Source organism: Mesoplodon densirostris, chromosome X (assembly GCF_025265405.1).
Source record: "Mesoplodon densirostris isolate mMesDen1 chromosome X, mMesDen1 primary haplotype, whole genome shotgun sequence".
In the NCBI taxonomy this organism is placed as follows: domain Eukaryota; kingdom Metazoa; phylum Chordata; class Mammalia; order Artiodactyla; family Ziphiidae; genus Mesoplodon; species Mesoplodon densirostris.
The window spans coordinates 63,152,931-63,297,109 of NC_082681.1; the positions used below are offsets into that span (position 1 = coordinate 63,152,931).

The 144,179-nt window shown below is 35.4% G+C and overlaps 1 pseudogene; it reads right to left on the reverse strand.

Moving 5' to 3' along the window:
- Positions 1-45,379: 45,379 nt before the first annotated feature.
- On the reverse strand, positions 45,380-100,637 carry LOC132481616 (high mobility group protein B1-like; annotated as a pseudogene).
- Between the last annotated feature and the right edge of the window lie 43,542 nt (positions 100,638-144,179).

Here is a 144,179-nt window from a genome sequence, read left to right on the forward strand (position 1 = left end):
TCATAGTCAAGGTACAATAAAAGTCTTAAGACATCTACATGAAATGCTGCTAAAATGGATATTTGAATGTATCAAGGTCTCAGAATAAAATGTTCATATGCAAGTTCAATTGAAATTTCATATTTTAGAAGAAAACTATTTCAAATTTAAAATAAAAACACAATAACATTTTCAATAGAATAATAATTTTGAAATAATTAGTACAAAATATTTTCCAGTCAAGTTAAAGAAAACCTATCTAAATACAGATGCATATCTTGTTCATATACTGAAAGACTATGAAAAATAAAAGAAACGAAAAAGAAAGACTAGAATATATAGATTCAATGTAGTCCCAGTCAAATCCCAGTAGTATTATTTTTGTAGAAATTGACAAGCTCTTTCTAAAATTTATATGGAAAGGCAAGTGACCTAGATTAGCCAATATCATTAAAAAATGGGGGGATTTACACTACCTGATTATAAGAATTACTATAAAGCTACAGTAATAAGATAAAATGGAATTGATGTAAGAATTGACATAAATCATGGAACAAAATAAGAAGTTATAGTTCTACACATATATAGTCAGTTATCTTTTGATAAATGTACTAGGGTAATTGAATGGGGAAAATAGTCTTTCAACAAATGGTACTGGAAGAATTGAATATTTGGGCATGAAAAATAATGACCTATTCTTACCTCAAAGCACAAAAATATGTTAACTTAAACTAGACCATAGAACTAAAATTAAAAGCTAAAAAATGACACTTCTAGAGGAAAAATGGGAGAAAATCTTCACAACCTTGGAATAGGAAAATAATTTTTTAGACAATATGCAAAGAGTGATAACGATTAAAAGTCAGATTGAGAAATTGAACATTATCAAAATTTTAATTTTTGCTTCTTTTCAAAAGACACCTACAATGCAATTGTGAGGTTAACTACTCAGAGTTAGTTCAAATTTTACAGGTTAACAGCATAACCCCCCACAAGACTGCCCTCACTTAACACATCAGCTACAAACTTGGGGCTTCCCAGGCTGTATGCACTTCTGAAAAACTGGCTACCAATTCAGGGATTCCCACTCTCCTCTCAGGTTTATTTGTTCACTAGAACCACGCTCAGAATTCAGGAAAGTACCACATTTAATGACTACAGTTTCACAAAATGGATACAAATCAGGACCAGCCACAAGAAGAAACCTTCAGAACAAGGGTTTGGAGAGTCCCTAATGCAAAGCTTCTGTGTCCTCAGGATATATCACCCTTCTGAGCCATAGCTGTATATCACCAACTAAGAGAGCTCACACAAGCCTCAAATGTTCAGAGTTTTTATTGGTATTTCACTGTGTAGGTTAAGTTTATAGAATCAGTGGTCATGTGCTTGAACACAATCTCCAGTCTCCCTGCTCTCTCAGGAAGTCAGGTTGGTATCCCTTTTACATACACAGTTGGCCTTTCTGGAATAACTAACCCCCATCCTGAGTCATCTTGTTAGCATAAGCTCTGGTGCAATCACCAAGAAAAACAAGACATTACTATCATTTAGAAAATTCCAAGGATTGAGAGGCTTTCACCTGGGAGCTGGGGACAAAGACTAGGCAAATTCTTTATTATATAACAACACTGTTCAAAGAAATTAAAAGACAAATGGTAGACTGGTGGTAATTATTTGCAACGAATATGACGAAAATTTTTTTTCAGAATATACAAATGACACTTTCAACTCAAAAAAAGAGACAAATTTCCCAAAAAAATTGCACAAAAGGTTTGAACAGACACATCACACACACACAAAAAGATGTATGTATGGTAGGTAAGCACAAGAAAGAACTCCAATATCATTAGTCTATCATTAGTCATCAGGAAAATTTAAAATTATTATGAGATAGACAGCACTACACATCCAAATTCATTTTGATACCACAAATTCCAACCCAGTACCATAGATTACATTCCTGCCATTCACACTGAATATGTATGATTACTTTCTGTAACAGAGAGAAACCTAGCTCCTATTATCCTCAATGCAGCTACTGATTTGTTTGAGCCTACAATACAGAGGAGGTAGCTCCAGAGCTGCTAACTTCTACCACCACTTAAAGCAAATCTCCAAAATTGAGTTATTTGCTTATAATTTTCTCCTTTTTTATGAGGTAAAATTTATATACAGTTAAATTTACAAATCTAACTTGTACATTTGGATAGGTTTTGACATGTGCATATACCCATGTAATATGTACCCATATTAGGATACAGAACATTTCCATCATTTATAAAGTCTCTTTGTACTCTTTATCTGTAAATTCCTATCAATTATACTATATACTGTGAACATAATACAATTTATTCTTCCATTCTATTTTGGAGGGCATTAACATTTTTTTCAAGTTTTTCCACTAAGAGTGAAAGAAACTAACATAAACATTCTTGTAAATATGTACTCATATGCTGGTGCTTTCACTTCTAAAGAGCAGATTTCTAGAAGTAAATTTTGGCATATTGAATTCCAAAAAATATCTAATAGTTCATGTTTCCAACAGCATTGTTCTCCTTTCTGCTCATTACTGTCAGCAATAGATATTCTTTAAGATTTGCCAGACTAATGCATGTAAAGCAGCAGCTAACCATTAATTTATATTACATTTTCTTTAGTATTAGTAAGCATTATTATTATTTAATATTTTATCTACTCTCACATTTTATTATTTAATATCTACTTTACAGGTTACAAAGGGTATTTGTTTCCTTTATCTCATTTGACTCTCCAATAACACCACAAAACAGACTTGGCAGACATTGTTAGCCCCATTTACAAATAAGAACAAAGAGACTTAAAGGTGAAATGACTTGCCCAAGGTTCCTTGGATATTATGCATAAAGGCCAAGAAAGAACAAGTTCAAAATTATTTCCACTATAACATTTTGATTGGCTGTATGATATACCATATCGAGGAATAATACATCTGTACTTAACCAAAATAGGGGGATGACAAATTCAAACCAGGTGGCAGCCAAATTTGCTCATATACTCAAGTCCATCCATGTTCCCTAGATCAATTTCCCAGCCATTCTCAAAGTTACTTTCTTCTTCCTAAAAAGACTTCAATTTATTTGAAGAATTATTTCTTCTCCATTATAAGTGTCTCATGAAATTGTAATCAGGAGCCTCACCCACTCTTAACCAAGGGGTGTAACACAAATTAAGATAACCAGATGATCTCTCCTAGAATTTGAATCTTGAGCAGGGGGACAAAAATACTGGAAATGAATGCAGTTTAATCCCATCTCACTGGCAGGGTCCTGACCAGATTGTTCCTGTTAAGAAACTCCAACTTGTTACACTTTTTGTTTCCCAGACTTTGGAGTTACTTTTGTCTTAACTGTTATTCCTAGACTCTTATTGATCCCGTGTCATTTTATTTATTTGATAGCCCATCAAAAGTGGACTCCTTATGGTGTTTTTACAAATGCTTATAGACATTTTTGTTTATCAAATTTATTAGGGAGTGTTACTGGCAATTAGTGAATGGGGCATGACTGGGACTATGGTTAGAAAAGTAAAACACTTACTTAGGTTGTAGAATTTAAGGGAGCATAAATAAAAACTCAGTAATCAAGATAAACACTATTTAAGGCAGTATTTTTTAAAAGTAACATAAATAACAAAAAGTCTGTGGAGAAAAACATAACATTAAAAAAAACAAAAGACAAGAGCTGACCTTGCACTTGTGTGACTTACCTTGGAGATTGATTCACCTCACTCTAAACCTGGTCCTGGAGAATGACTTAATGTGTGCACCCAATATGTGTATCACACTCCTCACCCCAGTCCCCATCCTGGTGTGGAGGCTGATGGGGCTTCTACCTGTCCTGCACTGTCTGAGAAAGTCCTGCACTCTCTGAGAAAATCCTGCACTAATAAGTGTCCTTCAAAAAAAGTGTCTTACACCCAATGCCAGTACTATCCTTATTGAAAAACACTGGCTTAAATAATCTGTTCCATGCAGACAAAAAGCCATAACAGATATAAGTTCCTACTTACTATAAAATGAATTCCTGCAAGGGCTATTTGTTTAACTACATGTATTTGTTAAGTAAAAAAGGGAAATCTTTATAGTAAAATTAAAATTCCACTTCAAATAATTTTAAGTGTCCTTTGCGGTAATTCCAATTTTCTAATTCTATAACAAAAAAAGCAAATGATTCCAATAACTATGAAATTAACAACAATGAAATTGGTTATTCAAAAAAAACCAATTTCATCATATATATTACCTCATGCTCAAAGCTAGCAGATACAGTATCTGCTGAATTAACCTACTACATTGTCCACTTATAGTCAATAGAATTATGCTTTTTGAAAAAATTGATTGAATCATACAAATTCCTCAAAATGTATAGGCTATTTAAAAAATACCAGTATGGAGACATGTATTTTGTAGATTCATATTTTCTAAAAACTGTGTATGCATACATGACATACACACTGAGCAGCTATTTTAACTCACATCTTACACCACCTCATATTATTCTGAGAAGTGCCTTGTCTTTTATTGTACTGAGTTTCATTTTCAGAAGTACTATCAGGCATAGGAATTACATAAAAAGAATATCAGGCTAAACAAAGAGACCTAAAATAGTACTTTCTTTCAATGATTCAAATTAAATTGCTATATTTAACTTTCTGGACTACATATTAATTTGTATATAAGTTTGCAAAATCTCATGAGCTGAGAATTTTCATGCATTTTAAGGCCAAAAATAGCTTTAACAATTAATATCCTGATATTAGAAGCACCAGCTGGCTTCTTCAGCTTCTTTATGAGGAAAAAAGGAAAAGGAAGCGTTTGCCCCTGTCATATATATATTTCTCAAGATTATTTCTTTCAGAAATAACATAGGAGCTTCCCTGGTGGTGCAGTGGTTGAGAGTCAGCCTGCTGATGCAGGGGATGCGGGTTCGTGCCCTGGTCCGGGAGGATCCCACATGCTGCAGGGTGGCTGGGCCCGTGAGCTATGGCCACTGGGCCTGCATGTCCAGAGCCTGTGCTCCACAATGGGAGAGGCCACAACAGTGAGAGGCCCGCATACCACAAAATAAATAAAAATAAAATAAAAATAAATAAATAAATAACATAAACCTGGTAATACTGATTATATGGTTTGTAACCTTTTTTTTTGACAGTGTCAGAATTTCATTATTAGAAAGATAACATGGTGAATTTACATTATATGTTGGCTTTTCAGTCATGATATTCCATTTAGAATATATTAGTTATCTGTTGGTAGCTCAAATGTGACATGTCTTCTTTCTTCTTACGAGGTGTTACATTTTACCAAATATATCACTCTGGATCCACACAGAGAAATAAAAATAATTTCAACAGAGGACGTTAAATGATATAACATAGGTGGTGGGTTAAGCAGGTTTTAAAAGACTAAAAAGGAAAAAAGGGAATACCTAGGTAACACAAATAGTAAGTGCAGAAAGCAGCCATCACCTGTAGAACTACAGAACAAAAGGAAGAGATTAGGATTATGCAAACAGAAGATTGGAGGAGAGGCCTGAGAAACAAGCACCTAAACCCTTGATGAGTAAGCACTGTCCCAGCTGGTGCTAGTATTTTAGGAATTCAAGATAGAGGCTACACAGAGCTTGGGCTCAGGCTTTTGAAGAGTGAGCTCTGTGGTCCATGAGACACAATGGGACTGGAACTAACCGCTGCTGCCAGGGGGAAGAATTATTACTTAGAAGTCACAGATCAGAACTTTAGGCAAACAGAAAGAAGCAGGTCCTTTCTCCCTCCTACCTTATAATTTTTCTCTAATGTACCCTATTGGCAGAATCTCACAGGAAGCAAGCTGGCAAAAGGAGAAATTTAGATTGCAGAGATTTAGCCCCTGCCTCACAGAACAAAATATAGAAGTTGACAATTGAAACTGAGAGACCATAGCTTAATAACCTGCTATTAAACTCTATGCTCCACTATTAGGAACTACACAAAAGAAAAAAAAATGACCATTCATCTAATGGTCTCTGTCTATCCAAAACAAATTAAATTTGTACTATAACTGGCTTAGCCATTAAAATGAGTAACAATTTTTTTCACAATTTTATGGATAAAAATGTTAAATAATTAAATATATAGATCTAGTTTAGTGTGACATTTAGTCCATTAGTGTCACACAAACATTGATGTCTAGACTCAGAATCTGTACTTCAATCTGAATTAACTGAAGCATGTTCATTTCTCACTTGTATGCAGATTTATTTCCATGGCATACACTTCAGAATATTATTTTTTTTCAGTTATAATATACTTTATCTGGGTTAAGTTGAATTTAAGGTGACGTGGCTATTTATAAGACACTCAATAAATTCTCCGTATAAACAATTTCACTATTATAACATCTCTATATTAGCAAATTCTAATAATGCAGTAATCATCAGCAGGGATTCCAGATTTTCTTTCCCATGGTTGTCAAGTCATGTTTTCCTCATTATTGTATAATAACTATATTTTGTTTGTTTTTGTTTTTTAATTAATTTTTTAATCAGAATATAGTTGTGTTAGTTGTGTTAGTTTCTGCTGTACAGCAAAGGGAATCAGCCATACATATATATATATATATATATATATATCCACTCTTTTCTAGACTCTATACCCATATAGGTCATTACAGAGCACTGAATAGCGTTCCCTATGCTATACAGTAGGTTCTTATTAGTTATCTATTTTATATAGATAATCTGTCTATGCCAATCACAATCTCCCAATTTATCCCCTCCCATTTTCCCCTTGGTAATGATAAGTTTCTGTTCCATATCTGTGGCTCAGTTTCTGTTTTGTAAATAGGTTCATTTGTACCATTTTTTTTAAATTCCAGATATAAGCAATATCATATGATATTTGTCTTTCTCTGTCTGACTTACTTCACTCAGTATGACAATCTCTAGGTCAATCCATGTTGCTGCAAGTGACATTATTGCATTCATTTTTAAGGCTGAGTAATATCCCATGGTATATATGTACCACATCTTCTTTACCCATTCCTCAGTCAATGGACATTTAACTTGCTTCCATGTTCTGGCTATTGCAAATAGTGCTTCAGGGAACACTGGGGTGCATGCATCCTTTTGAATTATGGTTTTCTCTGGATATATGTCCAGGAGTGGGATTGCTGGATCATATGGTAGCTCTATTTTTAGTTTTTAAAGGAATCTCCGTACTGTTCTCCATAGTGGCTGTTCCAATTTACATTCCCACCAACAGTGTAGGAGGGTACATGCTTTTCTCCACACCCCCTCCAGCATTTATTTTTTGTAGATATTTTGATGTGATGACAATTCTAACCAGTGTGAGGTGATATCTCATTATAGTTTTGATTTGCATTTCTCTAATAATTAGTGATGTTGAACATCTTTTCATGAGCCACTTGGCCATCTGTGCGTCTTCTTTGGAGAAATGTCTATTTAGATAGTCTGCCCATTTTTTGATTGGGTTGTTTGTTTTTTCTGATATTGAGCTGCATGAGCTGTTTGTAAATTTTGCAGATTAATCCCTTGTCAGTCGCTTCATTTGCAAATATTTTCTTTCATTCTGTGGGTAGGCTTTTCATTTTGTTTTATGGTTTCTTTGTGGTACAAAACCTTTTAAGTTTAATTAGGTCCCATTTGTTTACTTTTTAAAAAAATTTCATAACTCTTGGAGGTATATCAAAAAAGATCTTGCTGTTATGTACGTCAGATAATGTTCTGTCTATGTTTTCCTCCAAGAGTTGTATGGTATCTGGGCTTACATTTAGGTCGTTAATCCATTTTGAGTTTACTTTTGTGTATGGTGGTAGGAAGTGTTCTAATTTCATTCTTTTACATGTAGCAGTCCAGTTTTCCCAGCACCACTTACTGAAGAGAGTGTCTTACCTCCATTGTATATTCTTGCCATTTTTGTCATAGATTAGGTGACCATAGGTCCATGGGTTTATCTCTGGATTTTCTATCCTGTTCCATTGATCTATATTTCTGTTTTTTTTTTGCCAGTACCATACTGTTTTGGTTACTGTAACTTTATAGTATAATCTGAAGTCAAGAAGCCTGATTCCTCCAGCTACATTTTTCTTTCTCAAGATTGCTTTGGTTATTTGTGGTCTTTTGTGTTTCCATACAAATTGTAATTTTTTTGTTCTAATTCTGTGAAAAATGCTATTGGTAATTTGATAAGGATTGCATTGAATCTGTAGATTACTTTGGGTAGTACAGTAATTTGAAAATACTGATTCTTCCAATCCTAGAACATGGTATATCTCTCCATCTGTTTGTGTTATCTTTTTCTTCATCAGTATCTTATAATTTTCTGAGTAAAGGTCTTTTGCCTCCTTAGGTAGGTTTATTCCTAGGTATTTTATTCTTTTTGATGAAACCTTAAAAGGGATTGTTTCCTTAATTTCTCTTTCTGATCTCTCATTTTTGGTGTCGCTAAAAATGAAAGATCAGAAGGAGAATGCAAGAGATTTCTGTGTATTAATTTTGTATCCTACAAATTTGCCAACTTTATTGATGATCTCTAGTACTTTTCTAGTAGAATCATTAGGATTTTCTATGTATAGTATCATTTCATCTGCAAACATGGCAGTTTTACTTCTTCTTTTCCAATTTGGATTACTTTTATTTCTTTTTCTTCTCTGATTTGCCATGACTGGGACTTCCAAAACTATGTTGAATAAAAGTGAAGAGAGTGGACATCCTTGTCTTTTTCCTGATCATAGAGGAAATAATTTAGTTTTTCACTTGAGAATGAATGATGTTTGCTGTGGATTTGTCATATATGGCCTTTTTTATGTTGAGGTAGGTTCCATCTGTGCCCACTTTTTGGAGAGATTTTATCATAAATGGGTGTTAAATTTTGTTGAAAGATTTTTCTGCATCTTTTGAGATGATCATATTTTTTTATCCTTTGATTTATTAATTTGGAGTATCACATTGATTTATTTGCATATATTGAAGAACCCTCACATCCCTGGAATAAATCCCCTTTGACAACAGTGTATGATCTTTTTAATGTGTTGTTGGATTCGGTTTGCTTGTATTTTTGTTGAGGATTTTTATGGCTTGGTTCACCTGTGATGTTTACCTACAATTTTCAGTTTTTTCTGACATCTTTATCTGGTTTTGATATCAGGGTGATGGTGGCCTTGTAGAATGAACTTGGGAGTGTTCCTTCCTCTACACATTTTTGGAATAGTTTGGGAAGGATAAGTGTTAACTCTTCTCTAAATGTTTGATAGAATTCACCTGTGAAGCAATCTGGTTCTGGAATTTTGTTGGTTGGGAGTTTTTAAATCACGGTTTCTATTTCACTACTTGTGACTGGTCTATTCATATTTTGTATTTCTTCCTGATTTAGTCTTGGAAGGTTGTACTTTTCTAAGAATTTGTCCACTTCTAGGTTGTCTTTTATTGGCATATAGTTGGTTGTAGTACTCTATTATAATGCTTTTTATTACTGTGGTGTCAGTTTTAATTTCTCCTTTTTCATTTCTAATTTTATTGATTTGAGTCCTCTCCATTCTTTTCTCCATGAGTCGGCCTAAGGATTTATCAATTTTGTTAATCTTCTCATAGAACCAACTTTTAGTTGCATTGGTCTTTGTTATTGTTTTCTTTGTCTCTATTTCATTTATTTCTGCTCTGATGTTTATGATTTATTTCCTTCTACTATCTTTAGGTTTTGTTTGCTCATCTTTCTCTAGTTTCCTTAGGTTTAAGTTTAGGTTGTTTACGATTTTTCTTGTTTCCTGTGGTAAGACTGTATTGCTATTAACTTCCCTCTTAGAAGTGCTTTTTCTTTGTCCCATAGGTTTTGGATTGTCATGTTTTCATTGTCATTTGTCTTTAGGTACTTTTTAATTACCTCTTTGATTTCTTCAGTGATCTATAGGTAACATTGCTTAGACTTTATGTGTTTGTGTTTTTTACAGGTTTTTTTTCCCCATAATTGATTTCTAATCTCCTAGCATTGTGTTCGGAAAAGATGCTTGATATGATTTCTGTTTTCTTAAATTTACCAAGGCTTGATTTGTTGCCCAAGATGTGATCTATCCTAGAGAATGTTCTGTGTGCACTTGAGAAGAAGTGTATTCTGCTGTTTTTGTGTTGAATGTCCTCTAGTTATCAATTAAGTCTCTCCAGTCTATTGTGTAATTTAAGGATTCTATTTCCTTATTAATTCTCTGTCTGGATGATCTACCCATTGGTGTAAGTGGGGTTTTAAAGTACCCCACTATTATTGTATTACTCTCAAGTTTTCCTTTTATGGCTGTTAACATTTGCCTTAAATATTGAAGGGCTCCTATTTTGGGTGCATATATATTTACAACTGTTATGTTGTCTTGGATTGATCCCTTGACCATTATGTAGTGTCCTTCTTTGTCTCTTTTAATAGTCTTTAAAATCTATTTTGTCTGATATAAGAATTGCTATTCCAGCTTTCTTCTGATTTCTATTTTCATGGAATATCTTTTTCAATCCCCACATTTTCAGTCTGTAGGTGTCCTTAGGTCTTAAGTGGGTCTCTTGTAGACAGCATATATATGGGTCTTGCTTTTGCAACCATTCAGCCAGTCTATGTCTTTTGGTTGGAACATTTAATCCATTTATATTTAAGGTATTTATCTATATGCATATTTCTAGTTCTGTTTTGTTAATAGCTCTGGTTTTGTGTTTGTAGGTCTTTTTTCTTCCCTTCCTCTTTTGTTCTGTTTTCTTGTGTTTTCATCACCTTCTTTTGTGTTATGTTTAGGTTGCTTTTACTTTTTTGTGTGTGTATCTATTGTAGTTATAGGGTTTGCTGTTCCTATGAGGTTTTGATTTAGTGGTCTATATGTACAAGTTTGTTTTAAGTTGCTGGTCTCTTTCCCGCCTAAAGAAATTCATTTAGCATTTGTTGAAAAGCTAGTTTGGTGGTGTTGAATTCTTTTAGCTTTTGCTTGTCTGTAGAGCTTTTCATTTCTCCATCGAATCTGCACAAGAGCCTTGCTGGGTAGAATATTCTTGGTTGTAGGTTTTTCCCTTTCATCACTTTAAATATATCATGACCCCCACTTCTGACCTGCAGAGTTTCTGCTGAAAAATCACCTGATAACCTTATGAGAATTCCCTTGTATGTTATTTGTTGCTTTTCCCTTGTTGCTTTTTATATTTTTTCTTTTTATTTAATTTTTGTTATTTTGATTAATATGTGTCTTGGTGTATTCCTCCGAGGGTTTATCCTGTATGGGACTCCATGTACTTCTGGGATTTGGGTGACTATTTCCTTTCCCATGTTAGGGAAGTTTTTAACTATAATCTCTTCACATATTTTCTCAGGCCCTTTCTCTATTTCTACTTCTACTGAGACCCCTATAAATTGAATGTTGTTGTGTTTAGTATTGTCCCAGAGTTCTCTGAGATTATCCTCATTTCTTTTTACTCTTTTTCTCTTTATTCTGTTTCATGGTATTGATTTCCACCATTTTATCTTCCAGCTCACTTATCCTTTCTTCTGTCTCAGTTATTCTGCTATTGAATCCTTTTAGTGTACTTTTCATTTCAGTTATTATATTGTTCATCTCTGTTTGTTTGTTCTTTAGTTCTTTTAGGTATGTTTTTAAACATTTCTTGTATCTTCTTGATCCATGCCTCCGTTCTTTTTCTGAGATCTTGGATCATCTTTACTATCCTTACTCTGAATTCTTTTTCAGATAGATTGCCTATCTCCTCTTCATCTAATTTTCTTGTAGGTTTTTATCTTGCTCCTGTGTCTGCAACATACTTCTTTTTCATCTAATTTTGTCTAACCTACTGCATTTGTGGTTTCCTTTTCACATGCTGCAAGATAGTAGTTTCTCTTGCTTCTGGTGTCTGCCTCTGGTAAGTGAGGTTGATCAAGTGGTTTTTGTCATTATCCTCTTGATAGGAGGTTTAACTTGTGTTGTGCTGACCAGAGACTTCTCTGGATATTGAGTGGCAACTCCCCTTTGCTCTGTGGTTGTCACTGCCCAGTCAGGGGTGGGATCTGTTCCCTGAATGTTGGATTAGACGCCTCCAACTCTGTTTCTTCACTGTGTTTTTGAACTGAGGTGCAAAGTAGGAGGTATTGAAGCACTCTCACTGGGAGAGAAGCCACTGAGTATTCCTTCTCTAGATCTATTCACCTGTGAGTGGGTTCTGTTGTGTCACCTTTTACCCTTTGTGTAAGCTCTCAGATTACACTGTTGTTGACACTGCTCTCAGTCCCACCTTAACTGTGGGTATGCTGGCAATTGGCTCTGGTGTCTCTCAGACATTGTTTTCACCAGGCCGCCGGTGTAGATCCACTGATGTCATGTTCCAGGATTGCAGTAATCATGGGTTTGGACTTACTGTGGGTGCTATTGGGGCAGGTCAGGCTCTAGCCTATCTCAACATCTACGTGTATGTGCCCATATAGTCTACAGCTGCTAAAGCTAGGCCTGTCTTGGCTCCTGGAGCACTCATTGTGCTGAACAAACTCAGATGTTCTGAACGCACTGAGTTTACAAAGCCTGTCGTGGGGGTGTCAATTTTTGATTTTTGCAGCTGTGAAGAGAGATTTCAGCTGTTCTTCCTTAGTTGTACAGCCCCCTGGAGCTCAACTCTGTTTTCAGCCCCACCTCTGTGTGTTGGCCACCCACAGAAGTCTACTTCTGAGGCTGCCCTGGAGAACACCTGTGCACCACAGCAAGGATAGTGTGTGGAGACAGATCGGTGGTCAGGGTCACGGGAGCCTCAGAGAGAGCTGGCCCAGGCAGTGATGAGGCATGCAGTGGGGCCATAAGCTGCAGGCATGAGAGAGCCAGCCCCGTCAGGGACCCCTCCCAGTACCTGGGGAGGTCAGGCCTGGCGTGTGGGGAGAGAGGCTGCAAAAGTAGCTCTGCCCTTTGCACATCACTTAACAATGACACTTTGCTTCTATGGCAGTTTGAGATTCTTCCACAAGCATTCCCATTTGAGGACTTCCTCACTCCCATCCCCTCAGGCTGTCTCCTTGCAGCCTACAGCAGTTTTCTCCCCGGGTTTTCTCTCCAAATCCCAGGTTCCAGCAACCAGCCCACGTTTGCACTGATAGACACATGTTTCAGGCTGGGGCACTTAGGGCTGTGACACGGACCATCTGTGTAAGTCTCACTCTGTCTTGCCTGCCACAGACTGGTTGCTGCACTCTCCTTTGATATGCCCTGAAGCTCCCCTTCTGTACCAACTGATCTCCCCACCAGTGATGGTGCGTCCATGGATGCAGGAACCTCTCTTCCCCTTCATCTCCCCCCACCCCTGGGTGCCAGTCCTGTCCTGCTTCTTCACTTCTTCTTTTTCCCTGTTTTTTTCTTTCATCTCACCAGTTATGTGGGGATGTTTCTTGTCCTTTAAGGTGTCCGAGGTCCTCTGCTAGTGATCAGCTGGTGCTTTGTGAGAATTGTTCCATTTGTAGATGTATTCTTGATGTATTTTTGGGGAGAGATGAATTCCACATCCTCCTACTCCTCCTCCATCTTGACCTCTGATAGCTATGTTTTGAGTTATTGCTTTTATTGTATTATGCACCTTTATTCTTCTCAGCCCAAATCAAGAGATTTGCCACAAATAATGAGATGATGTTTGGGTGACAAAAAGGAAGAGTGAAATAAATGTATTTTCACCCTTGCAAATATCTCTAATACATATTACCTACACACTCACTAATTTTCTCTAAATAAGTTACTTGAGGATGTAATCCAGCAAATAATAATAATAATAATAATAAAATAAAATAAATAAATCAAAACCAAACAAAAAGATTTTAAGAAAGAGAAATAAGATATAAAAAACAACTTGATGATAAACAAGTCAATAAATTGAAAAAAAGTGAAGAAAAACTTTAGAAAAAAATGTTAAAAGCTTTTAAAAAGCTTTAGAAGAAATATTAAAAATTAGGAACTGCAGTTTAAAGTGTAGGTTACTATTAAAATGATCAGTGCAGAAAGTGAGATTTCTGAAATAAATGTGCACTAATGATATTCTCCTGTTGTGGAGAGGATAAATATATTGATAAACAATGTTATGTTAAATGTTACAAGTCTATGTTAAAAAATATAATGTAAATTTGTTTTGAAATTTAAGGACCCTCATTTCTAGATTAAAATGATAGAGTCAAACCTCCTCATAGAACTTCTTTCTACCAATACCTAATAAAATTAAAATAAATAGTAAAAAGAAACAATGTAATTCACCAACTGCAGCAACACGAAGGAGGAGTATAACCAAGCACAGTATTCTTTACAAACTGAGAAGGAGTAAAAACCAAACATGTCTGGTAAGTAGTGGAAAATTGTAGTATAGCTGCACTCCATAGTTTCCCTTTAATCCCAAAAGCCATAAAGGTGAGTGGATAAAATCCTGAAAGTTCTCATTAAGGATCACAACTTGTAGGGTAACACATTGAATGTGTGTCTGTGTAATAAAGAATTTGGCCTTGCCCAAAGCAAAGTCATTGCCCTCTGCTTCTGAGAGATAATCCATGTCATCCCAGATAGGTTCATCCTTATTCAGAGTGGGGCTAGTTACACCTGATAGTCTTAAGTTGGGGGCTGGCTAGAACAGAAAGAGCAGCCATTTGATTTAGGCAGGGGGTTTGGTGTCATATAGTATAAGTGAACATGGAAACTGAGTTCCACCATGTGAGTAATTAATCGATGAATCATACATACATAATGAAGCCTCAATAAAAATTTTTGAACACTGAATTTCCAGTGAATTTCCCTGATTGGCAATACTACATGAACATTCTCACATAAGAACATCAGGAGTATAATACATTCTGAGGAAAATGAAATCTTCACATTTGGAATCCTACACAATTCAGCCCTATGCATCACTTCCTTTGGTTTATTTTGATCTATATATTTTCCTATAAAAAAAACATAACCATGAGTATAATAGCTTTAAGTGAATTCTCTGAGACCTTCCAGTGTATCATTAAACCTGAGTGTGGTTTGGAGAACTCTCTGAACTTGTAGGTGGTGTAGGTGGTGTTATAAGTGTTATAAGTGAAGATGTCTTGGGGAGGACTGCACTCTCTGATTTTGCAGTTTGGCTAACTCTGGTTAGTATTCTTGTCTTTTTCTTCTTCTGAATGGGACATGCTCGAATTAGCACTTTCTTTAATTGAACTGAAGAAATAAACACTATAAACTGAATTGGAGGAAAATATTCAGAGTCCAAAGGATCCTCTGATTATAATTCTATATACCTTCAAAAGAGTGACGCGAACTCTGTTATAGAACAATTAACACCTGTGAAGAAAATACAGAGCCAATGTATTTAATATCTGAGACTTCACACATTTCACCTGAGCACTGCACCACTTTCTTTTATTTCTTCAGGTTAGAGACAAGTAGATAGAAGAACAAATATTCAACAATATACTTGTGAGTTAGAAGGGAAAACAAATCAGCTACTGTACAGTGGGAAGAGAGTCTCTCACTTTATAAAGGTAGTAACTTTGGATACAGCTCTCAAAGAATGAACAAAATAAAAGGAAATAATAAATCAATTACACAAAGTTAACAAGAAAAAGCAAAATTAAACATACAGAAGTTAAAAATATCCAACAAAATTTCAAGGTCACATAGTGTCCATTACCTGTTATAAAGTATAGAAAATGATATAAAATTACCCAGCTGACTTTGAGACTAGCATACCTGTGATATTAAGCCAGAAAATGATTTAATTAAGGTGAAAGACTTATACACCAAAAACTATAAAACATTACTGAAAAATTAAAGAAAACCTAAATAAGTGAGAAGACATGGGATTGATGACAAATTGAAATCATAATGGAATAAGCGTAGTCTAGGCCTACAAAATGAAGTTGTGTGGCCATTGAGAATCTAGTCTCAGAGACATTTGTGCACCTCTGAGAACTTGAACTTTCTGAACTAACCAAACCCAAGGACACCATCAGCTGTTTTTAGAGAAACATCTGCTCTCTGAAACCTTGTGGTCTCAAGGTTCCCCCTTGCAACTATGTAACAATTTTGGACCCCAACCAATACTGCTTAACAAGCACAATTACTTCTTTCCAGCTATAATCATGCTTCTTGAAAAAAAACTTATGTAACTAACTGTGGCCTTGCTATTCTTGGCTTAATAAGCTTCCTCCATTTTGTAGTCTGGAGGAACATAATTCAAGTGTTTCTTGAATTTGTGCTTCCTGGACTGCAGTCTAATAAATGTCAAAGAAATATATTTTTATTTCAATCAGGTCTTTGTTTCTGAAATTTTGTCAACACCATGATCATGGATTGAAAGACAATATTGTTAAAATGGCAGTATTACTCAAAGCAATCTAAAGATTCTATACAATCTCTATAAAAATCCCAACAGCTTTTTTTTTTCCACAGGGATGGAAAAGCTGATACTCAAATTCATATAGAATTGCAAGAGGCCCAGAATCACTAAAAAATTATTTTAAAAAATTTGAAGGAGTTACTCTTGCCAATTTCAAAACTTACTACAAAGCTACAGTGATCAAAACAGTGTGGTGTTAGTATGAGGATAGCCATATAGACCAGTGGAATAGAATTGAAAGTCCAGGAATTTTCACAGTTATGGTTAATAGATTTTCAACAGTATGCCAAGACCATTCAATGAAGGAAAGAATAGTCTCTTCAACAAATGCTACTAGAACAAGGGAGCAGATAGTGACACAAAAAAGACCAAAGTTGGACTCATAACTCACATAATATACAAAAATTAGCTTAAGATGAAAATATAACTTAAATATAAGAAAAACAATAAAACTCTTAGAAGAAAAGAGAGGAATAAATTTTCATGAATTTGGATGTAGTAATATATTCTTAGATATGACACTAAATGCTCAAGCAGAAAAAAATATATAAAATTTGGATTAAAACAAAAAACCAGTTGTGTATCAAAGGACATTATCAAAGATGTGAAAAGACAACAACTTAGAAAATGAGAGAAAATGTGTGGAAATCATATATCTGATAAGGGTCTAGTATCCAGAATATATAAAGAACTCTTACAATTCCACAACAAAAAGAAAAGCAACGCAATTTGAAAAATGAACAAAGCACTCAGATAGGCATTTTTCTTAAGAAGATATATAAATGATGAATAAGCACTTGAAAAGACATTCAAGAGCTTCCAGGTTGGTGAACACATGAAGGTACTAGGAGAGTGGCTCCTGGAGAGGGCATGGAAGGTCAACACCCTTTCCCCATACCTGCCCTTTGCATCTCTTCCATCTGCTTGTCCCAGACTTACATCCTTTTATAATCAACTGGTGGTCTACCGCATGGAGGACAGTCTCTTGTTGCTCCAGCCAGGCATCAGGGCTGTGCCACTGAGGTGGGAGAGTAAAGTTCAGGACACTTGTCCACAAGAGATCACCCAGGTCCACATAATATCAAACGGAGAAAATCTCCCAGAGATCTCCATCTCAATGCCATGACCCAGCTCCACTCAACTACCAGTAAGCTACAGTGCAGGACACCCTATACCAAACAACTAGCAAGACAGGAACACAAACCCATCCATTAGCAGAGAGGCAGCCTAAAATAATAATAAGCCCATAGACACCCACAAACACACCACCAGATGTGGACCTGCCCACCAGAAAGCCAAGATTCTGCCTCATCCATCAGAACACAGGCACTAATCCCCCCTCCACCAGGAAGCCTACACAACCAACTTAATCAACTTTAGACAATGGGGACAGACACTAAAACAATGGAAACAATGAACTTGCAGCCTGAGAAAAGGAAACCCCAGAGTAAGTTAAGCAAAATGAGAATACAGAGAAACACACAACAGATGAAGGAACAAGGCAAAAACCCACATGACCTAACAAATGAAGAGGAAATAGACAGTCTACCTGAAAAAGAATTCAGAATAATGATAGTGAAGATGATCCAAAATCTTGGAAATAGAATGCAGAATATAAAAGAAACGTTTAACAAAGACCTAGAAGAACTAAAGAGCAAACAAACCATGATGAACAACACAATAAATGAAATTAAAAATTCTCTAGAAGGGATCAATAGCAGAATAAACTTCCTCCACACAAATACATGAAAAATATATCTACATGTGGAGCAACTCCTACAAGACATCTACTGAATGTTGGCAAAAGACCTCAGACTTCCCAAAAGGCAAGAAACTCCCCACGTACCATGCCTTGTGGCTGACAGGGTCGTGGTGCACCAGCCAGATATCAGACCTGAGTCTCTGAGAAGGGAGATCCTAGTTCAGGACATTGGACCACCAGAGACTTCCCAGCCCCAGGTAATATCAATTAGTGAGAGCTCTCACAGAGATCTCTGCCTCAACACTAGGCCCAGCTCCACTCAACTACCAGAAATATAGATGAATGGAAAAGGAGAGCAAGCCCAGAGATAACCCCACACATATATGGTGACCTTATCTTTGATAAAGTGGGCAAGAATATGCAGTGGAGAAAAGACAGCCTCTTCAATAAGTGGTGCTGGGAAAACTGGACAGCTACATGTAAAAGAATGAAATTAGAAAACTCCCTAACACCATACATAAAAATAAACTCACATGGATTAAAGATCTAAATGTAAGGCCGGACACCATGAAACTCTTAGAGAAAAACATATTCAGAACACTGTATGACATAAATCATAGCAAGATCCTTTCTGACCCACCTCCTAAAGAAATGGAAATAAAAACAAAAATAAACAAATGGAACCTAATGAAACATAAAAGCTTTTGCACAGCAAAGAAAACCATACACAAGACAAAAGGACAACCCTCAGAATGGGAGAAAATATTTGCAAATGCAGCAATGGTCAAAGCATTGTTCTCTAAAACATACAAGCAACTCATGAAGCTCCATACCAAAGAAACAAACAACCCAATCCTAAAATGGGCCAAAGACCTAAATTGACATTTCTCCAAATAAGACATACAGATTGCCAACAAACACATGAAAGAATATTCAACATCATTAATCATTAGAGAAATGCAAATCAAAACTACAATGATATATCATCTCATACTGGTCAGAATAGCCATCATCAAAACATCCACAAAAAATAAATGCTGGAGAGGGTGTGGAGAAAATGGAACACTCTTGCAATGTTGGTGGGAATGTAAATTGATACATCACTATGGAGAACAGTATGGAGGTTCCTTAAAAAACTAAAAATATAACTACCATACAACCCAGCAATCCCACTACTGGGCATATACCATGAGAAAACCATAATTCACAAAGAGTCATGTACCAAAATATTCACTGCAGTTCTATTTACGATAGCCAGGACATGGAAGCAACCTATGTGTCCATCAACAGATAAATGGATAAAGAAGATGTGGCACATATATACAATGAAATAGTACTCAGCCATAAAAAGGAATGAAACTCAGTTGTCTATAGTGAGGTGGATGGACCTAAAGACTGTCATACAGAGTGAAGTAAGTCAGAAAGAGAAGAACAAATACCGTATGCTAACACATATATATGGAATCTAAAAAAAAAAAAAAAAGAAAAGAAAAGAAAAGAAAAGAATGGTCAGAAGAACCTAAGGGAAAGAAGGTAATAAAGATGTAAACTGACTAGAGAATGGACTTGAGGATATGGGCAGGGGTAAGGGTAAGGTGAGACAAAGTGAGAGAGTGGCATGGACATATATACACTACGAAATGTAAAATAGATAGTTAGTGGGAAGCAGCTACATAGCAGCGGGAGATCAGCGCTTTGTGACCACCTAGATGGGTGAGATAGGGAGGGAGATGCAAGAGCAAAGAGATACATGGATATATGAATGTGTATAACTGATTCACTTTGTTATAAAGTAGAAACTAACACACCATTGTAAACAATTATAGTCTAATAAAGATGTTTAAAAAATAAAATTGAAATTAAAAAATAAAAATTAAAAAAATATAAAATAAATGAAAAGAGATTCAAAATCAGTTGTCATTAAAAAATGCAAATCAAAACCACAATGAAATACCACTTTATACTCAGTAGGATGGTTACCTTAAAAAAAAAAAAAAAAAAGGAACCCAACATGTGCTGGATTGTTGGGAAGGATGTGGAGCAATTGGAACTCTCATACATTGTTGTTAGAAATGTAAATTGGTGCAAACTTTTTGGAAAACATTTTGGTTGTTTCTCAAATATTTGAACTTAGAACTACCATATGACCCAACAATCCTACTACTAGACATATATCCAGAAAGATAGAAAAAAATATTCAAATGCTTCTGCATAAATGTTCAGAGCAGTACTATTTACAGTAAACAGAAGGAGGAAACAATCCAAAAGTCCATTAACAGATGTATATATAAACAAAATATGATATACACAAAATGTAGCATAGTATATGTTTCCACCTATATAAAATACCAGAACAGATAAATCCATAGTGTAAGAAAGCAGGTTATTGGTTTCCAGGGAGTAAGGGGAAGAATACATGGGGAGTAACTGCATAGTTGGCATAGAATTTTACTTTGGGTGATAAAAATGTTTTGGTAATTTATAGAGTTGGTGGTTGCCCAACATTGTGAGTGATTTATTTATTTATTTTTTAATATTTACTTATTTATTTAGGCTGTGCCTGTTCTTAGTTGAGGCACACGGGATCTTCACTGGGGAATACAGGATCTTTAGTTGTGGCCTGTGGACTTCTTAGTTGTGGCATGCATGAGGGATCTACTTCCACGACCAGAGACCAAACCCAGGCACCCTTCACTGGGAATGCAAAGTCTTACCCACTGGACCACCAGGGAAGTCCCTGTGAATGTTTTAAATCCCTCTGATTTGTACACTTTAAAATGGTTAATTTTATATTATATGAATTTCACCTCAATTAAAAAAAAATGAAAAATAGTAAGAAAAAGAAACTATTATCTTAGTAACTTACAAACCTGAATACAAAAATTAAAAATGATATATTAATCAAATCAAGCAATATACTAAAAAGTACATCATAACCAAAATGAGATTTTATCTAAAGAATATAAAATATGCTTAAACTTAGAAAATGCTCTATGTATTTGGCTACAAAAAATTGTTGAATAAAAATCATTAAATTATATCAATAAATGTCTTCCTCCAAGATGTATTTGATAAAATTCAGTACAAATTAATGCAGTCACAATTTTTATAAAAAAGGTAAGGAAACTTGGAACAGGACATTTTCTTAACTAATAAAGGAGATTAACAAAATTTTACTTAGTAATAATATGTTGGAAATCTCCCATTAATGAGAGAAGTATGATCACAATGTCTATTATTACCACTATTATTTAAACTTTTACCTACAGCCCTAACCAACTCAGTAAAACTAGGGAAAAAATGATGGATTTAGAAAATAAGAGATATCTTCATAAATGAAGACTCGATTGACAAATATCAAGAATAATATATACAGCAGTAAAATTTTATTAAAAACAACATGAAAAATCAGTAGCATTCATACAAAAAATAATAAAGTAGACTTATTAAACAGCTAAAACTTTTTAAATGATTAGGAAGGAAACATAAGAAATATGACAGAATTTTAGGTATGATATCATAAAAATTGACTGATGGGTGAAAGTAAAATTTCCTGAAGAAATGGATAAACCTCATGATCTTTGAATGAAAATTTCAGTGCAGTAAAGATTTCAAGTCTACTTAAATTACTTAAGAAGAAAAACGGTGCTTATCTCTGTGAAAGAGATATTGTTCAAGGGTTTTTAAAAAGACATTCATGACTAAGATATTTTCATATTTCAAATATAATGTATAAATTATACTAAAATTTAATAGAAACATTTTCCTGTATACTTTCTTTTTTTCTATGAAGTTGCTATTACTTTTACTTAGAATGTCACTTAGAGATACTGATAATAACAAATCAATTGGATGTAATTTGTCTTAAGGTAAGTTAAGGTTTAAATTAAGGGCATGGATGTTTGACCTCCACAGAGTGCTATGCGATAGGAAATACTGGTCTGATAAAGATTCACCCACCTTTGATCAATTGCCTTTCTACTTTGTGCCATTCCCCTTCCATTAAAACCGAGGTTCAGTTAAGAATGATTTTTTACAAAACATAACATTAGTGTTAGTGATGATATGATGGATGTTTAGAACTGTGTGACTTGGGAGCTTCAGAGATTTTTGAAAAATATGTTAGTCAGTTTTTATTTCTGCTGGAATTTTTGAAAGTGGTACAAGTAAATCAAGTATTTCATAACTCACACAATCTTACTTATTCTAGTAGCTCAACGAATATGGAATGAAGAAAACTTTGGTTTGGTACTTTTCTAAAGTGACTATGAATTGCCAATGATTGGAACAGTCCACTTCAATTGTATTCTCTGTCTCCTGTTAATGGCAATGAGAGTAAATCCTTGCACAGGAGGGACAAAAATAGGGCATAAACATGATTTGTTGAAACTATCTTATACTAATTACAAAGAATTTTTTTACCCTTTGTCCTTTCTCTGTGTGTGACTTGTTTTTGTAGCACTTGCCATATGTATCACATGAAGTAGCTCAAATTACTTAAGACGTGCCAAGCCTTATTTTGATTATATTTTCTCAATTTATTGCATACCTGGGCCCTCATATTTTTCTTCAGACTCTACTACTCAGGGTGTACTTATCCAATAACTTCAAACTTTCCTTCTTTACTACTTCCATCCTCTTATCTCAGTCTCCCATCCTTACTCCTATCTTAACCACATACTTCTGCTTAACTTTACTTTTTTCCTTTTTGCCCTTCTCATCCAAATCTCTTGAAAGAGTAACCTAACCCAATATACACTTCCTTCCTCTCAGTCACTCCTCTACCCACTCCCTTACTTGGTCCACCAACCCTGCACTACAACATCTCTAGCTGAAGTCACCAGTCACCTCCAATATGCCAAGGAAATTTATAAAGTATTCTTTATATTAAAATGCTTACCCTGAAGAATTGGAATATTTTGATCACTACCTCTTTCTTAAAACTTAATGATTTATTAACTCCCATAGTACAACACTTTTGATTCTCATCAGCCCCATTTTCTTCCCTTTTCCTCTCATTTTATGTTCCATAGATTTCAGCCCTAAGTTCTCTTATTGTTTCATTGTACAGATTCTATATAAGCAATATAGTTCCTATTTATTTTTTAACTAATACTTACATGCTGAAAATGAAAATCTATATCTCCATCTAACTTACTGTCTAACTTCAAATATGTATATATATAATTTACTGATAGATACCTAACCTTGGATATCATACAGGTGGCTATAACATATAATGTCAAAAATAAACCCTTCAACTTCATTATGATTAATTCTATTTATCTATATCAGTTTTGATACTACTACACTGTAAGTTGCTCATAGTTTTACCTGAGCATAGTCTTCAGCAAGCCAATCTTCACCAACACCCCCAAACCTATATATTCAATCACAGATGTATCCTGACTTTAATTCCTAAATATTCTCAAATATTTTCCTTCATCTATTATTACAACTCATTCCTTAGATCAAGTCACCATCATGTTTTTCTAAAACATTAAAAAAAACACCTCTATTAATTCTCCTGTTAACAATTTTGAGGATTGTTTCTCCCTCTCAAATATACCCTCCATATTATTGCCTGATGAATCTACCTAAAACTTAATGATGGTCCTGTTCTTATAACACTTTTGTGACTCAGCATGCAGTCATACTATAATCCAAACTATTAAGCATAGGGTACAAAATAGTATTGATATTATAAAGGCTTTAGAAAATTCAGAGATTTAGATTAGAAAAAAATTAAAATTTTGGAGAAGTAGCACTTTTCTACTGAAAATGTTACCAACTCTGCTGAGCAACGTTTATTTTCAGTTTTTTGCTAGTTTTTAGATAGCATGCCATATCAGATCCTCTATGAAGTGGTCCCTGCCCATCTTAATGGTCTCATTACTGTCATCCTACATCTCTCATTTTATCATGAATAAGAAAAATAAAATCTCACTCAGTTCTTACCTGCTTATATTCTAATGGGGCTGATAAAACGTCGTGACTAATAAATGATAGTTTATGTAGAAAACCAGATGGAATCTTCAAAAATAGTTATTGGAACTAATAACTGAATATAACAAGGTTTCAGTATATAAAATCAATGTAAAATTATATTTCTCTATACAAGCAGCAACCATTTGGAAGTTAAACTAAGAAATATCCTTACAATAGCATCAAAAATATGTAATAATTAGGCATAAATCTGACAATGGATGCACAAGATCTGTACACTGCAAACAATAAAATATTGTTGAATGAAATTAAAGGAGACCTGAGACCTAAACCAATGGAGAGATTTACCATGTTCATGATTACGAACTAATATTTTTAAGATGTCAATTCTCCCCAATGCGATCTATAGGTTCAAAAAAATCCCAGTCAAAATGTCAGCAGACTTTTTGGAGAAATTGTTAAGTTGGTTTTTAAATCCATATGTAAATGCAAAGTTGCTTAATAATTAAAACAGCTTTGATAAAAGAAGAACAAATTTGGAGTACTAACATAACCTAATAGACAAATAAATCAATGGATAAGAATAGAAATTTCAGGAATAGACCCACACATATATTAACAACTGAGTTTTGGTGAACGTGCAGAGCAATTCAGTGGAGAAAGAATAGTATTTACAACAAATAGTGCTGGAGCAATTGGGTATCCATAAGTAAAAAAAAAAAAAAAGAAAGAAACCCCCCAAACTCCAAAAAACAGAAAACTAAAAAACAAACAAACAAAAACCCTTCAATATGTACCTGGCATAATACATGTAAAACTTAATACAAAATGGATGATAGATATGAATTTAAAACCTAAAACTATAAAATTTGTAGAAGGAAAAAACAAACAAAAAAAAAAACAGGAGAAAATATTTTGATCTTGGCTTAGGCAAATATTTCTTAGATAGAACACCAAAAAGCATAGTCTATAAAAGCAAAGAAAATTGATCAATTGATCTTCACTGACATTAAAGCTTTCTGCTTTCAATAAACACTGTTAAAGGAATAAAAAGTTGAGTCACTTTTCTAAAAACTAAAGTGTGGGGTTTTTTTTTAAGTCAAAGCATAGACTGGGGGGAAATTATTTGTCAAGCATATATCTGATAAAAAATTTGCATTCAATATAAATAAAACTCTCACACCTAAATAATAAGGAAATAAATCAACAGGAACAACAACAACAAAAATGGACAAAATATTTGAACAGAAACTTCACCAAAGAAAATATACAGATGGCAAACAAGTAAAGAAAAAGATGCTTAACCTCATTAGAATGTAGGGAACTGCAAATTAAAACTCACAATGAGATAGCAATATACATTACATAAATGGCTATAATTTAAAGACTTATCATACTAAATATCAAAGATGTTGAGGAATTGGGACTTTCATACACTGCTCATGTAAATTAACATTGTATAATCACCTTGAAAAATAGTTTGAAACTTTCTTAAAAAGTTAAACATACACATACAATATTATCTGACTTGTTCACTCCTAGATATTTATCTATGAGAAAAAAAAGCATGTCTACCTGCACTATTCAAATAATTCCAATGTGTTGGTTTTTCCCCATGCTAAAAATCCCCAACCCACCTCCATTTCAGATATTAATTCCAAGTCCCAGGTTGTTTCCTGTGCTTCTGACCAACCAGTTATAGATGAGAGGTTTCCAACGGCCTCCTCCTTGGATTAGATTAATTTATTAGAGCAGCTCACAGAACTCAGAGAAACATTTTACTTACTAGATTACTAGTTTCTTATAAAGGGATATAATTCAGGAATAACCAGATGGAAGAGATGTAAAGGGCAAGGTTTGGGAAAAGGACATGGAGATTCCATGCTCTCTGTGGGCACACTTCTCAAATCTTCACATGTTCACCAACCAGGAAACTCTCCAAACCCTGCCCTTTTGGGTTTTTCTGGAGGCTTAATTATGTAGGCATCATTGATTAAATAATCGCCCATTGGTGATTGAACTCAATGTCCAGCCCCTCTCCACTCCCTGGAGGTCTGTGGTTTGGGACTGAAAGTTCTAACCCTCTAACCACATGGGAGGCTCCACTGGCAACCAGCTCCCACCATTAGGTTACCGAGGGACTTTTCCAAAGTCACCTCTTTAACATAATAAAAGACCACTTGATTGCTCTCAACATTTATGAAATTCCAAGTGTTTTAGGAGCACTATACTAGGACTGGGAAGGAAGAAAAAATATATATTTCTTATGAATCACAATATCACAATCCACCCCCTGCTCTTTGAACACAGATCTCTTATAGCAAAATAATCATAATGATAAAAAAGATACTGGCACTTTACTAGAATCCCATTCAATCATTAATAAATATCCAGTCCAGGGCCTCCCTGGTGGCGCAGTGGTTGAGAGTCCGCCTGCCGATGCAGGGGATACGGGTTCGTGCCCCGGTCTGGGAGGATCCCATATGCCGTGGAGCGGCTGGGCCCGTGAGCCATGGCCGCTGGGCCTGCGCGTCCGGAGCCTGTGCTCCGCAATGGGAGAGGCCACAACAGTGAGAGGCCCGCGTACCGCAAAAAAAAAAAAAAATAAATAAATAAATAAATAAATAAATAAATATCCAGTCCAACACTGTATGAAAATATTTATCAGGGTAAGGCTACAGGCTTGCAGGCTTCTGAAAGGGAACATAATATGTGAACCCCAAATAGGCCACTTCGGCATGTAGATTATTTTGAGCTGAAGACAGTCAAGGTCCAACAGAAGAAGAGCTGTTTACCTTCCCTTAACTGCCTAAAAGAATTTAGATAGGGTGCCTGTACCAGAAGAAAGTTAGTATCAAAAATAATTTTTTTATCAGAAATACTTACCTGCATGGCATGACAAATATTTGTTTACCAAACGTTTGCTCTTCTCCTCTTTCTGTGAATTGTCTCCTTTCCTTTTGAAGCTCTCTACCCCCTTGTCCTTACCTCAGGATGGCATATAAGCCTCAATTGCCTGAATATCTTTGGGTTTGATGTCTCTGGGACTCCTATATGTATGAAATTTGGTTTTCTCCTGTTAATCTGTCATATGTCAATTTAATTATTAGACAAGCTAGGGAACATAGAAAGGAAGAAGAAAAAAATTTCTGCCCCTATACTTCCATTCAATCTTTTCAGGTTCCAAAATCTTCAATAGTGTCAGGAATATATGGCTTCACCTTTTTAGGCATCTGGTATCATCAAGCTAAGAGACAATGTCATCTCTTGCTCTGAGTCTCTTTTGAAGTGTCAATGTAATATTTGATTTCCCTTAATACGTAACCCATGTATTATTTATTTTACCCAAAGCTACTATTTTTCCTTCTCTCTATTTATACCCGAACATTTTTACCTTTTGAAGGGACATTAGTTTTGACACTGTGCTGATCTAGATTGCAGGTAGCAATATTAGTCTAGCAAGCCCTTCCCCTCAGTCCATTTCTATTCAGATAATATAAGAATATATAAGCATAGAACTTCTGTGTTATTTTTACCACCAAGGAGTATAGCTGAATTCATGGTTAATCTCAATTTTGCCAGATGGAGTAAAGGCACATTCTGATCCATCAGGCCCTTAGAAATCCTGAGATAAAGATTAAAAACATGACATGAACAGATGGAAAAATATACTTTGTTCTCGGATTGGAAGAATCAATACTGTTAAAATGACCATACTACCCAAGGCAACCTACAGATTCAATGCAATCCCTATAAAATTAGCAATAGCAACCTACAGAAGATGGTGGAGGAGTAGGAGGTGGTGGAGTTCATCTCTCTCTGCAGATGCATCAGGAATACATCTATAGATGCAACAATTCTCACAGAACACTGGCTAAAAACTAGCAGAAGTCCTTGGACACTGGAAAGGACTATAAAGATCCCTGCATAACTGGGTAGGATGAAAAAAATAAGCGAGAAGGAGGAGGACAGGAAGCAGGACAGGACCTGCACCCCGGAGAAGGAGAGCTGAAGCAGAGGAGAGGTTCCCGAATTCAGGGAAACCTCTCTCTGATAGGGAAACCCCCTCTCCAATGGGGAAATTGATTGGGACCAAAGGGAAGCATTTGAGGCTGGTGGAAGAGAGTGAAATGGCCAATCTGTGGCAGATGGGACAGAGTGAGAAATACACAGATGGTCCATACTGCAGCCCTACATGCCCCAGATGGGGATGTGTGTTCACAGGTGTGCAAAGGAGCTGGGAGCTGGAGCGTGGAGACTGGAGAACAGATGTGGAGTTCGAAGTTCTGTTGGCTGTGGGGAGACGGACTGAGGGGAAGGGGGTGGATAAAATCCACAGCAGGGAATGCCTACAGAAGAAGACTAGACTGCCATGGAAGCAGGGCACTACTGCTGAGACACACCCAAGGGGAGGAGCCACTATTGTAGCCTCTCTCTCCCCACACACTGGCACCTGCCAACAAACAATAAAAGAAGCCCTCTCAGGGCTGGCTCTCGCATGCTGGTCATTGAGCAATAAAAAAAAAAAAATTAAGCCTCTCAGGGCTGGCCCTTGCATGCCAGCTGCCAGGCACCAGAAAAAGCCTGGCCAGGGCTGGCCCTTATGCACCTTACACCAGATGCCAGTAAAGGCCCTCACTAGGGCCATGTTTATTGCACCTGTGGCTACTGGCTTCCCTGCTCATTTGGTACCACCGGGCTCTCACAATCCAAGCAGTCATACCACCTCTGCACCCTGTCCTCACTCGGGCAGACCCAAGACCTCCAAGGCAGCCTCAGGCCCAGACCCCTGTGGATGGACAACATGCAGAAGTGGGGATAAAACCAAAGCTGAATCCCAGGGATGGGGTGACTAAGGAGAGGATCAAATATATTTCCATCAGCTGTACAAGCTGCAGATTAAATCCCCATGATCAGCTAGGTAGACCCTGTTTCAATGGAATATCTGAGTCAAGGATGAGTGGTCCCACAAATGAAAACTGTCTAGCTCTGGCAGCTGTGGACTTTGGGGGCAAGCACACGCAGGAACTGGGTCAGATCAGAGTCTGAGTGGTGCCCACAGGGCCCTACGCAGGTCCAGAAATCAACCCAGAAGCACAGAAGGGCCTCTTGGGGAGGCAGACGTGGGCTGTGGCTCATCGCATGTGCAAGAACACATGTGAGACCCCAGGGAAACATAATTATTACTATTAATTTTATTATGTTTTGATTCATTCTGTTGTTGGTTCTGGCTTTTTTTTCTTTTTTTTTCTTTTTTTTTCGTTTAGTTTTTTGGGATCTTCATGTTTTATAAGATATTTTTATTTATTTATTTTATTTTTAAAATATTTCTATTTTTACTTTGCTTTTCTGTTGTTCTGTGTTCTTTTCCCTTATTTTTTTCTTTCTTCTTTTTCATACATATATATATATACACATATATATATACATATTTATATTTCCATTTCTAATTTGCTTTTTTGTTCTGTGTTTTTTCTTTTTTTATATTATTTTACTTTTTTAATCAGATTGCTCTGTTTCCTTGCTTAATTCTTCAGTTGACACACAGCTTTGGTTTTGTATTTAGGTATTGTGTTTTTCTTAGTTCTGATTCTAATTGTTTGATTTCATTTTGGAGTTATTCTGATTGTCTGGTGTTCTCTTGGTTTTTGTTTTATTTAGTTGTTTTTTCTTTTATTGTGTGTGTGTTTCCTTGTTTCTGTTTTTGTTTGTTTGATTTTACTTTTGACAATATGTCTGGATTTTTTTAATCTTTTCCTTTTTTTTCAATTTCCTTTATTGCTGAGATGAGCAACTTGTGGGGTGTTGTTTCTTCAATCAGAAGTTACGCCTGAGGCTCTGGGGTGGGAGCACAGAGTCCAGGATGCTGGACCTCTAGAGAATTTCCAGACCCAGGGAAGATTAATTGCCAAGAGCTCTCATGGAGGCCTCTATCTGAATCCAAGACCTCACTCCACCCAACTTCCTGCAGCTCCCAGTGCTGGATGCTTCACACCAAACAACAAATAAGACAGGAACACAAACCCACCAATCAACACACAGACTACCTAAAGTCTTACTAAGCTCATAGACAACCCAAAACACACCACCCAACACAGTCCTGCTCATCAGAAAGAAAAGACACAGCTCCACCCACCAGAAAGCAGGCACCAGTTCCTTGATTAGGAAGCCTACACAAGACACTGGACAAACGCCACCACTGGTGGAAGAGAATAGAAGCAAGAGGAACTACAAACCTGTAACCTAGGGAAAGGAGACCTCAAATACTTTAATTAGACACAGTGATAAGACAGAGAAATACCTTGCAGGAAAAGGAGCAAGATAAAAACCCACAAGACCAAATAAATGAAGAGGAAATATGCAAACTACATGAAAAAGAATTCAGACTAATGATAATAAAGAAGATCCAATATCTCGGAAATAGAATAGACAAAATACAAGAAATGTTTTACAAGGACCTAGGAGAAATAAAGAGCAAACAAACAGTCATGAACAACATAATAACTGAAATTAAAAATACTCTAGAAGGAATCAAGAGGAGAATAACTGAGAAAGAAGAATAGAGAAGTGAGCTGGAAGATAGAATGGTAGAAATAACTGCTGCAGAGCAGCATAAAGAAAAAAGAATGAAAACAATTGAAGACAGTCTCAGAGACCTCTGGGACAACATTAAGTGTACCAACAATTGAATTATAGCTGTCCCAGAAGAAGTAGAAAAAATAATGGGTCTGAGAAAATATTTGAAGAGATTATAGTTGAAAACTTCCCTAACATGGAAAAGGAAATATCCATTCAAGTCCAAGAAGTGCAGAGAGTCCCATACAGGACAAAACCAAGGAGAAACATGCCGAGACACATACTAATCAAACTAACAAAACTTAAACACACACACAAAAATATTAAAAGCAGCAAGGGAAAAGCAAAAAGTAATATCAAAGGGGATCCCCATAAGGTTAACAGCTGATTTTTCAGCAGAAAGTTTGCAGGACAGAAGGGAGTGGCAGGATACATTTAAAGTGGTGAAAGGAAAAAAGCTACAACCAAGATTACTCTACCCAGCAAGGATCTCATTCAGATTCAACAGAGAAATGAAAAACTTTACAGACAAGCAAAAGTTAAGAGAATTAATCACCACCAAACCAGCTTTACAACAAATGCTAAAGGAACTTCTCTAGGCAGAAAACACAAGAGAACGAAATGACCTACAAAAACAAACACAAAACAAAAAAGAAAATGGTAATAGGAGCATAAATATCAATAATTACCTGAAATGTAAATGGGTTAAATGGTGCAACCAGAAAACAGACTGGCTGAATGCATACAAAAATAAGACCTGTATATATGCCATGAGAGACTACTACAAGGAACTATATGCCAATAAAATGGACAACCTGGAGGAAATCGACAAGTTCTTAGAAAAGTACAACCTTCTAAGACTGAACCAGGAAGAAATAGAAAATACAAACAAACCAATCACAAGCACTGAAATTGAAACTGTGATTAAAAATCTCCAACAAACAAAAGCCAAGGACCAGATGGCTTCACAGGTGAAGTTTACCAAATATTTAGAGAATAGCTAACACCTACCCTTCTCAAACTGTTCCAAAACATAGCAGAGGGAGGAACACTCCCAAACTCATTCTATGAGACCATCATCACCCTGATACCAAAACCAGGCAAAGATGTCACAAAAAAAGAAAATTACAGGCCAATATCACTGATGAACATAGATGCAAAAATCCTCAACAAAATACTAGCAAGCAAAATCCAACAGCACATTAAAAGGATCATACACCATGATCAAGTGGGGTTTATCCCAAGAATGTAAGGATTATTCAATATACACAAATCAATTAAAGTGATACACCATATTAACAAACTGAAGGATAAAAACCATATGATCATCTCAATAGGTGCCGAAAAAGCTTTTGACAAAATTCAACACACATTTATGAAAAAAAAAAGTTCTCCAGAAAGTAGGAATAGGGGGAATCTACCTCAACATAATAAAAGTCATATATGACAAACCCACAGCCAACATAATTCTCAAAGGTGAAAAACTGAAAGCATTTCCTCTAAGATCAGGAACAAGACAAGGGTGCCCACTCTCACCACTCTTATTCAACATAGTTTTAGAAGTTTTAGCCATGGAAATCAGAGAAGAAAAAGAAATAAAAGGAATCTAAATTGGAAAAGAAGAAGTAAAACTGTCACTGTTTGAATATGATGTGATAGTATACATAGAAAATCCTTAAAAAAATGCTACCAATAAATTACTAGTTTTTATATCATCTTAGGTATTGTGGGTAGTTCAGATTTTAAGATCATTTCATGTCCTTCAGTCAAAAACAAGGCTTCAATCAATGTCTGATAGCAAGGTAGTAAATAGCCCTCAAGTGGAAATCCTCTAGTTCAGAATCCCATTAGTTATTGCTCAGAGGTGTTCACAGACTTTTGCCATAAGCTCCAGTCTATGTTCCAAATAATGCTATCCCACAGAGAACTTTTCCTTACCAGCATTTCAGCTTTTATTTCACAATGTGTAGGCTCAGGCAAGCTTACTGATTCCCATTTAGCATTCCTGATTAATATTCTTGAAGGGTGGATTTACATGCCTCTGTTTTACGATGTTAGGTGGGGGAAGTGTTCCCCTGTATGACATAATATCCATTCCTGTAAGAGATTCAGGTTAAGGAGACACACCTTCTTTACATAAATCCTGTTTAAAACCTTCCAACTTTTATGGTCTTATTGGCTCTTATATTTTTGTGTTCTCTCAGTTTAATTGTAGCCCAAGTCAGGGCTTCACCAATGGGTTCTGGTACCTTAGTGCATGTGGCTCCTGAAACAAGGGATCCTGGAAACTTCTTTAACCCCTGACTGTTTTACCCAGTCTTGTGCAAAATGCTTTGGGTCTTCAGTGAGGGGTCAAGCCAAGGGACCAAGGGCAATCCTTTCATCCATCTTTAACTTGATTGATCTGCTTAAGCAATGCCACAAGCTATCGTCTGTAAGGTTTCTCATTGTAATCTCTACCTTCCATATTTTTAAATTTTCCAAACTGTATAAATAGAGCAGGATTGTTTGGGTCCCTTTAGTGTTGGGGAACCTGAAAGTGGTCCCTTTGGCCCACCCAATCTTGGGTAGTGCTATATTAAAACTTTTTTTAAACCCATACATTTCCATGTAATTTATCCCATTTATTAATAATTATCTAAAGATTTACACCCTGCTGGTATAGGTCCCATGACACTCTTCTTTCTTTTTCCTCTTTGTTCCGTCCTCATCAATATTTGCTTTATTCAGCTTATTTCATAATAAAAATTAAAAAAATTCCACCCAGCTAAGATCTGTCTCTTGATTCTCTACTCTGCCTTTTCCCTTCTCCTATTAATTAACCCAATATTTTCATTAGCATCTTTAAACCAATGAGGGAAATCTTATACAGCAAAATTGATAAGGCTTCCCAAATTGTCCTTTGTTTTTATATCAATAAAATTATATGGGGTGCCCAGGTGAAAAGGTCCCCATTAATCACAGCATTTACCATGATCTGGATATCTAGTGGGCATATTTAACAGGTGAATATCCTGGACGTCATAAAGCCAGTCCCGCATGGCTTGCATATGAAGCATATCAGCTGCTTCACGCAGACTGTTCCACTTGGCAATTACCGGGGGACTTGGGCAGTTCCCCTTTTCAGGGTAAACAGACCTAACAGTGACTTTTACTGAGTCCACTAAGCTGGCCCTTTCCTTAAGAATAATGTCCTGTGTGGCTGGATCACATATAGCCATCTGTGATTGTTCCATAGTGAGCTGAGGGTCCTGTATCAACCTAAACATTCTCTTCACTCTTCAGTATTCAAAATGAAAGACACAGCCCCCAAATAAGTTACTCTCACAACCCATTTCAGTAAAAGTTCTCCAGGAAGCAGATGACACCAATTTACAAAAAAAAAAAAAAATCCTTCATACTATACCCTCCTGGTTTTAATAGTTTCTTGATTTTGCCCTCCCGCCACACCTACTGGCTACCTTCTTGGTGACTCAAGGTCTTAGAGGTGTTTTCTGCTGTCCCTGAATACTTTTTCCCTTGGAAAGCAGCTTTGAGGCTAGTGGAAGCAACTCACACTGACCAAAATTTGAGCTTGGTCTAGCATCAAGGCCTGACCTACACTCTTTTAATTTAATTTTGCTTATTACATATAACAATAACCAAGGGATTTTGCCTTTTTCTCACTAGTTTGTGTTTTCTTATGCATCCAGTGAACCAACTCCCAGGGATTTGGATTGATCTCTAAATTCCATTGGTGTAACTGAGCAAGGGATCATGTGCCCGTTTTTCAGAAAGCCAAATTCTGACAGTAAGTGTTTACAGCAAAGTAAGGTTTTATTTTCATGGTGCCAAGGAAGGCAGTGGGAGACAAGTCTCAGATCCATGCACTCTTGGTCTTTCAGTTAGGGATATTTTAAAGGGGAAGAACAAAGGAACTGGGATTAATCATTGTTATGTGACATTTCTTAATCATGGTTTTGGGAGTCAGGATGTCTCTGCCTTACAATTCTCTGGCCAGATGGCCCAGGGCTTGGGGATTTGTGAGATCATGTTGCTTGGAGAAACAACCCGAGTTTGTAGGTTAACAATGATATCAAGAACAACCATTTTAGTACAGTAACCATGTTATCAATAACAGCAATCTTAGTCATCTGACTCTAGTTGATTAGTGTTTAATTAACACAGGATTGTGTTCAAAGAAAACAAGGAAGGGATTGCGGTCAGAGGAGACAAGCAAGGGAATAAAGTTTTGGATAGAGAGATATTCATTAACTCAGAAAGGGAACTCAGTTCTAGTGGGGCTTGGATTCAATGTTACATTTTACCTTTAGTAACTGATCACAGCCCAGCTGCTGCCCCATAACATGGGTGATCATGGGTCCACCTAGGAAACAAAGGTTCTTCAACTTCCACACTTTTATATTTTCTTTTTCTAAGCCACATGTTTCTTTGAGCCAGGGATGATCTAGCAAATCCCTTTTTGTGATACCAACTGTAAAGAAAAAAAAAAAAAAAACAAAAAACCTCAGTCCTTCCTCCTGCATTTATCCTGTACGCTCACACTACCACCACACTCACGATACTTCTGACTCTTCTGGTCACCAAATGTGTGAGATGTTTTTCCACATCAAGCAATTCTTCTGATACCAGCTTAATTTCCTACGATTTAACTCATTTCTGACACTATCTCCCTGAAGATAACATCAGATCCCACAGGTTAAGTGATCAGTCCCATGAGACTGTCCCCCACTTCAGATGCCAATTGCAAATAGTAGGTGCCCAAGTTACACACAAATTCTGTCTGGCTTGGTGGCAAATCAGAGGCTCCCATGAACTCTTCCCTCTTGGATTCAATTATTTGCTAGAAGAGTTCACAGTACTCAGGGAAGAACTTATGTTTACTAGTTTATTAAAAGCTATGATAAAGGCTATGGATGAAAAAATAATAGGGTGAGGTCTGGGAGGGTCTTTTTTATTTTTATTTTTTATTAGTTTCTGCTTTATAAAAAAGTGAATCAGTCATACATATACATCTGTTCCCACATCCCTTCCCTCCTGCGTCTCCCTCCCTCCCACCCTCCCCATCCCACCTGGGAGGGTCTTGAATGCAGGAGATTCTGTCTCCGTGGAGTTGAGGTTTGTCACCATCCCAGTATGTGGATGTGTTCACCTACCTGGAAGCTCACTGAATCCTATAGTGTTGGGATTTTATGAGACTTCCTCACATAATCAATTATAAACTCCATTTCCAGCTCTTATGCCCTCTCTGGAAAAGGGGAATGGGGCTGAAAGTTCTAAGCTTCTGATCATGTTTTGGTCTTTCTGGTAATCAGCAGCCCCCATCCAAAGCCATCCAAGAACTCCCTCAGATTCACTACATTAGAGCAAAAGACGCTCCCATCATTTACAAAATTCCAAGGGATTTAGGAGCCATGCATCAGGACCAGGGTCAAAGACCAGATATTAAAATGAAAGATGTTTCTAATGCTCTTATTACTTAAGAAATTACAAAGGTGTTGGGAGCTCTGTGCCAAGAACTGAGGGCAGAAATTAATGTACGTTCTATTATTTCACACATGTAGTTTTTCTTGATATAATGTTTCCATTTGTACTGTAATATTCCTTTTTAAAGTCACAACTTCTCCAATGGCAGGAAAGATAAACAAAACTTGATCATTTTATATCAGATTACTTATCACATAGGAATTTACAAGTTTCAAGAGCTCAGTGCCAAGAATCAAGGACAGAAACTATATATATATATAAGCTGTGACAAAGCGAGAGAGAGGCATGGACATATATACACTACTAAACGTAAGGTAGATAGATAGTGGGAAACAGCCGCATAGCACAGGGAGATCAGCTCGGTGCTTTGTGACCGCCTGGAGGAGTGGGATAGGGAGGGTGGGAGGGAGGGAGATGCAAGAGGGAAGTGATATGGGAACAGATGTATATGTATAACTGATTCACTTTGTTATAAAGCAGAAACTAATAAAAAAATGGAAACTATATATATATATATAATTTTTCTATTACATCAAAACCTGTTTAAAGAGCTTTATACAAATGTTCATAGTATCTGTATTTGTTCATTTAATTTTGATAGCCTAAAACTGAAAATAACTCAAATACTTATCAGCAGGTGTTATGAGCTGAATTGTGTTCCCTCTGAATTCATATGTTGAATTCTTACCCCCAGTGTCTCAATTACTGTATTGGGAGATAGGGCCTTTACACAAGGTAACTAAGGTTAAAGGAGGTCATTAGGATGGGTTCAAATCCAATTATGTCTGATGTTCTTTTAAGAAGAAGAGATTAGGGCACAGACACACATATACTCATGGGTAACCATGTGAGAACATAGAAGGCATCAATTTACAAGCAAAGGAGAGAGACTACAGAAGAAAAAAACCCTGCAGACACCTTGATCTCAGGCTTCTAGCCTCTAGAATTATGAGAAAGTAAACTTCTGTTGTTTAAGCCACCCAGTCTGTGGTACCTTGTTACAGCAGCCCTAGAAAATGAATACACCAAGCAAACTGGTAAACTGTCATATATCCATACAATGTGATGCTTTTGTACAAAAGAATGAACTATTTATATATACAACATCGATAAACCTCAAAACAATTATGTTGAGTAAAAGAAGCCAGTTATAAAAGTGTATGTACCCTATGAAAAACAAAAATCTTATATGAAATTCTAGAAAATTAACTATAATCTCTCAATATAACAACAAAAAGCATATCAGTGGTGACCTACAAATGAGAGGAGGGGTCAAGGAGGGATGATAAGGAAGAATTGCAATGGTGGGTTAAAAACAAAATTAAATTGAGTAAATTTAAAGATTTAATTGGCTTTATTTCATTATTCATGAATTGGGCAGTGTCCCAATTTATTAGACAGAAAGGACGTCTGAGGAACTATGAAAAATGGAAGACTCATATTGTCTCAGAAAACGTTGTCTTGTCTTGGGAAAAGACTATGGTCTATCAGGCATATTACCTCACTAGTGCTAACCAGGTAATTCCAGATGGACTGGTTAAAGATCACATTTCTGAGAGAGGCTGAAACTTCAGTTGGGTTAAGTATTAAGTCTTGGATTGCTGATGTGAGGCTTAGCACAAGTGACTCCATTTTGAGTCTGTTCTTTCCTTTTTTTTTTTTTTTTGTTAACAGTTCCCACCTTCTGATCAAACTCTCAGCTTAACTGAAAGATGTGATAAGAAATTTAAGGCATTAGCCCCACCCCCAACTACACAATGAAGTTCTCATAGCTTTTGCTGATACTAATATGGTATTCACAGGTCATGACTTCAGTTCACAATTTTTGAGTTTGTCATTCTCTTTGTTCCCTTTTTTATCTTCTAGTCTTAGGTAGATCATTGGCTTGATGGTTAGCAGCTGTGAACATGCATTTAAAGCTTTTGAGAGAAAACAGTGCACCAGGGATACTGCTATGATTATTATAAGCAAGATAATTCTCAATGTCTAGAGTGTGCTTTGGAGCCATGGTCCTTAAGAACCAAACCAATCAAAATCAAGTAAGTCAAAGAAAGACCCCATTGAAAGAACTATTTTCTTAAGCCAAGTGGCTGGTTCAGTAATTTTATATAGCTGAGCTTCAACTTCCCCAGGAGTGTCAAACCAGGTGCAGAAAGTGGTGTTAATCACAACACAGATACTTCCTTTTTCAGCCAAAAGATAATCAAGGGATATCCTATTATTAAGAACAACTTTGATCAGAGAATCTAAGAATTTATGTTTAACAGCTATTGCTCTAGTGGTGTATTTTGCAATATCTTTAAGAATGAAGGTGAGATAAATGATTTGTACTCACTCCAAACCAGTGAAGCAAGGTCTTAACAAAGGAAGGAAATCCTGAATCATACATGTCTTCTTGTAGGCCCTTTCTAAATCAATGATGTAAATTCAGGGGAGCTGATCAATGAAGTATCACAGTTCATTTGTGAACAGTTACAGGCACAGTTAGATAACAAAAGAGGCATTGCCAGTTATGTACCAGCCGCTTAAGGCAGTCATAGGCCCAAGAATGATAGTCACACAGATAAAGATAAATCCTTTTGAGGCACAAACCACTCCAACTAAAGTGGCACTGTTAATGGACAGACCAGAGTTTTAGATGATAAATCTAGAAGTCTGAAATGTTACTGCCATTAGAAAAGCCCTGGGAAATACAAATGATGGTATTTTCTTCCCAGACCTATGTCAGAGTAAAGGAAAGAAAGAAAAGAAGAAAAGGTTTCATGTTTAGTTAAAGTATGAAGTCGTGATCCAGCATCTTGGGTGGAAGTGGTCTACCTCAATGTCAGCTACTTCTTTTCCTGGTCAGTTCACCTTTTGCACAGGGTGAGATTTCAGGTGAAGCTTTCTAAAGCTGTGAGTTGTATACCCAATGTTCAAACCCCTGAAGTTTGGCTGCCATCTGGGTAGTGAGGCGGACCCAGTATAGTCCCTTCCAAAGAGATTCAAGGGCAGTCTTTGTTCTTAGCAATTCCAAACCAGAAGGGTGGGTGAAAATTTGAAATGTTAGTTGGGAGAGTCATAGCTAGATATTTGAGAAAACTAGAATTCAGTCTCTAGTCCAGTTTGCAGGTATATAACAAAAACCTCAAAGAAAATTAACAGGATTAGAATCTAATGTCTACAAAGGAGCAAACATAATTTTTCTCTCTGTAATCACCCCCAAATTTTTCCAAGACAGTCACAGAAAAACTAGTTTGTATCAAAGTTGGCCTGGTTATTTACATAAGTGCAGCAAGAATAGCAATTCACCATAAGTGCTCTTTTTAAGATTGAACTCTTAAAAATCCTCTGAGACCCAGGAAGGCAAGCCAGGGACTTTACCTAGTAAGGCTGTTGTGAACACTCTAAGCAAGGTACTAGGACAATTTTTACAAGAATCTTTTGTAGCTCCATAAAGTCAACCTGAGTTCCTTTAAAGCTATCTTGTTATATCTGAGTCTATGTAGTCTATGTAGATCTCTCTGAAATATGGCATTCCAGTTAAAACCTTGGTAACATAGCCAATGTTTCCAATTGTGTCCTATTATAAGGAGAACAGTTTTTTAATTAAATATTTGCTAATAACTAACATAAAAAGAATACACGAGGGTTTCCAAATTCTGGAAGGATCAGGTAGGGAAAAAAGTAAATGTTTCATCTTTGTTTACAAAGGTATACTTTACCAAGTTGCTATAAGTAAATGTTTCATCTTTGTTTACAAAGGTATACTTTACCAAATTGCTATAAGTCACAAATAGCTTAAGAGAAAAGGTTTCCTTAAATCTGGAAAAACAAAACATCAAGAAACCAGCAACATTTCAGACAAAAATCGTGAAATTATAATCATCTTTCTCAGTTAATTCAGTCCCATGTAATTAATACTTGTTCTGCTTGAATCCAGTTTTTCTATTAGTTCTAGAAATTCTTACCCACTTCAGATTTATGATTTTAAAATTATCAGAGACCTGTACTTGTCAAAGTCCTCTTTGTGAATCTCCTTGAAGATGAAGCCCTTTTGTAGGAACATTTTTGCAAAAGGATATGAGTTAAACAATAACGTTGTAAATGGCAAAGACAAAATTCCCATTGTTAAAAATTAAAGGAGTATTTATTATAATGGAAGTGACAAAGAAATTTGGTGATTTCTGTGTCATACAACATCCTAAGATGATAACTAGAATGATGACTGATAATACTACACCAGGATATATCAGATTTCCAGGAATTTCATACACTTACTGGAACACTTATATAACTGTACAACTCTATCATAATTATTACTTCTTATTTGACAATGCTTCATAGGTAATTTAACACATCAATTAAGCCTAGTTAGTTTAGCATCTCTCTTTTTATATGGAGAGAAAATCATTCTTTTGCAATGTTCCAGGGGACCTCTGGAAAATCCCCAAATTAGTTCAAGGTCAAAAAGGTTTCATTTAGAATTTGATTTTAGGTAGTTTGTCAAAAAATGTTAAAAGTTTTGAACACTTGACTAAACAGGATCATAGATCATTATAAAACTATACTTATTTATTTGGTCAAAGTGACAATAAAATATTTCAAAGGCAAATACAGAAGGTTACATAGTTGTGAGCAAAACTTAGCTCTTGATAGTGAAAAGACTGTTATCTTAAGTAATCAAAGATGTGACGATAAAGATAACACAAATCACAGGAAATTATTTTGTTAATACTCGAAATATATTTTCCTCATATTAAATTTTCCCTTGAAAATTTAATTTTCATTGTAAGTTTTCAGTCAGTATTGAACAATCCTCCTTGGATGTAAGAAGGGTCTCCAAAGAGGGTGCAAGGGATACTACCTTCCCCAAATCCAGAGTCACTCACAAAGTTAGACAAAAGAAAGAACAGGCAACTTACATGTGGCAGGCAGGCAGAAAGCTAAGCCAAGTTCTTAGGACCTGAAATGAGACAAACAAAAAGGCAATAGCTATTCTTGGGAGAGAAAAGATCAATAACCAGGTCTGGATTTGGAAAAGAACATGAAATTTTATTTCCCTCTCCCAACTGGGCACTACAGAAAGAAATTCAGGAGACCTGACTTTGATAGGAATGTTCAACATTTTCTGGATCCTGCCAATTTTTCCCACATCTCCTCTGCAGGTTCTGGAGGATTCCTACCAAATTCTACCAGAATTTGGCAAGTTTTTTTTTTTGTTGTTGTTTTTTCTCTTGGCTGTTTAAGGGAATAAAGTAGCTGTTTACCAGGAAATCATTCAGACTCTTTTCATCTCTAGTAGGGGCCCATATGGGAGCTCTCTTTGGAGGTAGATACAAGGGCATTCAAGTTAATGTTGAATAAACTGAAGAGGACCTTTAAGGAAAATCTCCTTTCCAGTGTTTCAGTTGATTACAACTGAGATATCAATTCCTGGGCCAGTGTTTTGGTGATGGACCCCCTAGAAGGGTGTAATAGGGGAGGCCTAGGTGTTGTTCTAGATACCTTCTGTGTGTTTAACTTTTGCTATTTTTGTAGATATAGCTTCTGGAACCATAGTTCTTAGATACAAAATAGGCAAGTGTGTCAGAAGGTGGTGCACTTGTCTCTTTGGAGCATAAGGGTCCTAAGCCTTGGGTCTCTTGGAGCCAAATTGATACCAAGGGGTATATGCCACTGGTTTGAAGGTTGTGTAGTGTTGGACAGTGTACCTCACTGCATGAAAAGTATCTTGAGTTTGGCAGGTGACCTACTGTAAATTGAACCCATTTTGTGACAGACTTATCTTAACAAAGGAGTCTTAGAGTTAGGTGATAAGTGCTTTAATAGCTTTTAAGTGCTTGACAAATGTCCACCATTTTTGTGACTTTTTGGCTTCCGAGATTCTCATTAGCAATAGGTTTTATGTACCCTAAACAAGAAAAACAAACATGTGCACCATAACACACCAGCAGTAATCAAGAGATGTTATTGTGGCCTGGCCTAAAGAAGGCCCAGTGCACACTATCAATTCCCAACATAGAACCTGCAACTGGGGAAAAGAGTGAACAAGCAGACACCAAAGGTGGATACTGTGGACTGATTCCAAACAAATGGGAAACTTCAGCTGCTACCTGCCGTTCCTAGCATTGAATCTGGGAAAGGAGTCCAAGCAACTGGGGAATTATAGACCAAACTGACAGCAGTTCCCAGCATGGAATCTGGGACAGAACCAAGGGCTGGGGTTTTCCACTCAAATAGGGGAGTTGTGGGCTGAGCCAAGGTCTAGGGGCTTGTGTTTTGCCTGGAACCATCTGCTAGTTCAGGCTTTCCTAGATTGGAAAGCCAATTAGATCGAGAACTTGAAGCAAAGTGAGTAGAGCTCAGAAGAGAAATTTCCTCACAGCTTTTGGAAATGGCAAGAAAGACAAAGAATGCAAAACATTCACAGGTATCAGTGCCTGGGTTTCTCTTTGACCCCCAAGCTGTCAGAAGTCTCCTTCAGTCCTGCTGTTCCCACCAAATCTGTTAAGAAAAACAGTATTCAACTGAATAAATTTACAATCTAATTGGCTTTATTTAATGATACTAAATCAGGCTGCTTCCTATTTTAGAAGATAAAAAGAAGATCTGAGAAGCTGTATAGTATGGAAGATTTTATAGGCAGAAGGAGGTAGGGAAAGGAATTTATTCTAGCAAAAAGTGAAATGTTGGGCCTCCCTGGTGGCGCAAGTGGTTGAGAGTCCGCCTGCCGATGCAGGGGATACGGGTTCGTGCCCCGGTCTGGGAGGATCCCATATGCCGCGGAGCGGCTGGGCCCGTGAGCCATGGCCGCTGAGCCTGCGCGTCCGGAGCCTGCGCGTCCGGAGCCTGTGCTCCGCAACGGGGGAGGCCACAACAGTGAGAGGCCCGCATACCGCAAAAAAAAAAAAAAAAAAAAGTGAAATGTTTCAGATAGAGTCACTTTCTTTTGGGAAAAAGTGGTGGTCTATCAGGCAGATTACCTCACTAGTGCTGACCAGGTACTTCCAGATTGACTGGTTAAAGATCACACTTTTGGGAGAGGCTGAAATTGAAATTTGGTTAGGTATTAAATCTTGGTTTACTGATGGGGGCTTAGCAAAAGTGACTCCATTTTGAGCCTACTGTTTCTTTTTGTAACAGGTATAAGAAAAAAAAAATTCTGTGGTGAGTAATGGATATGCCCACTATCTTAATTTTGGTGATGGCTATAAGGGTGTACACGTATGTCAAAACTAATCAAATTGTGCATTTAAATATATACAGTTTATAGTATGTCAATCACATCTAAATAATGTCACTTAAAAAGAAAACTATCAGTTATGTGTTACTACAATCATAAAACTAGGTAATTGCATAAAGATTCCCTGGAGTAATACTTTGGATTGAATAGTAAGAGAATGCTTCACTGTGCCTTTTAAAATGAGACCTAAATGGTCAAAATAAACAGATTAGGAAATGTCATTTTTCAGGCAGAGGTATAGCTAATTTAAAGGTCATAGACAAAACTACCTGTTGTGTTTGAGGAACATAAATATGTTAGGATAGAATATTGTATTGAGAAGGAGGGTGGTAGTATATAAGTTTAGAAAAGTACTGGTCAGATCTTATGAAAGATGTTGTAGGGCATGGAAAATGGTTGTTTCACCCCTCCCCAGGTGTAATGTGAAGCCATTGACAGGTTTAAATAATAAATTAACACATGACCTCTTTCTCTTTATAAACATCTAAAATTATGTTTATTAGTATCATCCAGGACCCAGATGTTCAGTATTCCTCCTGAACTTATACATAAAAAAATGCAAATGGATAGAAACCATCTCAAAATTTATATAACAAAACAGCACTACATCACAAAAGCATGTAAAATTACAAGAAGTATATTTTAAAACATTTGGCACTTGAAGATGACAATCTCAAAACACAGAAATTTGCCAAAATACTCCCTAAATTGTTAAGCAGAAAAACATATAATCTTAGTAAGTGACAGTTTGTGTTTTATAATTAAAAATTGAATTTGAACAAATTGGATAATTGGTACTGAGGTGTAAAATTTAAGCTTCTGCATTTCTCATGTCTATTTGATTTGTAAAGGGGTAAATCACAATATAGGAAGATATACACTATTTTAAGTGTGACATTATAATCTTAAAAGATAACCTAATTAATTAAAAGAACTACTTAACTATAATGGAAAATCTCAATTTTCCTAAGCAGTCCATATTTAGATAAATGGAAAAAGACATATACAGCCAACACTTTCATAGAACCTTCCTTGGGAGTGATATCAACAAAAAAATTTAATATGGCAGTCTTGAATTTAGGCCCAAACGTTTCTGGATATATTGTTAGTTATCTTTTAATGTGAAAACTACAAATATAACTGCTATTACATAGTAATGGGAATTAAAGAATGTAGAGTACGCATGTAAAGATAGGAACATACTTTTCTACTAGTCTTTCAAAGACATACTTTTAAAATGTTTGATTCTCATATTCCCGTACTGTGAGTAATTGATTACTCTTCACTTTGTAAAGTCACTGGGATATATGAAATTTGATTATTTTGATTTGAAATTCAGTTGTGAATGAAAACATTCTCATCTCAACTTTTATGATTCCCATTGTAAGTATGCAGGGTATGTAGACAAAATGCTTTTTTAAAAAAAATCAGCTAGCTATACGAAAAGATAAACATTGTAATAGTCTATGTGATCAAACATGCGCAAAAGAAAAAAAAAACTACCCTTCAACAAGTAAAGTTATAGACCTATGAAAGTGATAAGAACATATTTTAAAAAAGTATTTACTTTGAACCATTCAGAATGTCAACAGAACTGTTACATTATTTTTCAATTACAGTTATATTCAGTTAACAGAACAATTATTTTCTACATGTTGCATCAGAGGTAAGTGAAGATAAAAAAAAAAAAAACTACCATCCCCATATACAACTAATTTTTGCTGTAAACCAACAAGAACCTGCTTTCCATGTCAATTTACAACTCCACACGGTACCAAGATTAGTGGCTATTAAAAGTACCACTAGGACAGTTCTATCTAAAGACACATTTGGTAGCATGTTAACTATACAAGAAAGACACTGCACATTTTAAAAAGAAATCTTAGACAGGTTTACATTTCAGTTTTTTTTTTTAAGGAGTGATTTGTGTACAGGGAGTTCAAAACATTTCTAGATAAGAAAAGAATATATTAAAGCTAACATTCATCATCATTTTCTTCATTCTCATCTTCATCTTCCTCCTCCTTATCTTCTTCTTTTCCTGCTTATTTTCAATCTTGAAGACTCTACCTTTTTTTTTTAAACTACTTCAGGCTTTCTTTTAGTTTGGTATGCAGTAATATCCTCTTTCTATTTTTCTTTTACCTTAGCAACCCTCTTTTCATAAGTCTGCCTGTCATCTGAAGCAATGTTATTCCACATTTCTCATTTTCTTTGAAACATCACCAATGAACCGGGCAGGGTGTTCTCTTTGATTTTGGGGTAACACTCAGACAAAACAAGAAAAAGTTCAGCAGAAGCCCCTTGGGTACACTGGGATCCTTGTACTATATTTTTTTTCTTCTTTAAAAGGGATAGAGGTTTTTCATTTCCCTTTCATAATGGGCCTTGTCTGCCTTTGCCATATTTTCAAATTTTCCTTTTTTTCAATAGGTATGTCTTCTACCTTTGTAGGCATTTCTTAGGAAACACTGAGAAGCTGACTGAAGCATCTGGATGATGCTTCTTGTGCTCTTCCAGGCAAGTTTGCAGTAGGAATGCATATGATTACTTTTTGCCTCTCAGCTTATTAGAATCTTTATTGACTCTGTTTAGTTATTTTTTCTTAGCAAGACACAGAGTCATCCAGTGCCTGTCCTGATCTCACATGCCCTGGAGCTATCTATATGGAAATTAATGGACTTCAATGAATGTGAGAACTCATTCATTTAAAAAAAAAAGATCACATAGGTAGTTGTGTGGAGAAAGCAGTATAGGATATCACAAATGGAAACAGTGAAACCAGTTAGGAATCAGTCTACATGACAGATAATACTAAATTAAATTAGAAGGCTAGGCCTAGAAGTATATATAAGTGGAAAATATTGGGGGTATATTGTGGAGGCAAAGTCTATAATATTTGTGGTTTATTGGATGTGGGGATGTGAGAGAAAGGAATAAATAAAGGATGTTTTCTCTTTTCCCTTTTCTTGAGACCCTGGTTGGATGATGGTAACACTTCATGAGATGGGCAGACCTTGGATAGGGCAGGTGGGCTGAGGAGAAATCCTGTTATCTTTTTGACATGTTAAGATTTAAGTTCTTATTAGATATCCACAAGAGATATCAAGTAAGCGATTAGATAAATGAGTCTAGAGATTAAGAGAGAAGCCAGAGTTAGTATAAAAGGTTGGGAATCACAAGATTATGAATGGTAATTAAAGCCCTGGGATAGGAAGAGATTATGTGAAGAAGGTGGAGATACAGAAAAGAAGAAGCCCTTGAATGGAACCCTTAGAAACTCCAATATTTAGAAGGCAACCAGGAGAGGAGAATTCATCAAAACAAACAAGCAAACAAAACAAACAACTGATAAAGTGCTGCTTGTGAATTTGAAATAAAACCAGGAGAGTTTGGTATTTGAGTAGCCGAAAAAGGAAAGTGTTTCCACAAGAATGTTACAACAACTGCCTCAAGGGCTACTGAGGGAGTACGGAATAACACTTATAATAGACAGAAAAGAGGAAATAATTTGAGTAGCTGGAGATTAATACTATAAACATCTCTTTCAAGAAGTGTGACTTTGAGAGAAGAGAAAAATGGATGGCAGCTGAAAGTTAATGTGGGGTCAAGAGTAGTTCATTTCATGATGGACACTATAACTTTGTCTCTTCCTGCAGATATTTCCATAGCCTACTTTCTTCTTCCAAATATTTGCTCAAATATTTTCTTCTCAATGAGGCCTATACTGACAATCCACTTGAAACTTGAACCATTTCTCCAACATTTTCAAATACTCTTACCATGTTCTATTTTTTTCCTTAGCACTTATCATCCTCTAACTTTTTCAATGTTATATTATGCATATATACTTTATATTTTATATATAATATATACTTTGGATAGTATATATTTTGTTCAGTTACATATTATCTTTGTTGTTTATTTTACCTTCTCCATTAAAGCAGATATTTTAATTTTATTTGTTTACTACTATATACTTGGCACTAGAAAAAATATAATAGAGAGTAATAAATATTTGTTAACTCACTAAATTAATGAATGAATGAATCTCACTAAATTAATGAATCTCAGCATGATTTATGGTGATAGGAATTATCTAATAGGGAAAAGAGTTGATGATACAGAAAAGGAGACATTCATAAGAGTGAATTAATTGAGAATGTGAGAATAAATCATATTTAAAACCAAACAAAAATGTTGTGGCCTGCTGTTGAAGCATGAACACTCCATCTATATTGACAGAAATTAAGAGCAGAGTATTTGGTTACAGATGCATCTAAGTTTGTAAGTGGAAAGATAAGAGAGTCATCAGATCATTTCTATTTGTTGCTTGAAATAAGAAATAGAGCCATCATATCAGACTGAAAATAAACTAATATTGGTGGTTTGAGGAGAGACTAGAAGGTGTGAAATAGTTGTTCTGGTAAAAGGAAAATCCAAGATATTAGAGAAAGCAAGTAGAATTACTGGGTAGTGCTGAGTATGCATTTGAGCTTTGTGAGAACTACTGGTGTTTCTCACATAAATCAAATTTCCCAAAGAGTAGAATTCCCAACTCCGTGTCAACTAGATAATTTTTAGTATTGCACACCCGTTTTGTGTCACTAGTTCCCTTGTGACCTACAAATAATAGGATGTCTTTTGAGTACTAAAACTCAAACTTATGAGAAGGTAATATTCAGTTGTACTCTCTGGGTTTGATTTTATACCCTTTCTTCTTCCAAATATCTTTCTCTCCTGCCTTGTGTCACTGTATGGTCTCCTATGCTCACTAATTCTGTCAGTGGTTGAGAAAGAATTTGGTCCTCTTCTACATAATTTCATATTATTTATTATACATCTTCTTGTTTTGTGTTTATACAATGAATCAAATTACTCATCTTGTCAACAAGTATTTCTAGATTCCAGATATATGGCCAGCTATTGAGCTAAAAGCTAAAGATATAAAGATGAATAAGACAGCAAAGGTAAATTCAGGGAATTTGCAATTTAGTACAAGGCAGCTATATAAACAAAAATGACAAAGTTTATAGAATTTATATTTCTGGTCCCTCATTCAACACATCTGAGGAGACAGAAACTTATTAAAATGATGGGAGAGTAGTTATCACAGATAAAGTACTGTTTGGGAAGTCAAGGGAAACAGAAAATGTACAAAGAAAGAAAAGAAGGGGCAGAGAGAGTTTTCATTAATTAAACAAGTTTTGGTGAAGGAGTATGATTCATAACAGAGAAACTATATACAAATGCATGAGGCTTGAAATAGCAAAAAGATGACTATTAAAATATGTAAGTGAAAGATCTGAAATAATTCAAATTAACTCTTATGTACACTGTTGTTTCTTCTTTCAGGCATTAAGAATATCATGCAAACTCAAGGTAGATAGTTGAGAATGTCAAAGGACAGAGAGATGAAATAAAGAAGTATATAAGGACAGTAAAGAGCCATAGTTGAGAACATGACTCAGGCTATTTGGACTCTGGTGAAGTGTTATTTCAACTTTACATTGTTTACATAGAAGTTCTACCAATCCAGTTTCTTCATTATTACTTACACTCCGTTTTTCTTAAAATCTTAACACTGGGATTGATTTTTATCAATTCTCAGATTGATAAAAATGACTGAAACTGAGAATCACCTCATGTTCCCTGAGACAATATTTAAAATTTTAAATTCTTACCTTTCAACACTGTTGTTATTATGAAATATTCAGTTTCTAGAATTAATATGTTTATTTGAAAAAAAATCATTGATATTGTTACAAATGAATGGTTTTGAAAGCTTACAGATGACCCACTATCTAAGCTGATAGCATAATTATCTTTCTAAATAAAAATGTAACCATGTAAGTGAAAAGCAATAGATTATTAACAATAAAATTATGGACTTCAAAGAGTGAGATAAGTATGGATTCAAATGTTGACTTTGATACATAACTAAGAGTCTTTTGCTTGCTCTGTAAACGCTGATATTTTCCAAGTCATAGGACCTGTTTTCTTCTCACCTTACACATGCTTCCTGATAATTACGTCTGCCTCATGGTTTTAGTTACCATCTATATACTCTATCCCCAGATCAAATTACTCTCCCAAGTTATAGTATCTTATACTTCTCCACTGAAAAAAATAAAATCTGTATTCATTATCATACTGAATGGCAGTATCATCTACACAGCAGCAAAAGTCAGAAACGAGACACAATCTAAGTTCCTCCCTAATTTAAAAATTCTGTTGTACTTCCTTTGAATAGGCTTAACCAATTTTTATTGCTTTTTGTGTGTGTGTGTGTGAGAGTGTGGGAAGCTCAAAAACACATTTCTAAGTCTTCCATGAAAATAGGGATTTTTATTATGAATTAAGTTCACTAATTAGATTCACTCTTCTGAGATTTTGAAGGAAAATGAGGTATTGGACAACTTTCTGTGACCCTGAGGGGTTCCTTTTCACAAATAAAATTTGGAAATGTGATGCTTTCCTGTAACATTGTTCCAGATTACTTTCTCTAGTGCAGTGGGTATAAAAAATATGTTTAAATACAGTATTATTGATCTTGTTTCCTAATTATTGGGAAACAGCTTTTGGTGCTTATCATCTAGTTTTGGGGAGAGATGGTTGAAGCAGTGACTACTACATGCATACAGCTCTAGTTTGATCTCAAAGATAAAATTTCCTTTAATAGATCATTTCTCTGTTGTTCTTTGAGTCACTCCAAAAGCCCAGTCTAGAATATGAGCATTTAACCTTTTCCTGTTTGTAGTATTTTTTTTTCTGTTTAAAAACTTTATTTTCTATTTTCTGCACTGAATTCTAACTGATATGCTTGACACTGCAATTCCATTGATCTTATCTCCTAAGTATTTATTCTATCCATATCCATCACTAATATTAATGCCAAAATTCATATCCTCACATGTAACCTATATTATTAAACTAGTCTCTTTACCGGTCTCTCTGCTTGCTGTCCTGCACACTTCATGTATCCAACTGTATGGCAGTTTTTAAAATTGTTTTATTCTAATCTATTTTCTGCTTATAAAGAATAAAAATACATGGAGTATAAGGATAATAAAACACCTAGACTAGTATTCATCAGTCAGTTTAAGAAATAGAATATTACTACTTCTTTTGAAATTCCCTATGATTTCTCTTTTCATAGGTAAATCTTTTCTTTATACCAAAAGATAAACCCTGGTGAATTTCTTGCTTATCATTGTTCTTTAAAAAATAAAATTGCTTTTTCATTTTAGTTTTATATATACATATAAATGTATATTTTTAAAAATGTATTATTAAAATTTATATATTTTGAAGATTTATATAAATAATATTACATATTCTCTCCATAAATTTCCTGAGATTCTTTTATATTTTATGAATAAAATTATAGATTTTTTATTTTAACAGCTATATGTACATAAACCTTTTAAATGAATGTACCACAAATTATTTAACCATTCCCTTGTAAATGGATATTTTTATATGTTTTCTAGGAACCATGTCAAAGAACACAGCTAGGGATATATGTATGTCCCTGCTGTTAGATTTTATGTGTAATATATGGATGAACTTTTATTTTCCCCAAATCCATAATCAGTTAACCCATTATAATTTAGTAAATATTTAATTATTTCTCACTAAGCTGTATGCCACTTCTGTCACATAGTAAGATTTTATATATTCATGAGTCTGTTTCTGAGTTTCTTTTTAAATTATATTGGATTATCTGTCACAGTGTGGGATAATAACACATTGGCTTAATCACTGCAAGTTTATGATTGATGGTTAATAATGCATGTGCTGAGGCAGAGGACTACCTTGACAATGGGGCCACCACAAGCTTTGAAGACAGGGCTTCCCAGAGCCTTGGGACCACAACTTCTTCCTGGCAAAGCTGTGGGCTGGATTCCACCCCAGTGGGTCAGGAAAGTGAGACCATTACCTGGTAGGTTCAGAAGGACTTCTGTCCCAGTGTGTCTTATCCACTGGACCTGGAGAGCTGAGTATCAAGCCAAAAATGATTATTCTTGACTCTTAAGGACTAATGTAATTTAGATCTAATGAAACTTTTATTTTTTACATAAAAAGATTCTCTATATAATGTACTATCAGGGAAAAGCAAATTAAAACAATGAGAAACCACTGCACACCTATTAGAATGGCCAAAACACTGATAACAACAAGTGCAGGCGAGGATGTGGACATAAGTAGCTGATGGAAATGCAAAATGGTACAGCCACTTTGGAAGAGAATTTGGTAGTTTCTTGCAAAACGAAATGTACTTTTACCATATAATCCAGCAATTGCACAACTTATTTACTCAAAGGAGTGGAAAATTTGTCCACACAAAAACATGTATACAGATGTTTATGGAAGCTTTATTTATAATTGCAAAACTTGGAAAAAAACAAGATGTCTTTCAGTAAGTGAATGGATAAATAAACTGTCAATCTAGACAGTGGAATATTATTCAATGCTAAAAAGAAATGAGCTATCAAGCCATGATGATGTAGAGGAAACTTAAATGCATATTACTAAGTAAAATAAGGCAATCTGAAAAGGCTATAAACTGTATGATTCCAACTCTATGATTCTGGAAAAGGTAAAGCTCTGGAGACAATAAAAAGATCAGTTTTTGCCAGGGGTTGTGGGTGGGAGGATGGATAGGCAGAGAACAGAGGATACTTAGGGTAGTAAAAATATGCTATAGGGGCTTCCCTGGTGGCACAGTAGTTGAGAGTCCGCCTGCTGATGCAGGACAAAAGGGTTCAGGCCCTAGTCCAGGAAGATCCCACATGCCATGGAGCAGCTGGGCCCATGAGCCATGGCCGCTGAGCCTGTGCATCCGGAGCCTGTGCTCCACAATGGGAGAGGCCACAACAATGATTGGCCCATGTACCACAAAAAAAAAAAGCTATATAATACACATAAATCACTGTGTAAGTTTAAGATATACAGCATGGTAGTTTAATCTACATATGTTTTAAAATTATTACCACTGTAAGTTCAGTTAACATCCATCATCTCATATAGATAAAATAAAAAGAAAATTTTAAAAATTCTCTTTGTAATGAGAACACTTAGGATCTACTGTCTTAACAACTTTCTTCTATTTCATACAGCAGAGTTAACTATAGTCATCATGTATATTACAGAGGAATTTTAGAGCAGTGAAAATATTCTGTATGACACCATAAGGATAGATACATGTTACCTTACACTTGTCTACATGTAGAATGTTCAATGTGAAGGATGAACTGTAATGTAATCTACAGATTTTGGGTGAAGATGATGTGTCCATCAATTGTGACAAATGTACCACTCTCATGAGGAATGTTGATAATTGTGGTGGCAATGCATGTGTGGGAGCAGGGTGTATCTGAGAAATTTCTGTACTTTTTCAATTTTGCTTGAACCTAAAAGCGTTCTAAAAGAATTGTCTTAAAAATGGCATTTGCCTTGCTATGTTTTGGAGTTGCTTGGGACCTGACTTATGATCCCTTTCTTTCTTCTAATTTCTCCATTTTGGAATAGAAATATCTACCCAATACCTGTCCTGTCATTGTAGTTTGTAAGCAGACAACTAATTTTCTGGTTTCACAGGATATAGTTGGAGATGAATTTTGCCTGCAGTTGACTTATACCTTGAATATCCTTCATACATGATATAGATGACATTTTGATGAAATTTTGGATTTAGAATTAATGCAGGAATGAGTTAAAAATTTTGGGGATGTTGAAATAGGGTGAATATATTTTACATATCAGAAGGATATGGATTTTGCAGGGTGAGTAGGTGAATTGTTATAGGTTGAATTTTGTACCCCCCCAAATTATATCTTAAAGTCCTAACTCTCAGTGCCTCATAATATGACGTTATTTTTGGAGATAATATCTTTGCAGAAGGAATCAAGTTAAAATGAGGTCATTTTAAAATGAGGTCTTAATCAAATACACCTGGCATCTTTACAAAAAGGGGAGATTTGAACACAGAGGCACATACAGAGGAAAGGCAATGTGAACATGTAGGGAGAAAACAGCCATCTACAATCTAAGGAGAAAGGCCTGGAAGAGCTCCTTCTCTCACAGCCCTCAGAAGGAACCAACATCACTGACATTTGATTTTAGACTTCTAGCTTCCAGAACTGTGAGACAATGAATTTCTGTTTTATAAGCCACAGAGTTTGTGACTCTTTGTTATGGCAGCCCTAGCAAACTGATGTATCATGCAGTACTCCTCAGCAATAAAATGAATAAATATTGTTACATCCAACAACGTGGATGAATCTCCAGTAAATTATACTAAGTGAAAAAAGTACCAATCCCAAAGGTTACCTATTGCCTGATTCCACTTAAAAAACAATTTTAAGGGCTTCCCTGGTGGCACAGTGGCTGAGAGTCTGCCTGCCGATGCAGGGGACACGGGTTTATGCCCCAGTCTGGGAAGATCCCACATGCCGCGGAGCAGATGGGCCCATGAGCCATGGCCGCTAAGCCGGAGCTCCTGGAGCCTGTGCTCCGTAATGGGAGAGACCACAACAGTGAGAGGCCCGTGTAACAAAAACAACAACAAAAAAACAATTTTAGGATGCCAAATTTTTAGGAATGTAGGACAGATTAGTTGTTGCCAAAGTTTTGCAATTGGGGCTGGACAGGCAGGAGGTATGTGTGTATATAAAAGGGATCATGAGGGAGCCTTATGCTGATGGAACTCTTCTGACTGCAGTGGTGAATATATAAACCTACGTACTCATATGATAATTGTGTAGAATTAAATTCACACACAGACATACACAAATACAAATAAAACAAAAACATCTAAATAAGATAGGTATATTGTATGAATGTGAATTCCCTAGTTGTGATGTGGTGCTATAGGTTTTCAAGATGTTATCACTGTGGGGAACTGGGTACAGCAAACACAGGATCTCTCCATGTTATTTCTTACAACTGCACACAAATCTATAATTATCTCAATAAAATGTTCAATTAAAAAAAGAAATGATTATTGATCATACAACTATATAGAATTATTTCAAAAGCATTATGCTAAGAGCAAAAATCTTGAAAAATGAGTCTAAGAATTGTAAGATTCCATTATATGAAGTTCTAGTAAAGGCAAAACAATAACAGCAGAAACATAAGTCATTGCTTTGTACCAGCGATGTGGAGGAAGGAAAGGTTCTTTGTCTTGATTTTAGTAATTTTGAACTCATACATTTTTCAAAACTTATTGAATTATATGTTTAAAATAATGTTTATTGCATATAAATTATACCTCATTACACCTAAATAAAGTAATTAATAACTTAGAATGATCTAAATACCAATTAAAAATAAACTGCCTATTGAAATCATGATATTGTCCATTTGGAATGGATTATTTACATTTAAAACTATATACCCTCACCTTAAAAACTACAACCCACACTATTTAAAATCCTTTTATTTGATATATTAATGAATATAATTACTAAAGTGTTTTCCTTGTTTTATAATAACTGAACATTTATAAAAGCATGTGTGTAACCTGTTGCCTTTAAAAAGTGTAATACTTGTAAAAATTTACTCCCAACTAAGATGATCTTTTGCATTGGTTTTGTGAGTGTGTGGTTTGGAGTGGGTGTACATTATTACTTAATTTTTCTTAATCACCAGGATGTTTTCTTGATTCCATAATCTCCTTCATTTTAATTTTTAAGGATACATTTTATTTTTCTCTTGTATTTCAAAAGTTTTATATTGACTAATATGTTATGTTGCATTAAGAACCCATGCTATAACTTTTTGAAGAGTTATGAAACACTCACCCTGTATTTAGCAAATTCCTTTTGGCTCATGTTAGTGTTTTAAAAAAGAAAAAGTACACAAAAACGTAGTGTTTTCTGGTATGCTTCAGTTATTCAGCAGGGGCACAAATCTCAAAGGTGATCACAGGAAGTTAGAAATTCATAGAGTTCCTAAGAGGGAGCAAGACATGGTTTGAATTAATGCACATACTATTGATTAAAAAGAGTAGATTTTCTCATTTGAGAGAATAGAATTAAAGGGTGAGGTTGTTTGGACAAGAAAAACTCATTGGACCTTCCAGTACATGTGTCAATCTCTGTTTTAAAAATTGTCTGTGTGAAAAGGAAATAATCATATTTTCTGAACTTGCTTCTTACTGCATTAAAATAATGTAGGTATGTTGATCTTTAATAGTCATATTTTAATCTTTGGTCTATCATTAAATAATGTATTATTTCTTCTAATCTATAGCTTCTAAGAGTAAGAGCATGTAAACCTGAATTAAAATGTTTACCACGCTAAAACGGGTTGTTCCATTCATGACTATATGTGGACAGGCTTAAATTTCCAACTATATAGATAGTTTAGCCAGTACTTTTTGAACACTTTCCTCTTAAATTGTCTAGGCTAAATTTTCTTCAAAAAAAAATCAATAGTCATAGAGATATAGAGACTTACTAGTCAAAATATCCACTGATAAAATAGTTTATGTGTAATGCTTCCCTTTGCATTGTATTATACTATCTGAGAGAACAAAAAGGTGTTGTTGAAAATGTACCTAAAAATGTCACAGAACATTTCAAGCAGCTTTGATCTTGTAGCTCTGTTATCCAAGTATGAGGTTTCCTATTATTACTATAGCAGGCATAAATAACTCAAACTCTCTCTTCTATGCTTCAGTCTGTAACATAAATGTGTTCCTTTTGCCAGAACCTGTTATTAGCTTCTGCTTGCTTCAAAGGGGCTGTGAATAGAGGTAAGCAGATAGATTATTTGCAAAACATTACAATCTCCTGCTTTCAGAGAGACATTTATATTATCTTCCACTCTATCTAATGTCTAATGTCTGAACTATTATTAAAAACATATTTTTAGTTTCTGAGAGCAACTTTTAATTCCCTGATTGTTCATTTTTAAAGCAAATTGTTCTTCTCTTGTATAAAGTTTTCTTGGATGAGTAGATTGAGAACTAAAAAAATTATAAATGTCAGAATATTGAAGGTTTTTTTTTTTTTTAGTATTCATGGAAGGCCAATTACCACAATACCTGTCCTAGATTTCCTAAGAGAATAATTCCATTTACTTAGGAATAAAAATGATAAAATATGTACAAAATCTATATAAGGTGAACTATCAAACTTTTTTGAACTACATAAAAGAAGACAACTAAATGGAAATAATTTTTCTGGATTGAGGGATTAACTATACTCAATGTGTCAATTCTCGATTCTGCCATGTTTTTGAATAAAATTTAATAAGCCAATTTAAAAATATATTCTGAAGAGGACATCACAATACTAGCCAAGAAAATTAAGAAGGAAAACAATTAGAGAGACTGATATGTGAATTAGTGTCTCATTGTGGTTTTGATTGTCAATTCTCTAATAAGTAAAGTTAATCATATTTTCATAAATTCATTGGATATTGGATTTTCCACTTCTTTGAAGTTTCTACTTATTTGACTATATAGATTTCCAGGACTGTATATTTATTTATTTTATTATATTATATATTGCTCTCATCCTTATGGCTTTTATAAATGTTTATTTATTTATTTATTCATTTTCATTTTAGTCATCCATTTTATACACATCAGTGTATACATGTCAATCCCAATCTCCCAATTCATCACACCACAAACACCACCCCCCACTGCATTCCCACTTTGGTGTCCATACATTTATTTCTCCACTTCTGTGTCTCAATTTCTTCTCTGCAAAGAGGTTCTTCTGTACCATTTTTCTAGATTCCACACATATGCATTAATATATGATATTTGTTTTTATCTTTCTGATTTACTTCACTCTGTATGACAGTCTCTACATGCATCCACGTCTCTACAAATGACCCAATTTTGTTCCTTTTTATGGTTGATTAATATTCCACTGTATATATATACCATATTTTCTTTTTCTTTTGTATCTTTATTGGAGTATAATTGCTTTACAATGGTATGTAAGTTTCTGCTTTATAAAAAAGTGAATCAGTTATACACATACATATGTTCCCATATTGCTTCCATCTTGTGTCTAACTCCCTCCCACCCTCCCTATCCCACCCCTCTATGTGGTCACAAACCACCGAGCTGATGTCCCTGTGCTATGCGGCTGCTTCCCACTAGCTATCTAATTTACGTTTGGTTGTGTATATATGTACATAACACTCTCTCTCTTTGCCACGGCATACCCTTCCCGCTCCCCATATCTTCAAGTCCATTCTCTAGTAGGACTGTGTCTATCTTCCCATCTTATCCCTAGGTTCTTCATGACCTATTTTTTTTCTTAGATTCAATAGATATGTATTAGCATGCGGTATTTATTTTTTTCTCTTTCTGACTTACTTCACTCTGTATGACAGACTATGTCCATCCATTTCACTACAAATAACTCAATTTTGTTTCTTTTTATGACTCAGTAATATTCCATTGTATATATGTGCCACATCTTCTTTATCCATTCATCTGTTGATGGACACTTAGGTGGCTTGCATGTCCTGGCTATTGTAAAGAGAACTGCAATGAACATTTTGGTACGTTACTCTTTTTGAATTTAATTGTCTCAGGGTATATGCCCAGTAGTGGGATTGCTGGGTCGTATGGTAATTTTATTTTTAGTTTTTTTAAGGAAGCTCCATACTGTTCTCCATAGTTGCTGTATCAATTTACATTCCCACCAACAGTGCAAGAGGGTTCCATTTTCCCCACACCCTCTCTAGCATTTACTGTTTCTAGATTTTCTGATGATGGCAATTCTGACTGGTGTGAGATGATATCTCATTGTAGTTTTTATTTGCATTTTTTTAATGATTAATGACGTTGAGCATTATTTCATGTGTTTGTTGGTAGTCTGTGTATCTTCTTTGGAGAAATGTCTATTTAGGTCTTCTGCCCATTTTTGTATTGGGTTGTTTGTTTTTTGTTTTTTTTTTTTTGTTATTGAACTGCATAAGCTGCTTGTAGATTTGGAGATTAATCCTTTGTCACTTGCTTCATTTGCAAATATTTACTCCCATTCTGAGGGTTGTCTTTTGGTCTTGTTTATGGTTTCCTTTGCTGTTCAAAAGCTTTTAAGTTTCATTAGGTCCCATTTGTTTATTTTTGTTTTTATTTCCTTTTCTTTAGGAGGTGGGTCAAAAAGAATCTTACTGTGATTTATGTCATAGAGTGTTCTGCCTATGTTTTCCTCTAAGAGTTTGATAGTGTCTGGCCTTACATTTAGGTCTTTAATCCATTTTGATATTATTTTTGTGTTTGGTGTTAGGAAGTGTTCTAATTTCATACTTTTACATGTACCTGTCCAGTTTTCCCAGCACCACTTATTGAAGAGGCTGTCTTTTCTCCACTGTATATTCTTGCCTCCTTTATCAAAGATAAGGTGACCATATGTGCGAGGCTTTATCTCTGGGCTTTCTATCCTTTGCGATTGATCTATATTTCTGTTTTTGTGCCAGTAGCATACTGTCTTGATTACTGAAGCTTCGTATTATGGTCTGACGTCAGGAAGCGTGATTCCTCCAGCTCCATTTTTCATTCTCAAGATTGCTTTGGCTATTTGGGGTCTTTTGTGTTTCCATTCAAATTGTGAATTTTTTTTCTAGTTCTGTGAAAAATGTCAGTGGTGGTTTGAAAGGGATTGCATTGAATCAGTAGATTGCTTTGGGTAGTAGTAGTCATTTTCACAATGTTGATACTTCCAATCCCGGAACATGGTATATCTCTCCATTTATTTGTATCATGTTTAATTTCATACATCAGGGTGTTATAATTTTCTGCTTAAAGGTCTTTTGTCTCCTTAGGTAGGTTTATGCATAGGTATTTTATTCTTTTTCTTTCAATGGTAAATGGGAGTGTTCTCTTAATTTCACTTTCAGATTTTTCATCATTAGTATATAGGAATGCCAGAGATTTCTGTGCAATAATTATGTATTCTGCTACTTTACCAAATTCACTGATTAGCTCTAGTAGTTTTCTGGTAACATCTTTAGGATCCTCTATATATAGTATCATGTCATCTGCAAGCAGTGACAGCTTTACTTCTTCTTTTCCTATTTGGATTCATTTTATTTCCTTTTCTTCTCTGATTGCTGTAGCTAAAACTTCCAAATCTATGTTGAATAAGAGTGGTGAGAGTGGGCAACCTTGTCTTGTTCCTGATCTTAGTGGCAATGGTTTCAGTTTTTCACCATTGAGGATGATGCTGGCTGTGGGTTCGTCATATATGGCCTTTATGATGTTGAGGAAAATTCCCTCTATACCTACTTTCTCTGGGTTTTTATCATAAATGGGTGTTGAATTTTGTTGAAAGGTTTCTCTGCATCTATTGACCGGATCATATGTATTTATTTATTTATTTATTTATTTTTGAGGTATGCGGGACTCTCACTGCTGTGGCCCCTCCCGTTGCGGAACACAGTCTCCGGATGCGCAGGCTCATTGGCCAGGACTCACAGGTCCAGCCACTCTGCGGCATGTGGGATCTTCCCGGACTGGGGTACAAACCCGTGACTCCTGCATCGGCAGGTGGACTCTCAAACACTGCACCACCAGGGAAGTCCGATCATATGGTTTTTCTCCTTCATTTTGTTAATATGGTGTATCACATAGATTGGTTTGCCTATATTGAAGAATCCTTGCATTCCTGGAATAAACTGCACTTGATTATGGTGTATGATCCTTTTAATGTGCTGCTGGGTTCTGTTTGCTAGTATTTTGTTGAGGAGTTTTGCATCTATGTTCATCAGTATATTGGCCTGTATTTGTCTTTCTTTGTGCCATCATTTTCTGGTTTTGGTATCAGGATGATGGTGGCCTCATAGAATGAGTTTGGGAGTGTTCTTCCCTCTTCTATATTTCGGAAGAATTTGAGAAGGATAGGTGTTAGCTCTTCTCTAAATATTTGACAGAATTCGCCTGTGAAGCCATTTGGTCCTGTGCTTATTTTTTTTTTTTTTTGAAGATTTTTAATCACAGCTTTACTTTCTGTGCTTGTGATTGGTCTGCTCATATTTTCTATTTCTTCCTGGTTCATTCTCAGCAGGTTGTGCATTTCATAAAATTTGTCCATTTCTTCCAGGTTGTCCATTTTATTGGCATAGAGTTGCTTGTAGTAATCTCTCATGATCTTTTGTATTTGTGAAGTGTCAGTTGTTACTTGTCCTTTTTCATTTCTAATTCTATTGATTTGTGTCTTCTCCCCTTTTTTTTTTTTGATGAGTCTGGCTCATGGTTTATCATTTTTTTTATCTTCTCAAAAAAACAACTTTTAGTTTTATTGATCTTTGCTATCGTTTCCTTCATTTCTTTTTCATTTATTTTTGATGTGATCTTTATGATTTCTTTCCTCCTGCTAACTTTTTTTTTTTGTTGTTGTTGTTCTTCTTCTTCTTCTTCCTCTAATTGCTTTAGGTGCAAGGTTAGGTTGTTTATTTGAGATGTTTCCCGTTTTCTTAAGGCAGGATTGTTTTGCTATAAACTTCCCTCTTAAAACTGCTTCTGCTGCATCCCATATGTTTTGGGTTCTCGTGTTTCCATTGTCATTTGTTTCTAGGTATTTTTTCATTTTGTGTTTGATTTCTTCAGTGATCTCTTGGTTATTAAGTAGTGTATTGTTGAGCCTCCATGTGTTTGTATTTTTTACAGATCGTTTCCTGTAATTTATATCTAGTCTCATAGCACTGTGGTCGGAAAAGATACTTGATACAATTTCAATTTCCTTAAATTTACCAAGGCTTGATTTGTGACCCAAGATATGATCTATCCTGTAGAATGTTCCATGAGCACTTGAGAAACATGTGTATTCTGTTGTTTTTGGTTGGAATGTCCTATAAATATCAATTAACTCCATCTTGTTTAATGTATCATTTAAATCTTGTGTTTCCTCATTTATTTTCATTTCGGATGATATGTCTATTGGTGAAAGTGTGGTGTTAAAGTCCCGTAGAATGATTGTTTTAATGTCGATTTCTGCTTTTATGGTTGTTAGTATTTGCTTTATGTATTGAGGTGCTCCTAGGTTGGGTGCATATATATTTACAATTGTTATATCTTCTTCTTGGATCGATCCCTTGATCATTATGTAGTGTCCTTCTTTGTCTCTTCTAATAGTCTTTATTTTAAAGTCTATTTGGTCTGATGTGACAATTGCTACTCCAGCTTTCTTCTGATTTCCATTTGCATGAAATATCTTTTTCCATCCCCTCACTTTCAGTCTGTGTGTGTCCCTAGGTCTGAAGTGCATCTCTTTTAGACAGCAGATATATAGGTCTTGTTTTTGTATCCATTCAGCCACTCTGTGTCTTTTGGTGGGAGCATTTAGTCCATTTACATTTAAGGTAATTATTGATATGCATGTTCCTATTCCCATTTTCTTAATTGGTTTGGGTTTGTTATTGTAGGTCTTTTCCTTCTTTTGTGTTTCTTGCCTAGAGAAGTTCCTTTAGCATTTGTTGTAAAGCTGGTTTGGTGGTGCTGAACTCTCCTAGCTTTTGCTTGTCTGTAAAGGTTTTAATTTCTCCATCAAATCTGAATGAGATCATTGTTGTGTAGAGTAATGTTGGTTGTAGGTTTTTCTCTTTCATTACTTTAAATATGTCTTGCCTCTCCCTTCTTGCTTGCAGAGTTTCTGCTGAAAGATCAGCTGTTAACCTTGTGGAGATTCCCTTGTGTGTTTTTAGTTGCTTTTCTCTTGTTGCTTTTAGTATATCTTCTTTGTATTTAATTTTTGATATTTTGAATAATATGTGTCTTGGCACGTTTATCCTCGGAGTTATCCTGTGTGGGACTCTTTGTGATTCCTGGACTTGATTCACTATTTCCTTTCCAATATTTGGGAAGTTTTCAACTGCAGTCTGTTCAAATATTTTCTCTGTCCCTTTCTTTTTCTCTTCTTCTGGGACACCTATTATATGAATGTTGGTGCATTTAATGTTGTCCCAGAGGTCTCTGAGACTGTGCTAAGTTCTTGTCATTTTTTTCATTTTTTAAGATTTGCTCTTCAGTAGTTTTTTCCACTATTTTATCTTCCAGGTCACTTATCCGTTTTTCTGAATCAGTTATTCTGCTATTGATCCCTTCTGGAGTATGTTTAATTTCATTTATTGTGTTGTTAATCATTGCTTGCTTCCTGTTTAGTTCTTCTAGGTCCTTGTTAAATGTTTCTTGTATTTTCTCTCTTCTACTTCCAAGATTTTGGATCTTCTTTACTATCATTATTCTGAATTCCTTTTTAAGTTAGTCTGACTATTTTCTCTTCATTTGTTAGGTCTGGTGGATATTTACCTTGCTCCTTCATATGCTGTGTGTTTTTCTGTCTTCTCATTTTGTTTATCTTACTGTGTTTTGGGTCTCCTTTTCACAGGCTGCAGGTTCGTGGTTCCCATTGTTTTTGGTGCCTGTCTTCAGTGGCTAAGTTTTGTTCAGTGGATTGTGTAGGCTTCCTGGTGGAGGGTACTAGTGCCTGTGTTCTAGTGGATGAGGCTGGATCTTGTCTTTTTGGTGGGCAGGTCCACGTCTGGTGGCATGTTTTGGGGTGCCTGTGCCCTTATTATTATTTTCTGCAGACTCTCTGCTAATGGATGAGGCTGTGTTCCTGTCTTGCTAGTTTTTTGGCATAGTGTGTTCAGCATTGTAGCTTGCTGGTCATTGTGTGAAGCTGGATCTTGGAGTTGAGATGGAGGTTTCTGGGAGATTTTTGCCATTTGATATTATGTGGAGCTGGGCGGGCTCTTGTTGACCAGTGTCCTGAAGTCGGCTATCCCACCTCAGATGCACAGCACTGACTCCTGGCTGGAGCACCTAGATCCTTTCATCCACACGGCTCAGAATAAAAGTGAGAAAAATTAGAAAGAAATAAAGAAAGAGGATAAAATGAAACCAAATAAAGTAAGATAAAATAAAATAACATTATTAAAATAAAAAAAATAATTGTTATGAAAAAAATTTTAAAGTAAAAGAAAAAAAGAATAAAAAAGAAATGGACGGACAGAATCCTAGGATAAATGGTGAAATCAAAGCTATACAGACAAAATCTCACACAGAAGCATGCGCATACACTCTCACAAAAAGAGTAAAAGGGGAAAAATAATATATCTTGCTCACAGTCCACCTCCTCAATTTAGGATGATTCATTGTCTATTCAGGTATTTCACAGATGCAGGTACATCAAGTTGATTATGGAGATTTAATTCACTGCTTCTCAGGCTGCTGGGAGAGATTTCCCTTTCTCTTCTTTGTTCCCACAGCTCCCGGGCTTCAGCTTTGGATTTGGACCCATGTCTGTGTGTAGGTCTCCTGAGGGTGTCTGCTCTTCTGGGGCGGGGTTAAAGGAGCAGCTGATTCCTGTGCTCTGGCTCACTCAGGCCAGGGTGAGGCAGGGCTATGGATGCAGGGCAAGCCTGCCACGGCTGAGGCCAGCATGACATTGCACCAGCCTGAGGATTGCCATGAATTCTCCCAGGGAAGTTGTCCCTGGGTCACAGGACCCTGGCAGTGGCAGGCTGTACAGGCTCCCAGGAGGGGAGGTGTGGAAAGTGACCTGTGCTCACACACAGGCTTCTTGGTTGTGGCAGCAGTAGCCTTAGTGTCTCGTGCCCGTCTCTGGGGTCTGTGCTGTTAGCTGCGGCTTGCTCCTGTCTCTTGAGCTCCTTTAAGCAGCACTCTTAATCCCCTCTCCTTTCACACCAGGAAACAAAGAGGGAAGAAAAAGTCTCTTACATCTTCAGCAGGTCCAGACTTTTTCCCAGACACCCTCCCAGCTAGGCGTGGTGCACTAGCCCCCTTCAGGCTGTGTTCATGCCACCAACCCCAGTCATTCCCCTGCTCACTGACCAAAGCCCGAGCCTCAGCTCCCAGCCCCCACCCACCTTGGCGGTTGAGCATACTATTCTCAGGCTGGTGAGTGCTGTTTGGCACCAATCCTCTGTGTGTGAATCTCTCCGCTTAGCCCTCTGCACCCCTGTTGCTGCTCTCTGCTCTATGGCTCCGAAGGTCCCCGCTCTGCCACCCACACTCTGCCCACAAAGGGGCTTCCTATTGTTTGGAAACCTTTCCCCCTTCATGGCTCCCTCCCACTGGTGAAGGTCCTGTGTCTATTCTTTTGTCTCTGTTTTCTCTTTTGCCCTACGTACCCAGGTACATGGAGAGTTTCTTGCCTTTTGGGAGGTGTGAGGTCTTCTGCCAACATTCATTAGGTGTTCTATAGGAGCATTTCCACGTGTAGATATATTTCTGATGTATCTGTGAGGAGGAAGTTGATCTCTGCATCTTACTCTTCCGCCATCTTCTCCTGGTCCCCACATCTTATATATCTATTCGTCTGTCAGTGGGCATTTAGGTTGCTTCCATGACCTGGCTATTGTATATAGTGCTGCAATGAACATTGGGGTGCATGTGTCTTTTTGAATTATGGTTTTGTCTGGGTATATGCCCAGTAGTGAGATTGCTGGGTCATATGGTAATTCTATTTTTAGTTCTTTAAGCAACCTCCATACTGTTCTCCATAGTGGCTGTATCAATTTACATTCCCACCAACAATGCAAGAGGGTTCCCTTTTTCTCCACACCCTCTCCAGTATTTGTTGTTTGTAGATTTCCTGATGATTCCCATTCTATCTGATGTGAGGTGATACCTCATTGTAGTTTTGATTTTCATTTCTCTAATAATTAGTGATATTGAGCAGCTTTTCATGTGCTTCTTGGCCATCTGTGTATCTTCTTTGGAGAAATGTCTATTTAGGTCATCTACCCATTTTTTTGATTGGGGTGTTTGCTTTTTGATATTGACCTGCATGAGCTGTTTATATATATTGGAGATTAATCCTTTGTCTGATGATTTATTTGCAAATATTTTCTCTGATTCTGAGGATTGTCTTTTCGTCTTGTTTATGGTTTCCTTTGCTGTGAAAAAGCTTTTAAGTTTCATTAGGTCCCATTTGTTTATTTTTGTTTTTATTTCCATTACTCTCGGAGGTGGATCAAAAAATACCCTGCTGTGATTTATGTCAAAGTGTGTTGTTCCTATGTTCTCCTCTAAAAGTTTTTAGTGTCCGGTCTTACCCTTACGTCTCTAATCCATTTTGAGTTAATTTTTGTGTATGGTGTTAAGGAATGTTCTAATTTTATTGTTTTACATGTAGCTGTCCAGGTTTCCCAGCACAATTTATTGAAGAGAATGTCCTTTCTACCTTCTATATCCTTGCCTCCTTTGTCATAGACTAGTTGACCATAGGTGTGTGGGATTATCTCTGGGTTTTCTATCATGTTCCATTGATCTATATTTCTGTTTTTATGCCAGTACTTTATTGTCTGGATTACTGTAGCTTGTAGTATAATCTGAAGATAGGGAGTCTGATTCCTCCAGCTCCGGATTTTTTTCTCAAGACTGCTTTGGCTATTTTGGGTTTTTGTGTATCCATACAAATTTTAAGATTTTTTTGGTCTAGTTCCGTAAAAAATGCCATTGGTAATTTGATAGGGATTGCATTGAATCTCTAGATTGCTTTGGGTAGTATAGTCATTTTCACAATACTGTTTCTTCCAATCCAAAAATATGTTATATCTCTGCATCTGTTTGTATCATCTTCAATTTCTTTCATCAGTGTCTTATAGTTTTCTGCCTACTTGTTTTTTGTCTCCCTAAATAGGTTTATTCCTAGGTATTTTATTCTTTTTGTTGCAATGGTAAATGGGAATGCTTCCTTAATTTCTGTTTCAGATTTTTCATCATTAGTGTATAAAAATACAAGAGATTTCTGTGCATTAATTTTGTATCCTGCAACTTTGCCAAATTCATTGATTAGCTCCAGTAATTTTCTGGTGGCCTTTTTAGGGTTCTCTATGTATAGTATGTCATCTGCAAACAGTGACAGTTTTACTTCTTCTTTTCCAAACTGTATTCTTTTATTTCTTTTTCTTCTCTGATTGCTGTGGCTAGGACTTCCAAAACTATGTAGAAGAATAGTGGTGAGGGTGGACATCCTTTTCTTGTTCCTGATCTTAGACAAAATGCTTTCAATTTTTCACCATTGAGAAGATGTTTGCTGTGGATGTGTTATATATGGCCTTTATTATGTTGAAGAAGGTTCCCTTTATGTCCACTTTCTGGAGAGTTTTTTTTTTTTTATCATAAATGGGTGTTGAATTTTGTCAAGAGCTTTACCTGCACCTATTGAGATGATCATATGCTTTTTCTTCTTCAATTTGTTAATATGGTGTATAACATTGATTGATTTGTGTATATTGAAGAATTCTTGCATCTCTTGGATAACATGCACTTGATCATGGTGTATGATCCTTTTAATGTGTTGTTGGATTCTGTTTGCTAGTATTTTGTTCAGGATTTTTGCATCTATATTCATCAGTGATGTTGGTCTGCAATTTTCTTTTTTTTTGTAGTATCTTTGTCTGGTTTTGCTATCAGAGTGATGGTGTCCTCATAAAATGAGTTTGGGAGTTTTCCTTCCTCTACAAATATTTGGAAGACTTTGAGAAAGATAGGTGTTTGCTGTTCTCTAAATATTTGGTAGAATTCACCTGTGAAGCCATGTGGTCTTGGACTTTTGTTTGTTGGAAGATTTTTAATCATAGTTTCAAAATCTATACTTGTGATTTGTCTGTTGATATTTTCTATTTCTCTCTGGTTCAGTCTTGGAAGGTTATACCTTTCTAAGAATTTGTCCATTTCTTCCAGGTTGTCCACTTTATTGGCATAGTGTTGCTTGTAGTAGTCTCTTAGGATCCTTTGTAATTCTGTGGTGTCTCTTGTAACTTCTGCTTTTTCTAATTTTATTTATTTGAGTCCTCTCCCTATTTTTCTTGATGATTCTGGTTAATGGTTTATTAATTTTGTTTATCTTCTCAAAAAACCAGCTTTTAGTTTGATTAATCTTTGCTATTGTTTTCTTAGTTTCTCTTTCATTTTTTTCTGCTCTGGTCTTTATAATTTCTTTCCTTCTTCTAACTTTGGGATTTGTTTTTTCTTCTTTCTCTAGTTCCTTTAGGTGTAAGTTTAAATTGTTTATTTTAGATTTTTCTTGTTTCTTGAGGTAAGCATTTATAGCTATAAACTTCCCTCTTAGAACTGCTTTCACTGCACCCCATAAGTTTTGGATCATCGTGTTTTCATTGTCATTTGTCTCTAGGTATTTTTTGATATCCTCTTTGATTTCTTTGGTGATCTCTTGGTTATTTAGTAATGTATTGTTTAGCCTCCTTGTGTTTGTGGGTTTTTTTACATACTTTTTCCCTGTAATTGAGTTCTAATCTCATAGCCTTGTGGTCAGAAAAGATGCTTGATATGATTTCAATTTTCTTAAATTTACTGAGACTTGATTTGTGACCCAAGATGGGATCCATCCTGAAGAATGTTCCATGCACACTTGAGAAGAAAGTGTAATCTGCTGTCTTTGGCTGGAACGTTCTACAAATATCCATTAAATCCATCTGGTCTATTGTGTTATTTAAAGCTTTTGTTTCCTTACTAACATTCTGTTTGTATGATCTGTCCATTGGCATAAGTAAGGTGTTAATATACCCCACTATTATTGTGTTACTGTTGATTTCCTCTTTTAGAGCTGTTAGCAGGTGACTTATGTATTGATGTCCTCCTATATTGGGGGCATATATACTTATAATTGTTATATCTTCTTCTTAGATTGATCCCTTGATCATTACATAGGGTCCTTTCTTGTCTCTTGTAACATTCTTTATTTTAAAGTCTATTTTATGTTATATGAGTATTGCTACTTCAGCTTTCTTTTGATTTCCACTTGCATGGAATATCTTTTTCCATCCCCTCACTTTCAGTCTGTATGAGTCCCTAGGTCTGAAGTGGGTCTCTTGTAGACAGCATATATATGGGTCTTGTTTTTGTATCCATTCAGCAAGCCTGTGTCTTTTGGTTGGAGCACTTATTCCATTCATTTTTAAGGTAATTATCGATATGTGTGTTCCTATTACTGTTTTCTTAATGGCTTTGGGTTTGTTTTTTGTAGGTCTTTTTCTTCTCTTGTGTTTCTTATTTAGAGAAGTTCCTCTAGCATTTATTGTAGAGCTGGTTCAGTGGTGCTGAATTCTCTCAGCTTTTGTTTGTCTGTAAAGCTTTTGATTTCTCCATCAAATCTGAATGAGATCCTTGCTGGGTAGAGTAATCTTGGTTGTAGCTTCTTCCCTTTCATCACTTTAAGTGTATCCTTCCACTCCCTTCTGGCTTTTAGTGTCTCTGCTGAGAAATCAACCGTTAACCTTATGGGAGCTCCCTTGTATGTTATTTGTCGTTTTTCCCTTGCTGCTTTCAATAACTTTTCTTTGTCTTTAATTTTTGCCAATTTGATTACTATATGTCTTGGCATGTGTCTCCTTGGGTTTATCCTGTATAGGACACTCTGTGCTTCCTGGACTTGGGTGGCTATTTCCTTTCCCATGTTATGGAAGTTTTTGACTGTAATCTCCTCAAATATTTTCTCGGGTTTTTTCTCTGTCTCTTATCATTCTGGGACCCCTATAATGTAAATGTTGTTGCATTTAATGTTGTCCCAGAAGTCTCTTAGGCTGTCTTCATTTCTTATCATTCTTTTTTCTCTATTCTCTTCCACAGCAGTGAATTCCACCATCTGTCTTCCAGGTCACTTACCATTCTTCTGCCTCAGTTATTCTGCTACTGATTCCTTCTAGTGTATTTTTCATTTCAGTTATTGTATTGTTCATCTCTGTTTATTTGTTCTTTAATTATTCTAGATCTTTGTTAAACGTTTCTTGTATCTTTTCTATATTTGCCTCCATTCTCTTTCCGAGGTCCTGGATGATCTTCACTATCATTATTCTGAATTCTTTTTCTGGAAGATTGCCTATCTCCATTTCATTTTTTTTCTGGGGTTTTATCTTTTCCTTCATCTGGTACATAGCCCTCTGCCTTTTCATCTTATCTGTCGTTCTGTGAATATGGTTTTTGTTCCACAGGCTGCAGGATTGTAGTTCTTCTTGCTTCTTCTGCCTGCCCTCTTGTCCCTTATATTTTTTAATCTTCTTTTTTTAAATGCAGTTTACTACTTTTTTGGTAAGTTTTTGTGATGGATACTGGATCATTAATTTTTCACACTCTCTTGTTTTCTAGTATATATATTTAAAACTAGAAGTTTTTTCCTCTAAGCTGACTTTAGGCACATCCCACAAGTCTCATTATTTTTCATTTAAAAATCCATTCTTATATAGGTTATGGCTTTCTTTGATGTATGGCTTACTTAGGAGTCTGTTGCTTAATTTAAATCACTGTGAATTTCTATTTTCGCTTGGTTTATTGATTTTTAGCTTAATTTAAAAATTAAGAGTGCTCTCTGTGGTTAGAGAACATACTCTGTATAATCTAAGGTTTTTAATTTTTTTTAACTTTTCTGAGTTTTGCTGTATGTCCTAGCATATGGTCAATTTTTGTAAATATTACATGTGTCCTTGAAAATGATATGTCTTTTTTCCTCTTGATTGTGGTGTTCCACTATGCAAATTAAAATCGATTTTTGTAGTTGTGTTATTTACATCTTGCCTATTTCATCCTCCTTTTCTTCTTTCTTCCTTCTCTCCCTTTTTTGTCTTTCCCTTCCTTCCACCCTCCCTTTCTCCTTCCCTCTTGAGAAAAATAATGATTCACCCTACCTGGAGTATAAATAACCAGAATTGTTATTCTAGTTCAAATGTTCAAAGGCTCAGAAAATTGGACAAGCTGATTGGAAATCCTTCCACCCAATTCTGTTTCTTAAAAATGCCTAGAAGTCTCTCTGTTTACTAAAGCAGTAAAAATTCCCTGATGAAGGATTCATTGGCATCATTCAGAAGCTCAGTGGTGGCCATCATCTGTAATGTAGGAATGACAGAAGGGATGTTATAGATCCTGACTCACTGACATCAATGATGATAATATAATCCTAAAATAATAAGTTATTACAAGCCAGGAGCCACATTTTCATAATGGGAAGCAAGGCCTGTGTGGCTTCCAAAGTATCTGACCCACAGATAGCTACAGATGTGGTTAATAGCCAACAGTATTTTAAGGACAAGACTGATGGGCATCTAATAAGGGAACTGCTTAATTTTTATGACCATAGAATGCTGGAAGAAACCTGTGATGGATGATCAAAAAGGGGAAGGCAGTTACTCCTCAAAAATGTCACAATCCTTTGCTCAGTCTCCAGCCCTGTGCTGGTTTTACAGAGTGCAGGGGAGTTTTGTCCCCTGAGGAACACATCTCCAATCCTAAAAAAGTATATATATATATATATATATATATATAAATTTCTACGTGTCTGATATTATAGGATGAGAGGAAACTTGCCCTATTAACTATGTTTGGGGACTGTTAAACACAGGGTCATAACTGACATTGATACCTAGGCATCTAAAGCCTCATTATGGTCCTTTTGTTTGTTAGGATATGTGAAGGCCAAGTAAATGACTTTCTAGGCCAGTTACAGCTCACAATGCATTCACTTGTTCCAATGACAAATTCAGTATTTATTTCCCAAATCTCTTAATGCATAATTAGAATATATATACTTGGTGTTTGTTAGAAGAATCTTATATTGGTTTCTCGGCATATGGGTAAGAGCTATTTTCTTGGGGAAGATCAAGTGGAAGCCTCTAAAACAATCTTCACTCCAGCCAAAATGGAATATTGTAAACAATGTCACATCCCAGTAGTTGATGTCAGATTAGTGCCATGTTTAATGATACTAAGAATAAAGTCACCATCATATTTTCATTTAATTTATCAGTTTGACTCTTATGGAAATGAGATAAAATTTGGCAGATCACAGTGTCTTAGCACAAACCCACCCAATAATTAAGCCCAAATGTAACTTTTGTTCCAGATATATATTTACTAGAGCAGATCATTATGGCTTCAGGTACATAACATTTAACATTTGATCTTGCACTTTTTCATTCCTACCAGGAAGTATTAGAAGCAGAAGGACAACGTTCATATAGAATTAACAACAATATGTAATTATGATCTTCCTCTAGGTTATTTTTATTGTTTGTAACATTTGTTAAGTTCTGATGATGGTGGGACACAACACAGTGACTATCTGGATAGATAAAAAGTAGAACTCTGTTATTTATAGCTCCAAATGAGATAAGGCTACCACACAGGGCCACATAAGGAGTTGTACCCAGGGAAAGAGCTATAGTAATCTGGAACTGTAGGGAGTCAGCTTATGTATGGTAGGGAGAGTGGGGTTAGCTATAGTTTGTGGGAGTCTTGTGAAGTGAGTCTTTTGAATGATTCTATGGGTTGAAGGAAGAAGGTGTCATCCCTAGATGTTTGGCCTCATGTTCTCTAGAAATTGTGTGTGTTTTAACACAAGAATGTTAGATCCTATAAAGAAAATGGTTGGCATATGGTTTTATCAAATTTCCCACCAAAAAAGAATTGAGAGCTTTTAAAACTGTAATCTCAAAACTGGATTAAAGCAGCACTTGTGAAATATCATATTACACAGGGCTACATTAATTCTCTGGTCCTTTGTCACAGTATAGTCCAAAAGTACCCTGGTGATCTGGACATACTGCAGGACATCACATTTTTCACTCTATTGATAACATCACATTTACTAGACTAGATTAGCACAATTGGCAAGTGCTTTGGAGGCCTTGGTAAGATACACATGCTCAAAAGGGTGCAAAATAAACCCTCAGAAAATTTAGAAGCCTGCCACATCAGTAGTTTTTATAGTTCTAGTGATCCTCAGCACATTAGGACATCCCTTTCAAAGTAAAAAATCAATTTATTGCAACATGTGTCTAAAATCAATAAAAAGGAAGCACAATATCTATGAGGTTTCTTTTCTTTCTTTTTTTTTTCTCTAGCAGGTTTCCATGCTTTCTAGAGGATGAATTTTCAACAGTAGAGAAAATTTATCTGTCCCATCTAAGAAGGAACACAAAATGCGGTCAAATTTGAGTGGAGCTCATACAAAGAAAGAGCTCTGCTGAGGTAAAAGCAGATTTGCCTCCCATAAGATGCACAAGATCCTATTATAAGGTAGAAAAAAATTCTATGAAGAACTTATGGTGAGTCACACCTGGAGAATCATGCCATAGTCCACTAATATTCTAAAACCACTCCATAACCATTTGCAGTGGTGAGCTACTTACTATTCACAAAACAGCTCCTGCAATGCCTGGTATAGATGAAGTACCAAATACTCATGCAAACACCTGTGCCCATGATGTGCTTGATTTTGTTAGACTTACTGTATTAGTTTTCTACTGTGTGGTAATTAGTTGTGGCAACTAATTACCACAAATTTAGTGACTTAAACAACACAAATTTATTATCTTGCATTTCTGGTCATAAATCCAAAATCAGTCTCACTGGGCTAAAGTTAAGGTATTAGCAGGGCTGGTTCCTTCTGGAGAGGGAACAAATTCCCTTTCCATTTCCTTGTCTTTTATAGCTTCTGGAGGCCACCTGAATTCTTTGACTTGTAGCCTCTTTATCTATCTTCAAAGCTAGCCATGTACTATCTTCAAATCAGTGATTTTGATGTTCTGTCTCCCTCTTCCACCTTTAAGGATACTTGTGATTACATTGAACCTACACAGATTAACTGAAATTATCTTCCTACCTCAAGATTCTTAATCATATCTGTAAAATTTGTCTTTTGTCATGTAAATTAACACATTTACAGGTTCCAGGAATTAGGATGTAGACGTCTTTGGGGGTTAGTATTTTGCCTACAACACCTATCAAATCATAAAATTTGGCTTACCCAGGAGAAAGCCATAATAAGATAGAAGGGTTATACGCATTCAACTGGGAAAAAGGAAGGTCAAAAGGTAAAATTAAACTGCATTAGCAGTTGGTCATGAACAACTTGCCCTACACCACGGCTGCATTAGGGTTCTCCTTCAGCTTCTATGGATGGCTGCAAGAGGTATCCCTTATGACCATTTGAACAACACTCTTTAGGATGTCCCTTACTTTTGAACTGCTTTTGGGAAATTCACTCAATTTTCTTTAGCTGGCATTAAAAAAAAATATTCTTTATATTTGAAGAATATTTTCATTTTGTATATAACTCTAAAACTGACATTCATTTTCTTCTAACACTTTGAAGATATCATTCCATTGTGCTCTCTTTTAAATTCATTTGGGAAGTGAGCATTGATCTTACTGTTGCTTATTTGCAAGTAGGAGTTTTAGTGGATGGAGTAGTCTGCCTACTCTTAAGATGATTTCTTTGTCTTTGGTTTTCTACAGTTTGGCTATGTGGTGTTCTTGTGGGTTTATTTTTAATTATCTTGCTTGGGGTTCCTTGGATTTCTGGGTTGTTTTGGTTGATTTTGTTTGTTTGTTTTGTTTTGTTTTGTCTGTATGTGTGTGTGTGTGTGTGTATTTGTATCTCTCTTATGTCTGTGGGTTGGTATTTCCCTTTAGTTTTAGTAAATAATCTTAACTATTTACCACAAAATAATGGTTTAAAACAATACAGATTTATTACCTTATAGTTATGGAGGACAGAGTCTAAAATGGGCTAGCAGGATTATGTCCCTTCTGGGGAATCTGGGGAAGAATATGTTCATTGCCTTTTTCATTTTCAGAGGCTTCCCTATTTCCTTGGCTCATGGTCTTCTTCCATCTTCAAAGCCAGCAAATGAATCACTCTGACCTCTTTTACTATCATCATCTCTCTTCTCTACTTCTGCTCTTTTATCATATCACTTTCGATACCTCAGACTCTCCTGCCTCCAATTGTGATTATACTAAAACCACCTGTGTAATCCAGAATAATCTCCCCATCTCAAGGTTCTTAATTTACTCACATCTTCAAAATCTCTTTTACCATGTAACTAGAAAGTATTCACAGGTTGTGGGGATTAGAATGTAAACATGTTTGAAGAAAGGGCATTATTCCGCTTACCACACACCATCTTCCCTTTCCATTCATTTTGATGTTCAAATTTAAAATAATTTAGAGCTTCTTGCTATATTCTCTCTTTATCCCTCTTCCTTTTTTTCTCCCTATTCCTCTTTTCTTTTATTCATCCTTTTGAGTCTCTTTGCTTCAGTACGGGTAGTTAGGTCTGACATATCTTCCAATTCATTAATGTCCTTTTCAGCTGTATCTAGGCTATTCTCTATTAAGTTCATTATGTTTTCAATTTTAATTATTGTAATGGCATTAGTTATGGCATATTTCATCAATTCTGGGAAAAATTTAGCCACAATATTTTCCAATATTTCCTCTGGCCATCAAAGTACTATTAAGCATAGATTGGAACTTTTTATTCTTTCACTCCTGTCTCTATGCATCTCTGGCATGTCTTAGATCTCTTGATCTCTTTGTGATGCATTCTGAGTAATTTCCTCAGATCAGTATTCCAGTTTACTACTTTTTATTTATTTTTTAAATATCTTTATTGGAGTATAATTGTTATAAAAGTTGTGTTAGTTTCTGCTGTACAACAAAGTGAATCACCTATATGTATACATATATCACCACATCACCTCCCTTTCAAGCCTCCTTCCCACCATCCCTATCCCACCCCTCTGTCATCACAAAGCATCGAGCTGATCTCCCTGTGTTATGCATCAGCGACCCACTAGCCATCCATTTTATATTTGGTAGTGTATATATGTCAGTGCTACCCTCTCACCTTGTCACAGCTTCCCCTCCAGCCCTGTGTCCTCAAATCCATTCTCTACATCTGCATCTTTATTCCTGCCTTGCCACTAGGTTCATCAGTACCATTTTTTTTACATTATATATATATATATATATATATATATATATATCCATTAGCATACGGTATTTGTTTTCCTCTTTCTGAACTTACTTCACACTGTATGACAGACTCTAGGTCCATCCACCTCATTACAAATAGCTCAATTTTGTTCCTTTTTATGGCTGAGTAATATTCCATTGTATATATGTACCATATCTTCTTTATCCATCCATCTGTCAATGGACATTTAGGTTGTGTCCATGTCCTGGCTATTATAAATAGTGCTGCAATGAACATTGTGGTACATGTATGTTTTTGAATTATGGTCTTCTCAGGGTATATGCTCAGTAGTGGGATTACTGGGTCATATGGTATTTTGATTTTTAGTTTTTTAAGGAACCTTCATACTGTTCTCCATAGTGGATGTATCAACTTACATTCCCACCAACAGGACAGGAGGGTTCCCTTTCCTCCACACCCTCTCCAGTATTTATCATTTTTAGACTTCTTCATGATGGCCATTCTGACCGGTGTGATGTTATACCTCATTGCAGTTTTGATTTGCATTTCTCTAATCATTAATGATGTTGAACATCTTTTCATGTGTTTGTTGGCAATCTTACGTCTTCCTTGGAGAAATGTCTATTTAGGTCTTCTTCCCATTTTAAGATTGGGTTGTTTGTTTTTTTGATATTGAGTTACATGAGCTGCTTTTATATTTTGGAGATTAATCATTTGTCAGTTGCTTTGTTTGCAAATATTTCTCCCATTCTGAAGGTTGTATTTTTGTCTTGATTATGGTTCCCTTTTCTGTTCAAAAGATTTTAAGTTTCATTAGGTCCCATTTGTTTATTTTTGATTTTATTTCCATTACTCTAGGAGGTGGGTCAAAAAAGATCTTGCTGTGATTTATGTCAAAGTGTGTTCTGCCTATGTTTTCCTCTAAGAGTCTTATAGGGTCAGGCCTTACATTTAGGTCTTTAATCCATTTTGAGTTTATTTTTGTGTATGGTGTTAGGAAGTGTTTTAATTTCATTCTTTTACATGTAGCTCTCCAGTTTGCCCAGCATGTGCATTGGTTGATCTCTGGGCTTTCTATCCTGTTCTATTGATCTATATTTCTGATTCTGTACCATTACCATACTGTCTTGATTACGGTAGCTTTGTTTTATACTCTGAAGTCAGGGAGCCTGATTCCTCCAGCTCAGTTTTTCTTTCTCATGATTGCTTTGGCTATTTGGGGTATTTTGTGTTTCCACACAAATTTTATTTATTTTTTATTCTAGTGCTGGTAAATTTCTTTTGGTAATTTGATAGGGATTGCAATGAATCTGTAGATTGCTTTGGGTAGTGTAGTCATTTCCACAATGTTGATTCTTCTAATCCAAGAACATGGTATGTCTCTCCATCTGTTTGTATCGTCTTTGATTTCTTGCATCAGTGTCTTATAGTTTTATGTATACAGGGCTTTTGCTCCCTTTGGTAGGTTTATTCCTAGGTACTTTTTTCTTTTTGTTTCAATGGTAAATGGGAGTGTTTCCTTAATTTCTCTTTCTGATTTTCATTGTTAGTGTATAGGAATGGAAGAGATTTCTGTGTGTAAATTTTATATCCTGTTACTTTACCAAATTCACTGATGAGCTCTAGTAGTTTTCTGGTGACATCTTTAGGATTTTCAATGTATAGTATCATGTCATCTACAAACAGTGACAGTTTTATTCTTCTTTTCCAATTTGGATTACTTTTATTTCTTTTTCTTCTCTGATTGTCATGGCTAAAACCTCCAAATCTATGTTGAATAATAGTGGTGAGAGTGGGCACTCTTGGCTTTTTCCTGATCTTAGAGGAAATGTTTTCATTTTTTTTCACCTCTGAGAATGATGTTGACTGTGGGTTTGCCATATATGGCCTTTATTATGATGAGGTAGTTTCCCTCTATGCCTACTTTCTGAGGAGTTTTTATCACAAATGGGGGCTGAATTTTATCAAAATATTTTTCTTCATCTATTTAGATTATTATATGCTTTTTATCCTTCAGTCTGTTAATATGGTTCATCCCATTGATTAATTTGCTTATATTGAAGAATCCTGACATTCCTGGGAAAAACCCCATTTGATCATGCTGTATGATCTCTTTATTGTGATGTTGGATTCTGTTTGCTAGTATTTTATTGAGGATTTCTGCATTTATATTCATCAGTGATATTGGCCTGTAGTTTTCTTTCTTTGTGACATCCTTGTCTGGTTTTGTTATCAGGGTGATGGTGTCCTCATAGAATTATTCTGAGAGTGTCCCTCTGCTATATTTTGGAAGAGTTTGAGAAGGATAGGTGTTAGCTCTTCTCTGAATGTTTGATAGATTTCACCTGTGAAGTCATTTGGCCCTGAAATTTTATGTGTTGGAAGATTTTTAATCACAGTTTCATTTTCAGTGCTTGTGATTGGTCTGTTCATGTTTTCTATTTCTCCTGGTTCAGTCTTGGAAGGTTGTGCTTTTCAAAGAATTTGTCCATTTCTCCCAGGGTGTCCATTTTATTGGCATATATTTTCTTATAGTAGTCTCTCATGATCCTTTGTATTTCTGCAGTGTCAGTTGTTACTTCTACTTTTTCATTTCTAATTCTGTTGAGTTTTCTCCCTTTGTTTTTTTTTGGATGAGTCTGGCTAATGGTTTATCAATGTTGTTTATCTTCTCAAAGAACCAGCTTTTAGTTTTATTAATCTTTGCTATTGTTTCCTTCATTTCTTTTTCATTTATTTCTGATCTCATCTTTATGATTTATTTCCTCTGCCAACTTTGGGATTTTTTACTCTTCTTTCTTTAATTGCTTTAGATGTATGTTAGATTGCTTATCTGACAGTCTTCTTGTTTCTTGAGGTAGGATTGTATTGCTATAGACTTCAGTCTTAGAACTGCTTTTGCTGCATCCCATAGGTTTTAGGCCATTGTGATCTCACTGTCATTTGTTTCTAGGTATTCTTTGATATCCTCTTTGATTTCTTCAGTGATCTCTTGGTAATTTACTAACATATTGTTTAGCCATCATGTGTTTGCAATTTTTACAGGTTGTTTTTTTCCTCAAATTGATATCTGGTCTCATAACATTGTGGTCAGAAAAGATGCTTGATACAATTTCAGTTTTCTTAAATTTACCAAGGCTTCATTTGTGACTGAATATGTGATCTATCCTGGAGATTGCTCTCTGTACAATTGAGAAGAAAATATATCTGTTGTTTTTGGATGGAATGTCCTATAAATATCAGTTAAGTTCATCTGTTCTATTGTGTCATTTCAAGGTTGTGTTTCCTTATTTATTTTCTGTTTGGATGGTGTAAGTGGGGTGTTAAAATCCCCTACTATTATTTTGTTACTCTCCATTTCCCTTTTTATGGTTGTTAGCATTTGCCTTATGTATTGAGGTGCTCCTATTTTGGGTGCATAGATATTTACAATTTGTTATACCTTCTTCTTCAATTGATCCCTTCATTATTATATAGTGCCCTTTCTTGTCTCTTTTAATCGTCCTTATTTTAAAGCCTATTTTGTCTGATATGAGTATTGCTACTCCAGCTTTCTTTTTTTTCCCCAATTGCATGGAAAATCATTTTCCATCCCCTCAACTTCAGTCTGTACATGTCCCTTGGTCTGAAGTGGGTCCCTTGTAGATAGAATATATACAGGTCTTGTTTTTGTATCCATTCAACTAGTCTGCATCTTTTGGTTGGAGCATTTAATCCTTTTACATTTAAGGTAGTTATTGATAAGTATGTTCCTATTACCATTTTCTTAGTTGTTTTGTGTTTGTTATTGCAGGTCTTTTCCTTCTCTTGTGTTTCATGCCTAGAGAAGTTCCTTTAACATATGTTGTAAAGCTGGTTTGGTGGTGATGAATTCTCTTAACCTGTCTGTAAAGCTTTTGATATCCTTGTCGAATCTGAATGAGATCCTTGCTGAGTAGAGTAATCTGGGTTGTACTTTTTTCCCTTTCATCATTTTAAATATATCTTACCACTCCCTTCTGGCTTTCAGAATTTCTGCTGAAAGATCAACTGTTAACCTATGGGAATTCCCTTGTATGTTATTTGTTGCTTCTCCCTTGCTGCTTTTAATACATTTTATTTGTGTTTATTTTCTGTTAGTTTGATTAATATGTGGCACGGCAAGTTTCTCCTTGAGTGTTTCCTGTATTGGACTCTCTGTGCTTCCTGGAGTTGAATGACTATTTCCTTTCCCGTATTGGGGAAATTTTCGACAATAATGTCTTCAAATATTTTCTCAGACCCTACCTTTTTTCTTCCTCATATGGGACACCTATAATTCAAATTTTGTGGGCTTAATATTGTCCCAGATGTTTCTGAGACTGTCTTCCTTTCTTTTCATTCTTTTCTCTTTATTCTGCTCTGTAATAGTTATTTCCACCATTCTATCTTCCAGTTCACTTCTCCATTCTTCTTTCTCAGTTATTCTGCTCTTGATTCCTTCTACAGTATTTTTAATTTCAGTTATTGTGTTATTCATTACTGTTTATTTGCTCTTTAGTTCTTCTAGGTCCTCGTTAAAAGTTTCTTGTATTTTCTTTATTCTATTTCTGAGATTTTTGGATCATCTTTACTATCATTACTCTGAATTCTTTTTCATGTAATTTGCCTATTTCCTCTTCATTTAGTTGGTCTTGTGGGTTTTTATTTTGTTCCTTTGCCTGTAAGGTATTTCTCTGTCTTCTCATGTTGTCTAATTTATAGTATTTGAGTTGTCCCTTCCCTAGGCTGTAGAGTCGAGTTTATTGCCTCTATCCTCTGCCCCTGGTGGTGGGGTTGGTCCAGTGTCTTGCATAGGTTAGGCTTCCTGATGGGAGGGACTGGTGCCTGTGCTCTGGTGGGTTTCGCTGAGTGTTTTCATTTTGATGAGCAGAGCCTGTCACGTAGTGTGTTTTGGGTTGTCTGTGAACTTACGAAGACTTTAGGTAGTCTGCATGCTGATGGGTGGGTTTGTGGTCCTGTCTTGTTTTTTGTTTGGTTGAGGCATCCAGTGCTGGGATCTGCAGGAAGTTGTCTGGAACTGCGTCTTGGATTCAGATAGAAGCTTATTGACCATTAATCTTCCCTGGTTCCAGGAATTCTCTAGTTGTTCAGCCTCCTGGACTCAGTGTTCCCACTCCAGAGCCTCAGGCCCGACTTCTGGTCGAGGAACCAACAGCCCACAAGTTGATCGTACCAGCAATAAAGGAAATAAAAAAAAAAAAGACTACCAAAATTCCAGACAAATGGTAAAAATAAAATCAAACAAACAAAAACAATGAGACACTCATACACACAAAGGCAGCCAAAAGAGAACCAAATAAAACAAAAAGCAAGAGAACAACCAAACATACAAAAGAACCCAAGAACGAAATCAAACAATGAGAAGAAAACTAACAAAAACACAAAAGCATAAACAGAGCCAAAGCACACTGCCAACTGAAGAGTGAAGCAAAGAAACAAAACAAACTAATAAAAAATGATTAAAAAAAGAAAAAGAAGACAAGAAAGGGGAAAGAAGAGAGAATAACAGAAGAGCAACATAGAAATACAAATATAAAAAATGAAAAGAAAGAAAGAAAAAAGAAAAAAGTCAAGCAAAACCCCAAAGAAATGGTAAATATAAAATCAAACAAACAGACAGAAACAAGGAAACACACACACACACAAAAGAAACAAAAACAAAAGCAAATAAATCAAAAGAACAACCTGACAAACAAAAGAACACAGAAACAAAATCAAACAATTAAATAGAAAGCTGCCAAAAACCCAAAACACAAAAAGAAAACCAAAGAAGAAGTTCAACTGAAGAATGAAGCAAAAAAACAATACAAAGTGACACAAATGATTAAAAAAAGAAAAAAGAAATGGGAAAAGAAGACAGAACAACAGGAGAGCAATGTAGAAACAGAAATGTTATAAAAATATAAAATAGAAAATATATTAAAGAAAAAAAGACAAACAAAACCCCAGATAAATGGTAAAAAGAAAATCAAATAAAGGAAAATATAAAGAAGGAAACACACACACACTGAAAAGAAACAAAAACAGAGCCAAGTAAAACAAAAAGCAAGAGAACAACCAGACAAGTAGAAGAACTCAAAAACGAAATCAAGATTAAAAGTAACAAAAACAGGGTTTCCCTGGTGGCGCAGTGGTTCAGATTCCGCCTGCTGATGTAGGGGACGCGGGTTCATGCCCCGGTCTGGGAAGATCCAACATGCCGCTGAGCAGGTTGGCCCATGAGCCACGGCTGCTGAGCCTGCATGTCCGGAGCCTGTGCTCCACTGTGGGAGAGGCCACAATGGTGAGAGGCCCGTGTACCACAAAAAAAAAAAAAAGTAACAAAAACACATAACCTAAAAACAAATCTAAAGTTGTGTGCCCACTGAAGAATAAAGCAAGGAAAGAGAACAAACTGATAAAAAATATTTTAAAAATATAAAAATAAAATAAAAATGGAAAAAAAAAACACAGGAAAACAGAAAAGCAAATTAGAAATGGAAATATAAAAAAAGGAAAGAAAAATATATTAAAGTAAAATAAGAAATAAATAAGTGAAAGGAACACAGAAAAACAGATAAGCAAAGTAAAAATAGAAATGCATAAAAAAGATAAAAATATGTTATAAAACACGGAGATCCTTAAAGGCTAAAAAAAAAAGCAACAACAAACAAAGAAAAAGAAAGCAAAAAAAATCTAGAACCAACAACTGAATGAATGAAAATATAATAAAATTAATAGTAATAATTATGTTTTCCTGGGGTCTCAGCTGTAAGTGTCCTTGCACACCCTGCGATACACAGCCTGCCTCTGCCTCTCCAAGAATCTCTCCTCTTCTTCTCAGCTGGTCTCTGGACCTGCTGTGGGTCATTTCGGTACGATTCTTACTCTGATCTGGCTCAATTCCTGTGTGCACTTGCCCCCAAGTTCCACAGATGCCAGAGCTAGACCATTTTCATTTGGGGGAACACTCATTGTCTACTCAGATATTCCATAGACCCAGGGTCTATGTAGCTGATCATGGGGATTTAATCTGCAGCTTGTACAGCTGATGTAAAGATTTTTGATCTTCTTCCTTAGTTGCTCTGTTTCTGGTTTTCAGCTTTGGTTTTATTCCCACCTCTGTGTGTGGTCCACCCACAGGAGTCTGGTCCTGAGGCTGTCTTTGAGCTCTTTGGTCTGCCCCAGTGAGGATAGGGTGCAGAGGTATTATGACTGCTTGGATTTCAGGAGCCACAGTGGTGCCAATGCACAGGGAAGCTGGCCTCCACAGGCACAAGAAATATGGCTCTAATGGGGGCCTTTTCCATTGCCCCACATAAGGCATGTGAGGGCCAGCCCTGAGAGGGCTTTTTTAAGTTTATTTCCCTGCAGCCAGCACATGAGGGCCAGCTTTGAGGGGGCTTTTGTTATTGCTCAGCAGCTGGTGCACAAGAGCCAGTCCTGAGTGGGCTTCTTTTATTGTCGTTTGCAGGCACCTATGTGTGGGGACAGGGAGGTTACAATAGTGGCTCCTCCCCATGCATGTGACTCAGCAGTGTGCCCTGCTTCCATGGCAGTCTGGTCTTCCTCCACAGGCACTCCCTGCTGTGGATTTCCTCCCTTCTGTCCCCTCAGTTCATTTCCCCACAGTCAACAGCAGTTCTCACTCTCGGTCTGTTCTCCAATCCCCACGCACCAGCTCCCGGCCCCCTTGCACACCTGTGAACACATGCCCCAGTCTGGGACTCGTAGGGCCATGGTACAGACCATCTGTGTATTTTTCACTCTGTCCTGTATGTCACAGAACGGCTGCTTCACCCTCTTCCAACAGCCTCAAATACTTCCCTTTTGTACCAATAGATTTCCCCATTAGAGGGGGGGTTTCCCCTTCATAGAGGGGTTACCCTGAATTTGAGAATCTCTCCTCTGCTTCAGCTCCCCTGCCCCAGTGTGCAGGTCCCACTTCCTCTCCTCCTCCTTCTCCCTTCTTTTATTCTGTCCTACCCAGTTATGCAGAGATCTTTATAGTCCTTTCTGGGGTCCAAGTTCTTTTGCTAATTTTCAGCCGGTGTTCTGTGAGAATTGTTGCATCTCTAGATGTATTACTGATGCATCTGTAGAGAGAGATGAACTCCACGTCCACCTACACCTCCTCCATTTTCCCTGTAGACTCCAGTTTACTACTTTGTAATTCACTGTTACATAATGTGTTATTTACCCCACCCATAGAATTCTGGCTTTGAGCCATTTTATTTTTTATTTCAAGAATTACATTCCTGAAAAGCATTTTAAAAATTATTTGAGTCTTATCATTTTGAAGATGATTTATTCTAGATTATTTTGTCTTTGATTATTTTAAACATCTATTCTTTAATACCAGTCAAAATGATATAAAGTTGTTACATCAGCTGATTTTCAAAATATGTTAGTTCTTCATTTTTGGTGTAAATTTACACACTCTTCATGGATACTTGATTTGCAGGAATTCTATTCTGACCGCTTGAGGGAGTTTTTGTTTGCTTCTGATAAGCACTTCAATTTATCACCAACCTTGACTTGCTAAGCTAGGATCAACCTGGTATTATCAGCTTAGAGATTCCTAGACCATGTTGGATTTAAATTTTGAAACATAACCAATGCAACGTTGTGCCTATATATAAAATGTTTCAGTTGTATTTTATTTTAGTATCTATTTTAGATTCCACATATAAGATATATCATATGATATTTGTCTTCCTCTGTCTGACTTATCTCATTTAGTATGATAACAAATGAACTTATTTACAAAACAGAAACAGACTCACAAACATAGAAAACAAACTTATGGTTACCAAAGGGTGGGGAGAAGGATAAATTAGGAGTCTGAGATTAGCAGGTACAAATTACTATATATAAAATAGATAAATAACAAGATGCTACTATATAGCATGGAGAACTATACTCACTATCTAGTAATAGACTATAATGAAAAATGATGTTATATATGTATATATTACTAAATCACTTTGCTATACACCAGAAACTATCACAACATTGTAAATCAACTATATCTCAGTAAAAAATAAATTTTAAAAATTAAGTAAAAGAATTCTTCAAAAACTTATTTATTTTTTCCTGGGGAGAGGTTCTGGCTCAAGGTGGCAATGAAGGAAAATCCCAAACATACCTCCTACCATGGACACACTGAGTCTACAGCTACATATGGAACAATTTCCTCTCAAAACATCTTTAATGCTAGGCAGAGTGGAGATTACACATCTGGCAAATGAGAAGAAAACCATATTGAAGTTGGTAGGAGATGCTGGGATATAATCTTGTCATAAACCACATCCTCAGCATGGTGCCTCACAAAATGGGAGAAAACTCAAAACCTGGAGCTTCTCCCTGAGGAGCAAAGGATTTGAATCCCACATCAGGCACCTCAGCTTTTAAGACCTGCACCTGAGAGATGAGCTCCCAAAATATCTAACTTTGAAAACCAATGAGGTTTGCATCCTGAGACCCATAAGAGTTCAGAGATCTGAGAAAGGACTCTTAAAGGACTTTCACTGTCAGACTTACCCATCTCAGAGGCAGCCAATCTCATGCAGACTTAAAATGAAGGAAGCTCACCTGCTTATATTAAATCATCGGCCTGAATGTCGGCCATCTAATTTAACACCACATCTAGGAGCCTGCTGGAACAGTCTCTAAGTTTAGAGACTGGTAAGGTCATGTTTACACTCTCCCTTTGCTGTATTTCAAAGCACCATTATCTCCCAGAAGCTTTTACACATGTCTAGTGCCCTAGTTTTTGTGGCTGCTGTGCTGGGCAAGTTTACTTACTGCTTGGCTTTGAAGGCCATGAGAGCTTATGTTTTTGGTCCCTTGGGACGGTTATCCCTGTCTGGTGCCCCATTTTTTTGTGACTGCTGCCAGGGGATCCTCTATATCACTTGTCTCTGGTGTCTAGTGTGGTTTATACTTGTGGGTCGCACAGTATTGCTATCAGTGGAGAAATAATTCTTAAATAGCTACCACCCTCAGTGTACAACAAGACAAAACAGACCCAGGAGCCCTGTCTCTCTGTGAAGGAGACCTGCTAGTTAATCATCAATTTCAGGGGAGAATTTTATTACAATCATAACAGAAGCCAAGATAAGCAAGTTTCTATGTGTTGGTGAAGAGCTTTCAGTGAACTTTTTTACTGTGGGTAGAGCCTTTATAGGATTGGGGTTTAAAAAGGGGACACAGATCTACCACTATCATACTCCAGCCCAAGATCTGATATCCTCTCCTTAAAAGGACATTAAAAACAGTAACATCTACTTAATGAGAGAGCAAACCTCCCATGTTTGCTAAGGTGTCAGACTAAATAATATGGGCTCTAGTTTACATTTTTTTCATTTTGACCCTTGTTTTCTTGCAAGTTTCTACTCACTGTCCTAAATATCATTCTAACATTACTTCCTCTTTGCCTTCTGGAACCTGGAATATTTCTTCTATTATTTTGTAGTGTTTTATTTAATATATTTTACCCTTTGGTTTGTATTGTTTCTAGAATTTCTATGTTTCAGAAGTGGAGAGAGAATTCTCCCAGTTTAGTCTAATATATTTTGTATTCATGCATTGATTAAGTTTCTTAAAGAAAACAGGAAAAAGGGAATAAATATTGATATTTATTTTTCATTTGGTACTAGAGAAAATAAACCTAATTTAAGTTGATTTTTATTTATGTCTAACAGCAATAATTGTATTACAGATATCTACATCATGGAAGTAGAAGGAAAAATTTCTGTTAAAGACTAAGGAAGTGGCAAAAAGGGATCATCGAGGGAAAACATTTCTTTTCAATGACAATATAATTAGAGATATTGATAAGGGCAGTTTTGGTCATAATACTTACGTGTATGAAATACTTTACATAGTTAAGGTATAAAAATATTATTCTTAAATATATCATAATAATACAGGTATTTTAAATTTAATTTAAAAGTGTAGTTTTAAGTACACTTTTATTTAAGATTTATTTTATTGAGATATAATTGACATATAACACTATAAGTTTAAGATGTACAATGTGTTGATTTAATGCATTTATATATTGCAATATGATTACTATCACAGCAGTAGCTAACACATCTATCACGTGACATAATTAACATTTACTTTTGTGGTGGGAACAATTAAAATTTAGTCTCTTAGCAATTTTGAAGTGTATAATGCAAATTTATAAGTTTATATTGTTGTCTATATTCATGTTGCTCTGCACTGGATCTCCAGGATTTATGAATCTACTTTTTGCAAGTTTGTATCATTAAACAAATTCTTCTCACCCCAACCCTTGGTAACAATCATTGTACTCTCTGTTTTTATGGGTGAGGCTTTTAAAATTCCATATATAAGTGATATCACACAATATTTGTCTCTTTCTGATTTATCTCATTTAGTATAATGTCTTCCATCCATGTTGTCACAAAGGGCAGGATTTCCTTTTTTCGCATAGCTGAACATTATTGCATTAGGAAAAACTACATGCCAGAAAAGTTTTTAACTACCAGAGAGTAAAACAAAAGATTGACATCTAGTTGGTGAATTTGAATATTAGAGACCATGAAGCAGTGCCCTAGAACTTTAGTGAAAATAAATACATTTTGAACCTGAGGCTCTACACCTCAAAATTAATAAAGATATTCAAAGAAAACTATAAAATAGTCTCCTGCAGACGTAAGAGTGATACCTATCCATCTGTAGTAGTTAGGAAACAACCTGTATGAATGCAGAAGAGACAGCTCAGTAACACTGGAAGCTGCTGATATTCTGCGATCCTAGAAAAATTATAGGAGTCATCTATGCGTCAGAATACAGTGTATTAAGGGCTCTAGTTTGGCAATTGCTTTATGAATTTTCTTTGTGAGGTATCTCATCTACGTAAATATTAAATTTAAATAAAATATTGCTGAATTCTATTTATGGGTCTCAGCAAATGTTGCCTCAAAATTCTATTTGGATACCTTAGTAAATTTCCAGTTAATTTTATAATTTTAATGTTTTTCGTAACAAGAAAAAAATCTACTCCTGTATATGTAACTCCACTGTACAGAGAAATACCTTAATTTCATTAACTGTTTAATTAACTGATTAATTTCATTACATAAGATGTCAGAAATAATATTAAATACATTTCCATGGTAACACAGGTCAAAGACTGTTCCATGTATTCTGTTGCAATGTATTTGAGGATTTAAAAACATTGATTGCTTTAATGTGATTTACATCTTCTGAAACATTTGCTTTCCTATAGAAAGACTCTGGTACCTTTGTAAACATTTTTAAAACTTGACAACCTGCCATATAAAAGCCAAATAAATGTCAATCAAAAATGATTCTTTTCATTATGATCAATTCCATGGCTTCTGGCATCTGGACAACAGGTAATACTCAACCCATTAGAAGAATATCAAATAATTCAGTTGTATTTGTATTTATAATTATTAAAACTAAAGGATTTAGCTTTCCAGTATAGCCATCTCATAGCAAAACCAGAGCTGCTACTTTTAGTAATATATATATATATATATGTGTGTGTGTGTGTGTGTGTGTGTGTGTGTGTGTGTGTGTGTGTGTGTGTACAATTATCTTCTCTGAGTAGCTCAGGGATCTCCCACAAGCCATTTTTGTACTGCAGCATGTGTCACAAATGGCAAGAATGTCTAGAGATGATGGCACATCAATTTATCTTTTGATGCTAACTATCTTGGGGACTTTTGCACAAGAGACTTTAATTCCCATTGCTTGTCAGAACTTAAATTATCAACAATTTAAAACATGTTTACGAATGCATGTAATCATAGGAGCTATGCTTTAGATACCAAATTCTTCTGTAAGCCAGTGATCTTTATTATAGGTTTGCAGGGCATTACTAAGTGCACTGATAATTATACATCTGGGATGTCTTAATAGCTACTCTTGGCAATCTCCTTTTCCACTATGGTAATTACTGGGGAACTGTAAATGAAATATATCACCGCTTTATTAAGCCAATTTAATGATTTTTATTTCATCTACTAAACTCTAAAAAAAGTGTTATTATGTTTTTTGAAATTGTGTAAGGAATTTTTCATTAAAAAATATTTGAAATGTATTGTTTCCTGATTTTAAGTAGTACCTTTTTTGTACACACCAAATAGCTCATTTTATTTTAAATGTAGATTAAATTAGCATTTAATTATATGTTCTTTGCCCTTAAATATCTGTTTTTGTTTGTTTGTTTGTTTGTTTGTTTTTTCAGTACACGGGCCTTTCACTGCTGTGGCCTCTCCCATCACGGAGCACAGGCTCCGGACATACAGACCCAGCGGCCATGGCCCACAGGCCCAGCCGCTCTGCGGCATGTGGGATCTTCCCAGACCGGGGCACGAACCCATGTCCCCTGCATCGGCAGGCGGACTCTCAACCACTGCGCCACCAGGGAAGCCCTTATTCACTCCTTATAATTGCAGATGGAACATTTAATTTCATATATTATTCAGGGTCAGAATTTCTCCTTGGACTAAGTGAGACAAATTCTCATGATACAAAGCCATGGAGAGAAACTGAGGAAGGTATCAAAGAATTTGATTATGATTACACTTATGATTTTTCATTATCTTTTTGATTATGCTATCTGTTAAACATTAGAGCAATTTATTAATTTATCCACTCTCTCTTCTCTTTGTTACCCTTTCCCAGCCAGCCACAGGCAGATGCCCATACATACATAAATATTATCCTCCCCGGCTACAGTTCAAGAGTCAAACAAGTCATCAGTCTTCTCTGACTGAGCAAAATTAATGTCTAGCCTAGCCACAGGTTGACATGCTACTTGCCTTCTTGTATACTGCCTCCTAAAGTTGTTTTCAGCTCCGCACATAATAGTTTCCAACCTTTGAATGTGCTCCTAGTAAAGAGCAGATAGATTATCCAAATAATTTAAACTTTTGGATATATGACATTAAGATATAAAAGTTTAAATTTCTTGAGTACTTGCAATTACTGGCTGAACATTAATCTAATATCTCATTTATCCTCATAACACACTTAAAAGGTATATATTATTATTTTCCCAAATTTGTAAGTGAGGGAGCTTTGGCTGCATAATTTTCTCAATGATACACAATCATTAAGTTGAAGTACCAGTACCTCAAACAATGACCAGGCCCCAGAGCAGTAGTATTTAATCATTATATTATACTATATTGCCTCTTTTGAGACTCTGTTTACTAATAATGAAGATGAATAAATTTAAGTTTTAGTTCTTTCAGTGTCGCATATTTCATAATAATTTATTTGAGATTTCTAGATTTCACTGCTCTTCTTTTCCTCACATCATTCTATGAAATACTGCTTATTAGGGAACAAAATTGTCTTCCTGTCAATATAATTTTGTGATGATATTTAACACAGTGGTGGTGTTTTCAAAGATAATCACAACTATACAGTGAAACAGAATTATGCATCACAGACCAAGCTGGCACTCAAACATCAAAGAAATATGATTTTTTTTCCTACACAGGATAGTAGCTGATTTCAATATTGTTTAAAAATCTATACATGATGCTTGCCTTATTAAATATTTCTAACTATGTATTTAAATTCAGAAAGTATCTAACTTTCATAGCATCCAAGAATATTGTTTTATGATCTAATATATATGTGGCTTAAATGTTTTAAATTTTACTTACAGATGTAAATTTTTATAGATTTAATCATGGCAAAACCTCAGCACAGCATTTTTGAGTCTCTCGAGATGTGAAGGCATTAACATTTAATGTCTTAATAACTAATTTCACCTGTATAGGAAGTTCAAATTATATTAAGGAAAAGGATAAAGCCTATTAAAGTGAAATGGCTTACGGAAGCCATATTAATGGAAATCTAAAACTTTAATGATGGACTGTATTTTGATTACTAAACTTTACTAATGTGGCAAACTGAAAGAATTCTATTACTCTTCAAGTTCTAAGAAGCACCAAACATGCATTATTGAACTTTGATTCAAAATTTGTCAGGCGTGGTTACAGCAAGTTCAAAATTTTATTTGGAAATACAAAACAACTTAATAAAATATAAGTATTATTTACAGAGGACTAAGATCTTATATTAAGATATTTTAAATCCCTGGAAACAGAGCCTGCACTATGTAAAGCTTTACAAATTACAAATTGGGGAAGAGAAAACCTATTAGACTCACTTTTACTTTACAAAGAGTTGACTAGGGCAGATTTCTTTTTCTTATGGATAATAAAGATGTAAAACATTCTACATTTACTTTTTTTTTTTTTTTTTTTTTTTTTTTTTTTTTTTTTTTTGCGGTACGCGGGTCTCTTACTGCTGTGGCCTCTCCCGTTGCGGAGCACAGGCTCCGGACACGCAGGCTCAGCGGCCATGGCTCACGGGCCCAGCCGCTGCGCAGCATGTGGGATCTTCCCCGACCGGGGCACGAACCCGTGTCCTCTGCATCGGCAGGCGGACTCCCAACCACTACGCCACCAGGGAAGCCCTACATTTACTTTCATAATGAGCTATTTAATAGAATACAAACAAGATCTTTTTTTTTGTTTTTGTTCTCTGAAGTAAGTATTTTTTAATGACTAAATGTTTGCTAGCTAGCAGTTTATATAGCCCTGCACCCTTCAAGGTTAATATGGTACTAAGATGATTCATCTTTAAAAAAAATAATAATTGAATACTACCATTATGGATCATTTAATTTAGGAAAAGGCAGGAAAAGAATATAATGCCTCACTATGTAACCAGAAAATTATCACATTGTTCCTAATATTACTTGATTATAAAGAGACAGATATACTACTTAAAGTTTACCTGATACAAATGTGAGTTGGTGATTTAATAAACTAAGTACATTCAAAAAATTTAATTGAAAACTTTTTTTTACTTCTGAATTTTCAAAACATGGTATTCATATCTGATAAATAAATACTTAGTTTAAGAATATACTTTAGCAGTAATTAACTGCAAAACATAAATGTATTTTTGAGTGCAAGGACAAAACATACATTAATTAAAACATCCATTTGGGATAGTGTATTGGTGCTTTGTTTAAAATGTACTGTGGATAGTAAAACCAATAAATCAAATCAAATAATGTTTAATTTCAATGAAGCAAAATAATTAACTTCCTATTGGTCATGTTAAATTAAATTTAAAAAGCCACATTTTCTATAATAGACTCTTTAAAACCAATAAAATATTTTAGCTTATGCAACTTTCAATTAAAAAAGAAAAAAATTAACAAACCTATTCTGAATATCTTGTTCTTCTTTGCAATTACATTTACATGTAGCCCATCTTTTAAAAGCACTTTCATAATTATTTTATTTTCATCATTGTGAAGCAGATAGAACTTTATAGTTTTAAAAGCAGTTTCACATAGGTTATCTCACTTGATCGTTATGTGAATCCTTGTTAGGTTGTTGGAGATGATTCTATTATCCCTAATTTACAGATAAAGAAACAGGCTAGGTGAGGTTGAGTTGCATAAGGTCACAGGCTCAGCTTTTTGGACTCTGTCACTAACTTACTTTGTGACCTTGGAAAAAGTCTCTATGTCTCTGTTTCCTCATCTGTAAAATGAGGTTTTAACTAAGATGATTCCTATGATTCCATGGCTCCCATGACTCCGTGATTCTTTGACTCCACATTCAGGCTTCTTTCTGCTATGACTTATATTTTGCAATTGAAATTTTTATAAGATAATTGTAGATTTACATGTAGTTGTAAGAAATAATACAGAGAGATCCCTTTTCTTTTCTGGCACTTTCCCTCAAAGATAACATTTTGCAAAGTTGTAGCACAATATTACAACCAGAATATAGACGTTCATACAACCTACCAATCTTATTCAGATTTCTCTAGGTTTACTTGTACTCATTTATGTGTGTGTAAATAGATCTATACTATTTTATCACATGGATAGGTTTGTGTAGCCATCACCTAGCAATATATTCTTTTTGGATCTCTCTCCTAAGGCAAAATAATTAAAAGCAGAAATAAACAAATGGAACCAAATTAAACATAAAAGCTTTTGTACAGTGAAGGAAACCATTGACAAAATGAAAAGACGATTTACAGAATGAGAGAAAATATTTGCAAATGATATGGCTTACAAGGGGTTAATATTCAAAATATATAAGTAGCTTATACAACTCAATATCAAGAAAACAAACAATCACAAAATGGGCAGGAGATGTAAATAGACACTTTTGCAAAGATTACATACAGATGGTTATCAGGCACATGAAAATATGTTCACAATCGCTAATTATTAGAGAAATGCAAATCAAAATAACAATGAGATATCACCTCACACATGTCAGAATGGCTATCATCAAAAAGGCTACAAATAACAAATGTTGGAGAGGATGTGGAGAAAAGGGAATACTTGTACACTGTTGGTGGTTATGTAAACTGGTGCAGCCACTATGAAAAACTGTATGGAGGTGTCTCAAAACACTGAAAATAGAATTATCATATGATCTAGCAATTCTCCTCCTGGGTTATACCTGGAAAAAAATGAAAACACTAATTTGAAAATTAGTGTTTTCTTGTATTATTATATTTTTCTTGTATTAAAAATTAGTATTACCTTGTAATAACTTTATTGGAGTATAATCTGTAAAATACTGAATCACCATGTTGTATGCCTGAAATTAATATAATATTGTAAATCAACTGTACTTCAATAAAATAAGTAAAAAAAAAGTATGAATAACACTGATTATTTTTGTTCTTTCTGGGGAAAAAAAAAAGAAGAAGAAATGTAAAGAAGGCCAGGATGGTAAAACATAGTGTTCTGTATTAATCTATATTTATAAGTAATATATTTGTATACATTCTTTGAAAAGATGGAAGAAATCATTGTTAATAAATTTCCATTCAAACAACATCCAATAATACTTCATGTTCCCTAGATTGCCCCTGTTACTGTTTGTTCTAAATCTTTTTGATCTCCCACCAAAGCTAAATACCCATAAGAGAAAATAGGTTTTATTATCTTGAAAAAAGGATATCATGTCATTGCTTTCTTTGGGGAAGGGAATAGGGAATGTTCACCTGTGAATGGATATTAAACATTGTTCTTTCTCTAGTGGTATAAGAAATAATTACCAAAATAAATAGTAATCTACATATCTAAATGACTGTAACAGTCCTAAGCTAATGAATTACATAAAGCAATTAAAATCAACTAGGTAGATTAAGACCTGGACATCAGTTTCAGTAGAAAAACTGTAATAAATTAATATTTATTGCTTATAAAATTTTGATACCACAATTTGTGGTCCTGAAAGAATTAATGGATTTGAAAGATTAATTGGATTTCTTCTGTCTTTTAACCTTCACGACTGCTCTGCAAGTGACTGATCCACCAAATTTATTGTATATTTACACTTTCCAGTGAGATATTTACTTTTGTATATTGTCTTTTTTATATAGCATGTTCTTATTAGTCATCAATTTTATACACATCAATATATACATGTCAATCCCAATCACCCAATTCGTTACACCACCACACCCCCCCATGGGTTTCCCACCTTTGTGTCCATATGTTTGTTCTCTACACCTGTGTCTCAATTTTTGCCCTGCAAACCGGTTCATCTGTACCATTTTTCTAGGTTCCATATATATATATATATATATCTATATATAGATATAGATATATATATATATATGATATTTGTTTTTCTCTTTCTGACTTACTTCACTCTGTATAACACACTCTAGATCAATCCATGTTTCAACAAATGACCCAATTTCGTTCCTTTTTATGGCTGAGTAATATTCCATTGTATATATGTACCAAAACTTCTTTATCTATTCATCTGCATATGGACATTTAAGTTGATTCCATGACCTGGCTATTGCAAATAGTGCTGTAATGAACATTGGGGTGCATGTGTCTTTTTGAATTATGGTTTTATCTGGGTATATGTTCAGTAGTGGGATTGCTGGATCATATGGTAATTCTATTTTTAGTTTTTTAAGGAACCTCCATACTATTCTCCATAGTGTCTGTATCAATTTACATTCCCACCAACAGTGCAAGAGGGTTCCCTTCTCTCCACACCCCCTCCAGCATTTGTTGTTTGTAGATTTTCAGATGATGCCCATTCTAACTGGTGTGAGGTGATAACTCATTATCGTTTTGATTTGCAGTTCTCTAATAATTAGTGATGTCGAGCAGCTTTTCATGTGCTTCTTGGCCATCTGTATGTCTTCTTTGGAGAAATGTCTATTTAGGTCCTCTGCCTATTTTTGGATTGTGATGTTTGTTTTTTTTTAACATTTAGCTTCATGAGCTGTTTATATATTTTGGAGATTAATCCTTTATCTGGTGCTTCATTTTCAAATATTTTCTCCCATTCTGAGGGTTTTCTTTTCGTCTTGTTTATGGTTTCTTTTGTTGTGCAAAAGTTTTGAAGTTTCATTAGGTCCCATTTGTTTATTTTTGTTTTTATTTCCATTACTCTAGGAGGTGGATCAAAAAAGATCTTGCTGTGATTTATGTCAAAGAGTGTTCTTCCTAGGTATTCTTCTAACAGTTTTATAATGTCCACTCTTATATTTAGGTCTCAAATCCATTCTGAGTTTATTTTTGTGTATGGTGCTAGGGAGTGTTCTACTTTCATTCTTCTACATGTAGCTTCCAGTTTTCCCAGCACCACTTATTGAAAAGACTGTCTTTTCTCCATTGTATATCCTTGCCTCCTTTGTCATACATTAGTTGACCATAGGTGCATGGGTTTATCTCTGGGCTTTCGATCTTGCTCCATTGACCTATGTTTCTGGTTTTGTGCCAGAACCATACAGTCTTGATTACTGTAGCTTTGTAGTATAGTCTGAAGTCAGGTATTTAATTCCTCCAGCTCCGATTATTTCCCTCAAGGCTGCTTTGGCTATTCGGGGTCTTTTATGTCTCCATATGAATTTTAAAATTTTTTGTTTCAGTTCCATAAAAAATGCCATTGGTAATTTGATAGGGATTGCATTGAAACTGTAGATTGCTTTGGGTAGTATACGCATTTTCACAATATTGATTCTTCCAATCCAAGAACATGGTATATCTCTTCATCTATTCGTATCATCTTTAATTTATTTCATCAGTGTCTTATAGTTTTCTTCTTACAGGTCTTTTGTCTCCCTGGGTAGGTTTATTCCTAGGTATTGTTTTCTTTTTATTACAATGGTAAATGGGAGTATTTCCTTAATTTCTCTTTCAGATTTTTCATCATTAGTGTATAGGAATGCAAGAGCTTTCTGTGTATTAATTTTGTATCCTACAACTTTACCAAATTCATTGATTAGCTCTAGTAGTTTTCTGGTGGCATCTTTAGGATTCTCTATTTAAAATATCATGTCATCTGCAAACAGTGACAGTTTTACTTCTTCTTTTCCAATTTGTATTCCTTTTATTACTTTTTCTTCTCTGATTGCCGTGGCTAGGACTTCAAAAACTATGTTGAATAATAGTGGTTAGAGTGGACATCATTTTCTTGTTCTTGATCTCAGAAGAAATGCTTTCAGCTTTTCTCCATTGAGAATGATGTTTGCTGTGAGTTTGTCATATATGGCCTTCATTATGTTGAGTAAGGTTCTGTCTATGCCCACTTTCTGGAGAGATTTTTATCATAAATGGGTGTTGAAATTTGTCAAAAGCTTTTTCTGCATCTATTGAGATGATCATATGATTTTATTCTTCAATTTGTTAATATGGTGTATCACATTGATTGATTTGTGTATATTGATGAATCCTTGCATCCCTGTGATAAATTGAAATTAATCCTGGTTTATAATCCTCTTAATGTGTTCTTGGATTCTGTTTGCTAGTATTTTGTTGAGGATTTTTGCATCTGTGTTCCCCAGTGCTATTGGTCTGTAATTTTCTTTTTTTGTATTATCTTTGTCTGGTTTTGGTATGACGGTGATGGTGGCCTCATAGAATTAGTTTGGGAATGTTCCTTCCTCCGCAATTTTTTTGAAGAGGTTGAGAAGGATGGGTGTTAGCTCTTCTCTAAATGTTTAATGGAATTCACCTGTGAAGCCATCTGGTGCTGGACTTCTGCTTGTTGGAAGATTTTTAATCACAGTTTCAATTTCCTTACTTGTGATTGGTCTGTTCATATTTTCTATTTCTTCCTGGTTTAGTCTTGGAAGGTTATACCTTTCTAAGAATTTTTCCATTTCTTCAGGTTGTCCATTTTATTGGTATAGAGTTGCTTGTAGTAGTTTCTTAGGATGCTTTGTATTTCTGTCATGTCTGTTGTAACTTATCCTTTTTTATTTCTAATTTTATTGATTTGAGTCCTGTCTCTCATTTTCTTGATGAGTCTGGCTAATGGTTTATCAATTTTGTTTATCTTCTCAAAGAACCAGCTTTTAGTTTTACTGATCTTTGCTATTGTTTTCTTTGTTTCTATTTGATTTCTTTTCTGCTCCGATCTTTATGATTTCTTTCCTTCTGCTAACTTTGGGTTTTGTTTGTTCTTCTATCTCTAGTTTCTCTGGGTGTAAGGTTAGATTGCTTTTTTGAGATTTTTCTTGTTTCTTGACGTAGGTTTGTATAACTATAAACTTCCCTCTTAAAACTGGTTTTGCTACATCCCATAGGTTTTGGATCATCAAGTTTTCATTGTCATTTGTCTCTAGGTATTTTTTTTATTTCCTCTTTGATTACTTCAGTGATCTCTTGGTTATTTAGTAATGTATTGTTTAGCCTCCATGTGTTTCTGGGTTTTTTACGTTTTTTTTTTCCCTATAATTCATTTCTAATCTCAAAGCATTGTGGTCAGAAAAGATGCTTGATATTATTTCAATATTCTTAACTTTACTGAGGTTTGATTTGTGACCCAAGATGTGATCTATCCTGGAGAATGTTGTATGCACACTTGAGAAAAGAGTGTAATCTGCAGTTTTTGGATGGAATGTCCTATAAATATCAATTAAATCTATCTGGTCTATTGTGTCAGTTAAAGCTTCTGTTTCCTTATTTATTTTTATTTTGGGTGATCTGTCCATTGGTGTAAGTGAGGTGTTAAACTCCCCACTATTTATGTGTTACTGTAGATTTCCTCTTTTATAGCTCTTAGCAGTTGCCTTATGTATTGTGGTGTTCCTATGTTGGGTGCATATATATTTATAATTGTTATATCTTCCTCTTGGATTGATACCTTCATCATTATGTAGTCTCCTTCCTTGTCTCTTGTAACATTCTTTATTTTAAAGTCTATTTTATCTGATATGTGTATTGCTACTCCAGCTTTCTTTTGATTTCCATTTGCATGGAATATCTTTTTCCATCCCCTCACTTTCAGTCTGTATGTGTCCCTAGGTCTGAAGTGGGTCTCCTGTAGACAGAATATACATGGGTCTTATTTTTGTATCCAATCAGCAAGCCTGTGTCTTTTTTTGGAACATTTAATCCATTTACATTTAAGGTAATTATCAATATGTATGTTCCAATGACCATTTTCTTAATTGTTTTGGATTTGTCTTAGTAGGTCCTTTTCTTCTCTTGTGTTTCCCAGTTAGAAAAGTTTCTTTAGCATTTGTTGTAGAGTTAGTTTGGTGATGCTGAATACTCTCAACTTTTGCTTATCTGTAAAAGTTTTAATATCTCCATTGAATCTGAATTAAATTCTTGCTGGGTAGAGTAATCTTGGTTGTAGGTTCTTCCCTTTTATCACTTTAAGTATGTCATGCCACTCCCTTCTGGCTTGTAGAGTTTCTGCTGAGAAATCAGCTGTTAACCTTATGGGAGTTCCCTTGTTTGTTTGTTTGTTTTTCCCTTGCTGCTTTCAATAATTTTTCTTTGTCTGTAATTTTTGCCAATTTGACTACTATGTGTCTTGGTGTGTTTCTCCTTGTGTTTATCCTGTCTGGGACTCTCTGTGCTTCCTGGACTTGAGTGGCTATTTCCCTTCCTATGTTAGGGAAGTTTTTTTTGTGTGTGGTATGTGGGCCTCTCACTGCTGTAGCCTCTCCAGTTGCAGAGCACAGGCTCCGGACATGCAGGCTTAACAGCCATGGATCACGGGTCCAGCTGCTCCATGGCATGTGGGATCCTCCCTGACCAGGGCACGAACCCGTGTCCCTTGAATTGGCAGGCATATTCTCAACCACTGCACCACCAGGGAAGCCTATTAGGGAAGTTTCTGACTATTATCTCTTCAAACATTTTCTCTGGTCCTTTCTGTCTCTCTTCTCCTTTGTGACCTCTATAATGTGAATGTTATTGCATTTAATGTTATTCCAGAAGTCTCTTAGGCTGTCTTCATTTCTTTTCATTCTTTTTTCTTTATTCTCTTCTACAGCACTGATTTCCACCATTCTGTCTTCCAGGTCACTTATCCATTCTTCTGTCTCAGTTATTTTGCTATTGACTCCCTCTAGTGTAGTTTTCATTTCAGTTATTGTATTGTTCATCTCTGTTTGTTTATTCTTTACTCTTCTAAGTCTTTGTTAAACATTTCTTGCATCTTCTCAATTTTTGCCTCCATTCTTTTTCCGAGGTCCTGGCTCATTTTCACTATCATTATTCTGAATTCTTTTTCTGGAAGTTTGCCTATCTCCACTTCATTTAGCTGTTTTTCTGGGGTTTTATCTTGTTCCTTCATCTGGTACATAGCCCTCTGCATTTTCATCTTGTCTATCTTTCTGTGAATGTGATTTTTATGCCACAGGCTGCAAGATTGTAACTCTTCTTGCTTCTGCTGTTTGTCCTCTGGTGGATGAGGCTATCTAAGATGCCTGTGCTAGTTTCCTGATGGGAGGGACTGGTGTTGGGTAGAGGTGACTGTTTCTCTGGTGGGCAGAGCTCAGTAAAACTTTAATCCCCTTGAATTCTGATGTGTGGGGCTCTGTTCCCTTCTTGTTGTTTGTTTGGCCTGAGGCAACCCAACACTGGAGCCTACCTGTGCTCTTTGGTGGGGCTAATGCCAGGCTCTGGGAGGGCTCACACCAAGGAGTACTTCCCAGATCTTCTGTTGCCAGTGTCTTTGTCTGCACGGTGAGTCACAGCCAACCCCACCTCTGCAGGACACCCTCCAGCACTAGCAGGTAGGTCTGGTTCAGTCTCCCCTTGGGTCACTTCTCCTTCCCCTGTGTCCCAATGTGCACACTACATTGTGTGTGCCCTCCAAGAGTGGAGTCTCTTGTTCACCCAGTCCTGTCAAAGTCCTGCAATCAAATCCCACTAGCCTTCAAAATCTGTTTCTCTAAGAATTCCTCCCATTCCCGGACCCCCAGGTTGGGAAGCCTGATGTGGAGCTCAGAACCTTCACTCCAGTGGGTGGAATTCTTTGGTATAAGTGTTCTCTAGCCTGTGAGTCACCCACCCAGCAGTTATGGGATTTGATTTTACTGTGATTGTGCCCCTCCTACCATCTCATCGTGGCTTATCCTTTGTCTTTGTATGTGGGCTATTTTTTTGGTGAGTTCCTGTGTCCTCCTGTCGATGATTGTCCAGCAGCTAGTTGTGATTCTGGTGTTCTCACAAGTGGGAGTGAGAGTACGTCTTTCTACTCTGCCATCTTGGTTCAGTTCCCATATATTTTCTTATTATTTGTACCATTTCCTTTCAGCTTAAAGAAGTCCCTTTAATGTTTCTTGTAGTGTCAGTTTAGTCATGATAAACTCTAACTTTTGCTTATCTCGTAAACACTTGATCTCTCCTTTAATTCTAAATGATAAACTTGCTGGGTAGAAAATTATTTGGTGCAATTTTTTTTTTCCTTTCAGCATTCTGAGTATGTCATGTCATTTCCTTCTGGCCTTTAAGAAGTCTGCTGAATAATCTGCTAATGATTTTCTCTTTATCCTTAATTTTTACCATTTTAATTATAATGGGTCTTGGTGTGTGTATCTTTGGGTCCATTTTATTTGGAACTCTCTGGGCTTCCTAAACCTAAATGTCTTTCCTTCCCCAGATTAGAAAATTTTTCAGGCAGTATTTTTTCTTTCTTCCTTTCTTTTTCTTTCTTTCTTTCCCTTTCTCTTTTCTCTTCTGGGACCCCTAAAATGCAATTTTTTTTCACTTGGTATGATCCTAAAAGTCCCTTAAGATATCTTCAAATTTTTAATTTTTTTTTAAATTTTGATTCTCTGGGCAAATTCAATTTTTTTGTCTTTCAACTCTCTGATTCATTCTTCTACCTCTTCTAGTCTGCTGTTGAACCTCTCTAGTTCATTTTTGAGTTCAGTTATAACTTCTGTTTTATACTTATATTTTCTTTCTCTGTTGATGTACTCACTCTGTTCATCCATTCTTATCCAGAGTTTGGTAATCACCTTTATGATCATTACATGTAACTCTTTATCATATCAGATAAATTGCTTATCTCCATTTTATTTAGTCATTTTACTGAGGTTTTTTTCTTGCTTGGATTGGAATATTAATTGGAACATATTCATTTATCTTCTCATTTTGCTTAATTTTCTGTGTTTGTTTCTATGTATTAGGTAAATCAGTTACCTCTCGCAGTATTGAACAGTGGCCTTATGTAGGAGCTGCCTTGTATGGCCCAGAACAATCCTACCTGGCCACCAGAGCCAGGTCCTTAAGTGGTGTCCCCATGTGGGCTACATTCTTCTCCCTGTTGTAGTAGGGTTGCAGCTTCTGCTGCAGTGACCTGGTGGGTGGAGTTAGTAAACAGAATGATTGCAAGATCCAGCCCCAGTGATTGCCAGGTGCTGATGGATATGGCTGGTCCCTGAAATAGGTATGGGGCCCATCTGCAATGACTGCCAGGTGTTAGAGGTTGGGCCTGGCCCATGAAACAACTGTGGAGCCCAGCTGTGGTGGCTGCCAAGTGCTGCTGATCAATCTTATTGCCTGACAGGTTAGGAGCCCAGACCAAGGTACAGGTGTAAGATGCTCTCTGGGGACTGAGACACTTACAGGAGCCATTTTTTCAATCTCTTTCTGCCTTGCTAGTACTGACTCTGTTGGTTGCCTTTTGGAAATCTTCCTATAACCTTTTAGTGTAAGTGGGTACACCCTGCCAAGAGCCATGTTTACCCCAGTTCTTTTCTCCAGCATATGCTTCAAAATTAGTAAGTGGGTCCCTTTTACCTATGATCCATCCTCTTTTTAATCTAGTATTTTGCTCTAGTTTTTGGGTTGAGTGAGTCTGCATTTGAGCCCTTCATGAGTGGGATTTACATTCCCTGTAATTCTATAGTATTCTTGGATGTATTCCCTGTTAGTTTTCAAAATTAAGTGCTTTGGGTGCAGATCTCTCCTGAGAAAGATCTAAGGGTTGGGGTGCCTGATGTGGCAATCAAACCTCTCACTCCTCAGGGAAACCATCTACACCTCTGTGATCCTTCTGAATTGTGGATTGTCATAGTTGGAGTGTGGGGGTTTTATTTGGTGTGACTATATCACTCTTTCTCCTATCCAGCTCAATGTTGTCCTTTTACCCTTTGTTGTGGAGACTCTGTTAATCCAGTTTTCAGGTCCCTTTCTGAAGGAATTATTATGTATGTAGCTGTAGATTTTTTGTGTTCATGGGAAGAGTTGAGTTCAGGATCTTCCCATGCTGCCATCATAAACTTGTGTCAATCTTATTGATCTGGTTTATTCTGACTTCTTGGGGAAATATTTTGCCTAAATATGCAATAAACACACTGTGAAGACAGCCACCAATATTAAAGTAATAATAAAAATATTAGATTTCTAAACTTATTGTACATTTCACAATAAGTCATGTCAGATTTGTTGTTGAAAAAAATTTATATAGTAGTAAATTTGTGGAAACATTAGTTATTACATAGGGAAACTATTAAGCCGGTCCAGTAGATAATATATGAATATATATATATATATATATATATATATATATATATATATATATATATATATATATTCTTTATATATATATAAATATATTTTTAAAATTTAGAGGATACATTAATTTTAAAAAATATTCTAAAATTCAGAGCACTTTTTGGATTTAACTCTATGTAGATGATACTTACATTGAATTTATTTACCCTGGTCCTACTCTAACTTCCCAGGAAAATACTTGCTATCATTGTATAAATCAGCATGAAAATCACTGATACAACATCAAAAAATAAGGAAAGTCAAAATGTATGTTTGCAATAGAAAACAAGGTGGAAGGTGATATTTCAGTCAGGTGTATTTCTTTGGGCTGTGAAAAAAACAGAAAAAAAATTATCAATGATTTCCAAAGGAGGATTCACAGCCTGAGCAAAGCCTCTAACCTTGTTTGTAATTTCTTCTACACTGCAGATTCTATCATCCTTTTTTATTTTATGTTTTTTGCTGCTTATATACTGACATAACATGAGTTATTTATAACAAGACAAGCAAGTATGTCCAATGAAGAGAAAGTCAGCATACTTTACATACTCTACAAAATTATGGGGAAAAATGCTGTGTTTGGAATACCATTATCCAAATATGTACAGGTTCCACTCACCAACTACTTCAGGATTTCTTAGAAGTTTATTTAATAACAACAATATATTTACTTCAACATTTGCCTATCAAACCAACCACAATATGCGGTGCTGACTTGCTCTAATTCCCTTTTACTGCATAGAAACTAATTCTAGTTTCTACTGTCTAGGCCCGTCTATTATATTTTTTAAATGGATAAATATTTTATGTATCACAGAGTAGATTAATAGCTTTTATCTACAAATACACATACATAATTTATACTCATGAATGCCCAATTTCTCTTTTGACCCATTTAACAGATCTCATTGAGTTTATTATGTATACAACTTTTGTTTTGAATGTAATTCAGTTGGACTTTAGTATGATTATAATCTTACTCAAATAGTGGTTTTGAAACTAAATTGTGCCAACCTAAAAAGTAACATTAGAAAAAAATACAGCATGAGCTATTTAATATAACAAACTAAAACGGAAACACAAAAGTATGAATAATTTGATGTTAGAGTTATCATATATCTATCATTAATATATTTTGACTTACTAGAAGATTCTATTTGATCTATGGACCTGTATGCAAACTCATTCGTTTTTTGTGCACTATGTGGCCAAGTGAAACTTGTATCCATATACTTTGTATCAAAGATTATGTTCTACCATATATGGGTATAACCACTTAAGATAAGGACAACAGCTTTGCATCTTTCTAACGTTATTTGCATAATTGATGGTTTGATCCTCAAGCTGATGTTTCTATCTTTATAAATAATGTATTTGTTCCAAGTAACTGCTGTGGAACTATATGAAGAGAAAAGCAGAAGTATGCAAATAAATCACTGAAGTCATCTGAGAAAAAGGCTTGGTTGCATTAGCAAGCTACAAGTCACATTGAAATTAATCTCTTTCAATTGCTTTCAAAACAACCTTAGCACTTTTAGAGGGGATTATTTCTAAGAGATGATCATGATCCTGGCTGTGCCACCCTGAATCCAGTTTTGCTCAGACACAAAGGTATAACACACCTAGAATTGGTTCAGGTCTCTTACCGTTTTTCTGGAGAATTTATTCTCTATACAAGAGCTATGTCCTCTATGAATGCTCTTATTTGTAACATATTGGCATAGATCACCTTTTATTTATTATTTGTTTCTTAAGTTTCCAACACATGTCCTTAGGAGGTCTATGTCAGAACAAAGATACTTAGATGGATAAACAGATAGATATAAAACTATACATGTATATTATAGTATATTCAAAATAATTGCTTAACTATTAGTTGTTTTTCTTAGGCTTAGGTGCTTTGACTCTGTCTTTGAGGTAAGTTGTTTCTCGTGGATCTTTTTACTGCTTCACAAAAGAAACCACTTGAAGAACTTCCTCACCAGATTTCTAGGAATATCTTTGGGAATAACATGAAAAATATGAATCCTTAGAGATTATGCTTCTATCTCACTTACAAATAAATGGCATAGCAACAGGAGACATGAAAAAAATAGGGAAGATAAGAAATATTTGGTACAGAAATATTTAATAAAGGAAAGTGGAGTCTTAGCCCATTTGGGCTCCCTTAACAAAATACCACACACTTGATGACATTGTTTTTTACTTGCATGCTTCTTTTTGTTGTTGTTTTTGTCTTTTAATTGGAGTATAGTTGTTTTACAATATTATTTTAGTTTATACTGTACAACAAAGTGAATCAGCTATACATATACATATTTCCTCTCTTTTTTGGATTTCCTTCACATTTAGGTCACCACAGAACATTGAGTAGAGTTCCCTGTGCTATACAGTAGGTTCTCATTAGTTATCTATTTTATGCACAGGATCAGTAGTGTATATACATCAATCGCAGTCTCTCAATTCGTCCCACACCACTTTTACTCCTTGGTATCCATATGTTTGTTCTCTATGTCTGTGTCTCTATTTGGTTTGTAAATAAGAACATTTATACCAATTTTTTTTCAGATTCCACATATATGCATTAATATACAATATTAATTTTTCTTTTTCTGACTTACTTCACTCTGTATGACAGTCTCTAGGTCCTCCCATGTCTCTACAAATGAACCAATTTCTTTCCTTTTTATGACTGAGTAATATTCCACTGTATATATGTACCACATCTTCTTTATCCATTCCTCTATTGATGGACATTTAGGTTGCTTCCATGTCCTGGCTATTGTAAATAGTGCTGCAATGAACATTGGGATGCATGTGTCTTTTTTAAATTATGGTTTTCTCTGGGTATATGCCCAATAGTGGGAATGCTTGGTCATATGATAGTTCTATTTTTAGTTTTTTAAGGAATCTCCATACTTTTCTCCATAGTGGCTTTATCAATTACATTCCCACCAACAATGCATGATGGTTCCTTTACTCCACACCCTCTCCAGCATTTATTGTTTAAAGATTTCTTGATGATGGCCATGCAGAATGGTGTGAGGTGATACCTCATTGTAGTTTTGATTTAAACTTAAAAGCTTTTGCACAGCAAAGGAAACCATAACCAAGACATAAAGACAACCCTCAGAATGGGAGAAAATATTTTCAAATGAAGCAACTGACAAAGGATTAATCTCCAAAATTTACAAGCAGCTCAATAACAAAAAAACAACCCAATCCAAAAATAGGCAGAAGACCTAAATAGATATTACTCCAAAGAAGATATACAGATTGCCAACAAAGACATGAAAGAATGCTCAACATCATTAATTATTAGAGAAATGCAAATCACACTACAATGAGATATCATCTCACACCGGTCAGAATGGCCATCATCAAGAAATCTAGAAACAATTAATTCTGGACTGGGTGTGGAGAAAAGTGAACCCTCTTGCACTGTTGGTGGGAATGTAAATTGATACAGCCACTATGGAGAACAGTATGGAGGCTCCTTAAAAAACTAAAAATAGAACTACCATATGACCCAGCAATCCCACTACTGGGCATATACCTTGAGAAAACCATAATTCAAAAAGAGTCATGTACCACAATGTTCATTGCAGCTCTATTTACAATAGCCAGGACATGGCAGCAACCTAAGTGTCCATCAACAGATGAATGGATAAAGAAGATGTGGCACATATATACAATGGAATATTACTCAGCCATAAAAAGAAACAAAGCTGTGTTATTTGTAGTGAGGTGGATGGACCTAGAGTCTGTCATACAGAGTGAAGTAAGTCAGAAAGAGAAAAACTAATATTGTATGCTAACACATATATTTGGAATCTAAAAAAAAAAAAAAAAAAGAAAAAAAAGGTCATGAAGTATCTAGTGGTAAGACGGGAATAAAGACACAGACCTAATAGAGAATGGACTTGAGGATATGCGGAGGGGGAATGGTAAGCTGTGACAAAGTGAGAGAGTGGCATGGACATATATACGCTACCAAACGTAAAATGAATAGCTAGTTGGAAGCAGCCGCATAGCACAGGGAGATCAGCTGGGTGGTTTGTGACCACCTAGAGGGGTGGGATGGGGAGGGTTGGAGGGAGGGAGGGAGACACAAGAGGGAAGAGATATGGGAACATATGTGTATGTATAGCTCATTCACTTTGTTGTAGAGTGGAAGGTGGCACACCATTGTGGAGCAGTTATACTTCAGTAAAGCTGTTAAAAACAAACAAGCAAACAAACAAAAAACAAGGTCTGTTGAGAGAACTTGGAGGATAATTGTCGCCAATTCCAACTGATATTTATTGCACTAAATGCATGCCCTATTGGCATAAATGCACCATATTTTAATTCAAAACTAATGAGGAAGCCATCAATAGAGATGCTGTGATATCTGCTTATGTGTACACCTACACCAGACACAACAACACAATAGTAAGATTCCATAGACATTGGAGCCATGACTTTGCTGCCTTTAGCAAAGAAGGACTTTAGCAAAGTCCCTCATCTGGGACTTTCATATTTCCAAGGCCTAGCTACTTCCCTCTTGATCTTGATGAGGACCTTGACATGTACCCCTGATTCTAAGGCCATCTTTAGCCTGTGTTAGTTCATCAGCTAGATTAAGCCAAGCAAACCATCCAGCAATATTTAGAGAGAAATACATTCTTAACTGTTGCCCAACATACCTTGCTCTACTAAAATAACTGTAGAATAAACTCAGACTTGCTCTTGACAGCCAGGAGGTGGAACTAATCATCCCCAGATATGGTAACACTTTTTGGGCAATATCCAGGGGACAATCAGATGACATCTGACTTTAAACCCTACTCTATTGCTGTGTCTTTGCCTACTGGAGAAGTCCCTACTCTAATCAGTTTCAACCACAGGTCCATTGATAGATTACCTAAGCCCTGGTTGCCTACACCCTACTGCTGATAAGGTATGTCTGGAAGCAATATGCCACATGCACACAACAGAGTGGCATATAATATGACTCAGATTGGGGACAATGGGAATCATGTTGTTGGATATTTGGGTTGGCCAATCTTACTAACATGACCACAGATATCAAAACTGAGGCTCGCACTTCTCCACCTATCTCAACTATTGCTAGCAACACCTCTTCTAGCTAAACTAGTTTCTATGAGACCACTTGTGACTCATAGATGCCTTCTGAGTCCTTGGGCTAACTTTTACTTCAAATCAGATTAAATCTACTACTATTAACTAATGCCTCAAAACAAATAAATCAATGGCATGTCACTACTCATGTCTCATTTAAAAACTGACCTAAAATAGTATGCACTCAATATTACAACCATGATGCTCATGAATGGTGCAATTAAATTAAAACACTATAATCCAAATCCAATACCAAGATAATCTACATGAATACAGGACTAAAATATTGATACTTACTAACCCATGGGATAACAATAAATGTGATCTCTGCCGACAATATTCACTCTTACAACTGTTAGCTGCATTTCTTGTTAATTATGATGATCTCTCCACACATCCAGTACATTTACTGAGGTAGAAATAGCACTAACCAAGTAGCCAAGGGCACATTAGCATGAACCTCCTCCCTGGTTGCTAATAAACATATACAAGAAGGCCCATGTATACAACATAATATTACCTGGGCCAAGACACGTCTAAAAAATCAGGGAACACACCACTTGGGAATTCTTCCCCAATCTAACCTTCTTACAATATAAACTGCAAATTTTACATAATACCTAATGTAAGCAGGCTCTATAGCAATTACAGTGCTGGCTGCCCACAGTAAATGATCATACCTTTGGATATTACAACAAAGACAATTCTAACCAAAAACACTCTTGTTCCCACAGAAAAATATGACCTCTCTCTATCTTGAGAGTTTCTCTACCTAAATTGACAACTACTTTCTTATAAACTAATATAAAAATTTCTAGTCTTACTAAAACCACCATTAGTAAGGATTTGGGAAATATTTGTGGGAGATTTTCCTTTAATGTACATTTATGGGGACTCCTTTGCTAAATCCTCAAAAAACAGTCTCATCTCACATTAGAAGAGATAGAAGAAAAAACACACAAATATCCCCAAAGTTAATCTGAGACTATTAAAGTTTTACAAGTGACTGCTGTAGAAATATGTCACCTAGAATGGAGATGATACAGTAGGTGGTCCCACACTGAAATACAGCAATATTGCAAAACATAGCTACAAAAATCAGTTAAATGTATTACACAATTAATGTATATTTTTGCAATAACTTGGCCCACCTTTGAGGATTCCATATGCGAATGTCCCCTGTTTATTATTTAATTTGGTGAATGACTAAACTAAACTTTTTATCAAACCACCAAGAGGACCTGTAAAACTTATCCCACACCTATGGAAAGACATCAATAGTATTTATTATTGGCAATTAGCAAGAAACTCAATTACCAATGCATGCCAATTCAAACAAGGATGAACATACAATTGACCAACAAACCAAATTTGCATATAGCCTCAGGCACTAAAATACATAAAATGGTGAATCTAATTTCATGCTGACATTGTAATTAACTGATAGTCTTATAGGGTTAATCTTGTCACTGATTCTTTTTTTTTTTCTTGCTGCCTTCATAATCCTCTAACATTTGCCATTTTAATTATGATGTGTCTTGGTGTGGGTCTGTTTGAGTTCATCTTGTTTGGAGCGCTCTGCTGCCTATGCCTGGGTATCTGTTTCCTTCTTTATGTTTGGGAAATTTTCAGCCGTAATTTCTTCAAATACATTTTCAATCCCCTTCTCTCTCTCTTCTACTTCTGGAAACCCTGTTATATATAGATTGGCACACTATGTATTATCCCATAGATTCAGTATGTTGCTATCTTTTTTTTTTTTTTTTCATTCTGTCCGATGTTCTGATTGGGTGATTTCCATTATTCTATCTTCTAGATCACCTATTCATTCTTCTGTGTTGTTTAGTCTGTTATTCAGTGCTTATAGATGTTTTTTATCTCAGCAATTGAGTTGTCTAATTTTGATTGGTTCCACTTTATACTTTCTACTTCCTTGTTACAGTGACCTGCATTTCTATTGATAACCTTTCTTAATTCCTTTAGCATTTATATTACCTCCTTTTTGAACTTGGGGTTCGGTAGACTGGTTACATTTGTTTCATTATTTGTTCTTTCACGGGATTTATTTTGTTCTTTTATTGGGAGTAGCTCCTCTGCTTTTTCATTTTACCTAACCTTTTCTTTCTCTATGATTTAAGGAGAAACAGCTATCTTCTGTGGTCTTGAAGGGATGTTTATTTTGTGAGACCATTCCTATGTATATTGTGTGAGCCTAATATTTTTGATGTAAGGGCTGTTTTGATATGGTCGCCAGCCACTTCTTTCCTCAGAGTGCACTGGCCATTATCCCCTTGATACGGGGGTGTTAGTGGTGTTGTAGTGTCCAGAACCTGCAATGGATGTCAGGTGGGGCCACTTCTTTGCTCAATGTCTATCATAGCCCTGTTGAGGGCAGGGTCTGTTCTGCAGTCATTGGAGTAGAAGCCCTGAGGGTCAGGTTTGATAAGGCTCCACTACCATAAGTGCATGTTCTGTCCCAAAGGAGGTGAACACTGAGGGAAGTGAGACCCGTGTGGTCATCACAACAAACTTATGAACCACCAATGCAGACATCCACAGTTCTGCCCAGAAGCAACAGAATATTGTGTCACTTTCTCTGTTGTGTTTGTCTCAGACCTAGTGCTAGGCTGGTGCTGGGAGTCAGGGCATTATGGCTGCAGGAATTGAGAGAGGCGTGCTGCCATCTGAGACTTTGGCTGTCTCTTTGGCAGGGCACTCCAAAGACCTGTCCACCCCAGTTCTGTCTCCAAGCTGTGATGTAAGTTGGGCAGAACCAGAGCACTCCCACTGGGAAAGAACCACTATGTACTCCTCCCCACAGGCTGTCCACAAGGAATGTGTGATTCTGCGATGCCACCCACCACCCAGTGTTCATGCCAACAATGTCCACCTCTGCCAGACCTGACCCTGAACCCATACACCACAATGGGCATGCTGACAATAGGCTCCAAGTTTCAGCTCAGACCATATCTCTGGACCTCTGGGCTGTCCTCACACAGCTAGACCAAGTCTTCTCCCAGGGTCTGTCCATCCAACTTTCAGTGCTTACCTGCTGCATGTACTAACAGCTTCACCCAGCATGCATTTTGAGCTTGGAAGAGTGGCGAGTTGACAGCCATCAACACTGGTCTATTTCCACCCTGATTGCTAGCAAGCCAGCATGTGCACACTCCTCATGAGCAGAGTCCAGGCTTCTCCAGCCCATCTTTTCTAGCAGACCTCCCTGTCCCTTGCTCTCCCTGGGCAAGGGACTGTCCTTGTGAATGTTTCCTCCTTTACAGATCCCTCATAGGAATGCCAGTCCCATCCTGATGGGTTTTTTCCCCATGATACCCAGTTTGTGAGTATCTTTCTTGCAGCTTTTTTTATATAAGTGATCTTATGCCAGTTTCCAGTTGGTTTTCTGTGAGAATTTTCCACACGTAGATATATTTTTGATGTATCTGTGGGGGCAGGTGAGCTCCATGTCCTCCTCTTCTGCCATCTTTATCCACTTCCTGTTTGGAAGTTTTTTGATTACTGATCCAATTTCATTATGAGCAATTGGTCTATATTCAGTTTTCTATTTCTTCATGATTCAGTCTTGGAAGATTCTATGTTTCTAGGAATTTATCCATGTCTTCTAAAGTATCTATTTATTGGCATATAATTGTTCATAGTAATCTCTAATAATATTTTGTATTTCTGTGGTTCTTGGTGTAATGTCTCATTTCTGATTTTATTTATTTTAGCTGTCTTTTTTTCTTGCTGAATCTGGCTAACTTTTTCAGTTTGGTTTATCTTTTCAAACAACTAATAGTTTAATTCATCTTTTCTGTTTTCTTTTAATCCCTATTTCATTTTTTTCTGCTCTGTTCTTTATTATTTCATTCCTCTACTAATTTTGGGCTTTTTTCTTCTTTTTCTAGTTTCTTTACATATACATTTAGATTGTTTGAGATTTTTCTTGTTTCTTGATGTAGACCTTTATTGCTATGAACTTCCCTCTCAGAATTGCTTTTGCTGAGTCCTGTAGACTTTGGAAAGCTGTGTTTTGATTTTCATTTGTCTCAAGGTATTTGTAAAATTTTCTCTCTGATGTCTTTTTTTGGCCCATTGATTGAGTTAGTAGCATGTTGTTTAGTTTCCATGTGCTACATTTTTCCAGGTTTCTTCTTACAATTAATTTTTAGTTTTATACTATTGTGCTCATTAAAAATGTTTGGTATGATTTGAATGTTCTTAAATTTATTGAGACTTGTTTTGTGACCTAAAATGTGGTTTATCCTGGAGCATGTTCCATATGCACTTGGCAAGAATGTGTATTCTGATGTTTTTGGTTGCAACGTTTTATATATATATATATATATATATATATATATATATATATATATAGAGAGAGAGAGAGAGAGAGAGAGAGAGAGTCCATCTGCTCTAATATGTCATTTATATCATATATATTCAATGTTTCCTTATTGATTTTCTGTCAGGATGATCTATTTATTGATACATTTGGGGTATTACATCCCCTACTATTATTATATTGCTATATATTTCTCACCATATTTCTATTAATATTTGCTCTATATATTTAGATGTTCCTACTTTGGATGCAAAAATAATTGCAAATGCTATATCTTCTTGTTGGATTGATCTCTTTATCATTATGTAATGCCATTCCCTGTATTTTGTTACAGTCTTTGTTATAAAGTCTATTTTGAATGACTCCTTATTTTTGATAAATCAGTTTTACAGTATTTGATCTATAAATTCAACACAATTCCAATTATAAAGCCACAATTTGGAGGGCAAATATTAACAAGCTGATTCCATAATTAATATATTAATGCAAAGGTCATTGTATATGCAAAGTGATCTTGAAAACAGAAAAACAGGGCCTTATACTACCTGACTTTAAAATATATTAGGAAGCAAGACTAATCAAGAAAGAATTAACCTCTCATGAGAATATAAAAATAAATCAGTAGAAAAAAATATAGTCCATAAATAAACCAACACTTATAGAGTAATTTGATTTTCAACAAAGGCAACAAAACCATCAAATGAGGACAGAAAGTACATTTTAAAAATTGGTGCTGAAATAACTCTTTGTTCATATGTTTTGGTTCTTTTTTCCATTTTTTTCTTGCCTTGGATTAATTTAATTTTTTGTGATTCAATTTTAGCTTAATTATTGGATATTTATTGGTTATACTACTTTTAAGTTTTTAGTAGTTGATCTCAGATATATGGAGAGAGAGAGAGAGAGAGAGAGAGAGACTTATAACAATCTATCTGCAAATGAGGTCTGTAGTCTTATTGGTAGTGATGTAGCAATATCATCATGTTCATGGGTTTTATATTGTACTATAGCTATATAGGGTGTCTAAGTTAAGGGAGGTCATGTGGGACAAACAGAAAACAACTAGCAGTTTGGTAGATTTAAATTCAACCATATTAAAAATCATATTAAATGCAAATGGTCTAAATACATACTATATAAGAATTCTATCCAAGATTTATAAATAACTCTTAAAACTTGAGTGTAAGAAACTCATCCCCTGACCCTCACCATTCCTCTCCTGCAGGCAAAATATTGGAACAGGCAAAGAAGATACATGGTTGGAAAGTAAGCATATGAAAAAGTGGTTGACCCCATTAGTCATTCTGGAAATGCAAATTAAAATCATGTTAGCTCATTAAAACTCATTAGAATGGCAAATAAAAACCAAACCAAAACAGAACAAAATACCTAATAATGCCATACATTGGTGAGGATGTAAAGTAACTGGCACTCTCATATATTGCTTTTGGGGAGGAAAATTTACAGTTCATATGGAGAAAAAGGGCTGTTTCTCATAAATTAAACATACACTTGTTATATGTCCACTCCTAGGTTTTTTTCTAAGTGAAATGAAAATGTATGTTTTCCCCAAAACCTGTGTGTGGATTTTTACAGCAACTTTATTTATGATTACTAAATACTGAAAACAATTCAGTTGTTCTTAGAGAAGAGAATGAATAAACAAACTATGGTGTATCCACACAGTAGATTACTACTCAGCAATAGAGAAAGAAGACACCATAGATTCAAAAAACAACATGGGTGAATTTTAAGTGCATTTTTCTGAGCTAGAACCAAAAGTCTACATACACACATGGGGCATTGTGGAAAAGACACAGGGATGGAAAACAGATAAGTTATTACTAAAGTTTTCAATTAGGGAAGGAGTTGAGTACAAAGAGACAGCATAAGAGAATTTTTGAAGTCAAAAACTGTTAGGTGTTTTCTATTTCTGTTCACTGAGAAGGCCCAGAAGCAGTGACGTCTCATTACCAATCAGCCAACTTAGCTCCCAGATTATGGCTTTTAAGTAACATTCTTTAATGAAAAGAACCAGTAATCCTTGAAGAAGTGGTTTATTTCAAAGATGAGGCAAGAAAATACAATGTGAGCCTAGAGTATATTGTGGTACAATACAGTAAGAAAGTAATTTAAAATAATAAAAATACTTGGAGCATGTCAAAAGAACAGAGGAGACAACCTAAAAGAGCTCCTGATGACCTAAACTGTAACAATTTGAGAAATGAAATAAATATAGAAAGTTTGGGATTATAACTTTGAGAATAATGTAAATAGCCATAGGACACACAATAATTTTTAAATGAATAAATGTGATGGAAAGCCAAGTTGTCCTTATAGAATAATTTCAATCAATAAATGTAGAAGCAAACAAAAAGAAATAGAAAATTATCATTAGAACAATACAGTAGTAATTGCTATAGGCAAGATCCATTAATGAATGCTAAAATTAGTAGGCAGGTATTTAAAGAGAAACAGAATATTTGCATAACCTCAAAATATCCCCCTAAATACTTTTTAATTACAAAGGAAAAAAATAGTAACTTTGCAATGAAGAAACAAAATAGACATCACCTTACCAAGCGATGAGTGTTAACATACCTAGTAATAAGATATATAGACATCACATACTCCCTTATATAATGGATGGATAATGATATATCACCACAAGTGGTATTCTTTCTCAAAACCTATAGCTTCATTCTACTCATGGGATAACAACAGACAAACTGAAATTGAAGTTCATTCCACAAAACACCTAACCAGTACTCTTTTTAAAAGTATCACGATCATGTATCACAAACAAAGAATGAGGAACTGTGACATGTGACAGATTGGAGGAGTCTAAAAAGACACTCTTACTAATTGCAAAGTTGTAACTTAGATGGGATGGTAGAATTATTTTTTTAAGTACATTATCATGGCAAAATGCATTAAATCTGAAAAAAAGTCCATAGTTTGACTAAAAAATACAAACTGGTAATATCATTTTTGTAAGTATACACACCTTTGCCCATACATTCTGCTAACTCAGAGAGCTGTTGGAGGGAGAAGACAAGCAATATCTAGATACTATATATCTAACAATACCTAGAAAATGATAGTTGTAGGCAGCTTGGAAAAATGGGGTCCTGTTCTTTAAGATTTTGTATATGATTGACTAGAGATAAATGCAAGGTTCTGTTTTAACCATAGCCAAAACACCTATTTCTAGGAACTGAAGGGTGCAAACTGAAAACACTCCTTTCACACCTGTAGCAGAGATTCTATTTAAATAGTAAGGCTTGTGGAGAAACCATTTATAAACACCTTGAATGCCTGTGCTTTCCATACATCAGAAGTAGGTAAGCCTCCATTAGTATACCTGCAGTGAGTAAGTAGAGGTAGACTATATTTTATAACTGTATTTCCTTTAGTAATAAAATAAAACATAACGTTTTATTTTTAATCATTCTAATAATAGCAAGAGACTAAGAACGAATATGTATAAAATAGATAAGAATCTGCTGTATAAAAAATAAATAAAATAAAATTCAAAAAATATTTAAATAAAAGAATAACAAGAGTCTAAGTATAAACTTAGTTTATCTTCATTGTGTCACACAAAAATACTTAGTTTATCCAAATTTTATATATGTGTGTAAAATTATGACAAATAATATATACATGTATGTATGTATATAAATATATAAAATCACTTATAGAAGTTGAACTTCATGTTATTAATCCTGTATCGTGTGGAACAATCAAAAGACTTGTGTTCAAATTATGCATCCATAAACAATTCTGAATTTTAGTTAAATAATTTGTAAAATGAACAAAATATCCATCTCATCATGGTTCCTACAGACTAATAGATTTATCAAAGCCTATGAAATTGACTGACCAATGCCTGGAAGGAAGTGAACACTAATTTTATTTCTGTGGAATAATTTACTTGGTTGAAATTACTAGGGTTTTATTTCACAACAATGACTGCCCTTGTATCACACTGACCCCAATTCCCACATCGTAGTTTGGGGTAAAACATTTGATACTAATTAACACAGTCTGTACATTGATATTTTCTTACTTTTCTAATCACTTGTAAAGTAATTTCATGGCTGACATAATATTACTTCTCCCAGTTCTTATTTTGTATAGTTAAGTATTAACCAAGCAATATGTGTTCTCTGACCAAAGTTTGATACCTCAGTTGAGAACTAGGTTGAATTTACATGTGTGAAAGGACATCAGTAATTTTCTCACATTTACCTAATCTTTCCTGATGGATTCAGGCCATGCTTTTCATTTATTCCTGATGTGAAAACCAAACTGTCAGCTATGTTTCTGCTTTTCCTTTAATCTTTCCCCAGAGGCAATAATAAAAGATTAATAATTGACAATGGTATCTAGGCTAAGGATGAGGCTTATATAAAACATGGGCAGCAAGCTTACATTCTTTGAAGGGATAATTTGTAGGAGACCAGGAAATTGGGTTATTTTGTTATCTATTATATAAATGACAAAAATATCCAGTGTCCTTAAAGTGTTCAGCCCAAATTAATTAAAAATATAAAAATTAAAAACTACTCAGGATGGTTAGTTAATATTTCAATGAAAGTGAAAAATAACAAAATATTCAAAAAATAAAAGTTATTCAATACTCAATAAAATAATAAAATTCAAAAACATTGTATACTAATAGAATATTTATTTTCTTTATAATTTATATGTTTTGCTAGATGGAATAAAATGAATCATATTAATATTCTTTATTAATTAGGTCACAATCCATTACCAGAAAAAAGCCACAAAAGTAAATTACTGTTACAAACTCAACAGAGAAAATATTGGGGATAAAAATAAACAATCTAACTGCTGTTAGATAATTTAGGTTCCATTTAAAAATTTATTTAGAATAATATTTTCATTAGACTTGTAGTAGTCAATAACTCTTAAAAATGATTTCTTAAGTTTCTCAAAAAATTGTCTTTTCTCTAGTTCTTTCTACCCCATATCTTTATCAATATAAAAGAATATTTCTATTCAAAGTTTGGTTAGTTTGATTTATACTTATAGAATATGTAAGCATATGATAAATAGACTTCCATTTTATATTCTTGTTCCAGATATCATAAATGTTAGGAAAAGGGTCTGGCCTAAAGTTAATAGGCAGAAGCTTGAAGACAATGAATATTGGCTTAGCATAGTACTTTCAAACACTTGACATTGTGCAAAGATAAAATAGGTTGCACAGGGAAGCATTGGGGCACTCTCACTGGAAGTGTTTTTAGACAGAATAGATCACAATAAGGCAGCAATTACACACAGATTCCTGTCATCTTAACACATTTGGATATGAGCAACTATAAGATGTTGCTAAAATCCCGTTAACCCTTAGTGCCTATGCTATTCATTTTGACACTTACCCATAAGCCATATATTATTCATTTACTTCACATGCTTATGCCTATGCCTTTAGCCAAATTCTAGGTTCCTAGAGGGCTGTAACCATAGCTCTAATACTCTTGTGTTGCTCTCAGTACCTTGACAAGCCTGATCCCATACATTGTTGGAAATGTAGTGCACGTTGAAATAAGCTGAAATTAAATGGATGACAAAAATTAAACATACATGATATTTTCAATGCTGCTACTCAAAAATATATTATTTTTGAAGATAAACTATTCAAGTAAATATCCTATGGTAAGATGATTATAGAAAAAATATAGAAACATGGTTTAAAATTTCAGAATATTATTTTGGAAAAGAAAAATAAGTATGGTATTCAACAAAGAGAGAAAGGAATGGCCCCAAAAGAAATAACTATAAACGTTGAACAGAAAGAGGCCAAGAAAAAAGCTGCTTTGAAGAGCTTAAAAGAAATGCATACTTATTTTACAATTCACAATAGAAATGGAAGGTAATTTATTGAAGTAGGAGATAAATTTTCTTTGGGACAGGTAAGTGAAGCAGTAAAAGTTTTCTGTTCACACTACAGCAGACAGTTTGAAAATTAGAACACAACTGTGCATAAAGTATCAACAAAGAAAGATTTATGGTATAGAATTCTAAAACTAAGCAGGAAAACAGAAAAGCCAGAGCCATATATATATGTTTTTTCAGTCACTGACTTAGATATTTATTGAGTACCTGCTCTTTGACAAACACCATTTTAAACTCACAGCAGTGAGTACAAAAAGTCCCCACCCTCGTGGGACAGGCACATATGTCCTGGAGCTTCAGTGTCCAGTACAGTAGCCACCAGCCACATTAGGCTATTTACATTTATTTATTTATTTATTTATTTATTTATTTATTTATTTTTAGATCTTTATTGGAGTATAATTGCTTTACAATGCTGTGTTAGTTTCTGCTCTATAAAAAAGTGAGGGCCTCCCTGGTGGCGCAGTGGTTAAGAGTCCGCCTGCCGATGCAGGGGATACGGGTTCGTGCCCTGGTCTGGGAGGATCCCATATGCCACGGAGCGGCTGGGCCCGTGAGCCATGGCCGCTGGGCCTGCACATCCGGAGCCTGTGCTCCACAACGGGAGAGGCCACAACAGTGAGAGGCCCACATACCGCAAAAAAAAAAAAAAAAAAAAAAAAAAAAAGTGAATCAGCCATACATATACATATGTTCCTATATCTCTTCCCTCTTGCGTCTCCCTCCCTCCCACCCTCCCTATCCCACCCCTCTAGGTGGTCACAAAACACCGAGCTGATCTCCCTGTGCTATGCCAGAGCCATAGATTTTGACAGTGGGAAAGGAAGAAGAAAATTGGAGGAAGAATGGATAATGGGTAGATTATTTCCACTTATGTAAAATAAAGAAAAGAAAAAAAACAACAACAACAACTGGTAAGCACTTGTCCTGTGTTTGAATGTCTGTAACTCTCTCCTTAATTTGGGCTTATAGATGACAGGTTTTTGAGTGACTTTTGCTAATTTTGTCTCAGTTTTAAAAGCAAATCTCGTTTTCTAGGATTGGCTTTGAAGGAATCATGTCACTTGAATGTTTGCACAGAAAAAATAAACATTTTGAAACTACCCGAAGTTTCCCCCAGTGCAAGAGATGTAGTGAATAACAGGACAAAAAAAACAGTAGAAATTATTACATCTTCTACATGAACTGCATTCTATGCCTTATTTGAAATCCAGTAGGACTATGTTCAGCTGTACTTAACAGAAAACTCAAAATAACAGTAACTGTAAACATAAGTTTATTTCTCTTTCATATAATAGAAATCTTGCCAGTATAGAGCTAGTATGGGATTTCCACAATTATCACAAAACTTGCATATTTATATATATTGTTTTCCTTCTGCCTACTGGCATTGCCTTCTGTCCTCAAGGATACCACATCTCAGATAGATGATTCAGGTGCAAGAAGAAGAAAAAGGTGAATGCCAAGATGGATGTACCTTTTAGCAGAGTCACCTCCCTTTGGAATTCTCAAAGTTCCATAAATAATTTTGCTTACATCACATTGGTTAAAACTTAGTTGTATATCTACACTTTGGTACAAGAGGTCCTGGATTCTTTTACTAAGGGAAAAAAATGGACAATGGACATTGAACAGGTAAGTAACATTTTCTACCACATAAGTTACCAAAATAATGCATTCTCAGAAGCAAATCTGTTAGGATTAGGAATGGATGATTTGTTGAGGGATAGTTGAAAACTGAGAATAAATTGTGTAGAGTAAAAGGGTGATAGGAATTTTCATATATGGTCTTATTAAGAAAGGATATACTATACAATTAAGTATTAATTATAATTTAAGGTAAAACAAGAATTCTATTTCCCCAAATTTACTTTATTAAATTTTAACAATAAGAATTTGTTAGAGGAAATCTTGTCTCCCACCATACATTCCCAATTAGACATGGCTCAGGCATTATATTATGTGGTAGAATAAACCAGTTATTTAGTTAACCCATTAGGAAATATTAGCTAATTGAAGCCACCACCACCCATTGATATCTTGAGAAACATATTTATTGTGAGAGTGGAATATTATATGGGTAAGCAGTATAGATGGATGAATAGAAAAAAACTGTAACATGGAGAGCACTCTGTGGGTACTCATAAGTCAATGAGATCCTTGGGAGTCTAGAAAGGGATTTGACATTTAGAAAACCTCTTCTTTTTGTCAGTTATTTATCTTTCAACAACATTAGTTGATTTTTACAGCTACCTCAAAGTTAGTGGATGAAACTGAGAGATTAATTGTATTTTCCTAAATCATTTATTGCCTAAAGAGTTGAGAAAAATCTTAAACACAGACACATAAGACTCCAAAAATTGTATATTACAGCAAACTTCTTGAGCCATAACTAAACACTGAAATAAGACATTGAATGTCATATCAGGTAAAGGGATGGATAACAGAAAGAGAGAAAAGAGCTTCTAATGGATTTTTTTTTTGACTGTCATTCAAACTACAGCTATTTTGTGAGAGGACAGCCATCATAATGATAATGGACATGCCATAATTGATTAATTCAACATGGGCCTTGTGCAAGTACAGTCTTTTCAATGCTAACATGCATGCCATAAATGATTCCTACACTCAACAATCATTAATGGAACGTGCAATTGGTCTTTCACGCTGTGCCAGTCACTGAATACAGTGATTAGTAAAGTGCAATCCTGGTCTTCAGTAAACTCATGTTTTAACGAGTATATGAGTGTACAAAATATTTTAACAAAATGCAGCAAGTGCTAAAACAAGCATAAGAATGGTGATATGCAAAAACAGGTGAGATAACAACTAACTGCTTGGGGCAATCATTAATGGTAATATAGTCTTCTCAAATGAAGCAACATCTAAACCAGTTTTGAAAGACAGTTAAGTGTTTATTCCCAGAAGGGCTAAAGTGAGAGAAGTATCATCAGGCAGAGTTGAAAAGGTGACATAAAAGAGTTGTTATGAAAAAAGCAAAACAAATCATGAAAATGAAAGGACATGTATTGCTTCTAAATCAAAAGTGTCTTATGTTAGTATTATGGAGATAGTCATAGAAAGCAAGTTGACAATGCAATTGGAATTAGATTGTGATGGAGTTATGTTCCATACTAAGAATATGTGAGTTTATTTTGTGGCCAAAAAGGAGTGAGTGAGGTCATAATGAATTGCTGTGACCTGATCAGATTTTGATATTAGAAAGATGGTATTGTTGGTAGTGTTTAAGAAGTGGAGATACTAATCATGTACCTGTGGTAGCATAAAGAAAAATTACTAAATCCTTAGATCTTAGAAAGTTATAATGAATAAATATAGTTACCCCACCCAGAACTTTGTTTGCTGGAACTGAAATGTTCTTTCAAACACAATATCTTAAAAAAGAAAGTCTTAATTTCCCAGTGAATCACAAAGAAAAACATGCTTTTTTTTTTTAGAGAATTGAACCTATATATAATTTAAAATTTTATTATACAGTTGGGCTACCAGGTCATAAATTGATTCCTTTGCAAGGAATTACTTGAATCTTTTCCCACACCTAAGACATTTAGTGGCTTTTTGTTGTCTGCATTCCCATGAGTGAGTCTCCAACTCCATTGCTGTACTATGTCAATCATTTTGTTTTCCTTGGTCATTCTGTTGCTTTGATTTCAGATTTTATACACAGGAGCAATAAGAAGTCTGGGGAAGAGGGAAATGTGAAGAGTAAAGGGGTTTTTGAAAGAACTAATTAGTGAGTCAGAGATGTGAAGTGCACGAGGGACCTCTTGACTAATTTTAAACACACATACTTGTACAGGTCTAAAAGAGTGGATAAAAACAAATTGTTCCCCAATCCCATCAAAGCATAATCAAAGAAACCACCCTTCATAGTCTAAGAAGTTAAGAAACAAGTGGAAACAAGATGTCAGAAGACAACTTATAGGAATAATTTTTTAAAGAAGTAGTATTTTTTAAAATGACTGAATTACATTGTATAACAAGTAAATTGTACACATATTTTAAAATAATGGTTGTTTGCTGAAGTTTTGAATAAGTATGACTGATAATTTGAAATCAAGTGGTGAAATTGGAAATCAAAAAAATTGTATTAAAAATTGAAATAACACACTGTCTCAAGATTTGTATTTCTTTTAAAGATAAGACTTTAGGAAAATCACAGAGATTTAGGAAATTTTGTCCTAACCTCTAGCTTTCTGTGTTTATTTCATCTTTCTCCAGATTCTGTATCAATTTGAGTGAGAAAGAAAAAGAGAAAACAGAATTACCCTATTGGAAATTTGTCCTTAATTTTTGAGAAGTACAGCAACTTTTACAAGAAATTAATAATTTCTGTTTCATTGGATTTTATAGTATTTAAGAAAAGTTTCACTTGTGGACATTTAGATTGAAAGTACACAAATAAAAAATTTAGATGTTATTATATTTAATATTTTCAAAATATAATTGAAGAGAGCCTTTCAAGATGGTGGAGGAGTAAGACATGGAGATCACCTTCCTCTCCACATATACCTCAGGAATACATCTACATGTGGAACAACTCCTGTCCATTTTTTTGTTTGTTTGTTTTGTTTTTTTCTATAGTATTTAGCACTAGTTTTCATTGGGGGATTTGTTTTTTCGTTTGGTTGCTCTCTTCTTTCTTTCTCTTTTTTTTCTCTTTATTTATTACTTTTTAAATTTTAATATTTTTTATTTTAATAAATTTATTTTATTTTTTTTCTTTCTTCCTTTTTTCTTTTCTCCCTTTTCTTATGAACCATGTGGCTGACAGTGTCATGGTGCTCCAGCTCAGTGTCAGGCATGTGCCTCTGAGGTGGGAGAGCTGAGCTCAGGACATTGGTCCAACAGAGAACTCCCAGCTCCATGTAATAGCAAAGGGCAAAGCTCTCCCAGATCTCCATCTCAATACTAAGGCCCAGCTCCACTCAATGACCAGCAACCTACAGTGATGGACACCCTATGCAAAACAATTAGCAAGACAGAAACACAACCCCACCCATTAACAGGGAGACTGCTTAAATCATAATAAGGTCAAAAACACCCCAAAACATACAACCAGATACAGACCTGTCCACCAGAAAGACAAGATCCAGCCTCATACATCAGAACACAAGCACCAGTCCCCTCCACTGGGAAGCCTACAAAACCCACTGAACTAACATTAGCCACTGGGGGAAGAAACCAAAAAAAAAAAGGGAACTATGAACCTGCAGCCTGCAAAAAGGAGACCCCCAACACAGTAAGTTAAGCAACATGAGAAGACAAAAAAACACACAGCACATGAAGCAGCAAGGGAAAAACTGACCAGACCAAACAAACGAAGAGGAAATAAGCAGTCTACCTGAGAAAGAATTCAGAGTAATTATAGTAAAGGTGACCCAAAATCTTGAACTTTAATAAACACCCGACTTTCACCAATGGGCAGATAATCCAAAAGGAAATGGAGAAAATACATGAAACGTTTAACAAGGGACAAGAAAAACTACAGAGCAAACAAACAATGATGAACAACACAATAAATGAAATTTAAAATTCTCTAGAAGGAATCAATAGAAGAATAACTGAGGCAGAAGAATGGACAAGTGACCTGGAAGATAAAATAATGCAAATAACTACCACAGAGCAGAATGAAGAAAAAAGATTGAAAATAATTGAGGACAGTCTTAGAGACCTCTGGGACAACATTAAACACAGCAACATGTGAATTATAGGGGTCCCAGCAGAAGAAGAGAAAAAGAAAGGGACTTTGAAAATATTTGAAGACATTATAGATGAAAACTTCCTTAATATGGGAAGGGAAATAGTTAATCAAGGCCAGGAGGTTCAGAGAGTCTCATACAGGATAAACCCAAGAGGAAACACTCCAAGACACATATTAATCAAACTACCAAACTTAAATAAAAAGAAAAAAATATGAAAAGAATCAAGGGAAAAACAACAAATAACATACAAGGGAATCCCCATAATGTTAACAGTTGATCTTTCACCAGAAATTCCACAAGCCAGAAGGGAGTGGCAGAACACATTTAAATTGGTGAAATGGAAAAAAAAAAGAAACCTACAACAATGGTTACTTCACCCAGCAAGGATCTCATTCAGATTCGATGGAGAAATTAAAACCTCAACAGACAAGCAAAATCTAAGAGGATTCAGCACCACCAAACCAGCTTTACAACAAATGTGAAAGGAATCTCTCTAAGCAGGAAACACAAGAGAAGTAAAAGACATACAATAACACACTGAAAACAATTAAGAAAATGGTAATAGGAACATACATATTGATAATTACCTTAAGTGTAAATGGATTAAATACTCTAATCAAAAGACATTGACAGGCTGAATGGATACAAAAACAAGACCCATATATATGCTGTCTACAAGAGACCCACTTCAGACCTAGGGACACATATAGAGTGAAAGTGCGGGGAAGGAAAATGATATTCCATGCAAATGGAAATCAAAAGAAAGCTGGAGCAGCAATTTTCATATCAGGTAAAATAGACTTTAAAATAAAGACTATAACAAGAGACAAAGAAGGACACTACATGATGTTCAAGGGATCGATCCAAGAAGAAGATATAACAGTTGTAAATATTTATGCAACCAAAATAGGAGCACCTCAATACATAAGTCAAATGTTAACAGCCATAAAAGGGGAAATCAACAGTAGCACAGTCCTAGTAGGGGAGTTTAACAACCCACTTTCACCAATGGACAGATTATCCAAATGGAAAATAAATAAAGAAAGAAAAGTTTTAAATGATACATTAAACAAGATGACTTAATTTATATTTATAGGATATTCCATCTAAAAACAACAGAATATAATTTCTTCTCAAGTGCTCATGGAACATTCACAAGGAGAGATCATATCTTGGGTCACAAATCAAGCATTGGGTCACAAATCAAGTCTGGGTAAATTGAAGAAAATTGAAATCATATCAAGTACCTTTTCTGACCACACCACTAAGAGACTAGATATCAATTACAGGGAAAAATCTGTAAAAAATAAAAACAGATGGAGAGTAAAATAAAAACACATGGAAAGTAAACAATGTATATACACTACTAAATAACCAAGAGATCACTGTAGAAATGAAAGAGGATATCAATAAATACCTATAAAAAAATGACAATGAATACAGGGCAACACAAAGCTTATGGGATGCAGCAAAAGCATTTCTAAGATGGAAGTGTATAGCAATACAATCCTATCTCAAGAAAGAAGAAACATCTCAAACAAAAACCACAACTTACACTAAAAGCAATTAGAGAAAGAAGAACAAAAAAACTCCAAAGATAGTAAATGAAAGGAAACATAAAGATCAGATCAGAAATAAATGAAAAAGAAATGAAGGAAACAAGAGAAAAGATCAATAAACTAAAAGCTGTTCCTTGGAAAAGATAAACAATATTGATAAACCATTAGCTAGACTCATCAAGAAAAAAAGGGAGAAGACTCAAATCAATATAAATACATATGTAAAAGGAGAAGTAACAACTGATACTGCAGAAATGCAAAGGATCATGAGAGATTACTACGAGCAACTATATGCCAATAAAATGGACAGCTTGAAAGAAATGGACAAATCCTTAGAAAAGCACAGCTTTCTGAGTCTGAACCTGGAAGAATTAGAAAATATAAACAGACAAATCACAGGCACTGAAATTGAGACTGTGATTCACAATCTTCCAACACACAAAAGTCCAGGACCAGGGGGCTTCAGAGGCGAATTCTACCAAACATTTAGAGAAGAGCTAACAACTATCCTTCTCAAAGTCTTCCAAAATATAACAGAGGGAGGAACACTCCCAAATTCATTCTAGGAGGCCACCATCTCCCTGATACCTAAATCGGACAAAGATGTCACACACACACAAAAGAAAACTACAGACCAGTATCACTGATGAACATTGATGAAATATCCTCAACAAAATAGTAGCAAACAGAATCCAACAGCACATTAAAAGCAGCAAATATCATGATCAAGTGGGGGTTATCCCTGGAAGGAAAGGATTCTTCAATATACACAAATCAATAAAGGTGATATACCATATTAAATAACTGAAGGAGAAAAACCATATGATCACCTCAATAGATGCAGAAAAAAGCATTTGACATATCTCAACACCCATTTAGGATAAAAGCTCTCCAGAAAGTAGGCAAAGAGAGAACTTACTTCAACATAATAAAGGCCATATATGACAAACCCACAGCCAACATCATCCTCAATGGTGAAAAACTGAAAATATTTCCACTAAAATCAGGAACAAGACAAGGTTGCCCACTTTCACCACTGTTATTCAACATAGTTTTGGAAGTTTGAGCCACAGCAATCAGAGAAGAAAAAGAAATAAAAGGAATCCAAATCAGAAAAGAAGAAGTAAAGCTGTCACTGTTTGTAGATGACATGATACTATAAATAGAGAATACTAAAGAGGCTACCAGAAAACTACTAGAGCTAATCAATGAATTTGGTAATGTAGCAGGATACAAAATTAATGCACAGAAATCTCATGCATTCCTATACACTAACAATGAAGAAACGGAAAGAGAAATCAAGAAACACTCCCATTTACCATTGCAACAAAAATAATTAAATACCTAGGAATAAACTCACTTAAGGAGAAAAAAGACCTGTATGCAGAAAACTACAAGACACTGATGAAAGAAATTAAATGATACAAGCAGATGGAGAGATATACCATGTTCTTGGCTTGGAAGAATCAACATTGTGAAAATGACTATTTTATCCAAAGCAATCTACATATTCAATGTAATCCTTATGAAACTACCAATGGCATTTTTAACATAAATGGAACCAAAAGTTTCAAAATTTGTATGGAAACACAAAAGACCCCAAATAGCTGAAGTAATCTTGAGAAAGAAAAACGGAGCTGAAGGAATCAGGCTCCAGGACTTCAAACTATATTACAAAATTACAGTAATCAAGACAGTATGGTACTGGCAGAAAAACAGAAATATAGATCTATAGAACAGGATAGAAAGCCCAGAGATAAACCAACGCACATATATTCACCTTATTTTTGATAAAGTAGGCAAGAATATACAATGGAGAAAAGAAAGCCTCTTCAATAAGTGGTGCTGGGAAAACTGGAGAGCTACATGTCAAAGAATGAAATTAGAACACTCCCTAACACCATACACAAAAATAAATTCAAAATGGATTAAAGACATAAATATAAGGCCATACACTCTTAAACTCTTAGAGGAAGACATAGGCATACCACTCTATGCCATAAATCACAGCAAGCTCTTTCTTTCTTTCTTCTTCTTATTATTTTTTTGTGGTACGTGGGCCTCTCACTGCTGCGGCCTCTCCCATTGTGGACCACAGGCTCCAGACATGCAGGCCTAGCTGCCATGGCCCAAAGGCCCAGCCGCTCCATGGCATGTGGAATCCTCCCAGACCAGGGTATGAACACATGTCCCCTGCATCGGCAGGCAGACTCTTAAACACTGTACCACCAGAGAAGCCCAGCAAGATCCTTTTTGATCATCCTCCTAGAAAAATGGAAGTAAAAACAAAAATAAACAAATGGAACCTAATGAAACTTAAAAGCTTTTGCACAGCAAAGGAATCCATCACAAAAGATAACCCTCAGAATGGGAGAAAATATTTGCAAATGAAGCAACTGACAAAGGATTAATCTCTAAAATTTACAAACATCTCATGCAGCTCAATATCAAAAAAATGAACAACCCAATCCAAAAATGGGCAGAAGACCTAAATAGACATTTCTCCAAGAAAGATATACAGATTTCCAACAAACACATGAAAGAATGCTCAACATCATTAATCATTAGAGAAATGCAAATCAAAGTGACAATGATATATCACCTCACACCTTTCAGAATGGCCATCATCAAAAAAATCTAGAAACAATAAATGCTGGAGAGGGTGTGGAAAAAAGGGAACACTCTTGCACTGCTGGTGGGAATGTGAATTGGTACAGCCACTATGGAGAATGGTATGGAGGTTCCTTAAAAAAAACTACAAATAGAACTACCATATGACCCAGCAATCCCACTACTTGGCATATACCCTGAGAAAACCATAATTCAGAAAGAGTCATGTACCAAAATGTTCATAGCAGGCCTATTTACAGTAGCCCAGGATGGAAACAACCTAAGTGTCCATCATCGGATGAATGGATAAAGAAGATGTGGTACATATATACAATGGAATATTACTCAGCCATAAAAAGAAACAAAATTGAGTTATTTGTAGTGAGGTGGATGGACCTAGAGTTTGTCATACAGAGTGAAGTAAGTCAGAAAGAGAAAAACAAATACTGTATGCTAACACATGTATATGGAATCTAAAAAAACAAACAAAGAAAAAAGGGTCATGAAGAACCTAGGGGCAAGACGGGAATAAAGACCTAGCCCCACTAGAGAATGGACTTGAGGATATGGGGAGGGGGAAGTGTAGATGGGACGAAGTGAGAGAGTGGCATTGACATATATACACTACGAAATGTAATATAGATAGCTAGTGGGAAGTAGCCACATAGCACAGGGAAATCAGCTTGGTGGTTTGTGACCACCTAGAGGGGTGGGATAGGGAGAGTGGGAGGGAGGGAGACACAAGAGATAAATTATATGGGGATATATGTATATGTATAACTGATTCACTTTGTTATAAAGCAGAAACTAACACACCAAAAAAACAAAACAAAAAAAAAACAAAAAACAAAAACACGATTAAAGAATAAGATAAAAAGTGACAGACTTGGAGAAATATTTTCAAATCAAATACCTTATAAAAGACATGTATTCCAATTATATAAAGAACACTTAAAACTCAACAATAAGAAAATATAGAACCCAATTAAAAAATTGGCAAAAGATCTCAGCAGACGTCTCACAGAAGAAGATAAAGAGATGGGAAATAAACATATGAAAAGATGCTCAATAGAATATTTCATTAGGGAATGGTATATCAAAACAAGATACTACTATATACCTACTAGAATGGCTAAAATGGAAAACTTTGAAAGAACCAAAAGCCAGGAACTGAAGCAATAGCAACTCTCATTTATTGCTGATGACAATGTAAAATGGTAGAGCCATGCTGACCTAAAACAATAAAACAACCAGGTGTTTTACTAGAAAAATGGGTTAATTAGGGTACAGCAAAGAATTGCAATCTATTGCAAATCATAGGCAATTCCAGAGAATAAAGGAAGGGTGCCTGTTTTATAAGGACAGGAGGGGGTTGGGGTGGTTTTTGTAAATGAAAGTTCACTGAAGGAAATTAGACATTCAGGGTGGTGATGGTTTCTTACTGACTGAGCTGTGATAATTTTCGTTAGCTGAGCTGTTGCTGGGTAAGGAGAAATTCTTCCTTCTGAATAGTAAACTAGTTGCACTTCCTGTTTAAGAGTGCAAAGTATACTTCTTACTGTAATAAAAGCAAATGATGGTCAATGCATGCAAATAATGGTGAGTGAAAATGCATGAAAGCTCACTCTACAGGCCATTCTTGACTCTAATTTTAGTTGAAGTTTCCTTCATTAACTCTATGGACATTGGAAGACATTTTGGCAGTTTCTTACAAAGCTAAACATACTCTTAGTATACCACCTAACAGTTGAGTTCCTGGGTGTTTATTCAAATAAATTAAAAAATTGTGTGCATAAAACACCTGCATAAAATGTATATAGCAGTTTTCTTAATAACTTCTAAAATTTGGAAGCACATGATAAGTAATATAAATAAATAAGTGCAGTATATCCATCTGATAAAATTCTATTCAGTGATAAAAATTAAGGTATTATCAAGATATAAAATGATATGGAGGAAACTTAAATATGTATCGTTGAATCAAATAAGCTAACTGAAAAGTCTACATATGGCATAATCCCAAGGATATGGCATTCTGGAAGAAAGCAAATTCATGGACACAGTAGAAAGACCATGGTTTGGGGGCAGGGGATGGATGAATATGTAGAGTAGAGGGCTTTTTAGGGCAGTAAAATTATTTTGTATATTATATTTGTGGATATATAATGTTAGTCAAAATCCATAGAACTGTACAACATAAAGTGTGATACCTAATATAAACTATGGATTTAATAACCAATATACAACACCAATGCAAAATGTTAATAATAGGGAAAACTGGATTGAGAGTTGAGTGGGAGTTTATGTGAACTCTATGTACTTTATGTTCCTCCTGCAAACTCCCCTTAGTTGTCTAATTTAAAATAAAGGCACTTGTTTTCTAAATTCCACAGGATTTTTTATTAACTTGCTTTGTATGTCCTAGTCTTATTTCCCCCAAGTAAATGACAGATTTCTCAAAGACAAGTATGTTTGATTCCATCTCTATAATGCCTACTATATACTCAACATTTTTCAAGTAACACTTGCTAATTTGGTGGTACCCTGAAGTTTTGCTGATAAATAATCAAAAAGAAAACTCACTTATATGAAGAAAGTACCATAGTGAACCAAATATTTAATGAGATTCACTTTACTTTTATAGGATATATACATTTGGGTATTGAGTAAAAACTGATATAAGTATTTTCCATGTTTCCTTAAAAAACAAAACAAAACAAAACAAAACTTGATATAGCCCATAGAACCAGAATGGAACTTTCTTTAGCAAATCATTCACAATACCCAGAAGATAAAATGTGTCAGCTTAGTTTACAACCAGGCAGTTGCCTATAGGTAGGTCATTATAAAGTAATGTACATGATATGACTAAAAGTTAGATTATTATCCATTTCTAACCTCAGAGGTGAATGAAATGAGAATATTGATTTCTCTCATAAACATCACTATGATGAAAATTGGCAATTTCTCTAGGCATAATAATATTGTGAAGTGTTTTTAGAGAAGTATACAAATGTTCCTCTATAGACAAAGCTAAGATATTTTTATTTAGACCACTGTGGTTCATAAAACACATAGAATAACAAAATATAAAGTGCTATAGAAATACAATTTATGACTAAAACTTAATTCCAAGCATATTAGTTTCTTTGTTTTCTCCTGAACTTTGGTGTTTAGTAATCATCATTTTTTTCATGTCTAGTAATCTTAGCCTAATTACCTGGAATTAAATGGTGCTAACTTTGGTCATAAATGGTCATTAATAAGAATGTATTTTAGTTTAAAGGATAAACACGTTATTATGAAGGAAAACTATTATTGGAGTATTGTCTTAGGTTTGTTATATGGACAAGTGCTAAATGCTAACTCCATCTAAGTAATAATTTTCAAATATTTATATTGTCTGATTAGGTAAAATTGCTTGTATTATTTACCCAACATTTCTTCTTAATTTAGATAGTGAAAACCCAATTTTCTGGTCCCCAAATGCTTATGATTCATATCACAAAAAATTTATTGTAGCAAAAGTTAAAAATGTAAATATAAGCAGTAAATATCCATGTTTCCTTTAAATAACATTGTTTTTAAAATATTACTAAAACTGTACAATTTTCCTCTGGAGGCATTCATTTTTAATTTTTAAAATTATCTTGTCAGGGCTTCCCTGGTGGCACAGTGGTAGAGAGTCTGCCTGCCAATTCAGGGGATATGGGTTCGTGCCCCGGTCCAGGAGGATCCCACATGCCGTGGAGTGGCTGGGCCCGTGGGCCATGGCCGCTGAGCCTGTGCATCCAGAGCCTGTGCTCTGCAATGGGAGAGGCCACAGCAGTGAGAGGCCTGCATACAACAACAACAACAACAACAACAACAACAACAAAAATTATCTTATCTTCCATCAATATTTAGGTTTGACAAAGCCTTTATTTAACATGATTTAAAATAGAAGCAGTAGAAGACATTTTCTCATTAGTAAGAATGAAGAAGAAAAATATTCATATTGCCCAGAATTTTCCCTGTTTGATAAAGGTTCATGGAAAGTGTTCTTTCTTATCCATTATTCCACATAACCATTGTCTGATTCTATCTTTGAATCTCAAACAAAGAAATTATGGGTCCATTGTCAACACTGATTTTGCACACCAACAAAGCAAATCAATTTTATGTCAAAACACATGTATAGCTTTTTACCCCCATCTCCTGCAGATGGGCTGCAGGAGACTGCCTCTCCCTGCCCTTGGGAATGGCGTGCCTGGGCAGCAGGGGGAGGCTGAAGTGCTGTGATGAGGCAGCTGGAAAAGGGCAAATATTGAAGATGCTGGGCTGTACTGTTTCTATGAAGAATAAAATTTGCTTATTTATTTTGGTGGGCAAATAATTCATATTTGACCTCTGTTAAATTCATTCACTTATTTATTTGCGGAGGAATAAAATTTGCTTATTTACTTTGGTGGACAATACCTTACAGATTATCCTATTGAATATTTTTCCACTTCATTGCTTTTGACAGCTTCTAAGAATTATCTTCCTAGGTGTAAATATTACCAAACTCCTTGATCTAAAAATTCAATTTATTCATATTTGACCTCTGTTAAATTCATTGCACTCAATACCAATAACATAGATTTACCTGGGGGAAGAGAAAATCTAGTGAGTTATATTTATTTGTCTTAAAACAGCTAGTGAAAAAAAAATACAGGCAGCTCATGCAAAAATAAATAAATGATGAAAATTCTAAAGGTATCACAGTAACTTGGTGCTATTGGAAAGATTTATAATGGCAAAAGGTTTTGAGAATTCTCCCTAAAGAATAGCTTCCTGGATTAGCTAGGCAACATTAAAAGTCAATTCAGACATTTTTTGTTTTGACCAAGAGATCATTAAATCTTATTTAAGAATATAACCAGAGGGCTTCCCTGGTGGCGCAGTTGTTGAGAGTCCACCTGCTGATGCAGGGGACATAGGTTCGTGCCCCGGTCTGGGAAGATCCCACATGCCATGGAGCAGCTGGGCTTGTAAGCCATGGCTGCTGAGCCTGTGCGTCCAGAGCCTGTGCTCCACAATTGGAGAGGCCACAACAGTGAGAGGTCCATGTACCGCAAAGAAAAAAAAATAAAGAATATAACCAGAATATATACCCATTTGTCTGAATTGTATAATAAAGCAGAGTGAATGGATATTGTTCAATATTTGTACTAAAAAGATGAAACACTTTAAGGAATTTATAATAAAGTTTGTGATCCATGAACAATTTATTCTTTCTAAATACAGATTTGTATAGCTAAAATACTTCAAATTTCTGAAATCTTCTATGAAATATATTTATAATATATAACAAAATGCCTCAATAAAAAAAGCACATATTACATTGTCTTCAAATAAGTTCTAAATCAAGTATGTATTAGGTAGGGTTCTGAATAGGCTATTAATTCTCAGTAACCTAGTTCCTTTCCACTCTAATGGCCCATAAAAATATTATTTGTATCTTAACCCTAGTAATTAGAATATGTTCTGAAATTTTTAAAGCTTTCTATACAGGAAGATGAGTAAAATATATTGAAATTTTACCAAAAATGACCACATTAATGTAAAATTTGACATTAATTAGAAGCTATAATATAATATCAGAGGTATTAAGATAAGACTATCAGTAATTATTGATTCTTCAAATATTTGTAATGCCCTACAGACGGTTGAAGTCTATAAGTTATTCTATGAATTGGTGCTTAGAAAATCAGGAATAATATAGAAGTGGTAAAAGATTTGTTTCCCAAATCCTGGAACATTCATATATATATTTCATCTTCCTTAAAATATTAAGTAGTACAGTTGAGGTAAGCACAAGTATTATGCTGTACATCATAGTAAAGAAGTGGAACTTTTCAACAGAGGAGATACACAAAATAAAAGCACAAAACATTTCAAAAATGGACAATACATGTTCACAGTGTATTGCTTTGATTTATAAATTGACTTTAGGAAAATTATATATAAATGTAGTGTTCCATATGACTTTGTCATAAGATATTACTAAGTCTCAATAAGTGACCTATTACTTCTTCTTATCTATGAGACCTTGAGCAAACTACCAAACCTAATTCTCATTTTGCTTATCTATGAAATGGAAATATTTATATTTAGCTCTTGGTGCTATTGTACTGCATATAAACTCTTAGCTCAATTTTCAATAAATGGTAACTATCACATTATTATTAATAGTAATAGCATTAAGTGGAATGTTTTGGTGGTGATGTCTTTACCATTCAAGATTGATATAAACATAATTAACAATAGTTTTCCTTAACATGTCCATTGGTATCAGAACCAAACTATGTTGCTGCATGAACATGTAAATACAAGTTCAGTCTTCCCAGTAGTGGAAGAAATGCAAATAAACCAAAGTATTTTTTACTGAAACAATAGGGATAACAAAATAATAGAGGTATATTAAAGTGTAACTCTTTAAAAAAATGGTGGAACTATTATTTTGTAGAGTATTTCCATAAAGATGTTTGGCAATGTATATTGAGAAAGCGAAAAGGTTCATAGCAAGGCATGTGAAGACATGTCTCAATTTAGAAAGCAACAAGAGAAGGTTTGTTGTTCATACCTCATTAAGAAGAAGTCACACCACCTACAGCAGCATATATTTAACCCACTCAGAGACCTGCTGTTGCAAAGATACCCAATGAATTAAAATCACAAAAGTTGATCAGCACTCCTGGGAGACAGGGGACTCCGTAGTAGCTTTCATTTTTAGCATAAGATTGGGAGAAGAAATATACCATCATGATAGAGTAAAACTTTATCCAGCACATCATTATGAAAATTTTCAAATATACAGCCAAGTTAAAATAATTTTACAGTTAAAACCCACGTAGGTAACATACAGATTCTATTATTATCACCCCATTATATTTGCATTATTATATATCTAGCCATATGTGAATCCTTCTATCCATCCATCAAACAGATTTTTAAATGTATTTCAGAGTAAGTTGTAGGCATAGGTACCCTTCTCCTCAAATATTTCAGCATGCATAATTCAATAGTATAATAGATAAAATTTCAACAGATTTTAAAAGGCTGGCTACTAACTAACATGATGGTCATTATCTCTGCAAGCTCCAGAAGTAAGGATAGGGAGTCTTCAACTACCATCAACGTTTTTCTAAAGGCTTTCACCAAGTGCTCATAAGAAAGATTGTAGGGAAGGCAAAAGATCTGAGAGAGAACATGCAGGTGCTTAGAGTTATCTGAAGTCAGAGGTCAAAGCAGGAGAATTCAGATAAACCATACAGTCATTCTGGGATTTCCACTGAGTACTAGGAAGAGTCCAATGACTACTGGGGAATGTCAGGAGTGCTGAGATAAACTCTTTACACCATATCACAGGTGCATAGGCCCTGCTGAAATGTAAAGGCAGGGAAGAAGAACTGTAACACCATGTACATTCTGAGCCTTAACTCAGTACAAGATAGTGGTATTGTCTAACCTGTAGAAAGTATGCTATGGGAATCCCACCACTGAAGCACATGTCCATGAGTTCTGTGAAAGGACAGCCTGGGAAAACTGAGAGAAAACTTCATAGCACTCAGATCCTAGTACTGGTGGAGGGACAATTCTTTTAATACCCTCAAATCAGTTGAAGCCTATGGTAAAGTGAATCTAAATAAAGCAGAAGCAGTAGTCTCAGATCAACTACACAGTTGAGTGTCTCAATCTCCCACACTAATGCCTTGAAAGAAGAAAGGGTATGCCTTCTCTGGGGCATAAACATTATTTAAACTCTATTGTTCTTTTGGATACCATGTTTGTTTAGAAGTCTTTCAACAGATAATAAGCAGTGAGGACAGAGCAGACAAAAGAAGCAGTGAAGAGATCAATAGGGGTTTCCAAAATGAAATATTAAATAAAATAAAAAGCAGTAAAAAATAAAATAAAACATCTGAGATCTGTTGGATAACATTAAACATTCTAACATCTGAGTAATTGGAGTCTAAGAAGGAAAACTGAGAGAGAATTGAGCAAAATAAATATTTGAAGAGACAAGGGATGATAACTTTCCAAAATCAAAGATAGCAGTACATAGAACCATGAAGCTCAAAAAACAAAAAAACAAAGAAAAAAATTTAAGTAAGGTAAATAAAAAGGAAACTACAACTAGAGAAATCATACTCAAATTTCTGGAAACAAAAGATAAAAATAAAATCATAAAGTGAGCTAGAGGAAAAAAAATTGAATACATTATATAAGGGGAACAATGCTATGAATAGTGACATGTTTCTCATAAGAAACAATGGAAACAAAAGAAAATAAGCAATTTTTAAGGGGTAAAATAAAACATTTTAAAATGTTGACCAGAAAAAGCTGTCAAACAAGAATTCAAAAATGAACTTCAAAAAATAAAGATGAAGAAGTTATTTTCAGAGAGAAAAAGAGGAAATAATTTATCTTCAGCAGACCTGTGCTGAAAGAATTGATAAATAAGCTATTTAGAATGAAAGTAAACAACACTAGATAGAATTTCAGGGCTCCAGGAAAAATTAAGAGTATCAGAAGGGTAAATACATCAGTAAACATAAAGAAACTTTAAAAAAAATCCATATACACATATATATCTATATGCATACCTATATAATTAAATGCCTTTAAAAACTATTGATGGATATAAAAGTAATATCTATTTAATATGAAATTTATAGCACATTTAGAAGTAAAATACATGACTCAAGAACAAAAATGGAAGAAAAAAGTAATTAGAAATATATATTTGTAAGATTCTATATTGATTATGAAATAGTAAAATATTTTACTAAAAGTAGACTGTAATAAGATAGATATATATTGCAAATCTAGAGTGATCACTTAAAAATAACAAACACATAACTAAAAACCCAGTGGAAGAGGTACAATGAAACACTAAAAAAATCCAAATTTATCAAGCAAGAGCTACAAAGGGTAGAAAGATGTACGAGTGTTAAATGAGACAAATCAAACACTGATATTTTAGATTTAAACAAATATATCAATAATTATATTTAATGTAAGTTAGGTAAAAGCCCACATTTAAGTATCAGAAATTATCAGGGTAAATAAAAAGAAAGCAAGTTTCAATTTTTGGATCATATGATTATAAGGAGCACATTTTGGGGGAACCTTCAAGATGGCAGAGGAGTAAGACGTGGAGATCACCTTCCTCCCAACAAATACATCAAAAATACATCTACATGTGGAACAACTCCTACAGAACACCTACTGAACACTGGCAGAAGACCTCAGACTTCCCAAAAGGAAAGAAACTCCCCATGTACCTGGTTAGGGCAAAAGGAAAACAGAAAAACAGACACAAAAGAATAGGGATGGGACGTGCACCTCTGGGAGGGAGCTATGAAGGAGAAAATGTTTCCACATATTAGGAAGCCACTTCACTGGTGGAGCCAGGGTTGGGCTGGGGTTGGAGCTTCTGAGCCACGGAGGAGAGCACAGCAACAGGGGTGCAGAGGGCAAAGTGAAGAGATTCCCACACAGATGATTGGTGCCAAGCAGCACTCACCAGCCTGAGAGGATTGTCTGTTCACCCACCAGGGCGGGTGGGGGCTAGGAGCTGAGGCTTGGGCTTCGGAAGTCAGATCCCAGGGAGAGGACAGGGGATGGCTGTGTGAACACAGCCTGAAGGGTGCTAGTGCAGCACAGCTAGCTGGGAGGGAGTCTGGGAAAAAGTCTGGAACTGCCTAAGAGGCAATAGACCACTATTTTGGGGTACACAAGGAGAGGCAATTCAGAGCACTGCCTAAACGAGCTCCAGAGATAGGTGTGAGCCAGGGCTATCAGCACGGACCCCAGAGATGGGCATGAAATGCTAAGGCTGCAGCTGCATCCACCAAGAAGCCTGTGTGCAAGCACAGGTCACTCTCCACACCTCCCCTCCTGGAAGCCTGTGCAGCATGCCACTGCCAGGGTCCCATGAACTAGGGACAACTTCTCCAGGAGAAGACATGGTGCGCCTCAGGCTGTTGCAAAGTCATGTCAGCCTCTGTCTCCACAGGCTTTCCCCACATTCCGTACCCCTCCCTCCACCAGGCCTGAGTAAGCCAGAGCCTATGAATCAGCCACAGCTTTAACCCCATCCTGTCTGGGTGTGAACAGATGCCCTCAGATGACCTACACAGAGAGGCAGAGATAAATCAAAAGCTGAAGCAGAGGAGCTGTGCAAAGAATGAAGAGAAAGGGAAAATTCTCCCAGCTGCCTCCGGTGCAGCAGATAAAATCTTCACAATCAACTTGAGGTATCCTGCATCCGTGAAATACCTGAATAGACAACGAATCATCCAAAACTTGAAGTGATGGACTTTGGAAGCAACTGTAGACTTGAGGTTTGCGTTCTGCATCTAATTTGTTTCTAGTTTTATGTTTATTTTAGTTTAGTATATAGAGCTTATTATCACTGGTAGATTTGTTTATTGATTTGGTTGCTCTCTTCCATATATATATATATATATATATATATATATATATATATATATTCTTCCTCTTTTCCTTTTCGCTTTCTGTGAGTATGTATGTGTATGCCTATTTTGGTGATTTTGCCTGGATAGTTTTGTTTTTGCCATTTTTCCTAGGGTCCTGTCTGTCATCTTTTTAAATATAGTTTTTAGTGATTTTTATCATTGATGGATTTCTTTTTTGGTTTGGTTTCTCTCTTTCTTTCTATCTTTTTTTTTTTTTTTGTGGTACATGGGCCTCTCACTGTTGTGTCCTCTCCCGTTGTGGAGCACAGGCTCTGGGCCCGCAGTCTTAGCAGTCATGGCTCACGGGCCTAACCACTGCGTGGCACGTGGGATCCTCCCAGACCTGGGCACAAAACCGTGTCCCCTGCATTGGCATGTGGACTCTCAACCACTGCACCACCAGGGAAGCTCCCTCTATTTATTTTAATTACTTAAAAAATATTAATTACTTTTTTATTTTAAAAAGTTTATTTCTATCATTTTTTTCTCCCTTTTCTTCTGAAACGTGTGGCTGACAGGGTCTTGGTGCCCCAGCTGGGTGTCAGGCTTGAGCCTCTGAGGTAGGAGAGCTGAGTTCAAAGCTTTGGTCCACCAGAGACCTCCTGACACCAAGTAATATCAAACAGTGAAAGTTGTCCCAGAGATTTCCATCTCAAGGCTAAGAACAAGCTCCACACAATGACCAACAAACTACAGTACTGGACACTCTGTGCCAAACAACTAGCAAGACAGGAACACAACCCCACTTATTAAAGGAGAGGCTGCTTAAAATCATAATTAGTTCACAGACACACCAAAACACACCATCTGACGTGGTCCTGACCACCAGAAAGACAAGATCCTGCCCCACCCACCAGAACACAGGCAACAGTCCCCTCAACCAGGAAGCCTACACAACCAACTGAAACAAACTTCTCCACTGGAGGCAGACACCAAAAACAATGGGAGCTACGAATCTTCAGCCTGCGAAAAGTAGAACTGAACCAAAGAAAGTTAAGCAAAATGAGAAGACAGAGAAAAACACAACTTATGCAGAAGCAAGGTAAAAACTCAACAGACCAAACAAATGAAGAAGAAATAGGCAGTCTACCTGAAAAAGAATTCATAGTAATGATAGTAAACATGATCCAAAATCTTGGAAGTGGAATGGAAAACATACAAATAAAGTTTAACAAGGACCTAGTAAAACAAAAGAGGAAATGAAAAATTCTGAACAAAACAATAAATGAAATTAAAAATTCTCTAGAAGCAATCAATAGCAGAATAACTGAGGCAGAAGAATGGATAAGTGACCAGGAAGATAAACAGTAGAAATAACTACCACAGAGCAGAATATATAAAAAGAATGAAAGAATGGAGGACAGTCTCAGAGACCTCTGGGACAACTTTAAAAACACGCACATTCGACATATAGGGGTCCAAGAAGAAGAGAAAAAAAGAGCAACTGAGAAAATATTTGAGGAGATCATAGTTGAAAACTTCCATAATATGGGAAAGGATATAGTCAGTCAACTCCAGGAAGCACAGAGAGTCCCATACAAGATAAATCAAATGAGGAACACACCAAAACACAAACTACTGAAAATTAAATAAAAAGAAAAAGATATTAAAGGCAGTAAGGGAAAAGCAGCAATTAACATACAAGGGAATCCCCATAACGTTAACAGATGATTTTTCTGCAGAAACTCTGCAGGCATAAAGGGAGTGGAAGGACATATATAAAGTGATGAAATGGAAAAAACTACAACCAACATTACTCTACCCAGCAAGGATCTCATTCAGATTTGATGGAGAAATTAAAGAATTTACAGACAAGCAAAAGCTAAGAGAATTCAGCACCACAAAACCAGCTTTAAAACCAAAAGCTAAAGGAACTTCCTTAGGCAGGAAACACAAAAGAAGGAAAAAGACCTACAATAACAAACCCAAAACAATTAAGAAAATTGTAATAGGAACATACATATTGATAATTACCTTAAATGTGAATGGATTAAATGATCCAACCAAAAACATAGACTGGCTGAATGTGTACAAAAAACAAGATCTGAATATATGCTGTCTACAAGACACCCACTTCAGACCTAGGGACACAAACACACTGAAAGTGAGGGATTGGAAAATGATATTCCATGCCAATGGAAATCAAAAGAAAGCTGGAATAGGAATTCTCATATCAGACAAAATAGACTTTAAAATAAAGACTATAACAAGAAACAAAGAAGAGCACTATATAATGACCATTGTGTTCAACAGTAACATAATAATAGTAGGGGACTTTAACACTTCACTTTCACCAATGGACAGATCATCGAAAATGAAAATAAATAGGATACACAACCTTTAAATGACACAAAAATCAAGAGGACTTAATTGATATTTATACGCTATTCCATCCAAAAACAACAGAATATACTTTCTTCTCAAGTGCTCATGGTATATTCCTGGATAGATCATATCTTGGGTCACAAATCAAGCCTTGGTAAATTTAAGAAAATTGAAATCATACCAAGCATATTTTCCGACCACAATGTTGTGAGACTAGGTATCAATTACAGGAAACAATCTGAAACAATTACAAGCACATGGAGGCTAAACAGTACACTGCTAAATAACCAAGAGATCACTGAAGAAATCAAAGAGGAAATCACAAAATACCTAGAAACAAATGACAATAAAAACACGACAAACCAAAACCTATTGGATGCAGCAAAAGCAGTTTTAAGAAGGAGATTTATAGCAATACAATCCTACATTAAGAAACAAGAAACAACTCAAATAAACAACCTAAACTTACACCTAAAGCAATTAAAGAAAGAAGTATAAAAGAAACGCAAATTTAGCTGAAGGTAAGAAATCATAAAGATCAGATCAGAAATAAATGAAAAAGAAATGAAAGAAACAATAGCAAAGATCAACAAAATGAAACCTGCTTCTTTAAGAAGATAAACAAAATTGATAAACCATTAGCTAGACTCAACAAGAAAAAAAAGGAAGAGAAGATTCAGATCAATGGAATTAGAAATGAAAAAGGAGAAGGAACAACAGGCCATGGAGTAATACAAAGGATCATGAGAGAATACTACAAGCAACTATATGCCAATACGGTGGACAATTGGAAGAAATGGACAAACTCTTAGAAAACCACAAACTTCCAAAACTGATCCAGGAAGAAATAGAAAATATAAACAGACCACTCACAAGCACTGAAATTGAAACTGTGATTAAAAATCTTCCAAGAAACAAAAGCCCAGGACCAGATGGCTTCACAGATGAATTCTATCAAATATTTACACAAGAGCTGACCCCTATCTCTCTCAAAGTCTTCCAAAATATAGCACAGGGAGGAACACACTCAAACTCATTCTACAAGGTCAACATCACCCTTATACCAAAACCAGACAAAGATGTCACAAGAAAGAAAATTATGGGCCAATATCACTGATAAACTCAGATGCAAAATTCCTCAACAAAATACTAGCAAACAGAATCCAACAGCACATTAATAGGACCATACACCATGATCAAGTGGAGTTTATCCCAGGAATGCAAGGATTCTTTGATATATGCAAATCAATCAATGTGATAAGTCATATTAGCCAATTGAATGAGAAAAAAAACATATGATCATCTTAATAGATGCAGAAAATATTTTTGATAAAATTCAACATCTATTTATAAAAAACCTCCAGAAAGTAGGCATAGAGGGAACTTACCTCAACATAATAAAGGCCATATATGACAAACCCACAGCCAACATTGTTCTCAATGGTGACAAACTGAAACCATTTCCACTCAGATCAGGAACAAGGAAAGGTTGCCCATTCTCACCACTGTTATTCAATATAGTTTTGGAATTTTTAAGCACAGCAATCAGAGAAAAAAAAGAAATAAAAGTAATCCAAAATGGAAAAGAAGTAAAGCTGTCACTGTTGCAGATGTCATGATACTATACATAAAGAATCCTAAAGTTGCTATCAGAAAACTAATAGAGTTAATCAATGAATTTGGCAAAGTAGCAGGATACAAAGTTAATGCACAGAAATTTCCTGCAATCCTATATAATAATGATGAAAATTCTGAAAGTGAAATTAAGGAAAGACTCCCATTTTCTATTGAAACAAAAAGAAGAAAATACTTAGGAATAAACCTATCTAAGTATACAAAAGACCTTTATGCAGAAAATTGTAAGACACTGATGAAGGAAATTAAAGATGATGCAAACATTTGGAGAGATATATCATGTCCTTTGATTGGAAGAATCAACATTGTGAAAAAGACTATACTACCCAAAGCAATCTACAGATTCAGTGCAATCCCTGTCAAACTACCAGTGGCATTTTTCACAGAACTAGAAAAAAAATTACACTGTTTGTATGGAAACACAAAAGACCCTGAATAGCCAAAGCAATAAGAAAAATGGAGTTAGAGGAATCAAGCTCGCTGATTTCAGTCTATACTACAAACCTCCAGTAATCAAGACAGTATGGTACTGGCACAAAAACAGATGTAGAGAACAATGGAACAGGATAGAAAGCCCAGAGATAAAGCCACGCACATATGGTCACCTTACCTTTGATAAAGGAGGCAAGAATATACAATGGAGAAAAGACAGCCACTTCAATAAATGGTGTTGGAAAAGTGGACAGCTACATGTCAAAGAAGGAAATTAGAACACTCCCTAACACCATATAGAAAAATAAACTCATAATGCATTAAGGACCCAAATGTAAGCCCAGATACTATAAAACTCTTAGAGGAAAACATAGGCAGAGGACTCTGTGACATAAATCACAGCAAGATCCCTTTTGATCTACCTCCTAGAGAAATGGAAATAAAAACAAAAATAAACAAATGGGAGCTAGTGAAACTTAAAATCTTTTGCACAGGAAAGGAAACCATAAACAAAATGAAAAGACAGCCATCAGAATGGGAGAAAATATTTGCAAACTAAGCAACTGACAAAGGATTAATCTCCAAAATACACAAGCAGCTCATGCAGCTCAATATCAGAAAGCAAACAACCCAAACCCAATCCAAAAATGGGCAGAATACCTAAATAGACATTTCCCCAAAGAAGATATAAAGATTGCCAACAAACACAAGAAAGGATGCTCAACATCATTAATCAGTAGAGAAATGCAAATCAAAGTGACAATGATGTATCACCTCACACCTTTCAGAAAGGCCATCATCAAAAATCTACAAACAATAAATTCTGTAGAGGATCTGGTGAAAAGGGAACCCTCTTGCACTGTTGGTGGGAATGTAAATTGATACAGACACTATGGAGAACAGTATGGAGGAGGTTCCTTAAGAAACTAAATATAGAACTACCATATGACCAGCAATCCCACTACTGGGCCTATGCCCTGAGGAAACCATAATTCAAAAAGTGTCATGTGCCACAATGTTCATTGCAGCTCTATTTACAATAGCCAGGACATGGAAGCAACCTAAGTGTCCATTGACAGATGAATCTATAAAGAAGATGTGGCATATATATATATATATATATATATATATATATATATATATATATATATATGATTATTATTCAGACATAAAATTAAATGAAATTGTGTTTTTTAATGAGGTGGATGGACCTAGAGACTGTCATTCAGAGAGAAGTAAGTCAGAAATGGAAAAACATATACCGTATGCTAACACATATATATGGAATCTAAAAAAAAAAAAATGGTTCTGCAGAACCTAAGAGCAGGACAGGAATTAGGCACAGACTTAGCAAATGGACTTGAGGTCACGGGGAGGGGGAAGGGTAAGCTGGGATGAAGTGAGACAGTGCCATGGACATATATATACTACCAAATGTATAATAGATAGCTAGTGCAAAGCAGCCACATCGCACAGGGAGATCAACTCTAATTTTTGTGTCCACCTGGAGGGGTGGGATAGGGAAGATGGGAGTGAGATGTTAGAGGGAGGAGATATGGTGATATATGTATATGTATAGCTGATTCACTTTGTTATACAGCAGGTACTAACACACAATTTTAAAGCAATTATACTCCATTGAAGATGTTGAAAACAAAACAAAAACAGAAAAATAAATAAAATAAAATGATGGGGAAGGCAGGTAACCAACAGAATTGTCCTAATGGTTAAAGGTATTGAAGCTGGGTGATGTATACATGGGCGGTGGGGGTATTTGAAAAAAAGAAAAAAAGAGCACATTCTAAAGATCAAAAAGCAGACAGTCTAAAAGTTAAAGGATAGCAAAAAGATACACCTCAAATGCACTAATCATAAGAAATCTGAAGTGGCTATATAACTAGAAAATGTAGAGTTAAAAACTATTACGAGAGAGATATTTCATAATGATAAAAATGTTAATACATCAGGAAGACAAAACCATTTAAATATATACCTGTTTAATAACAGAACTTTCTAATATATGCAGCACAAATTTTCAGAACTAAAGAGAGATATACATGATTAAAAATTATATTTGGAAATTTAAACATCTTACACTC